The sequence below is a fragment of the Budorcas taxicolor genome, chromosome 4, assembly GCF_023091745.1.
Source record: "Budorcas taxicolor isolate Tak-1 chromosome 4, Takin1.1, whole genome shotgun sequence".
In the NCBI taxonomy this organism is placed as follows: domain Eukaryota; kingdom Metazoa; phylum Chordata; class Mammalia; order Artiodactyla; family Bovidae; genus Budorcas; species Budorcas taxicolor.
Genome location: NC_068913.1, coordinates 76,288,107 through 76,432,285, shown reverse-complemented (window position 1 = coordinate 76,432,285; position 144,179 = coordinate 76,288,107). Strand labels below are relative to the sequence as shown.

Here is a 144,179-nt window from a genome sequence, read left to right as displayed (position 1 = left end):
GCGGCAGTGGCAGAGAGTCAATATATAAGGTTTTGGTGAAGGGGGAGTTCAATACCATGAAACACTCATTTTACAAAAGGTTTTTTGTTAGTCACGAGGATCTGATATCCCTAGATACGAGGAGCTACAAGGATTGAAACCGTAAAATCTGTTCCTAAAAACATCCAACTATCTAAAGACCTGTCCCACCAGATTCCTTGGAACACAGAGTGCCTCACTCCACCCTGAACTCCCTCAGAGGTTGTTGAAGGTCAACAGCTATAGCAGCATGGGGTTCAATCTCCGTAGAGGCAGATGGCAAACGCCTTTGCTGTTCAGTCCTTGGCAATGCTGTTGGTGCCAATTTGTAGTTGACAACACTGATAGTAATTCTGCAGTTTTTATTCAAGACGAACTTCACCAGAGCCTGTTAAAGTCTCCTAGCATAAATGATACAAATGATGTAGCAGAATTTTGAAAAACAAAACGAGAAACAGAATAATTGTCTCCAAACTGATTTTTCAGAAACAAGATAGTCCATATTAAGAATGTTTTATTTTTATGTGCTTTGCAAATAGAAACCTACAACCTTGTTTTTACCTTGATATATAGACTCAAGATATGAAAAATAAAAACAGATTATTTTTAAAAGCACAAAATAGAAAAACTGCAAGCAGCTCTGCCTATTTTAAGACTATGACATGAAGGTAGGCTCCAGTCTACATTGTTACAAGTATTTCCCAAACCAAATGTGATTAATGTCACATTTAAATTTTTAACTAAAAAATCATGTTTTTTTTTTTACTTCATAGGTTAATTTAAAAATAGATAAATCATTAAATGAGGTTGTTGCTGTGGATGTGCTATGTGCTTAGTAGCTCAGTCGTGTATGACTCTGTGACGCCATGGGCCTGCCAGGCAAGAATACTGGAGTGGGTTGCCATGCCCTACTCCAGGGGATCTTCCAAACCCAGGGATCGAACCCAGGTCTGTCTGCATTGCAGGTGGATTCTCTACCTACTGAGTCACCAGGGAAGCCCGTGGAAGTCATGAATTATGATTAATCAATAACCTCAGATATGCAGATGACACCACCCTTATGGCAGAAAGTGAAGAGGAACTAAAAAGCCTCTTGATAAAAGTGAAAGTGGAGAGTGAAAAAGTTGGCTTAAAGCTCAACATTCAGAAAACAAAGATCATGGCATCCGGTCCCATCACTTCATGGCAAATAGATGGTGAAACAGTGGAAACAGTGTTAGAGTTTATTTTGGGGGGCTCCAAAATCACTGCGGATGGTGACTGCAGCCATGAAATTAAAAGACGCTTACTCCTTGGAAGAAAAGTTATGACCAACCTAGACAGCATATTCAAAAGCAGAGACATTACTTTGCCGACTAAGGTCCGTCTAGTTAAGGCTATGGTTTTTCCAGTAGTCATGTATGGATGTGAGAGTTGGACTGTGAAGAAGGCTGAGAGCTGAAGAATTGATGCTTTTGAACTGTGGTGTTGGAGAAGACTCTTGAGAGTTCCTGGAACTGCAAGATCAACCCTGGGATTTCTTTGGAAGGAATGATGCTAAAGCTGAAACTCCAGTACTTTGGCCACCTTATGCGAAGAGTTGACTCATTGGAAAAGACTCTTATGTTGGGAGGGATTGGGGGCAGGAGGAGAAGGGGACGACAGAGGATGAGATGGCTGGATGGCATCACTGACTCGATGGATGTGAATCTGAGTGAACTCCAGGAGCTGGTGATGGACAGGGAGGCCTGGCGTGCTGCGATTCATGGGGTCGCAGAGTCGGACACGACTGAGCGACTGAACTGAACTGAACTGAACTAAGTAAACTTTGTAATAGGCACCTGTGACAGGTGCAGGTTGGATCTCTGGATGGGGAAGATCTCCTGGAAGAGGAAATGGCAACCCACTCCAGTGTTCTTGCCTGGAGAATCCCATGCACAGAGGAGACTGGTGGGCTAGAGTCCACAGGGTTGCAAAGAATGGGACAGGACTGAAGCAACTTAACACACAGACTCACAAACTCTGTAAACAATATTTTATAATATACTGATACTTCAACATACTTAATTTTTTGGCCATTAAAAAGATTTTTTAGGGAGCATCAGTGGTGTTGGATGTTGTGGGGAAAACTGTCTAAGCATGGATGACTGAGTTTTGTTCAAGAGGAAAAAAATTAAAGCTCTTTGGCAATATTAATCCCCTGAAACAAAGATTTTTATTTTGAACTTCCTAAGATATATGATCGGAGAAGGCAATAGCAAGCCACTCCAGTACTCTTGCCTAGAAAATCCCATGGATGGAGGAGCCTGGTAGGCTGCAGTCCATGGGGTCACTACGAGTCAGACACGACTGAGCGACTTCACTTAAACTTCACTTTCATGCATTGGAGAAGGAAATGCCAACTCACTCCAGTGTTCTTGCCTGGAGAATCCCAGGGATGGGGGAGCCTGGTGGGCTGCCGTCTATGGGGTCACACAGAGTCGGACACGACTGAAGTGACTTAGCAGCAGCAGCAGCAAGATAAATGATTATACATTCTACACAGGTAAGGGCCCAAATAATATAGGAAATTCTGACCCAACAAATATAAAATTAAGCTGCAATGATCTTTTCCTTAAAGATATTAGGAATTGTGTTTTCTTGCAGTTTCCTTAAATAAGTTTAAAAAATTAATAATTCAATGATTTCAATATTGATAGACACTACATCCCTACATTCTTCCAAACAATTTGAAGGCAGGAATGAGATCACTAGAGCTCTCTAGAAGCCTGTGTTCTACTGAGTATTCTTTTTTTTTTTTTTTTAATGTATACCATACTTATCTGTTTCAAATAGAGTTAGCATATAACCACATGTAACAATATTGCTGTATTTTTAGTTATTTTATATTTAAGGGTCCAAAATATATTCACAAAATACTACTGTTTGTGAATGTCAACCAGTTTTTAATTTATATTCTTTCGGAAACACGCCACTCTGGTCATACACGCTAAATGTATTCTGAAAATAACCAAAGATGACAATTCACAAGCAGGGTCTCACCCTCATATAGAAATTCTAATTGCCCTGAAAACCTGTAGGTTAAGTTCTCAACCTTTGAAAATGAGCAAAAATGTTCCAGAGCAGCCACTGTAGCCATGTATTTGGGCTTTGTATTTACACATTGTTTTGTATATTTATACATATTTATAGCATTAGATTTGAGACCTAAAGGTGGCCACACATTAGTCAGCTAAGTCCCATATCAAAAATTAAATGAAAAAGGAAGAGATTTTGTGATTCGAACAGCACAGACTTCAGAAACTGAATGTTCAGACATAACTCCTACATTTTTCTTTAAGAGATCATCACCATGTTTATGGCTTTCAGACAGTAGTCTATGTATCAGTTCAGTTCAGTTCAGTCGCTCAGTTGGGTCCGACTCTTTGTGACCCCATGAATCGCAGCATGCCAGGCCTCCCTGTCCATCACCATCTCCTGGAGTTCACTCAGACTCAAGTCCATCGAGTCAGTGATGCCATCCAGCCATCTCATCCTGGGTCGTCCACTTCTCCTCCTGCCCCCAACCCCTCCCAGCATCAGAGTCTTTTCCAATGAGTCAACTCTTCGCATAAGGTGGCCAAAGTACTGGAGTTTCAGCTTTAGCATCATTCCTTCCAAAGAAATCCCAGGGCTGATCTCCTTCAGAATGGACTGGTTGGATCTCCTTGCAGTCCAAGGGACTCTCAAGAGTCTTCTCTAACACCACAGTTCAAAAGCATCAATTCTTCAGTGCTCAGCCTTCTTCACAGTCCAACTCTCACATCCATACGTGACCACAGGAAAAACCATAGCCTTAACTAGACGGACCTTAGTTGGCAAAGTAATGCCTCTGCTTTTGAATATGCTGTCTAGGTTGGTCATAACTTTTCTTCCAAGGAGTGTCTTTTAATTTCATGGCTGCAATCACCATCTGCAGTGATTTTGGAGCCCCCCAAAATAAAGTCTGACACTGTTTCCACTGTTTCCCCATCTATTTGCCATGAAGTGATGGGACTGGATGCCATGTCTATGTATCAGTGTGTTATTAATCAAAGAGTGCAGTCCCTATCATGAACTTGGGTCAGATACCATAAGCATTAACCTTGCCTTTCCTCCAAAGAATCATTTTCTCTTGAAGTATTAGGCAGTTAAGGCACATTTTAACAAAAACTTACATATACACAGCTTACAAATGGAAGCTCCACCTAGTTACAATAATATTACCTAAGTAACGTGTCATTTACCAGTTAGGCAAACATCTCTATCTTGAGGATAAAGTTGCTTTTGAAAAGTGATTGATTATTTTCTTATTCAAAAAGAAACATTGTGTAAAAAATATTAAAGAATTATATTTGTAGGAATAACCTTCAGGTACCATGTTGGCAAAGGCCCAACAGATTATATAGGTCTGGAAATTAGGAAAGAAGACTTCCCTGGAGCTCTGGGTTCTTACCCAGTGTTTCTGAGTAGGAATCATGAGGAAGGACATTAGAGCACCTTCATGATTTTTAGAAATTTCCTTCCAAGATGCATGGATCCTTGGGAGGAATCAAACCTTAAACCCCACTCAGCTACCATCTTAAACTTGTAGTTTCCAGCCTCAGAGGAATAGGACTTGGGGAAGAATGGAAAAGGAGAATGTACTGAGTGTTCTAATGCAATGTACATTTGTTGCAGGAAGGGGGTCCCTTCCAGCAACAAAGAAACTGAGATGCAGAAAAGTTAAATAATTTGCCTAAAGTCAAGAGGAACTTAAGTGGTAGATCTTCCCAAAAGGTAGCTGTCACTAGTCAATTCTCCAGAATCAAGACAATCTCCAATTTTTGGATTTCTGCCTCTAAGATCTTGAAAGTGAAAGTGAATTTGCTCAGTCATGTCCGACTCTTTGCAACCCCATCGATTGTAGCCCGACCAGGCTCCTCTGTCCATGGGGATTTTCCAGGCAAGGATACTGGAGTGGCTTGCCATTTCCTTAACTCTAAATGCTCAATAAAGCTATTCCTGAACTTGGAATGTCCTCATACTATCCTCTTGGTCCACTCAAATCCTACCTAACTTGCCCCCTCTCTGAATATTTGTATCTTCCCTAAACAGCATAGTTCAACCTCCAGTTATAAGCTAGTTATAATTAGCACATACTGTTCCTTTTCCATGCATCAGTCATATCTCACCATAGTATTTCTCCAAATCTATGACTAAATTCAGCAAATTTAGATTAATGAAAAAAACCATATACTAGTTTTCAGAGGAGACTGTCAAAAAATGACATTATCTATAATTGGGAAGTTGGCAAATATAGTTGGGAAGTACATTTATACTTGTAAAGTACATTTATACTTATTGAAAAGTGCAGAAAGAGAAGCAGGGAAACGTGGGTTGAATATGTCCCTCAAAAATTCATCTGCTGAGGTCCTAACTCCCCAGCATACATCAGGATGTAATGTTACTTGGAGGTAAAGTCTTTACTCAGGTAATCAAGTTAAAAAGAGCTCATTAGTATTAGCCTTAATCCATATGGCTGGTTTTGCTAGGAAAAGGGAAAATCTGGAGGCAACCTCACACACAGAATGCAATGCAAAGATGAAGACAGAAATGGGGTGATGCTTCTACAGGCCAAGGAGTGCCAAAGGCTGCCAGCTAACCACTACAAGCTAGATGAGTGGCATGGAACCTATCCTCTCTCACAGCTTTCTGAAGGCATCAATCCTGTTGGCACCTTGATCTCCAACTTCTAGCTTCTAGAACTGTGAGACTAAATTTCTGTTCTTTAAGTCCCAGTTTGTGATGCTTTGTTATGGTACCTTTAGCAAAGTAATACAAGAAAATAAGGGAAGGTTTTGGATAAATCACACAGTGAAATGTCATATTTAAAAACTGTTAGGGGAGGACTTCTCTGGTTGCTCGGTGGTAAAGAATCCACCTGTGAATGCAGAAGACATGGGTTCAATCCCTAATTGGGGATTTCACATGCCATGGAGCAACTAAGCCTGTGTGCCACAACAAGAGAAGCCACTGCAATGCGAAGCCCATGCACTGCAACTAGAGAGTAGCCCCCACTCGCCACAACTAGAGAAAAACCCACACAGCAATGAAGACCCAGCATAGCCAAAAATAAATAAAAATTTATATTAAAAGATAACTGTTCATTAAGGCCCAATAAAGCCTTGCTTCCCTGGTGGCTCAGATGGTGAAGAATCTGCCTGCACTGAAGGAGACCCAGGTTCAATCCCTGGATTGGGACGATTCCCTAGAGAGGGGATTGGCTTCCCACTCCAGTACACTTGCCTGGAAAAGTCCATGGATAGAGGAGGCTGGCAAGCTGCATACAGTTCAGAGGAGGCTGGCAAGCTACATAGAGTACATGGGGTCGGAAAGAGTCAGACATGACCAAGTGATTAACACTTAAAAAAAAAAAACCTGTTAGGAAAGTGTAGTCTACTATCACATAGGATGACAACACTTGTTACTGATCTTTAATAAAGTTACTAGTGAAGAGGAGAGGGAGCCAGGAGGGTAGGGGATGTGTACAACACAACTGGCTTAAAGTACAATAATTAATTGAAGGCTTTTTCCTGGGATTGCTTTCAGGTGTTTTAAATCTGTCTTTCACCATGCATATTTTTAACCCAGTTTTTAAAGAGAAACCTGTATATTAAACATTTGATGAATGTGTTACAAATTTGGCATTATGACATTAACGGGTCCTATCACTTCATGGCAAATAGATGGGGAAAAAGGAGAAATGGTGACAGATTTTATTTTCTTGGGCTCCAAATTCACTGCAGACAGTGACTGCAGCCACGGAATTAAAAGACACTTGCTCCTTGGAAGAAAAGCCATGACAAACCTAGACAGAGTATTAAAAAGCAGAGACATTACTTTGCTGACAAAGGTCTGTATAGTCAAAGCTATGGATTTCCCAGTAGTCATATATGGATATGAGAGTTGGATCATAAAGAAGGCTGAGTGCCAAAGAACTGATGCTTTCTAACTGTGGTGCTAGAGAAGACTCTTGAGAATACCTTGGACAGTAAGGAAATCAAACCAGTCAATTCTAAAGGAAATCAATCCTGACTATTCACTGGAAGGACTGATGCTGAAGCTCCAATACTTTGGCCACCTGATGTGAAGAGCCAACTCACTGGAAAAGACCCTGATGCTGGGAAAGACTGAAGGCAGGAAGAGAAGGGAGCGACACAGAATGAGATGGCTGGATGGCATCACTGACTTAATGGACACGAGTCTGAGCAAATTCCAGGAGGTAGGGAAGGTAAGGAGGTGAGGTTAGGTAGGGAAGGTAAGGAGGTGAGGTTAGGTAGGGAAGGTAAAGAGGAGGTAAGGACAGGGAAGTCTGACTGGAGTCCACAGGGTCACAGTCAGACACAACTGAGCGACTGAACAACAACAAAGCATGTGAGTTTTCTGGGTCATGTTTTTATAGGAAAGGCAATGTGTGCTCAGTATTGTTCTTACAATTTCTCTTGACCCTGTCAGTAGTATCAGTTCACAGAAAGATGTATTTTTAAAACTGAGGCTCCATTATTACACAGTACTCTTATTTCCCCCCATTAGAACTTGGTAGACCAGGGACTTTTATATATTCAGGGGCCTTTATTTACTCTGTCATATAATTGTGTTTCAAATCCATCCACAGCCCTAAGCTTTTACTCAATGTCTGCTCCTGACAAAATATTTTCCATCTTCCCAATTTGTAGCAAACCATATACAAATAAAACTGAAAGTATGTTTTAGCTTTATAATAGTATCTTTTTTCTTAAGAAAATTATACCACAGCCTTCCTAAACCCTTTTATACAGAAACAAAACCAATAACCATATTTGATAACAAATAAGAAAATGAAGGCACTGGTCAGAAGATACTGAAAATTTCAGAAAAAATATATTGAAATATATGTCATGAACAAAGGAAGCTCTTGTCCTTTGCTTTTAACTTTCAATGCACTCAGTTTTCAAAATAAATAGGAAAAAACTGCCTTGCCATATTTTGCTCCAGAATTATTTATAAATTGCATACCCTGTTCTTCAAATTCCAAGTATTTCAAAGGAAAGGACATGTTTCAGATGACACCTATATTTCACATAGCTTGGTATCTGGGTACCCCAAAGGATTTGATTTCTATTATGAACACATTAATAATACACACAAAGGACATTATTTCCTCTGAAGTCTTCAAAGTACCCAACAATTATTAATTAAGCTGCTATCATATAACAAGAAACAAAACTTTTAAAATTAGAACTGCCTAAAATTAGTGGTACACTCTATATGCCAGCAAATTTGGAAAACTCAGCAGTGGCCACAGGACTGGAAAAGGTCAGTTTTCATTCCAATCCCAAAGAAAGGCAATGCCAAAGAATGCTCAAACTACCGCACAATTGCACTCATCTTACACGCTAGTAAAGTAATGCTCAAAATTCTCCAAGCCAGGCTTCAGCAATACATGAACCGTGAACTTCCAGATATTCAAGCTGGTTTTAGAAAACACAGAGGAACCAGAGATCAAATTACCAACATCCGCTGGATCATGGAAAAAGGAAGGGAGTTCCAGAAAAACATATATTTCTGCTCTATTGACTATGCCAAAGCCTTTGACTGTGTGGATCACAATAAACTGTGGAAAATTCTGAAAGAGATGGGAATACCAGACCACCTGACCCACCTCTAGAGAAACCTGCATGCAGGTCAGGAAGCAACAGTTAGAACTGGACATGGAACAACAGACTGGTTCCAAATAGGAAAAGGAGTATGTCAAGGCTGTATATTGTTACCCTGCTTATTTAACTTCTATGCAGAGTACATCATGAGAAACACTCGGCTGGAAGAAGCACAAGCTGGAATCAAGATTGCTGGAAGAAATATCAATAACCTCAGATATGCAGATGACACCACCCTTATGGCAGAAAGTGAAGAAGAACTAAAGAGCCTCTTGATGAAAGTGAAAGAGGGGAGTGAAAAAGTTGGCTTAAAGCTCAACAGTCAGAAAACTAAGATCATGGCATCTGGTCCCGTCACGTCATGGCAAATAGATGGGGAAACAGTGGCTGACTTTATTTTTCTGGGCTCCAAAATCACTGCAGATGGTGACTGCAGCCATGAAATTAAAAGACGCTTACTCCTTGGAAGGAAAGTTATGACCAACCTAGATAGCATATTGAAAAGCAGAGACATTACTTTGCTAACAAAGGTCCGTCTAGTCAAGGCTATGGTTTTTCCAGGAGTCGTGTATGGATGTGAGAGCTGGACTGTGAAGAAGGCTGAGCGCCAAAGAATTGATGCTTTTGAAGTGTGGTGTTGGAGAAGACTCTTGAGAGTCCCTTGGACTGCAAGGAAATCCAATCAGTCCATTCTGAAGGAGATCAGTCCTGGGTATTCATTGGAAGGCCTGATGCTAAATCTGAAACTCCAATACTTTGGCCACCTCATGCGAAGAGTTGACTCATTGGAAAAGACTCTGATGCTGGGAGGGATTGGGGGCAGGAGGAGAAGGGGATGACAGAGGATGAGATGGTTTGATGGCATCACCGACTCGATGGACAGGAGTTTGAGTGAACTCCGGAAGTTGGTAATGGACAGGGAGGCCTGGAGTGCTGCAATTCATGGGGTCGCAAAGAGTCGGACACGACTGAGCGACTGAACTGAACTGAACTGAAAATTAGTCGTTAGTTATGGTCTGAAAAGGTAGTTGAAAGTGCCACTGGCTTTTCATCTAGCTGAGGCACTGAGCCCACCTTTTACTCTACAAGAAAATACTGCAACTTTCCAACTACTTATTTTTCTCTTTTTTCTCCTTTTCTCATTCCTACCACTTATTTGATTTGGCTTTTCCTTCAGCTGGCTTGTGACACCCATTCAAAACTAGAGATTCCTCTGCTATGTTCCCTCTTTTGCCATTTCCAGTCACAAAACAGAAAACAAATCAAATGCTTCTCTGAAATAGCTCTTTAAGAAAAAAAAAATAGATAGTTTTCATTATTAAACTCTGCAGTAAAGACTGTAGCATGTTGTCTGCAAACATTTATCAACAATGTTTGTATCTTAATTCCCAAGGTATAAACTTTTGCAAGGCAAGCTATGTTTAATTATAAAATACTTTAGACTCATAAAAAGTTAAAAAGCCAAAACAAAACACTCATGTACTTAGTATCCAACTTAACAATTTGGTTTTCAAAAAAATGCTGACATATTTTTAAAATTTAAGTGTCTTTTGTATAAGTTTTACTGTTTATATTATTGCTCATTTTCGTTTTTTTTTTTAAAGCCATAGCTTGTAAGTATACTTATATGCTGTTGCTTTGAAACATTATTTTTAATGTACCTTAATGGTATATTGTTGTCGCTTAGTCACTCAGTCACATTCAACTCTTTTATGACCCTATGGCCTATATCCCGCCAGGCTCCTCTGTCCAAGGGATTTTCTGGGATTAGTGGAGTGGGTTGCCATTTTCTCCTCAGAGGATCTTCCTGACCCAGGGATCCAACCCACGTCTCCTGCACTGCAAGAGGATTCTTTACCACTGAGCCATCATGGAAGCCCCAAAGGTACATTACAAACTGTATTACAAATTTCTAGATGGAACTTACCTTTATTAACTGAAATCTTATCAGAACTTCATAAACTTCTAGAAACTGGGAAATACTCCATGTGTCTGTGTATATTTTTAGCAAGAAAAATTAATCTGTAGCTTTCATTAACTTTCTCCAAAGAATCTCTGACTCTGTCCTCACAAAACAAACTAACAATGAGCTAAAAGAAAACATAACTTTATAAGAAAACTGGATAAAACCTGAAATAAAATACCCTGACCAAATTTTTCCCATTATGAAAGCAGATTACCCCCCCGAATAATAAATGTTTATTACTTAAAAGAAAACAGTAATTTAACATAAAGGTCATTTTGCTATGACAAGAATATTATGGATACATATTATAAAAAGAACAACATAGGAAGTTTCTGAATTTTTTATTCCCATAAGTAAAATCTTTCCAACCTCACAGTATAGTATACTTAATACTTGACAGTGCCTGGTAGTATAAATTTGTGATTCATGATGGTAAATATATCTGATATAGCAAGCTCTGCGTGAACTACTGGGACTTGGTAAAAATTTGTTATACATAGTGTTTTGATACCCTGGCCGTTCAGTACTATAGCAATTAAGGATCCAAAAAGTGTTTATTTTGAAAGATGATATGGGAGAATGGCATTCTATCATGTATACTATCATGTAAGAATTGAATCGCTAGTCTATGTCTGACGCAGGATACAGCATGCTTGGGGCTGGTGCATGGGGATGACCCACAGAGATGTTATGGGGAGGGAGGTGGGAGGGGGGTTCATGTTTGGGAACACATGTAAGAATTAAAGATTTTAAAATTAAAAAAATAAAAAACTATAAAAAAAAAAAGAAAATGAAAAAGTCTTGCTTAAGGACAAAATAAATGGCAGTTAAAATATTTATTTCAAAATAAATAAGTGTTTAAACTTTTTATAAAATGAAAAAGGAATTCAGATTTTCTTCTTTAATTTAGAGCAAAAATCAACCATCAAAAAAAGGCATAGAGGGTACACTTTTGGTAAGAAAATAAAAATAATGGAACATTTTAGTGAGTTACATAAAATGTTTCAGTTGTAGAGTAGTAACCTAGGTAATACAGACATAATAAGCTACAGTTCCTCTTAGTCCTCAACATACATTTCCTACCCTTTGTTACAGCAAAAAGCAAAATTATGGTGTCAGAAATTCACCCAACAAAACTGTCCTCACACACAGCTACTTGTTTATACTTAGGAAATAATAGAAGTAGAGAAAGTAGAAAAATAATAGAAAAAGAGAAAAATGAGACTCAAGTCATAAATGTAAAACATACCCAGTATGAAACCTGGACACTACGATCAGTAGAGATGTTCAAATTCCAAATGCTTTCCTCACTCTTACTTTTCTGTAAAGTGCTCTAATCTCCAGCTGCTTCTGCTGTTGAATGCGAGATCCTTGAGGGCAGCAGGTCCTGTCTATTCTCCTCAACACTGCACATGCAGTGCCTGACACAAGGGAGAAAATAAATACCATTCATGAAAACAAATACAAGAAAAGCCAGTGATCTGGGGACTGGGATGGGAGGCAGGCGTGGAGAATAGAAAACGGAACAAATAAAAGTGAAATAACACTTGTAAGAAGTCACACTGTCATATCAGAAGAAATTTAAGTAGAATGATATGGACATTTTTATTTAATACTTGTTAAGGCTTCCCATTTTCTCATTTGAAAAGACCCTGATGCTGGAAAAGACTGAAGGCAGAAGGAGAAGGGGATGACAGAGGATGAGATGTTTGGATGGCATCACCGACTCAATGGACATGAGTTTGAGTAAGTTCCAGGAGTTGGTGATGGACAGGGCTGGGTGCTGCAGTCCATAGGGTTGCAAAGAGTTGGACATGACTGAGCAACTGAACTGAACTGAACTGAAGGTTTCCCTGGTGGCTCAGACGGTAAAGAATCTGCCTGCAATGCAGGAGACCCAGATTCAACCCATGGGTCAGAAAGATCTCCTGGAGGAGGGCATGGTAACCCACTCCTGTATTTTTGCCTGGAAAACCCCATGGACAGAGGAGTCTGGTGGGCTATAGTCCATGGAGTCACAAAGAGTTGGACAAAACTGTGCAACTAACACTTTTCTTTTCAAGGCTTCACCTAGCCTTAAATTCCAAAACAATTCCTAACAATTTAATAGTAGCACTGAAGAATACTTTTTAGAAGCTCTTTAACTTGCTATTATTTTGTAAAAACAAACAAAAAAACTTTGGAAAAGTTTAAATAATGAACTCATTCAGGCAAAAAGATACATGCGTTAAAAAATCCTGTAGGAACATGCGGTTTTCTCTGAGAACTGGAAAGCCTGATGCAAAAAGACAGGAACTTTTCTTTTTTACTATATACGATTTTGCACTGTGTAAATGTTATTTTTATAATTAATATGTATATTTTATAGTAAAATACAAGAAAATATCTATTTTTAATTATTTTTAAAAGTCAAGAAGAAACTTAGAAATTATAATCTCGAGAATATATTGATGACTGATAATACTGCTTAATACCGTACTTCCTACTTATTCTCCTTACTAAAATATGGAAGTACTGAAACAGACAGAAAATGAGATATACATTAGTGTGACCCAAAGCAGGAAAATAATATTGATACTTAACAAACAGAAAATTCCAAAAGCTAAAACTGCAAAGATCTAAGAAAAAGAAATGCAAAAAAGCAAAACAGCTGTGAAAAGAAGGGAAGCGAAAAGCAAAGGAGAAAAGGACAGATATACCCATTTGAATGCAGAGTTCCGAAGAATAGCAAGGAGAGATAAGAAAGCCTTCCTCAGGGATCAATGCAAAGAAATAGAGAAAAACAATAGAATGGGAAACACTAGAGATCTCTTCAAGAAAATTAGAGATAACAAGGGAACATTTCATGCAAAGATGGGCTTAATAAAAGACAGAAATGGTAGTGACCTAACAGGCAGAACATATTAAGAAGAGGTGGCAAGAATATAAAGAACTATACAAAAAAGATCTTCATGACCCAGTGATCACTCACCTAGAGCCAGACATCCTGGAATGTGAAGTCAAGTGGGCCTTAGGCAGCATCACTACGAACAAAACTAGTGGAGGTGATGGGATCCCAGTTGAGCTATTTCAATCCTGAAAGACGATGCTGTGAAAATGCTGCACTCAATATGCCAGCAAATTTGGAAAACTCAGCAGTGGCCACAGGACTGGAAAAGGTCAGGTTTCATTCCAATCCCAAAGAAAGGCAATGCCAAAGAATACTCAAACTACCACACAATTGCACTCACCTCACACGCTAGTAAAGCAATGCTCAAAATTCTCCAAGCCAGGCTTCAGCAATACGTGAACCGTGAACTTCCTGATGTTCAAGCTGGTTTTAGAAAACGCAGAGGAACCAGAGGTCAAATTGCCAACATCCACTGGATCATCGAAAAAGCAAGAAAGCTCCAGAAAAACATGTATTTCTGCTCTATTGACTATGCCAAAGCCTTTGACTGTGTGGATCACAAGCAACTGTGGAAAATTCTGTAAGAGATGGGAATACCAGGCCACCTGACTTGCCTCTTGAGATACCTGTATGCAGGTCAGGAAGCCAACAGTTAGAACTAGACATGGAACAACAGACTGATTCCAAATAGGAAAAGGAGTACGTCAAGGCTGTATATTGTCACCCAGCTTATTTAACTTATATGCAGAGTACATCATGAGAAATGCTGGGCTGTAGGAAGCACAAGCTGGAATCAAGCTTGCTGGGAGAAGTATCAATAACCTCAGATATGCGGATGATACCACGCTTATGGCAGAAAGTGAAGAACTACAGAGCCCCTTGATGAAAGTGAAAGAGGAGACTGAAAAAGCTGGCTTAAAGCTCAACATTCAGAAAACGAAGATCATGGCATTCGGTCCCATCACTCCATGGCAAATAGATGGGGAAACAGTGGAAACAGTGTCAGACTTTATTTTTTGGGGCTCCAAAATCACTGCAGATGGTGATTGCAGCCATGATATTAAAAGACACTTACTCTTTGGAAGGAAGTTATGACCAACCTAGATAGCATATTAAACAGCAGAGACATTACTTTGCTAACAAAGGTCCATCTAGTCAAGGCTATGGTTTTTCCAGTGGTCATGTATGGATGTGAGAGTTGGACTGTGAAGAAAGCTGAGCGCCGAACAATTGATGCATTTGAACTATGGTGTTGGAGAAGACTCTTGAGAGTCCCTTGTACCGCCAGGAGATCCAACCAGTCCATCCTAAAGGAGATCAGTCCTGATTGTTCACTGGAAGGACTGATGTTGAAGCTGAAAGTCCAATACTTTGGCCACCTGATGCGAAGAGCTGACTCATCTGAAAAGACCCTGATGCTGGGAGGGATTGAGGGCAGGAGGAGAAGGGGATGACAGAAGATGAGATGGTTGGATGGCATCACTGACTCAATGGACATGGGTTTGGGTGGATTCCGGGAGTTGGTGATGGACAGGGAACCCTGGTGTGCTGCGGTTCACAGGTTGCAAAGAGTTGGACATGACTGAGCGACTGAAGTGAATCTGCTGATTATCAGTGATCTTTATTTGTGAATATGTTCAAATTGAGGAGTTTGAGGTTTTTCAAAAAAAAGAGAACTATTACTAATTTAGGGGAACCAGGTAATGACAAACTCAAAAACAAATAAAACCTAGTTGCTCATAAGGAATCCTTTTTTATAATTTTAACAATTATCTCACTAGATACATACATATAGAATACTATAGGATGTTATTATAGGTTGATGGCCATAATATTATAAACTGTCATTTTTAACCCTGTTATTTTTTTTTAATCTGTTAATAAAACATCTGTTAATCTGTTAACTACAAAACATCTTTAAAAATATGGTTCTTGAATGATGTATATACACCAGTTTAGTAACCAACATTCTAAAAAGTGTTAGTCAAAGAGCTTTCAAATGAACACAATTTCGGTATCACCTTTAATACATTTAAGTTATATCCATTCTAGGACTAGAAACAGCATTCTTTGATGGTGGCTCACTATAAGATATTGTATTGGAAATATGTAGGTTAAGCAACTGCTGCTTATGATATGCATCATTTTCCTGGTTGGCGTGTTCATCCACAGATTTCCTTATACAGCTCTTTAGTTCATCAATTCCTTCTCCAGTAACTGCAGAGATGGGGATGATGTGCTGGAATTCCACAGTCTTCTCTGGAATCATGTTTTTTTCAAATAAATGCAAAAATTCTGAAACAACACAGATATAAGCTGATTTTCATTGTCTTTGAAAGTAAGTCAAAACTATGCTAGAGGTTTCATTTGTAAACCAAAAACTTAGTTTTTCTTTTTTTCCTTCTCTAATAAGCTCTTAGCACCTTTGGTTTCTACTAATGACAATGGTAAGGTTCTTGGCACATGAATGGTGCTCAGTAAATATTTGTTGCTAAGACACTGCAGTCATGTCAGACTCTGTGCAACCCCCATAGACAGCAGCCCACCAGGCTCCCCCGTCCCTGGGATTCTCCAGGCAAGAACACTGGAGTGGGTTGCCATTTCCTTCTCTAATGTATGAAAGTGAAAAGTGAAAGTGAAGTTCCTCAGTCGTGTAAATATTTGTTACATGACTATATTTTAAACTGAATGAAGTATAAGTTCCCAGGTAATGGTGCAATGGTAAAATAAATTTGCCTGCCAATGCAGGCGAGACAGGAGACAGGGATTCAATCCCTGAGTTAGGAAGACACCCTGAAGTAGGAAACGGCAACCTACTCTAGTATTCTTGCCTGGAAAAATTCTATGGACAGAGGAGTCTGGTGGATTATGGTCCATGGGGTTACAAAGAACTGGACACGACTGAGCACACAATGCTCCAATCAAAAGATAAATCCCACAAGATGATTTACTTACAGAAGCAGCAAGTTTTGTTTTGGGGCGTTCAATAAAGTAAGGCAACACAGACTCTCTGAGAGAACTTTTCTATAAAAATAAATTCATTTGTGACTTGGGATATTCTAGTTGGCTTCAGCACACAGGTGACCTTTAACTATCCAAATTTAGAGACTTATCATCACTGGTACTAGGAGCCATACTAAAATTGAAAACAGTTCAAGCAGAGATCATTTTAGATGAATCCAATATTTCACCCCACTGGGACTGATAACCGTTAGATAACTTTTGCTTCTTCTCTGCTACCAAGGCAACAGAAGGGAGGATGGCATACTGATGGGATGGATCAACACTGATATCACCTGGAAAGGCTGGCTAGAAGAGATCAACCAAATCAATACAAAGCTTGGTTTCTGGGATTCATTTACCCTCAAGGAAAAGAGAGGCTAATTTGGAAGTTATCACTGAGATGACTATATTGTTTTTATGATAGGCCAAAATAGCCACAAACTCCTGAGTTTCCCTCCTCTTGTGGTACTTCTTCTGAAAATTCCCTTTTCTGCAAGATCAACCAATGAACAGATCTAATGACCTCATAAAACAAATGACATTAAGGAATAAAGACTTTATTATTTATAAATATTTTGAGGAACATTTATACCCTCAAAGTAACTTATTAACTCAAGGGCAGGCCCAATATATATATATAAGGATTTTTGCAAGAAAAGAGAGAATTTTCTGGTGCTGTCTGATAGTCAGTCCTAGTACATTATAATTTATTTTCCTCAATTTTTATCTCAAGGATAAAAACAGGTTAAGTCTATTTAAAAAACATGTTAACCACTTACCTTCCATCCTACTTTTCTCATTTGTGCAAAAGGTCCTCTACTAGACTCAGAAAAATGAAAGCATCATCTCTATACAGTAGAGTTTGTTCTTCAAACGTCAGTATTCAAAACTATGAAGAATCCCTTTAAATTCCTTTATACAAAGTGGTCCATTTAGGGACCAATTTCACACAAATACTTTAGAAGTAACAGCATCTTTTATTCTGTGCCACACATACAACTCAAGTTCTTTTTAGAAGATTGATACTCTCCAGAGATCTATAGACCTGGCACTGCAAAGATACATATCTCTTTAGCACTACTAGCTCAGTTTTTAAATTCATAATGTACTAGGGGAATGAAGTTCTAGAACTTGTGAAATAAGTTAAAAGTGAAAAGACTTCATAAATATATGCTGACTTTTTCCTCTTCTGATCCAAATCCCATTAACTCTTTAAGAGCCCAGTTTTACTTCTTGATGATGCCTGAACTTTTCAGCTCAAATTAAATCTTTCTTCCCTTCTATGTCCTATAACAGATTGTCCATATCACATTTAGAAGTTTCATATGGTATGTGTTCTTTCTTCAAACACACTTGTTTTTTTTAAGAGGAACAGGTTTCAGTTTTTTCCCCACTGATTACAGTACACCTAAAGTCTCTGCAAATAGCAGGTATTCATTAGTTCAGTTCAGTTCAGTTGCTCAGTTGTGTCCGACTCTTTGTGACCTTGTGAACCGCAGCATGCCAGGCCTCACTGTCCATCACCAACTCCCAGAGTTTGGCCAAACTCATGTCCATTGAGTAGGTGATGCCATCCAACCATCTCATCCTCTGTCGTCCCCCTCTCCTCCTGCCCTCAATCTTTCCCAGCATCAGGGTCTTCTCCAATGAGTCAGCTCTTCGCATCAGGTGTCCAAAGTATTGGACTTTCAGCTTCAACATCAGTCCTTCCAATGAACACCCAGGACTGATCTCCTTTAGGATGGACTGGTCGCATCCCCTTGCAGTCCAAGGGACTCTCAAGCGTCTTCTCCAACACCACAGTTCAAAAGCATCAATTCTTCAGCACTCAGCTTTCTTTATAGTCCAACTCTCACATCCATACATGACCACTGGAAAAACCATAGCCTTGACTAGACGGACCTTTGTTGGCAAAGTAATGTCTCTGCTTTTGACTACGCTATCTAGGTTGGTCATAACTTTCCTTCCAAGGAGTAAGCGTCTTTTAATATCATGGCTGCAATTACCATCTGCAGTGATTTTGGAGCCCCCAAAAATAAAGTCAGCCACTGTTTCCCCACCTATTTGCCATGAAGTGATGGGACCGGATGCCATGATCTTCATTTTCTGAATGTTGAGCTTTAAGCAAACTTTTTCATTCCCTTCTTTCACTTTCATCAAGAGGCTCTTTAGTTCTTCTTCACTTTCTGCCATAAGGGTGGTGTCATCTGCGTATCTGAGGTTATTGATATTTCTCCCGGAAAGCTTGATTCCAGCTTGTGCTTCTTCCAGCCCAGTGTTTCTCATGATGTACTCTGCATATAAGTTAAATAAGCAGGGTGACGATATATAACCTTGACGTACTCCTTTTCCTATTCGGAACCAGTCTGCTGTTCCATGTCCAGTTCTAACTGTTGCTTCCTGACTTGCATGCAGGTTTCTCAAGAGGCACGTCAGGTGGTCTGGTATTCCCATCTCTTTCAGAATATTCCAGAGTTTATTGTATCCACACAGTCAAAGGCTTTGGCATAGTCAATAAAGCAGAAATAGATATTCATTAAAGTGGCACTCAATGAATGAACAGGTTTACCTTTAGGATTCTGGAGTTGGTTCATCAGTACATGGAATTTATTCTGTGCATCTGGCAAGTCCATTTTATTTACTGCTAGGAGTGCAGGTTTTGTGTGAAGTTCCTCTTTGTACAACTCTAACTCCTTTAAATCAAAAGAGAAAAAAACAAATAACTGTATTAAAATACCTACATAAATGACCTATTGGTAATGTCTTTCTATACTTTATAGGCCTGGGTATTCTAGGGCCCATTCGCAGCTCTGCTATCAGTAAGTGATTTTGTGCCTAGAGACAAATGCAAATATTTGGACTTCTATTAAGCACATAGATAAAATTCAGAACTAACTAAGAACAATTAATCCTATGCCTGTATTATTCTTGGAAAAAGTAAGTATGCTTAGAAGTAAATCTTTGCGGCCATGGATTAGGTAGTGGCTTCTTATATCTGACACTAAAAGTAGGAATAAAAGAAAGAATAGACACAGGGCACTCCATCAGTTTTAAATTCCGTACTTCAAAAGGCAACTGAAAGAATAGGACAAAATATTTGCAAATCATACAACCAATAAGGGACTTGAATCTAAATTATAAAAAAAAACTTTTACAGCTCAACAATTAAAAGATAGCCCAGTTTAAATGGGCAACCAATCTGAATAGACATTTCTCCAAACACATAGAAATGGCTAATAAGCACATAAAAAGATGCTCAACACCATTAGTCATGAGAGAAATGCAAATCATAACCACAATGAAATACTACTTCATTCCTACCAGGAAAGTCAAAGTAAAAAAGGTAATAATGAATGTTGACATTAATGTAGAAAAACTGGAACCTTCATACATTGCTAGTAAGATTGTAAAGTAATTCAGTGCTGCAGTCACTTTGGAGAATAGTTTGGCAGTTCCAAAAAATATTAGATTTACCTTATTATCCAGTAATTTCACCCCTATATATATATATATATATACCCGAGAAAGGAAAACATACCCACACAAAAACCTGTACACAGATGTTCACAGCATTATCAATAAAAGGCAAAAATGTAGCTAGCAAATAGGATATAAAAGTCATTAAGGTAAAAGACATCATGTTGTGTTAGAGAGAAATCATATGGCTGGATAGAGAATGTACAGGGTGTTGCTTGGGGAAGTGGGAGAGGGTGCAGGAACAATAGAGATAAATGCTTGGTAGGAACCCAGTTTTGCCTCATATACCATGTTCAGGTTAGACTTCAATCTAACCCATGGCTATGGGGGACCATCAGAGCAGGGAACAAACATCTGCTTGGTTCTTTAACAAAGATCACTCTAGCTGCCTATAAAACATGGCTTGAAAAGAAGTGAAACTAGAAGCAGGGAGACCAGGTAGCAAGAGAGGCTGACGATTACAACAGTGCAGGTGAAGACAAATAGCTGCATTTCAGAGAAATTTAGGGCATAAAACTGACAGGGCTTGATACAGATGATGAGAAAGTCAGAATCACTATCACCCAGGTTTCTGGCTTACATATTCAATAAGGTTCTGAATTTAAAATAAAAAAGAAAAGAAAGTTCAGTTCTGTGTGTATGCTCAGCCACTTTAGTTGTGTCCTAATCTTTGAGACTCCACAGACAGTTGCCCAACCAGGCTCCTCTGCCCATGGGATTCTCCAGACAAGAATACTGGAGTGGGTAACCATGGCCTCCTCCAGGGGATCTTCCCAACCCAGGGATCAAACCTGGGTCTCCTGCCTTGCAGGTGAATTCTTTACCACTAAGCGACCAGGGAAGCCCAAGTTCAGTTCTACACATATTAAATTTGAGAAGTTAATGGGACATCCAATCAAAGATATCTAATAGGGAGCTAATCTAAAGTACAACCAAACTATCTGGGTATCAGAGTGCCTAAAAAGTAGACTGGGAAATAGTCTAAGAAGTAGGAATTAAGTTAAGCAAGAGTCAGTCTAAGAATTTATATAATAGGGATTTGGAATCCAGGAAGGTTTTATTGATTACAACAGTTTGAGAAGTGGATGAATATTAAGGAACTGGAGACAGCAAGTTTAGATAATTCTTTAACTGACATCAAAGTTTTAGAAAGTAGAGGTATAAGATATATTTATTCTAATTGTCATATGTTATTTCATACAGTCCTATGTCCCTGCATACTAGACCAGATAGAAAAACCTACTTTTGAAAGCAGTATTATGGTTTCAAAAGCAGTTCTGTAATGAGTTTGGGAAGAAAGCTGAAATCCAGAAATATCAACCTGAAAAAAAAAAAGGATAAAAGATTGCCTTTAGTAAGAATGACAGCTATACAATTCTGTTTTGAAAAGTTTCACTCATTCAAGCTATAAATAATTTCTCAATCTATACTCTTTTGGTAATTTAGTAATTTGAAATGAGAGAAATTGATATTTTAAGATCACTGTAATTTTCTTATAATATCACAATCATTAATGAGGAACTAGTACAGATAAAACAACTTATACTAATAAAGATAATCTCATGAAATAGGAAAGTAATGCTGTGTAATTTAGTAGTACACAGAAAATCCTAAGGAATTAATAAACCTGACAAATATGGCCAAACTTTCATCTGATACAGTAAATGTTGCCATTTCCATTTCCACCCCCATATTATAAATAAATTTGACTCCTATCTAAACAGATTTAGTGGATTAATATATGCTACTTTATCTTTAAATGTTATTACAAAAATGTCTAGGAAAACTAAATTCATTGATTCTCACATTCTTTTAAGCATTACATTGATAGGCATATGACTTACAACAAAAAGCAGTTGTTTAGTTCTTTCTATATGCTTGAGGAATTTGTGGCCCATTCCTTTGTTCATATGTGCTCCTTCTATTAAACCAGGAAGATCAGCTACTGATATCTAATACAAAATTAAATGGTTTAATAATAAAAAAAGAAAACACAAATCTAATTACATCCAACAATTTTCATATTTCAATTATAAAGTTTCTATTTTGTGATTACCAGTGAATTACTGCATCTCTAATAAACCCAAGATACTTTGATAACAAAATAAATGTATTAAGAATCAAAATCCTTTGCTATCAGAAATTAAAGTCCCATTTTTACTTTAACAATCTAAGAATTCTAGGGCTTAGCTTAACATTTATTAATATAAATTCTCTTTAGAATTCCATAAATTATACTGTTCAATATGAACTTTTCAAAGAATTTCAAGTTTTTAAATTCTTAAAAGTAAACAAGGATATTAATTCAGCAGACACTGACTTAGGATGTAAGCACTGTAAAGTGTTTTATTCTATACGTAAATGGTTGTTTGGTACCACTGTTCCTTTACTGTTCATATTCTACCAGGATTTAACCATTTTTAAAAAGTAAAGGAAACAGTGTCCCTATACTCTATTTAGGACTATTAACCATTATTAGAGTCATTAACCATTATTCAACACTTGTGGTTTTCAAACCTCACCGCATATCATAATCATCTAAGGAATTGCTATAAACTATAGATCCTCAAGCCCTATCCCCAGGGATTTGGTTTCAAATCACTGGGGCCCAAGCATGATTTATCATTGTTGTTCTTAAGCTAGTCAGATGATTCTGATGTACAATAAGGGATAAAAAACACTGCTCTACATACACTGCTTGTGTGGTTAAAATTTTCAGTTTTAAAGAAAGTTGTAGCTATGTGACAAATCAAAGTGCATATAGAGGTCTCATGTCCTGAAATTTTCTTCAGAGGTCTTTTTATTGATTTCCCTTAAAAATTACCAATAATGTTTTCTAAATTCATATTATCCTGCACTTATAATTTTACTCATTATTTAATATTCTATGTAATTGTTAAAGCTTAAAAAAATTTTTTTACTGTTATACCACTATTATTAATAAATATACATCTTTGATATCTTTTGAATTATGTCATTGGATTATATGAAACTACACTGATACATCATCACTTCAAGTCCGTATTTTACATTAGGGTTCATCATCGAGGTTTTATACATTCCATGGGTTTTGACAAATTTATGACATGTATGTACCATTACAATATACAGAATAGTTTCACTGCCCTTAAAAGTCCTCTGTATGCTGCCTATTCACCCTTTCTTTCATCCTAATCCTTGGTAACTACTGATCTTCTCTATTTCTACAGTTTTGCCTTTTTCCCAGAACATCATATAGTTGAAGTCATACAGGATGTAGCTTTTACAGACTGGCTTCTTTCACTTAGTAATAAGCACTGGAGGTTCCTCTGTTTATTTACTTTTAGTGCTGAGTGACATTCAATTTTCAATATGTACACAGCTTATTTATCCATTCATCTACTGAAGGACATCTTGGTTGCCTCCAAGTTTTGGCAATTATGAACAAAGCAGCTATAAACATCTGTGTGTGGGCTTTTGAGTGGACCTAAGTTTTCAATTAATCTGGGTAAACACTAAGGAATGCAACTGCTGATCATACATTACATATTTTTAAATATTTATTATTTTTATTTTTTGTTTTTATTCTAATCATGCAAAAAAATACTATAGTTCTTCCTTTTTAAAAAAAAATTTTTTTTTTAACGTGGGCCATTTTAAAGTCTTTATTGAGTTTGCTACAACATTGCTTCTGTTTTATGTTTAGTTTCTTGGCCATGAGGCATGTGGGATATTAGCTCTGTGACCAGGGATCGAACCGGCACCCTCTGCACTGGAAGGCGAAGTCTTAACCACTGGACCACCAAAGAAGTCCCTATAGTTCTTCCTTATCAAGGAAAAATAAATTTTAATAGCTAGCTAAGACCAAAATCCCAATTTAAAAAAGTTTTTTTAAACAGTAAAGTGGGATAAAATTACATTTATCAACTTTAGAATATGTTTTTAGGAAATGAAAATCAATAATCAAGTATGGCAATAAAATATGGAATTGCAATGAGAACACATCAAGGAGACTAAGATACAATCAATGTTATAATTACACACTGTATCCAAACTTTGGAAGAATTATTCTTATATATTTTACTCTGATAGTGCTCAGCAGAATTGATCTGATCATGATTTCAATTACCAAAAAAAAGATCCTGCTACTTTTTCCAACACCACAGAAACTGTCAAATGTTATAAAATCTAAGCAATAAGGCAAGTACTTTCATTTCTAACCAGGAGTCTTATTTTAAAAATAGCCACCTACAGGACTTCTCTGGTGGTCCACTGATTAAGGCTCTGTGCTCCCAATGCAAGGGGCCCAGGTTCAATCCTTGGTCAGGGGAACTAAACCCCATATTCTGCAACTAAGGATGCCAGAGCAGCCAAACAAATAAATAAATATTTTTAAAAGAATAAAAGTTAAAGAAAAAATACCCACCTGTTTGAAATCACTATACATAATTTTTCCAAGTTCAGGCTTTATTGTTGTAACTAAAAAAAAAAAAGTAAATTAAGTCTAGAATAAAGCATTGTACTCTCAAAACTATCCTAGTGTTATGTATAAAATAAATAATATTTCCTTTCTGTGAACAACCTAATTTAGATTGTGTTCTCATTAGTTGAAATTAAAGGTATAATTATTTTGGAAAAGGACAAATATAGATTTTTATAATCTGCAAAAGCACAGAATTAGTGGGCCTCAAAGTCCCTCTCAAACTTAAAGAGCGAGGCAAAGGTGTTGAGGGCAGGGGGCAGAATTTAGGTTTCTATCATTTGGGCTACATGTGAAATCTATTAGTCCTTTCTCATTCAGTTCAGTTCAGTTGCTCAGTCGTGTCTGTCTCTTTACGACCCCATGAATCACAGCACGTCAGGCCTCCCTGTCCATCACCAACTCCCGGAGTTCATTCAAACTCATGTCATCAAGTTGGTGATGCCATCCAACCATCTCATCCTCGACATCCTCCCCTTCTCCTCCTGCCCTCAATCCCTCCCAGCATCAGAGTCTTTTCCAATGAGTCAACTCTTCACATGAGGTGGCCAAAGTATTGGAGTTTCAGCTTTAGCATCAGTCCTTCCAATGAACACCCAGGACTGATCTCCTTTAGGATGGACTGGTTGGATCTCCTTGCAGTCCAAGGGACTCTCAAGAGTCTTCTCCAACACCACAGTTCAAAAGCATCATTCTTCAGCGCTCAGCTTTTTTCACAGTCCAACTCTCACATCCATACATGACCACTGGAAAAACCATAGCCTTGACTACATGGATCTTTGTGGGCAAAGTAATGTCTCTGCTTTTGAATATGCTATCTAGGTTGGTCATAACTTTCCTTCCAAGGAGTAAGCGTCTTTTAATTTCATGGCTGCAGTCACCATCTGCAGTGATTTTGGAGCCCCAAAAAATAAAGTCTGACACTGTTTCCCCATATATTTCCCAAGAAGTGATGGGACCAGATGCCATGATCTTAGTTTTCTGAATGTTGAGCTTTAAGCAAACTTTTTCACTCTTTCACTTTCAATCAAGAGGCTTTTTAGTTCCTCTTCACTTTCTTCCATAAGGGTGGTGTCATCTGCATATCTGTGGTTATTGATATTTCTCCCAGTAATCTTGATTCCAGCTTGAGCTTCTTCCAGCCCAGCGTTTCTCATGATGTACTCTGCATTAAATAAGCAGGGTGATAATACACAGCCTTGACGTACTCCTTTTCCTATTTGGAACCAGTCTGTTGTTCCATGTCCAGTTATCCTCAAACTTCATCAATCCAACACTAGCCTCCTTCTATGACTTTCTGCTTTTCTTCTTTCCTTCTCAAAGATCCTCTATTTTCTAACAATAAATACTGGCCAAGAGATTTATAGCAGTTAGTACAAAATTAACTCTACTTTATCAGAGTCTAGCCCTAGAATTTTGATTTTGTTTTCCATTTTATTTTCAATAGTTTCCCTGATAGCTCAGTTGTTAAAAGAATCTGTCTGCAATGCAGGAGACCCTGGTTTGATTCCTGGGTTGGGAAGATCTACTGGAGAAGGGATAGACTACCCACTCCAGTATTCTTGGGCTTCCCTTGTGGCTCAGCTGTACAGAATCCTCCTGTGAAGTGGGAGCCCTGGGTTCGATCCCTGGGTTAGGAAGATCCCTTGTAGAAGGGAAAGGATACCCACTCCAGTATTCTGGCCTGGAAAATTCCATGGACTATATAGTCCATCAGGTCGCAAAGAGTCGGACTCGACTGAGCGACTTTCACTTTCACGTCCCATGTTAATGTCATTCTGTGCCATTTTGTTTATTGAAGGTAGAGATCCTATTCTATTCATTCACTTGCTTGCTAAGTCACTTTAGTCATGTCCGACTCTTTGTGATGCTATGGACTATAGTCCACCAGACTCCTGTCTGTGGGACTCTCCAAGCAAGAACACTGGAATGGGTTGCCATGCCCGCCTCCAAGAGATCTTCCTGACACAGGGATCAAACCCGCTTCTCCTGAGGCCTGTGCATTGCAGGCAAATTCTTTACAACTGAGTCACCCAGGAAGCCCATTCATTCACTTCTTTTAGTCTAAGCTTCCATTATTCCTTATCTGCTACTGCAATAGCTAGTTCTACTAAGTTCTTTCCAGATCTACTTATGTCCCACATTAATCCATTTTGTACATTATATGCAAAGAGATATTTTTGAAAAGCAAATTAGTCACTTTTATCCTTTGTTAAAAAGCTATAACCTCTTCTAAAGCTATAAAGATCAAATACAGCCTATATGGCCTATATCGTAGATCTCCACCTGCATCTCTAGCCTCAGCTTGATTCCTTCATCCCCTTATAACATGTTCTTTAGACAAACAAATCTACGCCCTGCCACCATGAAGCCTTTGTGTACACACCATTTCCTTTGACTAAAAAGACTCTGATCTCCATTGTCTGTCGCCAATTAACTTATATTTACTGTTCATATCTCAGCCCCACCATTACACTTCCACAAAGAAATCTAAAGCAGTCACCTACACTCTTTGAAAAAACTGTATTATACCCTCTTATATTCTTTAGTAACTGTATTCACTTCTGTTTACCAATCTTTATAACTCCAGAACTTACTGTAGTTCCTGGAAATAAATACTTGCTTAATGAATAAAAGAACTGATCTCTGCCTTCCTAGCATTTATCACAGTGTTTGATAAAGGGTAGGGACTCATAAAATAATAACTAAACCAAACAAATGATTATGCAACAGAGAAATAAATGCGACAAAGTATCTAAGCACTAGGAACTTTGCTGAGAGCTATAGAGGTTTCAAAGATTAATGGGAAATCCATATATTCTGTCTGCCAGGAATTTTCAAACAAAGTTATATTTTATTCATACTGAAAGAAAAATTAGTCTTTAAAATATACCTCCACACACTAAAAAAATTGTACTTACATGCATAATCTGCAATTGCAGGTTTCGCATGAGAAATCTTACTTAGCAAGGAGGATTTTCCAGCATTTGGGAATCTGAAAAAGAAAATAAATTCATATTAACATATCACAACAAATAACAGCATTTTTAATACTTATCTCTGAATTCCTAACATTTCATAAAACAGACTTCTTGAATATTGCTGGAATTAAAAGCAGAATATAAATTTATAATCTTGAAAAACTTGAGGAACAAAATATACTTATAAAAAGGTAAATTTATGGTGAACACTGAAGATGTTTCACTATTGAAAATCAAGTAATGTTAAAAAAAATGTAGAACAAAAGAAACTTCTAGAAAAACAAAAAGAAATTAATAAAAACACCTGCAACTCACTATCTCTAGCCAACATTGACAAAATATTTCTTATATTATTTTGTGGATTTTTTAAAAAAAACCATTTCATATGAACATTTCACTAGCAAAGTAATGAACCTGATTTAGCTATCATCTAGCTTCAACACATATTAATACATTCTTAATAACTTTTTAAAAGTTGGTTTATTTAAATAAAAACCTAAATAAAATCTGGGTATTACAACTAGTTGATATCTTTTAAATTTCTCTTAGTACAGGCTCCCTTTCAAACTTGTCTCCCCTTTGCAATTTTATTTTTAAAGAAACTGGTCATTTGTCCTGTAGTTTCTTTTCCAGTCTATCTTTTCTGCTGACACACATGATACCCTTTAACATATTCCTACAAATTGGAAGATATCTGATTAGATTCAGCTTTGATTCCTTTTTTCACTAAAAGGCTACTTATAGTTGGTTGGCCCTCTTTTTAAACTAAATCATATAAGGTGAATGCATTTTAAGGGTACACTGTAATTTACTTACCTAATTTCTTATTATTAAGCATTTAGGTGGTCTCAAATTTTTTTACTGTTACAAATAACATTGCAAAAAATGTGCATACAGCTAGAAAGACATACAGCAACATTAAGTCACCTTAACATTAAGTGGTGCAACTAACAGACATCTCTTTTTTTCTTTCTGCACTAATTTGGTTTTTTTTGTACTAACTTTCTTTCTGCACTAAATGAGCACTAATTTCTTGTCAAACTTTTTTTTAAAAAAAGAATTTAAACACTGATGTGAATATCCTTGAACCTTTACATATACCTTTATTCCTTGAGGTAAATTTCTAAATAAGGAAGTATTACATTAAAATATCTGGCTATTTTAAAGGTTTTTATTTTATAGCTAAATATCCCTCAAGAAAAGCCCCCAATGCATGAAAGAAAGTACTAAGAATGGGAGCCACTTAAAAGGTAATTTCCTAAAATCATTCAGATATTTTCATTAAATTAATTCAACCAATGGGAATGTAAATTGTACAGCCACTATGAAAAACAGTATGGAGGTTCCTTAAAAATTTAAAAATAGAACTACCACATGATCCAGCAACTTCACTTCTGGATATTTATCAAAAAAAATTCCCAAAACACTAACTTGAAAAGATATACGCACCCCTAGGTTCACTGCAGCACTATTTACAATAACCAAGATGTGAATGCAATCTAAGGTTTCCATTGACGGATGAAAGCATACAGAAAAATGTGTGTAGGGGGAGGAGGGTGTAAGATGGGTAAAGGCGGGTGAAAAAGTAAAGCATCCAATTGTAGGGAATTCCTTGGTTAACCACGGGTCTAACCACCCCGTGGTTAGAACTCTGTGCTTTTCAATGCCAAGGGCTCGGGTTCAGCCCCTGGTTGGGGAATTATGATCCTGCAAGCTGTGTGGCACAGCCGAAAAAAAAATCCAGTTGTAAAATAAATAAGTCATGGAGATATAACGTACAGCATGGTGATTATAGTTAATAATCAGTACTATTTGAAAGTTGCTAAGAGAGTAAATTTTAAAAATTCTTATCACAAGAAAAAAACTTTTTTAACTACACATGGTTACAGATGCTAACTAGACTTACCACGGTGGTGATCAACATATACAAATACCAAATCATTATACTGTACACCTGAAACTAATGTTATATGTCAAGTGTATTTCAGTTTAAAAAATCATCCAACAAATACTGAGCATTGACTTTGGTCAGGCAATATACTAGGCATGAGAAATACAGCAATCAACAGGAAAAATGTTATCCCTGTCTTCACAGTTTTCATTCAAATCATGATCATGTATCTTTTAAATTTCTCTTAGTACAGGCTCTCTTTCTCAAAACCACAAAATTTTCATTTGGAATAACAGTGTAATATTTTATGAATATTAACTTGAAATTCTACTAAAAAATTTAAGCTGTTAATGAAGTTCTTTAAACAATCTTCCTTATTAAAATATTTCTACAATAATTTAGAATAAAATTACATGAGATTGCTTGACTAATTTCCCCTGGCAAAACAGTATTTTCTTATATTCTATTATACCCAGGCTCTTGTAACTTTTTGAAAAGCAACTGCAATCATTTTTGCCATGACTATCACTAGCTGGACTTGCTTATTTCTAACATCCTCAAATTTTCATAACACTATTAAGCACAGAAAAATGCAACTATTTCCAAAGAGATCAAAATATAAGAAGAAAAAGGAAGCTAATGATTGAAGAACCAATAGCAGATTTTTCATGAAAGTTACCTAAAGAAGATTTTACAGGCTGAAGTCCAACCCATGCAAAGATCAGATTTAACCACAGCAGTACAAGTATACTGGTTACATGACAACTTGCTTTCAAGGCTCAGTTCATTCCTGAAGCTGGCTTAAAGATTAAGGGGTATCTGCTTATACTGGTATTCACATTAGGTAACTTTTTAAGAATAGTTACCTAATTAAAAGCACCAGCATACATGTTAAACATTGTGCTCTAGAATCATGATGCTCGATATTAACTACTATGAAGTCCACTTCTGAAAAGCTTAGTTATTTCACTATATGTGGTCTCTATTAAGTTGACAATATATGATGATGATAATGACAGCAGCTACCATTCACTCATTGAGCATTCATAAATCCAAGACATCTGTTATGCTGCAAATGCAATCTTTCTCAGCAAAAACATTTTTAAGGCAGGACTATTGCCATCCTCTATTAAAGAGAAAACAAAGGTTTAGAGATATTGTATTCAAGACCATCTAGCTGGCCTTCAGAAGATTTGAGATTCTAACACAGTCTCACTTGAGTCTCCCATCACCACCCCACTTATATTCACTACTCAACCTTGGTATGTTCTTATTAGGCTATAAGGGTATCTCTATGGAAACTGAAACGTATTTTTCCAGAAAATGAGAAAGTGAATGGCTGGATTCTCAGTCTTATCCACAAAATCCTATCCAGTCCATAAAGTTCCTAAAAAATATATACTGGGGTGGCCAAAAAGTTCTTTCGCAACATAACATCTTATGGAAAAACCCAAACAAACTTTTTGCCCATCCCAATAGTATTACAGAACCTAGGACCCATTACCCTCTTAACTATGTTGTATTGAAAAAATTAAATGTGAATAGCAAGCTTTAATGCCAAGATCTCATCTTTCTCTGTTACAACTTCAACAGGTATGAGGCCTCTGTGAACTCTAAGCCCCTGCTGGTAAGATTTAGACAGGCATGGAAAGAGGTGAGGAGTTCAGAGTGAAGAGCGTGATAAAGCAGCAGTGAGATGTGAGAAGCGGAAGATGAAAAGAGGTGAGAAATTATGGGAAGGCAAGGAATGGAAGTGGCAGTTGGAGCAGAGCAGCAGTTTCTGCTCCCTTTTCCTTAGACCTTCCATCTGACTGTTGTGGAATGCTGCAGTGGAGCTTGGGAGGGGAAGACAGAGGGAGAGGAGACACGCAAAGCTGAACATTTCCCTTCCTTTATCTACCTTCTACCCTGCTATCTATCTCCCTCCAGTTGGTGGCATCACTGCAAACCCTACAGCTAAATAGCACTGTTTGATGAAGGTGGAGGCTGGTGAAAGAGAACAACACTGTAAGGTCTGCAGTATTGAGAATGGACAGTTCCTAAACAGAGAGTGAAGGACAGAGGAATGGTCATTACAAGGCCCAACATGGTGCTCAACAGTGTGTAAAGCTAATGGCTGAGATCATCTGTACCAGTCTTTAGCCATCTGATTGATGATACTTCAATACCTCTATTAAAACTTGTAAGAGTATCTTAGTTATTTTCCCCCTACTCTTTCTTTCTTTCTATATTCTATTTAAGATGTGGTTTGTTTGGCTTTCTAATTTTATTACTAATATCCGGTAACATTCTTTTATCCTCTTATACTACTACATTTGATTGATTTTTCTGCAAAAATATAGGACACTGAAAGATGAACTCCCCAGGTCGGTAGGTGCCCAATATACTACTGGAAATTAGTGCTAGTGCTAAGTCACTTCAGTCGTGTCTGACTCTTTGTGACCCCTTGCACTACAGCCTGCCAGGCTCCTCTGTCCATGGGATTATCCAGGCAAGAATACTGGAGTGGGTTGCCATTTCCTTCTCCACGGGATCTTCCCAACCCAGGGATCAAACCCGTGTCTCTTTTGTCTCCTGCATTGGCAGGCAGGTTCTTTACCACTAGCACCACCTGGGAAGCCCCTCAGGGGCTTGGTAAAGCATTTGCCTGCCATGCAGGACACCCAGGTTCAATCCCTGGTTCGGGAAGATCACCTGGAGAAGGAAATGGCAACCAACTTCAGTACTCTTGCCTGGAAAATTCCATTGACTGAGGAGCCTGGCAGACTACAGTCCACAGGGTGGCAAAGAGTCGAACATGATTGAACGACTTTACTGGAGATTAGTGGAGAAATAACTCCAGAAAGAATGAAGAGATGGAGTCAAAGCAAAAACTACAACCAGTTGTGGACGTGACTGGTGGTGGAAGCAAGGTCTGATGTTGTAAAGAGAAATACTGCGTAGGAACCTGGAATGTTAGTTCCATGAATCAAGGTTAATTGGAAGTGGTCAAACAGGAGATGGCAAGAGTGAACGTCGACATTTTAGGAATCAGCAAACTAAAATGGACTGGAATGGGTGAATTTAACTCAGATGACCATTATATCTACCACTGTGGGCAAGAATCCCTTCAAAGAAATGGAGTAGCCATCATAGTAAACAAGAGTCTGGACTGAAGTACCTGGATGCAATCTCAAAAACAACAGAATGATCTCTATTCATTTCCAAAGCAAACCATTCAATATCACAGTAATCCAAGTCTATGCCCCAACCAGTAATACTGAAGAAGCTGAACGGTTCTATGAAGACATGCAAGACCTTCTAGAGCCAACATCCAAAAAAGATGTCCTTTTCATTATAAGGGACTGGAATGCAAATGTAGGAAGCCAAGGAAACACCTGGAGTAACAGGCAAATTTGGCCTTGGAGTACAGAATGAAGCTGGGCATAGTTGATAGAGTTTTCCCAAGAGAAGACACTGGTCATAGCAAACACCCTCTTCCAACAACATAAGTGAAGACTCTATACATGGAAATCACCAGATGGTCAATACTGAAATCAGACTGATTATATTCTTTGCAGTCAAATGTGGAGAAGCTCTACAGTCAGCAAAAACAAAACCGGGAGCTGACTGTGGTTCAGATCATGAACTCCTTATTGCCAAATTCAGACTTAAATTGAAGAAAGTAGGGGAAACCACTAGACCATTCAGGTATGACCTAGATCAGATCCCTTAGATTATACAGTGGAAGTGAGAAACAGATTTAAGGGACTAGATCTGACAGAGTGCCTGATGAACTTGTACATGAGACAGTGATCAAGACCATCCCCAAGAAAAAGAAATGCAAAAAAGGTAAAATGGTTGTCTGAGGAGGCCTTACAAATAGCTGTGAAAAGAAGAGAAGTGAAAAGCACAGGAGAAAAGTAAAGATACACCCATTTGAACTTAGAGTTCCAAAGAACAACAAGGAGAGATAAGAAAGCCCTCCTCAGTGATCAGTGCAAAGAAATAGAGCAAAACAATAGAATGGAAAAGACTACAGATCTCTTCAAGAAGATATCAAGGGAGCATTTCATGCAAAGATGCCCACAATAAAGGATAGAAATGGTATGGACCTAACAGAAGCAGAAGATATTAAAAAGAGGTGGCAAGAATACAGAGGAACTATACAAAAACGATCTTCATGACCCAGATAATCACGATGGTGTGATCGCTCACCTAGAGCCAGACATCCTGGAATGTGAAGTCAAGTGGGCCTTAGGAAGCATCACTATGAAGAAAGCTAGTGGAGGTGATGGAATTCCAGTTGAGCTAATTCAAATCCTAAAAGATGATACTGTGAAAGTGCTGCACTCAATATGCCAGCAAGTTTGGAAAACTCAGCAGTGGCCACAGGGCTGGAAAAGGTCAGTTTTCATTCCAATCCCAAAGAAAGGCAATGCCAAAGAATGCTCAAACTACCACACAATTGCACTCATCTCACATGCTAGTAATGGTCAAAATTCTCCAACACAGGCTTCAGCAATACTTCAGTGAACTGTGAACTTCCAGATGTTCAAGCTGGTTTTAGAAAGGGCAGAGGAACTGGAGATCAAATTGCCAATATCCGCTGGATCATGGAGAAAGCAAGAGAGTTCCAAAAAAACCATCTATTTCTGCTTTATTGACTATGCCAAAGCCTTTGACTCTGTGGATCACAAGAAACTGGAAAATTCTGAAAGAGATAGGAATACCAGATCACCTGACCTGCCTCTTGAGAAATCTGTATGCAGGTCAGGAAGCAACAGTGAGAGCTGGACATGGAACAACAGACTGGTTCCTAATAGGAAAAGGAGTATGTCAAGGCTGTGTATTGTCACCGGCTTATTTAACTTATATGCAGAGTACATCATGAGAAACGCTGGGCTGGATGCAGCATGAGCTGGAATCAAGATTGCCAGGAGAAATATCAATAACCTCAGATATGCAGATGACACCACCCTTATGGCAGAAAGTGAAGAGGAGCTAAAGAGCCTCTTGATGAAAGTGAAAGATGAAAGTGGAAGAGGAGAGTGAAAAAGTTGGCTTAAGGCTCAACATTCAGAAAACTAAGATCATAGCAACTGGTCCCATCACTTCATGGCAAATAGATGGGGAAACAGTGACAGACTTTATTTTTGGGGGCTCCAAAATCACTGCAGATGGTGCCTGCAGCCATGAAATTAAAAGATGCTTACTTCTTGGAAGTTATGACCAACCTAGATAGCATATTAAAAAGCAGAGACATTATTTTGCCAACAAAGGTCCTTCTAGTCAAGGCTATGGTTTTTCCAGTAGTCATGTATGGATGTGAGAGTTGGACTATAAGGAGAGCTGAGTACAGAAGAATTGATGCTTTTGAACTGTGGTGTTGGAGAAGACTCTTGAGAATCCCTTGGACAGCAGGGAGATCCAACCAGTCCACCCTAAAGGAAATCAGTCCTCAATGTTCATTGGAAGGACTGATGCTGAAACTGAAACTCCAATACTTTGGCCACCTGATGCGAAGAACTGACTCATTTGAAAAGACCCCGATGCTGGGAAAGATTGAAGGCGGGAGGAGAAGGGGACGATAGAGGATGAGTTGGTTGGATGGCATCACCAACTCAATGGATGTGAGTATGAGTAAACTCCAGGAGCTGGTGATAGACAAGGAGGCCTGGTGTGCTGCAGTCCATGGGGTGGCGAAGAGTCGGACACAACTGAGCAACTCAACAGAACTGAACTTGACAAATGAAGAGTAACTATGAAACTCTCTATGTTGGCAACATGAAAACTACTACATTTAGCAGCATATTCTTAAGGTACACACACAACACACAAATTCCACAAATAAGAAATAATGCAGCCCCCACATTACCATTTATATTTATTTCCTATTCATAAACTATCTCTCGTAAAGTATAAAAATAAAAACACGAATGATACTTACCCCACCAGGCCAATATCAGCTATAAGTTTTAGATCAAGGTGAATTACTCGCTTCTGGCCTTTCAATGGTAAGAAATTTGTAAGTAATTTACCACCAAGACCTCCTTCAGCTACCAAAATTCTGTCTTTCTCTTTATTGAGTTCTCCTTAAAAAGAGAGATGAAGATATTTAACACAAAGGTTAATAAATGTAGCTAATCACTAATGGCACTCTTCTTTCAGAAACAGAAGCCAGGAAAGTCTAATTTACAAATCTAAAGCACTTAATAACAGAATCAAGTTTCTATTAAAAGTCTGACCCTGGAAAAACATCTTTGCTAGTGGATAGAAAAAAGCTAGTTATTTTTTTCAAAACCAACTAAATATTCTTGTCTTCAAAATAATTTTAAATCTAGTGGCTAATTCTGAACAACTTTTATATATAAAAGCTGTTTTACAAACTAGCAACTAAAATACTTAAGGTTTTAGAAAAAAAATCCTGAAACTCAAGAGATGCTATTCCTTACAGCTCTCAATTCTTGAAAATGTGCACATTTCTCACAATTTTATGGGTTTCCCAGATGGTGCAATGATAAAGGATCAGCTTGCCAGTGCAGGAGATGTAAGAGACTTGGGTTAGATCCCTGGGTGGGGAAGATCCCCTGGAGAATGAAATGGCAACCCACTCCAGTATTTTACCTGGGAAATTCCATGGACAGAGGAGCCTGGCAGGCTACAGTCTATGGGGTTGCAAAGAGCTGGACACAACTAAGCAGAGCACAGCATCTTCATCCACAATATAAGAAGCTATAGTACACTCACCTATAATTTTACCATTTTCATCAGTTACTGAAACACCCACAGGTACAGGAATTTCACAGTCTTTTCCTTTGGAGCCTTTCAGTGCACTAACTCTACAAAAAAATAAAGTTAAATTAACATAAAGAAAACCTGCCAGATAAATGGTTCATGCTTCAAGCAAATTTAATGGTATACAAAGAAGATTAGCAACCAGTTCTTCTAACACAGATGTTAAGTGGTCAAATAATGAAGAAAAAATAAAATATTTATTTGCATTTTAGGCTGCTATATCTCAATGAAAATATTAAGTGATGATTTAAGTTACCAAAAGTGAAAGTGAAGTGGCTCAGTCGTGTCTGACTCTTTTCGACCCCATGGACAGTAGCCTACCAAGCTCCTCAGTCTGTGGGATTTTCTAGGCAAGAATACTGGAGTGGGTGCCATTTCCTTCTCCAGGGGATTTTCCCAGCCCAGGGATTGAACCCGGGTCTCCTGCATTGCAGACAGACGCTTTTACTGTCTGAGCCACTAAGTTACCAAGCTAAGTACCAAAAGTCATTTTAATTGATAATAAACTAAAATATTGTATATTTGAAAGAAAGAGATCATTGCAACAACACAAACATGAGAAATCCATTGAATAACAAGGTATTTTTAAAAAATTCCCCTCAAATAAGAGTACTTTAATTACAGGAGGCTCATGTGGCTATTCTTAAACTGCTCAAGAGAGGATAAAGTGGTACAAACTTCTAACTAGTAATTCCACTTCTAGGAATTTATCCTAAAAAAGTGAACAACCATGTAAACTATTATATGCACAAAGACATGTATTGCATTGTGATAGTAACAGTACAAAAAAAAATCAACAGTTAAATAGGTGAATGACAAAGTAATTTATGTTATTTCCAATACTATCAGACTATTCAGGCATTCTTAACAATTTTCTGGGACGGGAAAAAAAGTTAAAAGAGAAGGTTATTAAATTTTGTCCTGTTTTTATATCCCCAAATATTATATACAGTTAATTACATTTGCATAAAGACACAGAAAAGTCTTAGAAAAGTCATGAAAAGGTTGATAATGGTTATTTCTGGTTACAAGAATTATAAGTACCTGACCTTTTAAAAAATCTATTTATTCCTAATTTCCCTGATTAGATCCGAATTGCCATACCCATATTCATGTGCAGGCTCTCAATCGTAACACTTGTCACAGTGATAATTTTCTATTGTTCATTTATTTGATAAATGTTTGCTCTCGTACTAGACTACTGTTAGTTAGGTTCTAAGGCAGCAGGGAACACAACAGTTTAGATAATCATTTTATCCTAGACATCTAGTATAGTTACTGACACAAAGTAGATACTCAAGTAACATTAGCTGATTGAATTGGATTGACAAAAATGAATGACTTTGAAAGATGAGATTAGATTTCATGATGAACAAAAGCAGCCTTTCAGTAGACATTATTAGATATCTGCAATTAAAATCTTACTCAGCTACCAACATTTTGGAAGTGGTGCTTGAATCAAGACTTGGAAGGGGAGGAAGATTTTTGCCAGATAATCAAGGCAGGAAAGTGAAAGAAAAAAAAATACACACACACACACACAATTAGAAGGGAACTAGGTATTTGGTGAAAAAGGTTATTTTGAGCAAAAGCATAGTAGAAGTGGGGTGGAAGACACTGTAGGCCAGATCACAAAGAGCCTGATATGCTATGTTAAAGAGTTTGAATATTATCTTGGAGTGATGGGGGACACTGAAGGATTTTAAATAGGCAAGTCACATTAATAAATTTGATGCTATAGGAAAAGCACTCGAGAGATAATTGGATAAAAAATGGATTGGAGGTGGTGACTGAGACTGAAGACAGGAGACAATCTGGAGAATACCACAGGATTTTAGAAATGATAAAGCTCTGAATCTTTCTAGTCTCATCTTCCACTACATTCTGTGTTTTCTGCATACCAGCCACACTGGCCTTCTTTTAGTGTCTTTAATTGGTATTTGTCTTCTATCTCTTAGGTTTTTCACATTGTTCATGTTGTTAGCTTTCGTGTAATGCTTCTTCCTCCCCTTCACCCAGCTGGCTCTTACTAATCTTTTAGATTTAAGCCTTTACATTCTAAAAATTGCAACACACAAGCACAGTAAATGTCCTTTTAAAATCTTTCTTAATATTTAATGTTATACACCATCTTTAGCTCACCACTGATCTAAACAGAGTAAGTTTGGAATTATAGCAACCTTACTTTTCAAAAGAAATTATAAAATGGTGAAAAATTTTACTTTAGGATGTAAACTGCAGGTTATTTCCCACCTGTAACATCAAAATAGCAAAACAACACTCTTTAAACTGATTACTAAATTCTAATATAGGGACCTCAAAATTTGCCCTATAAAGACTATTCATAGGATAAAAGTGCTCAAATTTAAGTGGTTTCTCCAAGGATTTCTTTACAAGTAGATGACTGCTGGATATTTGTGGCAGGAATATTTGCTGTTGTGGTTGCGCCGGGAAGTTCCTCACTCTGTGTCGCAGGCTGTTTAGCTTGTGTATGGGCTCTTATCCTTTGCTTACACCCATCCCCCAAGCAAGTGCCACATTCCATCATCTACAATTGTGATAAATAAATGTACCCAAACAGGGGCTTCCCTGGTAAAGAACCTGCCTGCCAATGTAGGAGACATGGGTCCAATCCTCAGTCCAGGAAGATTCCCCATGCCACGGAGCAACTGAGCCCAGGCTCCACAACTACCTAACCTGTGCTCTAGAGCCTGGAAACCACAACTACCAAGTCCACGCGTTCCGGAGCCCGTGCTCTGCAACAAGGCAAGCAACTGCAATGAGAAGCCCGTGCACCTCAACTAGACAGTAGCCCCCACTCACTGCAACTAGAGAAAAGCCCAAGCAGCAACCAAGGCCCAGCATAGCCACAAATAAATAAATAAAATTATTTTTTTAAAAATATATACATATACCCAAACATTTGCTTGGGAAGGGAAAACAAAAAAGGAACAGAAAGCCTAAACTTTGTACAAACACTTTCTAAAGAATAACAACAGAATTATACAGGCCTGAGGAAAAATGCATAGTCTGCATTTTGATGGAAGGTTTAAGAATTTTTTTCTTCATTTTCTTTACAATGAAAGAAAATATCCTCATATTTTTAAGGCCAACATAATATGTCCCACAGAAAATAACAGACAATAACAAAAAACAAAGGCAAGATCTTGCTTTCACAGAGAGAAAATCAAAACAGAGACAAAAGGAAAACATTCAAGAGACATAGCAGCAAACAGTCTCTAAATCTTAAGCATTGCAGTCAGGTGGAGTAGCCAGTTAACATTCTAGAGAGTTTACTAAAAAGATTTTCAAAGATAATCTCAGAAGAAAACAGTGGAGATTAGGATCATTTTCTGTTTCTATAACGGAAGCGTGAAAGAATATAAACGTTGGAAGAAAAGGACAAAAGTTTAAAAATTTCAGAACCACCTTAATACTTATCTTTCATCTTAACTGGGCTTTCCTGGTGGCTCAGAGGGTAAAGCATCTGTCTGCAATGCAGGAGACCTGGGTTTGATTCCTGGGTCAGGAAGATCCCCTGGAGAAGGAAATGGCAACCCACTCCAGTATCCTTGCCTGGAAAATCCCATGGATGGAGAAACCTGGTAGGCTACAGTCCATGGGGTCGCAAAGAGTCGTACACGACTGAGGGTGTCTAGTTTATCTTAACTAGAGACAAAAATTGTAGATTTTTGCTCAGGTACAATTTCAGGCTATTATTTACTTAAATTCCAAATAAATCTTTAACTTTTTCTTCTTCTGGGAAGAATTAATTTCATAAAATCAATGTCATTCAGTAAATACTTACCGACTGTTTGCTCCTTCTCCAGCCACAAAACGTTTCTGAGGATATTTATCCTTAAGTTGTTTTAAAGTCATTTTGTTATGGGCTACAACCCAGACGTCACCACCTTTTCCACCTTCTCCACCTAAACGAGGGTAGCCCATTCCACCACTTCCTCCCTTGGTGAAGAGTCTCAGGTTATCAATGAAGTTTCCATACTAATAAAGAAAGAGAAAAAAAGAACACTTGTGTACTAAACTCTTGAGAGTCTCTTGGACTACAAGGAGATCCAACCAGTCCATCCTAAAGGAAATCAGTCCTGAATATTCATTGGAAGGACTGATGCTGAAGCTGAAGCTCCAATACTTTGGCCATCTAATGTGAAGAACTGACTCATTTGAAAAGACCCTTATGCTGAGAAGACCGAAGGCAGGAGAAGGGGACGACAGAGTATGAGACGGTTGGATGGCATCACCAACTCGACGGACATGAGTCTGAATAAATTCCAGGAGTTGATGATGGACAGTGAGGCCTGGCGTGCTGCAGTCCACAGCGTTGCAACGGGTTGGATGTGACTGAACTGAACTGAACTGATACCATAAATGCTTACCAAGTTTGAACTCCTTTCTAGTTCTTTGATGCCACTAAAACTCCTAAAAATATAAAAGGTTTTTCTGTATGCCACATTTACTGTTTTTGCTTAGTCTACCTCCTGTCTGATCTCACTTTCCCATATTAACTCTATGTTTTTCATTATCAATTGTTGTCCTCCCTAACCAGAAGGTCTGACATTGGCCCACTTTTCAATACCTTCTCCCCTGTACTTTCTCAGTAACTATCACCCAGGTGAGATATTCTCTATTTCAATGAGTTGGACATCTCCACCAGATGTAAGCTTAATAGTCTAAAGCAACTGAAACAAGATCTGTATCTTATACTTGAAATCCCTCAAATATATATCTTAGGTATTGAAAGGATAACAGTCACCTTTCATGTGACTGAAAATCAAACTTTTCCCTAGGTAAATTCTGTTCCTCCAATGTTTTCTCAAATAATAAAACTAAAGCTTCTCTACTCATTAAGGCTACATATGGGAATCTTTACACCTGTCTCCCTGAAGCTCTACTATTTATCCTTTATGGAACAACTACATGCTCTAGTATCTTGACCATTCACATTAGCTCCTAACTGGTCTTTCAGCATCCAGTCATTCCTTCCTCAACACATATTCTGTCTCACGGCCAGAGCTACTTTTCTGAAAATTGATCTGATCTCTAAACATATTTCTCCCTTACTCAAAAATCATTTATGGTTTTCTGTTTACAAAATGAAGTCTAAAGTTCTCCGTGCTACAGTCAAAGCTCTTAACCTACCCTTCCAGTTTCATTTCCATTCACTCAACCCCTCCTATAGCCTCCTCTTTACTTTATACTACAAAACGTACTGTCACTTCTCCATGACATTCTGCTCATGCTGTTTCATCTATTTACAATGTCATTTTTTCTTTTCTATCATAAACCCATCCAAATGTCCTATTTTCTTATGTATTTCTTAATTTCTCAACTTAATATTTACCACTGGCTTAGCTGGGCACTAATTTTAATTATATATATATTATTATATACATACATATATATATATATACACATTGTGCAGTCATACAGCCCACCAGGTTCCTCTCTCCATGGGATTCAATAGGCAAGAATATTGGAGTAGGTTGCCATTTGGCCTCTAGAAATCCTCCACTGCATCTAGGGTTTACTTCTGTCTCCCTCACTAAATCAAGAACTTCCTACTGGTCAGATCCTGTGTCTTAGCCACCTGGACTATCAAAATTCCTTACAGAGTAATTTCTTAAATTCATAATCGTCCCATCTTTTAGTCATTTAGTATATAAAGTATCAAAAACATCTGGGGACTTTTTTCAAAAATACATACACTTCACTGACTATTCTGATATACTTTGGAGAAGGGGATGAGACTAGGGTAAACCAGCACATTTATCAAAAGCTCCTTTGGTGATACTGGTAAGTCTCAGTCTAGACTTGAGATCGCAGTGAAAGTTACACAGCAAAGTTTCAAAGAACAGGTTTTCATTTGAGTATGGAAATATGGTCATGAAACAGTATAGTAAGGATGGAAGGAATATATAAAAACAACTTAAGAGAGAGCCAGAACATTTTTCTCTGAGAGCTTAAGAACTTACTCTTTGGTTCAGTAGGACTAGATCAGAAATGCATCACAGGTAAATGAAGATGCAGATTTCCGTTGCAAAACATGGACTGGCAGTGACTGCTATGGCAGTAATTACACAAGTAGCCTTTAATAATATAACCAGCAAAAAATGTAGTCGTCCTTTTTTTTTTTTTTTTGCTTAAGGATTAGTTAGTTACCTTATATGCCCAATTACTATGCTTCACAAGTCTCCTTCTGACCACCTATTTTCTGGAAAATAGCTGAAAAAAGTAAAACTTCACTGACCACGCCTTTCCTCCGACAAAAATAAAACTCTTGTTTTTAAAGTTCCTTACAATATGTGACATTTTTTACTGCTCTAGATTTATCAAAGATTTAGAACCCAAACTTAAAAGGAATATCCCAATCTCGTCCTTAGTAATAATGATCAAACTATGTTGCCAGTAGGTTTCAAAAAACATTGCTAGTAAGGATCTTATAGTGGTTTTTAAATCAGAAAGCAACTGCGAATTGTTTACAAAAACGATTCTGAAACCCACACTGCACTTCTCGCAAGACGGCAAGTCAGTTACCTATTTTCGTTTACCGATAAAAATCGTCTTTAGAAAGTTATTAATAACAATGCATTCAGAGAAAAAATATGTAAAAGCAAATTATGGATATTACTACTTATAAGAAGGAAAATATGTATTTGAGTCAAACGTCAAACCTACACTCCACCTATACCATATCGCGTGCCTAAATGGCAAGCAAGTATCCCAGCCCTCCATCTCACGTGCACACTATCCCCTGAAAAATCTCAAACCCTGTTCCAAACAACCTTCCTAACAAAGATCGGTGATCACGCCCTTCTTATTACAGGCCAAACCCGAGTTCTCCAGAGGCGAAAAGGACTAAGAAAAAAAGCAAGAAAGAGGCCCCCAGGAAGAAACACGTGGGGAAGGAGGAAAGCGAAAAACCTGCACCCTCAGGTGGGGTTAGAGGCACCTGACCTCGCACATCAGGCTGAGGGGGTACTAGTCACGGACCTTTCTGAACAACACGCAACTGCAGCGCACCATGCCTGCGAAGGGCGAGTATTCCCTCCCGCGGAAGCTGTACTCACAGAAGTACGGCGCTGCCTTTTTACGTCACCGCCGACCAACGCAGCTATTTTGTGTTTGCACGCTTTCCCTCCGCCCCCTCGTGCCTGACAGCCATTCATACCGTAATGCGCGCGGGGGGGGCGCGCTCGGAAACATGCGCATGCGCAATGCAGTGCCCCGTCCCCACCCCCTTACCCCGTGCGGAGGTGAAAGGTGGCGCTTGGCGGCAGGCTGAATAAAACGCTGAGGAAAGGTCGAGAGGCAGTGTGACAGGGGACAGTCGGGTGCGAAGTGGTTCTCTCAGGAATATTTTGAATAGGATGGCACTAGAACCTGGGCTGCCTTGGAGGAGTTCTTATGTTTTGGAAACCGCAAGTTACCTCAGTCTCTTCACTCTTGGCGAAGCAGAGTGGGGGAAAAAAAACTCCCACGGACGGTAAAAACTAACGCGTGAAAAACTCAAACTCAACTGGGGAAAACAAACAAACAAAAAAAAACTTTAATTCACTGACCAGCTGAGTAATGTCTAGCAAAAGCTTCCAGGAGCTATTTTACAATTTGGGACCCGACGGTCAGGATCTGAGTTCTATAAGAATTTCACTGCGTTCTGTGGGGAAGGAATCTGGCAACTGTTAGTAGCTTCTAGGTATGTTCTGTGCTTCAGTCTTGTCAGACTCTTCGACTCCATAGACTGTAGCCCTCCAGTCTCCTCTGTCCATGGAATTCTCCAGGCAAGAATTTTAGAGTGGGTTGCCATTTTCTCCTCCAAGCTTCTAGGGGTCCAATAGATATTATGGGTCATTATCCAACTCGTCTGAAGCGCGCCTCAGGCAGGGCAGGACCCGCATAGCGGCGGGGTCGCAGTCCGCCCAGCCACCCCTTCTTCTGCCCTCACGCGGAGAACTGACATACACAGTCCTGCTGGGCGGCTCTGGATTATTCTCCCATCCTTACCATCTTTCTGAATTTAAGACAATCCTCCCATTTCTACCCCTAATTTACGACACGATGTAGAAACTATCCCTCTCTGTGTTGATTCTTTTCCTCCTACTGAACCGCTCTCTACTCCCCCATCAATAAAACTATAATTGTCATTTAATTAATCAGGATGTTAGGCTGAGAATTCCCTGGGTCCACTGGTGAGGAACGGCACGCTTTGACTATAGAAGACCCGGGTTCAATCCCGGTAGGGGGAAATAAGATCCCACAAGCCCAGCAGCACGGCCAAAAAAATAAAGGAAACTAGGTTGTTACTACTTGGATGATTACTCAATAACGTTTGTGTCCTTTTTGATTATTATCCTTACTCGGTCTTATAATGTCAGAATTATGTTGAGCCCAATCTGTTTATTTTCTAAGGTTTATTTACTAGTGAACACAAGCCCAGATTGTTTTCTTTGTCATAACATTTACATGGGAACATGATAACAGCAAATAAAAATAAATGAGAAATTGATATAAAAACATCTGGAAATACTGGGGAACATTAGGTACTATAATCAAACGAGAAAACATAATATTTTTCTTGAGCAAAACACCACCAGAGCCTGAAATACTTATTACAGCTCTGGTTACTAGATAGTGGAAGAAACATGAAATGTAAATTGCTCTCTTGGAATGTGCTGCTGAAATGAACCCAGGGTGTTATCCAGACCTGATGCAGAAGTCATTACTAGCTGGAAGTATTCTCACTTCTGCCATTGAGTGGATACAGTGCCTTTCCCATGGTTGCTCAGGAGATTAAAAGTTTCAGTTCAGTTGCTCGGTCACGTCCGACTCTTTGCAACTCCATGGGCTGCAGCACACCAGGCTTCCCTCTCTTATCACCAACTCCCAGAGCCTACTCAAACTCCTGTCCATTGGGTCAGTGATGCCATCCAACCATCTCATCCTCTGTCATCCTCTTCCCTTCATGCCTTCAATCTTTCCCAGCATCAGGGTCTTTTGCAATGAGTCGGTTCTTCCCATCAGATGGCCAAAGTATTGGAGTTTCAGCTTTCAGCATCAGTCCTTCCAATGAGTGTTCAGGACTGATTTCCTTTAAATTTGACTGCTAGAGAATTTTGTGTAATAAGCATGATCTTCTCAAATGACCACTTGGCATAAGGTACAATTTGACTTTTTTTTAATGTTATAAACTAGACTTCTAATAAGTTAATAAGTATTTTGTTTTAGAATAACTTAAATTTACAAGAAAGTTACAGATAGCCCAAAGAGTTCCTGTGTACTGTTTACTCAGCTTGATTTAAAGTTAACATCTTGTATAACCATTTGTCAAAACTAGGAAACTAATTTTCAGTTCAGTTCAGTTCAGTCCCTCAGTCATGTCCAAATCTTTGTGACCCCATGAATTGCAGCATGCCAGGCTCCCCTGTCCATCACCAACTCCTAGAGTTCACTCAAACTCACGTCCATCGAGTCGGTGATGACATCCAGCCATCTCATCCTCTGCCGTCCCCTTCTCCTCCTACCCCCAATCCTTCCCAGCATCAGAGTCTTTTCCAATGAGTCAACTCTTCCCATGAGGTGGCCAAAGTACTGGAGTTTCAGCTTCAGCATCATTCCTTCCAATGAACACCCAGGACTGATCTCCTTCAGAATGGGCTGGTTGGATCTCCTTGCAGTCCAAGGGACTCTCAAGAGTCTTCTCCAACACCACAGTTCAAAAGCATCAATTCTTTGGCGCTCAGCTTTCTTCACAGTCCAACTCTCACATCCATACATGACCACTGGAAAAACCATAACCTTGACTAGACGGACCTTAGTTGGCAAAGTAATGTCTCTGCTTTTGAATATGCTATCTAGGTTGGTCATAACTTTCCTTCCAAGGAGTTAGCGTCTTTTAATTTCGTGGCTGCAGTCACCATCTGCAGTGATTTTGGAGCCCCCCCCAAAAAAAGTCTAACACTGTTTCCACTGTTTCCCCATCTATTTGCCATGAAGTGATGGGACCGGATGCCGTGATCTTAGTTTTCTGAATGTTGAGCTTTAAGCCAACTTTTTCACTCTCCTCTTTCACTTTCATTAAGAGGTTTTTAAATTTTGGTACAATACTATTATAGTATTACCAAACTATACACTTTATTTGATACCACTAGCTTTTCATTGATAACCTTTTCCTGTTCCAGGATCCAATCCTGAACACCACGTTGTATTTTGTAAACACTTAAGTGGCACTGGTGGTAAAGAATCCTCTTGCCAATCCAGGAGACACAAGATACAGCTTTGATCCCTGGAAATGGCAGTCTACGCCAGTATTTTTGCCTGGGAAATCCCACGGACAGAGGAGTCTGGCAGGCTACAGTCCATGAGATTGAAAAGAGTCAGGCACGACTGAGCACACATGCAAGTGTGGTGTATTACTTTAAGCATAAAATGAGCAAATTAATCAAGCAGTCTAGTATTTTATAATGCTATTTTATAATCTTTGTCACTTCTCTCTGTTAATATAGTCACTCAAGAGGTAATTTACCCCAGCATTTTCTGTGATATTAACTTTCTGATACTTTCATTTATAATTTTTGGTATGAATAGTATAGGTTAGCAAGATGTAATGATTAAATTGGCTTTGTTGCTGTTGTTATTCAGTTACTACGTCATGTCAGCCTCTTTGTGACCCCGTGGACTGTAGCACACCAGGCTTCCCTGTCCTTCAGTATCTCCCAGAGTGTGCTCAAAATCATGAGACAGTGATACTATCCAACCACCTCATCCTCTGTTGTCCCCTTCTTTTACTTTCAATCTTTCTCAGCATCAGGGTCTTTTCCAGTGAGTCGGCTGTTTGTAGCAGGTGGCCAAAGCTGTATTGGAGCTTTAGCTTCAGCTGCAGCATCAGTTCTTCCAATGAATATTCAGGGTTGATTTCCTTTAGGATTGACTGGTTTGATCTCTTCAGTGTCCAAGGGACTCTGAAGAGTCTTTTCCAGCGGCGCTCAGCCTTCTTTCTTTATGGTCCAACTCTCACAACCGTACATGACTATTAGAAAAACCATAGCTTTGACTATACAGACCTTTGTTGACAAAGTGATGTCTTTGCTTTTTATCTGTCTAGGTTTGTCATAACTTTCCTTCCAAGGAGCAATCTTCTTCTAATTTCATGGCTGTAGTCACTGTCTGCAGTTTTTTGGACCCCAAGAAAGTAAAATCTGACACTGCTTCTACTTTTTCCCTTTCTATTTGCCATGAAATGATGACACTGGATGCCATGATCTTGGTTTTTTGAAAATTGAGTTTTAAGCCAGCTTTTCCACTCTCCACTTTCACCTTCATCAAAAGGCTCTTTAGTTCTTCATTTTCTGCCATTAGAGTGGTATCATCTGCATATCTGATGTTGTTGATATTTCTCCTGGCAATCTTAATACCAGTTTGGGATTCATGGATGGGATTCATCCATAGCATTTTGCATGATGTACTCTGCATAGAGGTTAAATAAATAGGGTGACAATGTACAGCCCTGTGGTACTCCTTTCCCAATTTTTCTTTTTCCAATTTTGAGTCAGTCAGTTGTTCCATGTAACGTTCTGTTCCTTCTTGACCCGCATACAGGTTTATCAGGATATAGGAGACAGGTAAGGTGGTATTCCTGTCTCTATAAGAATTTTCCACAGTTTGTTGTCAGCCACACATCAAAGGCTTTTGCCTTATTAACAAAATGCTTCTTCTCCACAGTTCCTCTTCCAGAGCCACTACAAGGACAAAATGTTGAAATAATTGCTTGTTTTTAGTTCTTAATCCCCATTTCCTGCATTCCTTGACTTCCTTTCTTTTAATCACCTCTTCTTACTACAGGTACTAAGAACCCTTCTGCTCTCCTATCACAGTACCTATCAAAACTGGACCTCAGGCATGGCTTTGATGCCTGCATTTTACAAGCTGATGTGATTTTCAAGTCAGTGTATTGTTCTCTGGGCATTTACTTTTAGTTTTTATCTCTAATTGTGAAATGAACAAAAAGCCCTTAAACTTTAGTGTGAGAGAGCCTTCCATGGGAGATATATGTGAAAGCAGTGGAGGCTTCTTGGTATCCTTTGTATAAGAGAAGGTAGCAGCTAACATTGTTTCTATAACATTCAGTGTAACCTTAATTATTTTCTTGATTCTATAACTCAAGTCAGCATGCTTCACGAGCTTTCATACCCAAAGAAAATAATATAACATGAAGGTCTTGTTCACTGTAGTCCTTTATCTGTATGATCTCCAGAGAAGTTTTTTTTTTTTTTCCTCTTAAACATACAGATTTGATCATATCACTGAATTAAAGATCCCCTCATGAGCTCAGCATGACTGTTGTGTGCATGTTTCAGATGGGAACATTTATAAAATTTCTTTCTTGGTCATTCCATCTCTATATCTTATTGACACTGTGATCTTGAAAAGAGGTTTTAAATGGGAATATGTTGCCATCTCCAACTATGTAGCTATCTACATGTAGTAGATACAACATCTGCAGCATCAGTTGTAGATACTACATCTACAGCATCAGTCCTTCCAATGAATATTCAGGACTGATCTTTAGGATGGACTGGTTTGATCTCCTGGAAGTCCAAGGGACTCTCAAGAGTGTTCTCCAACACCACAGTTCAGAAGCATCAATTCTTCGGTGTTCAGCTTTCTTTATGGTCCAACTCTCACATCCATACATGACAACTGGAAAAACTATAGGTTTGACTGTACGTACCTTTGTCAGCAAAGTGATGTCTCTGCTTTTTAATACACTGGCTAGGTTTGTCATAGCTTTTCTTCCAAGGAGCAAGCGTCTTTTAATTTCATATAACAATTTTAAATTACATATAACAATTTAATTTAATATAGTAGTTTTTAATTACATATAACTATTACCAAGTTCCTAATTTGTCCCATGCGCTCAGCTATGTGCTACAACATTGCCATGGTTACTGGAATAACTAAGCAAGAATAATTAAGCATAGTAGTTGTATTAATGAGAGAAAGCAAATTTTAGTGTGAGATACCTGAATCCATAGTGAGTGGAAAAAACTTATTTCTATTGAACAGGATTTTGCTTTGCTTTTAATGCATCCTGTTTTTAATTTGAGGCTTCCCTTTGGCTCAGCTGGTAATGAATCTGCCTACAATGTGGGAGACCTGGGTTCAATCCTTGGGTTTTTAATTTGAAGGGTATCATTGAAAGTTTATTTTCTTGGAAATATAGAGAAATCCTAAGAAATAGTTGAATCATGTTTTTAAGACCCCCATTGTCAACCATTTGTACTGGAGGAAAAAAGTGTTTTAAAGGGCTTCTGCTGTAGTCTGAGTCATTGATTGCTTTCTTTTTTTATACTTTCCTTTAAGCATCTACAGGTATAAGAATGGCAGTGGCATTATCAGAAGGGCCTTTGATAATGATGCTTAATGCTTGTCCGAAACAAAAGTACTCATGCAGCAGGAAAGTTGGTAGTATACTCAGAGCTCTCATTTACATAAACTATTTCTTTGTTATCGATATTTGATAAAACAGTAACCACTTACTAAGAAATAGAATTCTTAAATAATTTGAACAGTAATTCTTTGTAACATTGTTTATTTGGAAATTTGAGACTACTCAAAATAACAGTATCCTGCTAGTTGAAAGGTACATTGTAGTTCTGAACTTTGATTTACTGTGCAAGATTTTTTTTTTATGCTGTCACTTGTTTGGTGAGAATCCTTGGGATTAAAGTTTTGATTGCAAATTGTTGTTTAAAAAGATGTAAGAGTTTGTAAATCATTGTCCTAGGCATGTGTGTTAGACTATCACTCTGTACATGGTAAGCTACAACTTTGGAATGGAACAGCATTTGTATACATTGCACTCATTGTGTAGCCTACTTGGGCTTGTGACAGAGAATGTACTCTGAGATGGTGCAGAACATATAGCTTATTGGAGAACATAGTTGTGTAAGCAGAAATGAAGTTTATTGAGCACTCATTTTGTTCAAGAGCTTTATAGAATATAAAATATATATAATGTTTTCAATCTTTCTTAAGAGTCATAGACACAAGTTGTAAAAAATTGAATCTGTAATAATTCCATTTGGCCTTTCAGTTCATTTATTCATTCAATCTAGTTCTTGCAAGAACACTAAGTCTTTCATTTGATTACTACAGAGTTCCCAGATATTTTGGTATTAATTTCTTTTATCTGTTTCTTTATCTCCCATTCACTCTTCAACCCACTAGAACTTTATTTTTGTTCCTACTGTTTCATGAAAACACTAAGTCCTTTTCTCAAAGCATATTTTATTTGATTGGAAATATCCATTAGAAAGGATATTAAGTATATTATATATGCCCCATTTTTGTTGAGCAAACTGAATTCTAATAAAGGAGAAAAAATGAAGATATCAAAAGGTAACATAATCCATAGAACCTTTTATACTATGTAATGCTTTTACATCTTAGTGAGAAAGATAAAGCTCAAACCCTAGTAGGTAACAAAACTAGGCCAGGGGAAACTGGTAGTGTTTTGTAGTTAATGCTAAACATCACCCCTCCTACCCTTGACTTACAGAATGCTGAAACAGTTTCTGATGAGTTAGAAGGACATGGCAGTAGTTGAACAAAGAAGTTAAGGCTGTTTCTAGAGAGGATAAAGAGTAAGTTGTTTATTCTAGGGAGCATTATATGATGGAGTTGGTATAAAGTTATGTGAATGATATAGTTACTTATACACTGAACAAGCCCTAGGCATAAGGCCTAATAAAGCATATATGTTATATATATACATGTAATATATATATATATATTGCTTCCCATTATCTAAATTTTTTCAATGGTGGAAGCTTTCTCCCACCACTGAGTTAGAATTCTAAGATTTCTATTCTTTCTTAGATAATCAGCATTCCTAAAAACATTTTAAGGCCTAAAACACTTGTCTGGATTTGATAGCTTAGACGGTAAAGAATCTGTCTGTGATGCAGGAAACTGGGGTCTGATCCCTGGGTGGGGAAGATCCCCTGGAGGAGGAAATAGCAACCCACTCCAGTATTCTTGCCTCGAGAATCCTGTGGACAGAGGAGCCTGGCAGGCTATGGTCCATGGGGTCACAAAGAGTCAGACATGACTAAGTGACTAACACACTTTCCTGTATAGTAACTGAAACTGCGTTTAACTTATGGTAACATCTTTTCCTCTCTCTCAGCTATTACTGAATTTAGTTCCCTGCTTGCTAACCTTGGCTTCAGACCTTTCCAGATTTGGTTGGAGCATGAAAGGGAGGAAGAAAAATATGGTAAGAAGGTAGGAAAATCCTTACTCAAACTTTGTTTGGTGGGCTAGATTTGAGGTCCTGGGATTGAGAAATATTTAGAGCTGACCCTTTCATGGATAGTTTTGTAGGTACTTGGAAGAGTCCCGTCATTGGGGCCTCTCACCTCTGATTTCCTAATGGATAGATCTCTATTTGAATGGTAGATTTAGACTCTCTCTGCCCTTCCTCCCTCCAGAAATTGGGGGTCCACATAGATCCTATCCTTGTGAATTGAGCCCCTTGATCCTTTTCTGTAGCCTATTGTACTGAATCCAAGATGAGCTTTCCCTCATATACTACCCATCTCCATGCCATGGGAAACCCTCATGTAGACTTTACCTGGTCACATTTGAGAGTGCTGGCCAATCCCCAAACAGCAGAACCTCTCCCCCATTACCATCAAAGCAGTTTTTGAGTCAATCTCTTGACTCCTTGATTTCTCTGCAGTCATTTTGCCTCATCACTGCAGAAGTAAGGCAATAAGTTTTCTTAGTAGGTTTCTCAGAGGCTCCTTTCAGTAGGCTTTCTGGAGGCACATCCAAATGAGCGTGAGGGAACAGGCATAGCCTAATCCCTATGTATTCGGGATGGAGGACCTGGAGATCCAAGAATTTTGGGATCCTTTCCTTTAAAAATCTGAATTTTGATCTGGCACCTGACTTAGGTATGAAGTATCTCTGTCCTCTTGATATCTCAGCTGTAACTTGTCATTCAATATCCTAAGATATTCCCTTTTTGAAAAATAAGAAACTTGGAGCTGGAATTGAATTTGACTAAGATGTTAACACATTATTTTTTGTTCTTTCTTGCATCTGTGTGTGATTTCAAACTTGTCATTTCTCTTCCTGGTTAATTAATAATTTAGTTATGGGGAACTGGAGAAGGAATTAATATGAATTTTTCTCTTTACAACATTTCTATTATAATAACTGATACTTATTTGGGGATGACATTTCCCACCTCTTTTATTCTTTTTTTTCCCTTTCTGGTATGTAAAAGAAATAATAATCCTTCAAGTATATCTTGGAGGGCTGATCTTGTACTGTGAAAACTCTCCTGTGTGCCATTCATTTCAAATTTGGACTTCTCTTTTCCTACTTTGTAAATTGCCTCTCCAACAGTTAGGAATGATTACATCTCTTCATTAAGGAAATCATCTTTCACGTGAAATGTCATTTTGTTAATGTTACCCATCTTGCCATGTAATATTTCTGACAGAAAATTCTCTCATAGATGGAAGGTACTTTCTTCCTTTTAATCAAAGGAAAATGGTGTCTTATTAGCTAATAAGCACTCTTTTTTGTTAAAAGACAATAAGATCTATGATGTGTAGAAATTACAGTTCACAGAGTAGAAAAATCAATATTTACATCAATTTTATATTACTTCCTGACTGCAGCCATGAAATTAAAAGACACTTACTCCTTGGAAGAAAAGTTATGACCAACCTAGATAGCATATTCAAAAGCAAAGACATTACTTTGCCGACTAAGGTCTGTCTAGTCAAGGCTATGGTTTTTCCAGTAGTTATTATGGATGTGAGAGTTGGACTGTGAAGAAGGCTGAGCACCGAAGAATTGATGCTTTTGAAGTGTGGTGTTGGAGAAGACTCTTGAGAGTCCCTTGGACTGCAAGGAGATCCAACCAGTCCATTCTAAAGGAGATCAGCCCTGGGATTTCTTTGGAAGGAATGATGCTAAAGCTGAAACTCCAGTACTTTGGCCACCTCATGGGAAGAGTTGACTCATTGGAAAAGACTCTGATGCGGGAAGGATTGGGGGCAGGAGGAGAAGGGGATGACAGAGGATGAGATGGCTGGATGGCATCACTGACTCGATGAACGCGAGTCTGAGTGAACTCCGGGAGTTGGTGATGGACAGAGAGGCCTGGCGTACTGCGATTCACGGGGTCGCAAAGAGTTGGACACGACTGAGTGACTGAACTGAACTGAACTGAACTGAAGATATTCAAGTGTTGAGACAAGAAAGCAAACAAAGATTACTTGTAAAACATTGCTATAAGGCTATATATTAAAGTCTGTAGCAGAATTAGATAGGATATAAAATTGAGTGATCTTGACTCATTTAATTTATATAGGCACATAGGAATTACCACTAAGTCAGAGCTATATTATTATTATTTCTTGTACATATCAAAAGGGAAAAAAGAATAAAAGAAGTGGGATGTATCACCCCCAAATAACTATCATTTTAATAACAACTGTAGTCCAAGTTTATGAAAATCACTATGCTAGTACTAGTCATAATGTCTGAGAACTTCACACATTATGGAATGGTTAAGTTGTTGGAAACAGAAAGTTGAGTTCTTTGAGTCTTTTGTCTACCTTGTATATATGTACTTATATACTCAATTAAGTAAAATTAAAAAGAGAGCTGACTCTCAAGATGTATCCTTTCTTTATACAAATTTAAAATTCTTTGATAACAATTCAGTCTCTACTCTCTTCTCTGCTTTTACATAATCATAAACAGAAAAGGAAAGAAAAAGAAAATCCAGAGGGTAAAGTGTTAGGAAGCACCTGACTTTGTTTTCAAGAGACAACTTCAAATTCACTTAAGAATTTGATGAAACTTGTGTATACTCCCAACCCAAAGTCCTTGTGAATATATACACACAAAATTTCATTCCATTTGAGGGCATTCAAGGCTCCTGCAAAATTCATCCATATAAGCACAGAAGTTTATGAACCCCTACTTCCTACCAGTTCCATCAGGAATCCAGTTGATCCAGTTGGCCAAACCCCCTATATATTTCCCAATTCCAATATCCTCTCACCATCTTCACTCTTACCTTTATCCTTTGCCTGGACTGTAGTGAAAGCTTCCCAGTTGAGTTGCCTGTTTCTACCCTTAACCCTTTTGGTTCATGCTTCACAGAGTAACCTGTTGGATCCTTTGAAAACATAAATCAGATAATTTTCTTTTCTAGCTTAAAATTCCCTGATATCTCCTCACTGCAATTAGAGTGAAATGCAAAGCTATAAGGCCCCACATGACTTGGTCCCTGACAACTTTTTCATGACATTCTCTTGACATGACACACTACCCATATACTGAATTTAAGACTTTTCTGCTAGCTATTCCCTTTGCCTGACATGTTCTAACATAGCCAGCTCTTCTTATATTCTTGGCCAACTCTTTCTTTCTCTTTTATAAAGATTTTTTTTTTTAATGTGGACCATTTTTAAGGTCTTTATTGAATTTTTTACAAATTGCTTCTGTTTTACGTTTTTGGTTTTTTGGCTGCAAATCATGAGGGATCTCCCCAAACAGGGATTAAACCTGCACCCCCTGCATTGGCAAGTGAAGTCTTAATCACTAGACCTCCAGGGAAGTCCCCTTAGCCAACTCTTTCATGTCATTTTAGTCTCAGCTGAAATGTCATCTCTTAAGAAACGTCTTCCAGACCACCACGTCTAAGATTGTAGCCACCACTCAGTTATCTTCTGTAATTTTCATAACACTTGCCACTATATAAAATGGTCCCTTTTCTTTATATATGTTTACTTGTTTACTATCTGTCTCCTACCTCTAGTGCTTTGTCTACTTGTTTTCCACTACAGCTCCAAACCTAGCTCAGCATCTGGCAAAAAGTGAATGCTCATTAGATACTTGTTGAGTAAAGTGCATGATGGTTTTCTTTTATTAAAAATTATGAAATTAGTTGATGTCACAATTATACTCTGAGTTTTTATAACATATGCTTATAGAAATAATAGAATTTTAATGAACATCGACTGTCATGCCAATGAATTCAAACTAGTGGTATTTATTAAATTTAAGGAAATTGCCCAGTAACATCTGTCTTACTACCACAACTCAACTCAACTCTCATGCTAGTGAGCCTCAATTCTAAGAAATTCCTTTTATAGATCTTTTTAACCTACAAAATGAGGGTGATGGAGGAATTCTAACACGACTTGCTCTTGTTAGGTGATCCTTCTACATATGGCATGGGTAAACTCTAAATGAGGCATTGGAGAATGACCAAAAGTAAGTAGATTCTAGAGTGCAGTTGACAATTTGTAAGAAGGGTTGTACGCAGATCCCTTGTTTTCACTGTTTCCAGACTAAGGACAAAACTCAGTCTGTTCCCTGCATTTTAGTTAAAATTCTGCTACAAAACACTAGGTTTTGTGGCTTGAAGAGTAGAGGACTGAGTTTAGCATAACTGTAGTTGCTTGAAAGTAAGGGGAAAATCTAAAGTAGGAGGGATCCAGAGAAAGGAATCCTTAAATCTTTATAATGACTCTTCTGCCAATGCCTGAATCACGCCTGAATAGGACAAACTTTAAGCAGTCAGCCTTCCGAAATATAGCCCAATCCATCAATTGCATACTAAACCAAACAAACATACCAAAAAAAACCTAACACTCCTTGTGAGAGTATTACAGATTCAAATCTGTTTGGAAAATATATGTTAAGGATATATATAAAGTTGCTAGGATAATAATATGTTAAGGATACAACCTAAAATTACTTAATAAACCAAGAAACATAGAAATTGTGACTCATTTTTGAGACAAAAGACAATCAACAAAGATCAACCCATAGATGCCCCATATGCTGAAACCAACAGACAATGATTTAAAGCAATTACTGTAAAGTATATTCAAGGACATAAAAGAAAATATGTGCATTATAAATGAAATATAGAAAATCTAACAGAAATAGAAACTATAACAAAAGAAATGTAAATTCCAGAACTAAAAACTGTAATATCTGAAATAAAAATTTACCAGATGTACTTAACAGAATGAAGGTGATGAAAAAATCAGCAAATCTGAAGATATAGTAATAGAAATTATTGGGAATTCCCTGGTGGTCCAGTGGTTAGAACTCTGGCCTTCCACCACAGAGGGCATAGGTTCAATCCCTGGTCAGGGAACTACAATCCTAGATGCCAGCCAGAAAAGAAAAAAGAAAAAAATTGAATTAATAGAAATTGTCTAATCCGAGGAACACAGGGAAAAAAAATAATGAAGTAAAAATGAATGAGCCTCAGGAACTATACTGAAAGCTCTAAGATATGTGTAATTAGAACCCCAGAAGGAGATGAGAGAAAGGAATAATGGGCAGAAATAATATCTAAGGAAAATGTGGCTGAATATTTTCCAAATTTGGTGGAAGATATAAATTTACACATTCAAGAGCTTAACAAATCTTAAATGAGATAACAAAGAAAACCACACTGTTGTATAATTTTTTGTCCCTGCTCTCTAGGAGACAACCTCTAAATCTTTGTAATTTCTTGGAGTGATAGGAAAGTCTTTGTTATTCACGGTGGGCCTCTGGGCCCACACCTGAATTTATGCTAATAAGATGACTCAAAATGGGGGCTAGCCACATGAGAAAGATCAAGCATGGAATTACAGGGTTGGGGCTTTGAGTTAGGTGTTATAAGCCCAGCCTCTGAAGAGGGCAGGATTGGCTGGAGATTGAGTTCAAGCACATGGCCAATGATTCAATCAAAATATTCAAAACTGATTCAGTCAATCAACCCTATGTAATGAAACTCCATTAAAAAGTATAGTCACTGAGGTGAGCCTGACTAGGTAAATATACAGTAATGTGCCTAGAAGGTCGGGCATTCTGAGGACACAAAAGCTTTGTGTGTTGGACCCCAGACCTCACTCTATGGGTCTTTCCACTTGGCTGGTCCTGATTTTTATACTTTATGATAAAATTATAATTAAAGGGTTCCATCCGTAGTCAGGGAATTAGATCCAACATGCCTCAGCTAAGAGTTCATATCCTGCCACTAAAAAGCCCACATGCCACAATGAAAAGTCCCTCATGCTGCAACTAAAACCTGGTACAGACAGAGGACCCTGGCAGGCTACAGTCCATGGAGTCGCAAAGAGTCAACATGATTGAGCAACTGAACATGCAAGTACAAGTTCTGTGAATCATCTTAGTTAACTATAATACTTCGGGGAGTACTGGAAACCTCTGTATTGGTAGTCAGTTGATCAGAAGCATGGATGACCTGAAAACTCTGGAATTTGCATCTGGCTTCTGATGTGAGGGTAGGATTATGCTCCTAACTTGCCAAGTGAAGTGAAGTGAAGTGAAGTGAAGTGAAGTGAGCTTGCTCAGTCGTGTCCAACTCTTTGCAACCCCATGGACTGTAGCCCACCAGGCTCTTCCATCCATGGGATTCTCCAGGCAAGAATACTGGAGTGAGTTGCCATTTCCTTCTCCAGGGGATCTTCCCGACCCAGGGATCGAACCTGGGTCTCCCGCATTGCGGGCAGGCTCTTTACCCTCTGAGCCACCGGGGAAGCCTACCAAATGTGGCCTAATTCTAGGTAGTTAGCATTGTTGAGTCCTGCCCCCCAGACTACAGGTTCAAGGCATTGCCCCAAGCTCACAGAAGGGAAACCCAGAACTAAGCTCACCTCTAAAGCTGACTGAGCCCCTTTGTAACCATTGCCAAAAGCCCTGTTGATCATCATTAACAAAATTCCTGACTCTCAATTAGACAAAGATATCCACTACAGTAGACAGCTTACAGCATTCCAACCAGTCACCTAACACCAACTTTCAACAGGAATTTTCTTTGTCTTGAGGCTATAAAAATTGGCTATTAACTCTCAAAAACGCTCGACTCTCCCTGGTCTGTCAGGAAGTTGGCCTGCTCCACTTGCAGTACCCACTTTATTTCTATTCTTTGTTCTTAATAAACTTACTCTTTTCTGCAGTACTCTGTGTCTTGGAGCCTCCTTGGTGACTCAGACAGTAAAGAATCTGCCTGTAATTTAGGAGACCCAGGTTCCATCTTGGGCCGGTAAAATGCCCCTGGAGAAGGGCAGGGCAACTCTCTCCAGTATTCTTGCCTGGAGAATCCCATGGGCTGAGGAGTCTGGTGGGCTCCATAGGGTCCATAGGGTCACAGTTGGCCATGACCGAGCAACTAAAACACACTGTGTCTGGAAATTCTTTTCCAATCCGTGCTCAGATTGCCGCAACAAGCATCAGAATTGCACTGTGCACACCTAGGCACATTATTATCAAATTTGAGGGGAAAAATGTTTGAAAGCTGTCAGAGAAAAATGGCACATTGCATTTGAATTTGAATTACTGACTACCAGAACACGGTGGAGCATCTTTAAAGTGCTGGAGGGGAAGGGATAACAAGACTACAACAAATCAGAATTCTATATCCAGTGAAAATTGCCTTCTAAGAATGAAGGTGAAATAAAATATAGTTTCAGAAAAAGAAAACTAAAAGAATATATTGACAGTGGGCATGCATTATAAGAAATAATAAGGAAGTGCATGCGTGCATGCTATATCTCTTCAGTCGTGTCTGACTCTGTGCGACCCTATGGACAGTAGCCTGCTAAGCTCCTCTGTCTATGGGATTCTCCAGGCAAGAATACTGGAGTGGGTTGCCATGCCCTTCTCCAGGGGATCTTCCCAACCCAGGGATCGAACCCAACTCTCTTACATTGCAGGTGGATTCTTTACCATCTGAGCCACTAGGGAAGCCCCACTAAAAGAAGTACTACAGGCTAAAGAGAAATAAAAAGAGACGCAAATTCAGATCCTCTTGTTGGGGGTGGGAATGAAAGCATTGACGACTGTAGATACTAAAACTCCATGTATCTATCATGGAGTTTTAATGTGTGTAGATGTTATATATTTGACAGCTTTAGCAAAAACAGGCAAGGGTGAGTGAATGAACTCCTGTCTTGAAAATATTTCTGTATTTGACATGAATTGATTCAACATTAACCCTAAGTAGGCTGTGAAAAGTTAAGGATATATATTGTGATCCTTAAAACAACCACTAAAAAGTAATGCAAAGAGGTAAAATAAGGATGCTGGAATACATGTTTATGCATATGCTATATTAGATAAACCAATGATAAAGATAAAGAAACCTAAGTCAAACTTTTTATTTCTTGTACTTAGTAAATGATGACAAAATATTTCTGTTAGTGGTCTTTTTTGCTAAGGGTTAAGATTATATGATCTTTTTTTCAACTTCTCTCTTCAACTCTTTCTTTTTCTCCTGTCTCAGAGTCAGTATTTTGTTCATCTTTTTCTCCTATGTTCTTGAAAAAAATTGCATATTTTCCCGTCAATTTGTCAGCAGTCAGCTAGTGCTTGTTTTCTCTGCAGGGTACTTATTTGTTTCAACTTCATTTCCTGCCCTCTTTCTCCCTAAGGTCACTGAATCACATTTTGATAAATACATTGTTATTAAGGTTTACTAGAGGCCATTACATTGGTAGATTTTCTTAATTAATGTCTTTCATTATAATGAGTCAGAAAGTCAGTGAATTGAAAAATTACTCTTTGTGTGGGTATTCAGCATTAGTCAACATGTCCTTGCTGTGTGTGGAGTGCTCTTCTGAATTCTGTGGGAGTGTGATTATGGCAGTATTTCCTGGAGATAAAAGCTATATAAAGAAGAAATAGGGTAAACAAAAGTGTCAGGTAAGTAATTGTAAGGTAGGAAGCATGGGGGCAAATGAATAGGCTACTGGCCTGACTAACCCAGGAAATTTTCACAGGCAATACTCGAGTTCTGAAAGACTTGGGTTTGCCTTGTGGAAAGCTGACAAAACTCCCTAAGTGGAGTGAGCATCCTGGATATGAAGGAGAAATCAGCCAAAAATTACTTGAGTGCTGATTGCATCATATGCCAGTCACCAGAAGAACATGAAATAGAGATAGTATTTTTAGTATTTAGATATTATTTAATATTCCCTAAAGATAGTAGGAAAGATTACATGTTCTCATGGGGGGAAAAGATAGTATATGTAGTCATAGATGCTAAGTACAAATAGATGCCAAATATTGTAGTGAAAACGGATGCTTAATTGCAGAAGGAAGGCTGAGTTAAATGGAGGGGACTTTAAAGTGGGATCAGGGCCTAACATAACAGAGAGAAAGGGAGAGATAGGATATAACTTGAATGATGAAGTCTGGGGACAATGAGAATATACTGGGAATAAGAGGATCATGATAAGATGGTGATGAATATGTTGCTGCTGGTGAAGTATGTTGGTAAAAATGATACCTGGCATGGAAAGTTGCATATTATTCAGGGTTTGTTTTAAGCAAAATTATAATTGGATGGATTAGTTAGCTTGACTTTATAAATAGATACTTCCCTGGTGGCTCAGACGGTAAAGCGTCTGTCTACAATGCAGGAGACCTGGGTTTGATCCCTGGGTCGGGAAGATCCCCTGGAGAAGGAAATGGCAATCCACTCCAGTACTATTGCCTGGAAAATACCATGGACAGAGGAGCCTGGTGGGCTACAGTCCAAGTCGTTAAATCTAAGCTTCTACATGAATTTATCACGCTGCTGCTGCTAAGTCACTTCAGTCGTGTCCGACTCTGTGCGACCCCATAGACGGCAGCTCATCAGGCTCCCCCGTCCCTGGGATTCTCCAGGCAAGAACACTGGAGTGGGTTGCCATTTCCTTCTCCAATGCATGTAAGTGAAAAGTTTACGTGAAGTCGCTCAGTCATATTTGACTATTAGAGACCCCATGGACTGCAGCCTATCAGGCTCCTCCATCCATGGGATTTTCCAGGCAAGAGTACTGGAGTGGAGTGCCATTCATGGCTATGTTTAAATAAATTGTGCACTTTTGAGTTTCATCACTCCTTTTTGCCACATGAAAAATATTATTTTCTAGACCATTTCTCCAAGTGGAGATCTATACCAGTGTTCTGATTCTTCAGCTATATCCTCTGTCTTAATCCATTCAGGATAACATAACAAAAATACCACAAACCAGCTAGTTTATAAACAACAAAAATTTATTTTTCATAGTTCTGATGGCTAGAAGTCCAAGATCAGGGTGCCAGCATGGTTGGGTTTTAGCATGGAAGGCTCCTTTCTGGGTTGCCTTCTTCTGGCTGTGTCCTCACCAGATAGAAGGGGCCAGGTTCCCTCTGGAGCCTCTTTTATAAGGCAGTGTTTGTCACTCAGTCATGTCTAACTCTTTGTGACCCGGTGGACTATAGCCTGCCAGGCTCCTCTGTCCATGGAATTCTCCAGGCAAGAATACTGGAATGGGTTGCCATTTCCTTCTCCAAGGGATCTTCCCCACCCAGGGATCAAACCTGGGTCTCCTACCTTGCAGGCAGATTCTTTACCATTTGAGCCACCAGGGAAGCCCCTTTTATAAGGCACTAGTCCCATAAACACTTCCCATGGGCCTCCATGTCCTAATACCATCACCTCTGGGGATTAGAATTTCAACATAAATTTTGGAGGGGCACAAACATTCACACCATAGCATCCTCCCTTTGGTTCTGTAACATCATACCACCCTGGAGCTTGTATGGAATGATTGTTCTTTCTCTTCCTCCTTCACTGATTCCATTTGAAGTTCATGGACCCCTAAGTTTGGGCATAGTCTTCTATCTTCATCTTAACTTTCTTTTATCAGTGTATACTTTTATGGAAGCAATAATTTTCTATCAAAACAGAGATCTCTCAACTTAATTTTATTTCTAGCTAAATTTTAGATACTCCAGAAGATCCAGAATCAGTTCTAATGCAACATATCCTAGATCAAGTTTAACCTCCCCACTAATCTTCCTGTTTTTCATATTGTGACTGTCACCCCCCCAAAAGCAGGCATACCAAAAACATTAGGTATCTTTTCTTTCCATCTTATATCAATGTGACTAGTTACTAAGCTTTGTCTTTATGTATTTGAAATATATAATTTTGTCACTGTTCTAGAAGTTTTAACATGCATTATTTGACAGTAGAAAAGAATATACCTAACATATTTGTTGGCAGCTGTAATCATTTAAGAGATTAAGGAAATTCCCTTCTAAGTTTACTAAGAATAATTTTTGTTTGTTTTTTGTTTTAATCTTGAATGGGTGTTGAATTTTATCAAATGGTTTCTCTCTTCAATTTGTTTATATGGTGAATCCACTAATTGATTTTCATCTGTTGATCTTTCATTAATTAGGATAAGCCCAGCTTGATGCGGATGTGTATTAGATCCTCCTGAATTTGGTTAGCTAATATTTTGTTTAGGATTTTTCACCTATCATAGTTTAGTGAGATGGTCTTGTGACTTTACTACTCTTTTTCACATTGTTCTTGTTTCTGGGTCTCAGAGCTGCGGAAGTGAGCAAGGTGAGGGCGGGGCCTTGAGAGCAGCCACCCACTCTCTGCCGGCTCCCGTTCTCTAGAAAAGGCGCTTGATTCGATCCGCAGGGCTGACTCCCGATCCCCCAGCGGCCGCAGCAGGTCCCGCAGCGCGGCGCCGCAGCAGGTCCCGCAGCGCGGCTCCGCAGCACGGTGCCGCCTAGAGGGTTCCGCAGGGCGAGTTCAGGGTGCCCGGTGAGAGCTCGCGGCAGGTCGCAGAGCACCGCTTTCGCCTGTCACCTGCCTGCAGGGGGTGGGCTTGGCTGGGCAGGGGATGGGAGTCCCCTCTGAGACCTCTTGTCCCCCCCAAGCAGGAGCCACTCTCGTACCTGAGGGAGCGCAGCAAACGAACGTAGGACATCACACCAGGACGTCTGTCTCTGCCGCCTACGAGAGGTACCATTCCCCGCCGGCTCCCTCTGCGTGCAGGTGACCCGACCCGGGAGGAGAGCACTGGTTGGGAAAGTATAACCTGAAATTCTCCGGGAAGAAAATTACTCAGTCCTTTTGTGTCATAAACTGGCTACTGTCAGCTCTATTTGGGAAATCTACACAATTTGGGGGGAATCGTGTTAGCTCTGTTTGGGAAATCTGTACAATTTTCTACAGTGTGAAACGACCTGAATAGCCTACATTTAAATTTGTTTCCTTCGATTTGTCTGTCACCTAACTTTATTTCTTTTGGCGGGGAGGCGGGGTGCTGTATACATTCTTCCCTGTATCGGAAGAATGTGAGTTCCATCTCCTGGATCTGTCCTGGACACTCCACTCCTGGTTGTAAAGGTTGTGTCAGGGACATTTCCAGTGCCAGCCTGGAATGGTTAACTGTATGGCTAGTCAAAGCGAATTTAGACCTTGACTTCATCTATACGCTTCAGGCCTATTTACTGAGCAGTCAGCTTTTAGAGAAACTTGTGTACAGAATCATAAGAAAATATCAGGATTTTTCTTGAATTTCTTGAATGACATTTCTTGAATGTCATTTGTGCTGCGCCATGTCATATTAGCTTCTATCATCTTTATTGTCTTCATACTCCTGAACAACTTGAGAAAAGGCAGAGATCCACTAGATATCAGTTCATAACACCTATTTTTTAAATGAATATTCAAAGTTCATCAGTAAAGTTCAAAGTAAACTTTGAAACCTAAAATGGTGCTTGAGCATTCAACACTTGATAGATTGGAAAACGCCAGCGAAACACAACCACACACTCTTTTTCTCATGGTTACACATAAAATGGGCTGCGTTTTGATCCTCTTGATTGAAATGTATGGTGGTAAGAGTCTTGGATAGGGAGACAGAATTCTAACCTGTAAAAGGAAAAGGTTGGAGCACATGTTCCAAAGATCTTTGATGAAATGAATCTCATCACAACTTCATAAACATATGTTGGATTTCAGTGACTCCTGAAGACTTTATCAGAATGTTGGTAAAGTTGTTACTCTGATATCCTTTTGAGGGGAGGTCTAAAAGTCAGCAACGTAAAGGAAAACCAACAAATACATAGTAGGCAATTTTGATTTGATGAAAACCAAATATATAAGTATTTATAATTTTTAGGTTTAAACATCATAAAGTAATTGAATAATTTTCTTTTTAAGCTAAAAACATATTCCTTTTTTATTTTTCTGTACAGAATATGGATTTTGCCACAAGAAGATGGTTCTACCTGCCTTTGGGTTGCATGTTGCTGATCCATCTGACTCATGCTGACTTTGAATTTCAAAAGGGTGTACTTGCCAGCAACAACCCAGGGATCATGGAAGACATTGATCCCCAGTGCTGGAATACTTGCTCTTTGACACTGATAGAGCTCAAGGAACTCAAGATAGAGCACAATGTGGATGCTTTCTGGAATTTCATGTTGTTCCTGCAAAAATCCCAGTGGCCTAGACATTATAATGTCTTCTTAAGCATAGCTCAGGATTTCTGGGACATGTATGTAGACTGCTTGCTTTCAAGATCTCATGGAATGGGCAGAAGACAGTTGATGTCTTCCAGGTATAATTTTCTACAGAAGATAAGAGAATTTAAATGTGTACTTAGATAATAGCAGTTTGGTTTTCTTAAAAATTCAACATTTAATCTTTCTGGTTTTTAAAGTTTATCTAATAAGCTAGCAAATTTGCCATATTTTTCCTAATTTGATCAGCTTTGCTGATTTTATATTGTTTAGAAACCATGGGAGCTCTGATGTGCAAATACTTGATTCTAAATGATCTTGGAATATAATATATTTTGGTAATCATTAAATAAATTGTCATTTTATTTTTCCCCATGAATAGTTCATAACAAAGCCCTGTAATTATTCATATTACATTTGTTAAAAAATTTTTAAACATCAACATGTGTTTAGACTTTTGAAATTAATATTTTCAGTAGGGTTGCTTAAAGGGAGGGAAACTTAAGAATCATATTAAGTGTTAACAATTTTTCCTCTCTGACTTTACAGGACTGGATTTTATAAAACATGAGTTTTACATTTAAGAGAACACAGAAAATACCTCAAGCAGGATGACACCAACCTGAAAATTTAACTCTGTGTCAGTATTTATGAGCTCAAATATTTCCTACAGCATTTATCAAAATTATTTCCAGTTCTTTAATATTGATGAAGGTTTTATTTTTGTTGATGTGTAATTGTTTTCTGCCTATTGAATCATCATTTCTACATTTTTGGATAACTTGTCAGTAATTTTTTATTTAGAAGGCATCTTTGTAAAGCATCTTTTTTTTTAAAAAAGAAAATACCACTTAAAATGCAAATACAATATATATATTTTAATACAATGATCAATGGGGTAAAATAACAACCAGCTTTATCTGGTGTTATGTATAATATTGACCTTAAAACTGTGCCAAAACAAATGCCAATATTATCCTAAAAAGTAATATTTAATCTTGATGTAGTGTACTCTGTGGCTTCTGATATATGTGTCTCATCGCCAAGCTATCTTATATATTATTTTTTATCCATTAAGGACTAAAATTTAATTTTATGTTCTCATTTTTATTTTCCTCATTTTAAAAAAAGGAATAAGAAACAGAAAAGTAGTAAGAAACTTCATTTTAGTAAAGTGCAAAAGGAAGTGAAAGTCACTCAGTCATGTCTAACTCTGTGACCCTATGGACTCTATAGTTCATGGAATTCTGCAGACCAGAATACTGGAATGGGTAACCTTCCCTTCTCCAGGGGATTTTCTCAGCCAACCCAGGGATCAAACACAGGTCTCCTGCAATTGCAGGCAGATTCTTTACCAGCTGAGCCACAAGGGAAGCCCAGGAATGCTGGAGTGGGTGGATCTTCCCAACCCTGGAATCAAACTGAGGTTTCATGTGTGGCAGGTGGATTCTTTACCAACTGAGCTAACAGGGAAGCCCTTTAGTGAAATGTAATTGGATAGAATTTTTGTCTTTAGAATACAAAAATTGTTTTTATATTTCCTTTTATATAACACATTTTATTGTAAAAAAGGATATGGAATTTAAAGACATATGCCACAGTAGAATAACATGAATTAGATGAAGAGGTTGGGATGATGAGACAAATAATATGAGGAAACAAATAATATGCAGTTAAAGTTTTAGATCAGTGCTTTTAAATGCATGTCATAAAGTTCTATACCTTTGATAACGGGTAGCCATAAATTTAGTCTGAATTTCCAATGTGAATTGGGACTCATGAGTGGTTTCAAGATTCACAGTGGGGACCAAGCAATATGTTTGGGAGCCTAGCTTTTCCTAGGTCTGAGGATCAATAGAAATCTGTCCCATAGGTTTTTTATAATGGCTGCCATGGGTTACAGCATTGTGTTTTCAAGTATCCCAACAGTGACAGATAGCCTTCAATGTAACCTGATGCCAGCACACCCAAACACAATTAAATACAAACAATTTCAAAAGCATCAAAAATAATATGAATTGTCTGATGGTTTGATTTGATCCAAGAATAAATTTTGAATTAAAGGAGGGGGCCTGACAGTCTTTGAGTTGTGGACCACTTTGAAATTCTGATGAAATTATAGACGCTTTACTAGGCGTTTTATATATATACACTCATACTTTGTACATAATTTCAGGGGTCCCATGAGTCCTAGGTCAAGAAACTCCAGTATTAAGGAATGAATGGACTGTGTAACTTTCAGGTATTCTTTTTTTACAAGTAGCATTTCATATAAATAAGTTTTGTATAACTGGTTACAGATAATATGAGGTTTTAAGTTTAATATTATAAAATTCTAGATTGAGAATATTTTATCTTGCCAATTACAGATAGATCCCTAAGCTCAGAAAATCAACTAGTTGGAGGGTAGACCATATGTACTCTTATAAAAATGACCAAATACCCATGAAGCTGATTAATTCATTTCCTTTTGTAGAGGTATGGGGTCATGATTTTCCTTAGAAAACAGCCCTCTTTTGGAACTTCAGCAGTTGAATGCCATAAAGCAAGATCATGTCATTTTAGCCTAAAAAATTACTCAACCAGTTGTCAGCAATCCTTGTTGTCATAAAAATTTTATTGCAGCAATGATGAGCTTTTTAATATTAGTAAAATTAATTTCTAACCTTCTAAAATAAATTAACTGAAAATGGTTTCATAGTTCTCCTAGTTAAATTTACAAGCTACCTTGGATTATTAAGGACATTAAAAATACACTGAGCATTCTGGTTTTAGAGCTGTTCATCTTAAGTCTCTTTGATGATACTTAGATATAATGCTCTGTTAAATCTCCCCAGTTTTGGGCAAAAATCATGTCATTTGTATATATAAAATTGTATTCTTTTTTCATCATTCATTCAACACAAATTCATTGAGCTTGGAGGTACACTGCTGAGCAATCCAGACACAATCCTTGCTTCCAGAATTGTCACTGCTGTGGGACAAAGATGCAGCAGGAAATAATATAACTAATTCAAAATACTTTTATGTCAAAATATAAGCTTTTTTTTTTCTTTTTACCAAAGAGAAATGGTAGCCAGAATAGGGTTGAGTGGGGAACAATTCATAGTTCTCTTTTTCCATATTCCAAATCATCAGACTAGTCAGACAAGACGATGATCCAAAGGAAAAAAAAAAAAACCCAAACTCACCCATTCTTGCAGTGATGTTATGGTAAAGACTCAATCAGTTTCACAGCTTTGTGTATATGCTGAACTCTTATAGCTTAATTCAGAACCAGTTATTTTCCAGAGTGCTGAAAGCTAAGGAGGGAAAAGAGATAGCAAAACATATATTGGGAATTCACTGGAAGTCAAGTGGTTGAGACTTCTCACTTCCACTGCAAGAGACTTGGGTTTGATTCCTGGAGGGGAAACCAAGATCCCACATGCTTCAAAGTGCAGAGAAACAAAACAAATAAAACCATCTAATATTGCTCCCCAAATATTTCTTCATGTGGTGATACAATGGTTAATTTACTGAGTGCCTATGCTTAAAATTTGGAGAAGGCAATGGCACCCCACTCCAGTACTCTTGCCTGGAAAATCCCATGGACGGAGGTACCTGGTAGGCTGCAGTCCATGGGGTCTCAAAGAGTCAGACACGACTGAGCGGCTTCTGTTTCACTTTTCACTTTCATGCACTGGAGAAGGAAATCGCAACCCACTCCAGTGTTTTTGCCTGGAGAATCCCAGGGACGGGGGAGCCTGGTGGGCTGCCGTCTATGGGGTCACACAGAGTCGGACATGACTGAAGAGACTTAGCAGCAGCAGCAGCATGCTTAAAATTCCTCTGCTCTTCCTATAGAATTTTTTTTTTTTACTTTAAATAAGCTTTTTATTTTGGAATAGTTTCAAATTTGCTGAAAAGTTGCAAGCTAGTGCAGAGAGTTCTTAGATATGCCTCACTCATTTTTCCACATTGTTAACATTTTACATTAGTCTGGTATGTTTGTCATAACTAATGAACCAGTATTGATACATTCTAAATTAAACTTCATAATTTATTTGAATTACACTAGTTTTCCCCCTTTATGTCCTCTTGCTGTTCCAGTCTGATGATTCGGAATAAGGGAAAAAAAAAACTATGAATTATTCCCCACTCAACCCTATCCCATCCAGGACACCATTTACATTGAGTTGTCATGTCTCCTTAGACTCTAAGATGATGTTTTTGATGACCTTGACAATTTCAGATATGGCCAGGTATATTGCAGGATGTCCCTCAATTTGGGTTTGCCTGATGTTTCTCTCTGGTTTTGATGGGGGTTATAGGTTTTGGGGGATGAAAACTACAGAGGTAAAGCACTGTCTTCAACAGTACTTTATACCATTATATCAAGGGTTCACTTCAGTCGCTCAGTCATGTCCGACTCTTTGCGACCCTGAGAATCGCAGCACGCCAGGCCTCCCTGTCCATCACCATCTACCGGAGTTCACCCAGACCCACGTCCATCGAGTCCGTGATGCCATCCAGCCATCTCATCCTGGGTCGTCCCCTTCTCCTCCTGCCCCCAATCTCTCCCAGCATCAGAGTCTTTTCCAATGAGTCAACTCTTCGCATGAGGTATCCAAAGTACTAGAGCTTCAGCGTTAGCATAATTCCTTCCAAAGAAATCCCAGGGCTGATCTCCTTCAGAATGGACTGGTTGGATCTCCTTGCAGTCCAAGGGACCCTCAAGAGTCTTCTCCAAAACCACAGTTGAAACGCATCAATTCTTCAGTGCTCAGCCTTCTTCACAGTCCAACTCTCACATCCATACATGACTACTGGAAAAACCATAGCCTTGACTAGATGGACCTTGTCTGCAAAGTAATGTCTCTGCTTTTGAATATACTATCTAGGTTGGTCATAACTTTTCTTCCAAGGAGTAAGCGTCTTTTAATTTCATGGCTGCAGTCACCATCTGCAGTGATTTCAGAGACCCCCAAAATAAAGTCTGACACTGTTTCCCCATCTATTTCCCATGAAGTGATGGGACTGGATGCCATGATCTTCGTTTTCTGAATGTTGAGCTTTAAGCCAACTTTTTCACTCTCCACTTTCACTTTCATCAAGAGGCTTTTTAGCTCCTCTTCACTTTCTGCCATAAGGGTGGTGTCATCTGCATATCTGAGGTGATTGATATTTCTCCCGGCAATCTTGATTCCAGCTTGAGCTTCTTCCAGCCCAGCATTTCTCATGATGTACTCTGCATAGAAGTTAAATAAGCAGGGTGACAATATACAGCCTTGACATACTCCTTTTCCTATTTGGAACCAGTCTGTTGTTCCATGTCCAGCTCTAACTGTTGCTTCCTGACCTGCACACAGATTTCTCAAGAGGCAGGTTAGGTGGTCTGGTATTCCCATCTCTTTCAGAATTTTCCAAAGTTTCTTGTGATCCACACAGTCAAAGGCTTTGGCATAGTCAATAAAGCAGAAATAGATGTTTTTCTGGAACTCTCTTGCTTTTTCTATGATCCAGTGGATGTTGGCAATTTGATCTCTGGTTCCTCTGCCTTTTCTAAAACCAGCTTGAACATCAGGGAGTTCACGGTTCACGTATTGCTGAAGCCTGGCTTGGAGAATTTTGAGCATTACTTTACTAGCATGTGAGATGAGTGCAATTGTGCGGTAGTTTGAGCATTCTTTTTCATTGCCTTTCTTTGGAATTGGAATGAAAACTGACCTTTTCCAGTCCTGTGGCCACTGCTGCATTTTCCAAATTTGCTGGCATATTGAGTGCAGCACTTTCACAGCATCATCTTTCAGGATTTGAAACAGCTCAACTGGAATTCCATCACCTCCACTAGCTTTGTTCATAGTGATGCTTTCTAAGGCCCACTTGACTTCACATTCCAAGATGTCTGGCTCTAGATTAGTGATCACGTCAACCTGATTATCTGGGTCGTGAAGATCTTTTTTGTACAGTTCTGTGTATTCTTGCCACCTCTTCTTAATATCTTCTGCTTCTGTTAGGTCCAGACCATTTCTATCCTTTATCGAGCCCATCTCTGCATGAAATGTTCCCTTGGTATCTCTAATTTTCTTGAAGAGATCTCTGGTCTTTCCCATTCTGTTGTTTTCCTCTATTTCTTTGCATTGATCGCTGAAGAAGGCTTTCTTATCTCTTCTTGCTATTCTCTGGAACTCTGCATTCAGATGCTTATATCTTTCCTTTTCTCCTTGGCTTTTTGCTTCACTTCTTTTCACAGCTATTTGTAAGGCCTCCCCAGACAGCCATTTTGCTTTTTTGCATTTGTTTTCCATGGGGATGGTCTTGATCCCTGTCTCCTGTACAATGTCACGAACCTCATTCCATAGTTCATCAGGCACTCTATCTATCAAATCTAGACCCTTAAATCTATTTCTCACTTCCACTGTATAATCATAAGGGATTTGATTTAGGTCATACCTGAATGGTCTAGTGGTTTTCTCTACTTTCTTCAGTTTAAGTCTGAATTTGGCACTAAGGAGTTCATGATCTGAGCCACAGTCAGCTTCCGGTGTTGTTTTTGTTGACTGTATAGAGCTTCTCCATCTTTGGATGCAAAGAATATAATCAATCTGATTTCGGTGTTGACCCTCTGGTGTTGTCCATGTGTATATATCAAGGGTACATGCTGTCAACATAACAAACCCCATGGATGGCGTTTAACCTTGGCTAAGGTAGTATTTGGGCTTCCCACGTGGCACTAGTAGTAAAGAACCTTTCTGCCAGTGCAGGAGGCATAAGAGATGCTGCTTCGATCCCTGGGTTGGAAGATCCCCTGGAGGAGGGCATGGCAACCCACTTCAGTATTCTTGCCTGGAGAATCCCATAGGGAGAGGAGCCTGGCAGGCTACACAGTCCATGGGGTCACAAACAGTCAGACACGACTGAAGTGACTTAGTATGCAAGGTAGTATTAACCAGATTTCTTAGCTGTAAAGTTACCTTCCCTTCTTTTTCTATGTTGTATTCTTTGAAAGCAAGGCATTAAGCATAACCCACACTTCAGGGAATGGGAAGTTACGTTACATTTCCTTGAAAAGGAGCTATCTACGTAAATTAAATATAAGTGGTCATGAAACATGGCTGCCAATGACTAATGTAAGCTTAGGCTGTGTTGGCTGTAGGTGAGTAAAAATGAGTTCAGTTCAGTCTCTCAGTCGTGTCTGACTCTTTGCGACCCCATAAACCGCGGCACACCAGGCTCTTCTGTCTATCACCAACTCCCAGAGTCCACCCAAACCCATGTCCATTGAGTCGGTGATCTCATCCAACCATCTCATCCTCTGTCGTCCCCTTTTCCTCCTGCCCTCAATCTTTCTCAGCATCAGGGGCTTTTCAAATGAGTCAGCTCTTCGCATCAGGTAGCCAAAGTATTGGAGTTTCAGCTTCAATATCAGTCCTACCAATGAACACCCAGGACTGATCTCCTTTAGGACAGACTGGTTGGATCTCCTTGCAGTCCAAGGGACTCTCAAAGAGTCTTCTCCAACACCACAGTTCAAAAGCATCAATTCTTCGGCGCTCAGTTTTCTTTATAGTCCAACTCTCACATCCATACATGACCGCTGGAAAAACCATAGCCTTGACTAGACGGACCTTCGTTGGCAAAGTAATGAGAGGGACTAGTTTTATTATACCCTCTATGTATCTATGTTAAACCTGTAAATTTTTGTTTGGTTCTGTTGGTCTCAGTTTAGAGGAATATTAACAAATTTCAGCACTTCAGAAAGAGCTGGCCAGATTCATAGTCTGGAATGATTAAATAAACTGGATATTTTACCCCCAAAGACTTAGGGTGAACATCATAGTTTTTCCCTGTGATATGAAATGTACCCTGTGTTCCAGAAGGCAGACTGAGGAACAGAAGAACAGTAGTTGTTCACCTAATTATTCACTGGTTTTCATCCAATATGAACAAGCACTGGCTGAAAGGATCTAATCAGGTAATGAACTCCTCCCTCATGAGGGAGGATTGGCTTCAGTGTTGAAGCCACTTTCATCTGGGCTCACTAAAGTCCATTTTTATTTTCTCGACTATTTTTTCATTTAGTTTATTAGCAAAAGTTTGGGAGCTAAAATTTTGTCTCAGTTGACTCATGGAAGGAAATATACTGTCCACCTTTCAGCCAGGCTGGATGGGCTCAGGAGTGATGTAGTGGGAGCACAGATGTGAGGGGAGACGGAGACTTGTTAGAATTCGCGACCATGTCAGACAGAGGGACTGATTTGCTGGCTCACTGCTGCGTGCCTAGAACTATAATATGGGGTCTTGGGTACTGTCTGTCTACCAAGTACAAGTGTCTATATTAAGCAACCTTACTACCCTTCATCCACATACATTTCTTCCTCTGTTAAATGGATGCTAGGTAATAACCTGCCCTATTTTACCTTTCCTCTTTCTGATGGGTGAGATTTATAACAACAGGGAGAAATTCTACAGAAGGCACAGATTGTTTTGATTACAGTCAGTCCTAATAAATCTGGAGATACCAAGTTGTACTATATACAAAAAATGCTATTCACCCAAGTAATATCAATTCTATTTCTACTCTCTGGTCATATTAATGTAATAGTACTTGTGCCTGATTTTAGAGAAAGTCTACCACTCTTATGAAGTGAATGCGTTTGAACTACCATAACGTGTCTGTGTTTAGCATTCCCCGTATAGTGTTTTGTTGGTTGAACCTTCCCTTTGAGTTCAGGACTTTGCTGTATTTGTGTAAGTTGAGGGAAGGGCTGCCAGGAGCTGGGGCTACCATCACACTTATTTAGTAATTAACTAAGATGTGGGTTACCACAATGAATGAGATATGGTCTCTGTCTTATCTTTAGGGAGCTTGGAGTCTGAGGAAGGAACTTACAGTCTACAAAATGGGGTAAACATTCCTTTCTTAGTCACGGACACTTCATCTCTGTTCTGTATGTATCTCAGATGTACCCAAAGTGTATCTGGTACTTTTTGTATGGGCCATCTCATTGTTGCATGTTCCTGTCCACATCCATTCTTGTGTCTCAGTAATTCCCCTTTGCATGTGTGCGTGCATGCTAAGTTGCTTCAGTCGTGTCCAACTCTTTTTGACTCTATGGACTGTAGCCCGCCAGGCTCCTCTGTTCATGGAATTCTCCACACAAGGATACTGGAGTGGGTTGCCATGCCTGTCTCCAGAGGATCTCCCTGACCCGGGATCGAACTCACATCTCTTAAGTCTCTTGTATTGGGAGACAGGTTCTTTACCACTAGCACCACTCGGGAAGCCCCAACTCCCCTTTACATGGAAACTTTGTGCTTAGGACTGCCTGTGAAGAAGAGGAATAAATTATGCCTTCTGCTGTCCTCTTGGGGATGATGGTGGTAGAGAAAGGGATTCAAAAGAAGACAAAGCTCACTGATAAGCTGATGCACATTATGTGGGCAGCCAGGCCAGGGTGAGAGGTCACTGGCGACTCATTCTAATTAGAGCAACATCAATAGCTGTCATTTCTTCTGATCCTACTTCTTCAAATGCTACTATCCTCACAGAGGGAATAATGAAAAATTCCTGGAGGAATGTGAGTGGGAGGAGGAAGTGTAAGGGGAAGAGGGAGGATAAAGTAGGAGAGGGTGGGCCCAGTGGGGTGTTGGAACCCTCTTTTATTTGATAATGCAAGTGGATCCTATGCATGTCTTCCCAACTCTGCATTCAGCAGCACCATGTTGGTAGCTTGAAATTGGTCATCCTGGGAATATTTATATCATGCAAATTGGCAAACACTATATATAAGAGCTTTTTCCCCTTGAAGAGCTGGTGGTTATACATTTATGTGCACCCTATGGGCCTAAAGACTAGACTCAAATTCCTTTCTGAGGAAACAGTCTTGTCTCTCCCAGCCCTGGACATGAACTCAACTTTGCAGCTTCCTGAGTGAAGAAGGGGGTTGATAGGGTTCTTGGCTTTGGAAACGCATAATGACACACAGGGACACAGACACTTATTGCTCTACATCCAATATTAAGGGATCTACCTCTATGTGACAAGGTACCTCCACCACCAAAAGAGTTTCCCTCCACACCCACTTTCCATCCCCATTAAAGAGAAGTATCATTGGGATTTATTTATATATTGAGTTAAAATAGATAGCTAATGGGAAATTGCTGTATAGCACAGGGAACTCAGCCTGGTGCTCTGTGACAATTTAGAGGGGTGGGATGGGGTGGGAGGTGGGAGGGATCTTAAAGAGGGAGGGGACATGTGTATACCTATGACTGATTCATGTTGATATATGGCAGAAACCAATACATGCAGGTCAAGAAGCAATAGTCAGAACTGGACATGGAACAACAGACTGGTTCAAAACTGGGAAAGGAGTATGAGAAAGGTGTGTATTGTCACCCTGCTTAATTTCTATGCAGAGTACATCACGTGAAATGCTGGGCTGGATGACTATCAAGATCAAGATTGCTGGGAGAAATATCAATAACCTCAGATATGCAGATGATACCACCCTAATGGCAGAAAGCAAAGCGAAACTAAAGAGCCTCTTGATGAAGGTGAGAGAAGAGAGTGGAAAAAGCTGGCTTAAAAGTCAATATTCAAAAAACAAAGATCATGGCATTTGGTCCCATTACTTCATGGCAAATAGATGGGGAACAAATGGAAACAGTGACAGGCTTTATTATCTTGGGCTCCAGAATCACTGTGGACAGTGACTGCAGCTATGAAATTAAAAGACACTTGTTCCTTAGAAGAAAATCTATAATAAATCTAGACAGCATATTGAAAAGCAGAGACATCACTTTGAGGACAAAGGTCCATATAGTCAAATCTATGGTTTTTCCAGTAGTCATGTACATATCTGAGAGTTGGACCATAAAGAAGGCTGAGCACCAAAGAACTCTGCTTTCAAACTGTGCTGGAGATGACTCTTGAGAATCTCTTGGACAGCACAGAGTTCAAACCAGTCAATCCTAAAAGAAATCAGCCCTGAATATTCATTGGAAGGACTGATGCTGAAGCTGAAGCTCCAATAGTTTGGCCACCTGATGTGAACTCTGACTCACTGAAAAAGACCCTGATGCTGAGAATGATTGAGGGCAAGAGAAAAAGAGGGTGACAGAGGATGAGATGGTTGGTTGGCACCACTGACTCAGTGGGCATGAGTTAGAGCAAACTCTGTGAGATAGTGAAGCACAGGGAAGCCTGGTGTGCTGCAGTCCATGGGGTCACATAGAGTTGGACATGACTGAGTGACTGAACAACAAAAACACAACATTTAAAGCAATTTTCCTCCAATTAAGTATAAATAAAAATTTTTTAAAACCATCTTTATGTTTAATTTTTATTGTTTAGCTTATGACTAACATTTGGTTTTCATAGGAGAAGAACTTTTACTTTGACCAACATATTTGCTGCAAAATTTTTACTGTCCATATTTATATATATTTATAATAACTTATGTACTTATCCTGATTCCCCATTCCACCCATATGCTTTAGATGGGACTGGCCTCCTTCAGGCTCTGCGTGTAAGCAGTTCTCAGATCTGGCTAAGGTCATGATGAGTGGTTCAGGAGTGGGCATGCGGCCAATCAGATGTCCCAAGATGCAGAGACAGTTGCAGAGACTGTTGAGAGGTAGGCATGCACTCTTTCCTACTGGATATCAACCTGGGAGAATATAATTCAGGAGTTTCTAGGAAAAGAGAAGATCCTACTCATAGAGTTTTGGTTCTTGGATCCAACAATGCCTGTAGTTTTAATTAGTTTTATATTTTATTTTTGTTGTGTGTTTTTTTTTTTTTTGGTTTTGCTTTTTGGCTCAAACCAGTTGGAGCTGTTCACATCAGTTGAAAGAGTCTTAACTGATACAATATGTTTTACAATTTTCAGTTAAGAGGACTATAATCTTTAGAAAGAAATTGATGATAACTCTTCTCACAGTATATGTTGATATTTTCAATAAAAATACATTATATGTCCTTACTTTTATTTTTAATAGTATTTTACTAAAATATTTATTCTAAAATGTTTGCTTTACATTTATATATAAAGATATTTAGCTAAAAATTATAAGTGGAATTTATTTCAAAAATCCTTTATTTTATGTGGGATCACCCTTCTTTGGCTCATCCACAGTTTTTACTGCTTTCACCTTCTGTAAGGCTCCTCCTCGAATAGGCAGTTTCTTAAGAGCAATATCTGTATCAGCCAGAGGTCCTCCCACTAATCGGGCAGGAGTGCTTTCCACTGTTACTACCCCACCAGAGGGCACCTATAAAAGCAAAATTAAACATTTAAGAGTCCATTTATAAAAATTTTCACTAAGAGGAAAATCTATTCATCCTTTAGCTAACTTTGGAAAAGACACAAAATGTATATAGTAACTAGGAGGCAGTGTGTAATAATGGAAAAATCAGGGCTTTGGGCCCTTTGGATTCAGGGCCAAATTATTTCCAGAAGGGGACACCAAGAACACTGGGATATGGCATGGATCTATTTACCAAGCAAAGGAGGCACTGCATACTTCCTGTCAATGAGATGTAGAGACCTACTTTGACTAGTGTTTACAGCAGTTTCTTGGGAATCCTGGAGGGCTAGGTCTGGTCTAAACCAGCACCAGGTAAGGGCAGGGATAAATATGCCTTACCTACTTGGCATTTTAACAGCAAATAGAAAAAGTATGAGACAAAACCTCATGGAAATAACATTCTTTGGGAACTAAATTCATTATCTATTAAGAAAAGTTATGGAGAAAAAAAAATCTTACCGTTGCGTTAAGGCCTTTAATATCTGTCCTGTGAAATATTGCATTTGGTGGTCTTTCACCATATCTAGAGGATTCTATAGCTTTCTCTTGAAGTCTTTTTGCTTTCTGAAGATTTTTGAATTAAAAAGAAAATAAAATTGTTATTAAAGCATTAACTATGGTACTTACAAAGAAGTATACAAAATATATTTGCATATATAATTTATTAGCACTAGATCCAGCATTTATTCATTTAGGATAAGAAAATAGTTATTAGCAAGTTATATCCTTTGCACACTGCAGGAAACAACTAAAAATGTTACTGAGATTTCCAGAGATACTGGCAATATATGACCAAGGGATAAAGTAGTTCCTAAGAAAATCAGGCTCAACTTTTTGCACATGGTTGAACAAACTACTAAATTTACAATAGATGATGAATGTTTTCAAATTATTTTGTACAAATACTAATCCAGTACACTTAAATGTTTTAAGAATTCAGAATAATGCAAACTATACAATTTGCTGCAGTTACCTTCAAATTCAATAGTTGAGGCACTAGAACAGGTGAAATGCTAGGTAACAACTAATCTGTGTGGAAGGGTTTTATAAACTCTTCCTTAGAAGTACAGGTAGTTATGGGGCTATTTTGTAAATAACACTGGGAAGAACTTTTCATGAGAAGGGGGAGACATGGTATCTTGAATAAGCTTGTTGTTAATTTTGGTTTTGCTATCTTAATATGGTTCCACTATTTTTGTGGGCTAATATATCATTTAATGATTTCATATTTAGAGGAAAAATTATCACATTATGTAAAAGTGTATCCCAAGCAGAAATAGAAAAAAGTAATGAGATTTTGGGACTCCTCTGGTGGCTCAGAGGTTAAAGCGTCTGCCTGCAATGTGAGAGACCAGGGTTTGATCCCTGGGTCGGGAAGATCCCCTGGAGAAGGAAATGGCAACCCACTCCAGTATTCTTGCCTGGAGAATCCCATGGATGGAGGAGCCTGGTGGGCTACAGTCCATGGGGTCGCAAAGAGTCAGACATGACTGAGTGGCTTCACTTCATGGTGTTCTTAGATATTTCAAGTGAACAATTAGCATTATAAACTTTTTAGATTACTTTCAAGCTTATTGCTGAAGCAGGTTATCACATTTTCTCAAATTCCTATTTAAGCTTTAGTATAATGTTTCTTGTGGTGGTCACAGGGAAAACATCTTTGATTGAGAGGGCAATATGGACAGTTGTTTTTTGTGTCCTTCACTCTGCTTCTTACAGAAAGAATCAGTGAATAAGAAGGTTCAGAATGGAAAGCAGGGGCACACTCCTGCTTATTCCTGACTAACTCTCATCTCTTTTATGCAAACCAGGAACACCATCCTTGTTTCACCCTGCTAAGCCAAATGAAACTCAGAGTGGTATCTTCTGAAACTGTGAAAAACGCTTAGTTTCAGTTATCATCTTAAACTGCAAATGAGGATCAACAGTGTTGATATCCCACAGAAAGAGCAACAGAAAAAGGTGAATGAATATTTCCCTGAAAAATTATGTCAGAGTTGGCTGGTTTTTGTGGTTATTATAATATTTAAAAAATCCTACCTTTAAAGTTTTAGCATTTGATGTTCTGGCCAAGAAATTTCCCCATGATTTATTAGCCAATTCTCTTTGTTTGTGTGTGGCTTGTATCTGAAATGAGAAAGATAATTAAGAGTTCGTTTCTATGAAAGGATGCCAAAGGGCTTGAATACCTCTATTTTGACGAAAGAGCTAGTTTTTGCCAACATAAATTTTAAGGCCAACTAGCAAAAAGATTAGAGTTTAACAACTTAAATAACAAAAGTCTTAAAACAAACAAACAAAAAAATCCTTTCCTCACAATGTGGCCAAGGTTTGAACTGCTTCCCATGAAATGTAATGAAAAACTGTTGTTATAAAAATATAAAATATGAGAATAACAATAATCATTCTAAGCAAGACTGTTTTAAATAAGTATCACTTGCAAAAACAGAGTGTAATCCAGAGCAAGTTACATAAATGACCCAACAGCAAATCCACAGGAGAAAGTAAAGAGATTTCTGCTGCCACTGATAATAGTTTAGGCATGATTATATTGGTAGAGCTTCTTCTAATTTATGACTTCAGCAAGATAAGCAATTTTGTGAGAGTGCTGAGTTTGTTGTGGAGTTACAGTCTGGGAAATACTACTGACAAGCTACAAAGACTGCGGTTCTCAACAGACTCTCCACTAAATATATAATCAGAAAACACATGCCCTTGGTTGGTATATAGTATATTATTAAGCTTAAATTATGAACTTAAGAGTATTTAATTAAACAACTGCTAAAAAAATAAGTGGGGTCAGAGCCATGATAACAAATCAACAATAATCAGCAAATCAGCAATAGCTAGTCCACACAGCAGAATACTGCCACTCAATATAACTAATGAGAAGCAGAACTTCCATCAGGGCACTAAAGATCAAAGGAATGGCTTAAATGGCAGTATCCTTGCAATAAAAACTCTCCAACAAATAAAACTTTTAAGAAGGGAGGTATCTAAGATGGAGCAGAATTTATAAGTGGATGCTAAGTTCCACTAGACTGAAGATACAAACATTTAACAGTATAAGTGAAACCAGCAGGCAATAGCAAAACACTTTGGAAATCACCTTAAAGAGTTCTAAATATTTAACTTTAGTCATAAAGGATCACCAAGCAGCAATGGGGAGTCTATATCATCTCTGCATTGGTGGACAAGTTCACTTAGTCACTTAACCTATTTGCTCAAAAACTTCAGGTGTGTTGTTTCTCACCTGTGTAAAGCTTTGGGGAAAAATGGCTCATATTTTCCCAACAGGCTTTTTCCGACTAGCTAAAGTCAGAGAGCACATGTACAGAGTGCTCACAGCATGTGATTTGGCACTGAGGTGAGGAGATGTGCCTGTGGTTGGCAAACTACTGAGGGCCTGTCACAGACTGAGGGACAAGGGCCGACTTTCTCGTTGAGGTTAACCTTACAGTCACAGAGATAATGTTTGTCAGAATTTTCTAAATGTGTGCACTTAAATAGACCACAATTTTTGAAACTGTGACATTTTAAAAATGGAAATGTAAGCCTTTAGAAATAAAATTATGTCGTAGACCAGCATTGAGTACAGTAATTGAATTTCAAGCTATTCACTCCATGTCCTCTTTCAGTCTGTACAAAGACACAGTAACTATAAAAGAAAATCACAAAATGACTCTAAGTGCTGAAGCATTCACAAGTAAGGCAAATATACCTTAGGGATAATTTCAATTAGTTTATACACAGAAATTATTTTGGCTTACTTTTGTATATACTTTTTGTTCATTTTGCACATCTTGGCGTGCTTGGCTTTCAATCATCTCACTTTGCAGAGAAACAACCATCTTTCCAATATTTTCTGATGCTGCTGTAATAGATTCCAAAATTTTTTTGTCTGTGGTGACTGGTCTTAGCTTTTCTAATTTTATTTCTTCATATATTTCATTCCATATTTCTCCAATCTGTTATAGCAAAGTTTTAAAAAGTTAAATTAACCAAAAATAAATGATATACTTTTAGGTAACCTAAAATGTATTTGAGTGATCATTCCAAAGTTAACACTTACTGAATCAGCTTTTCCTAACTTACTCTTTGGGAATAAGTAGCTCTGGGAATGATTTGGGGCAACAGTTACATTTGAGTATTCAGGAATCACTTACCTAATGTTTTTCAGTGATAAGTATTCACAGAGAAGGCTCTACTATCTAAGTGTAGTTCATTGCCATCATCACTGCCCTCTCCTTTACAGTCACTCTGTTTTCACAGCTGCACAAATTGTTGCTTTACTCTCATCCTCCTGAAGTACTGATGCTTTCCTTTCTAAAGCCCTGTTTGAAGGCTGGGTCAAAATGAATTTGTAGAACAGTGAAGATGGAGATTTCTGGAATCCTGGTACCTAGTCATATGAGAAATAGGGCCTTGTCCCTCATCTTCTAGCTAAGGTAATACTTGACCTAAAACTCTTAATATATTGATTTCATCATGCTGTAGCTCCACCTCATATACTGGGATATATGGAAATTACTGCATTTGAGTATGTTTAAATTTAGAGGAAAAAAATGCATCCAGGATACAGGTAAAATTAAGCCTTGTTTTCCCTTTTTAAATAGAGATTTATTCATTTACAGCATTCAATACATAGTACTAATATTAGAAGAGAATGTTTACTTGAAAAGGCTTTCCTAAAAGTTCAAAGGCATTTATTTACCAAAAAGTATATAACCAGCAAAGTAAATAACCCAGGACTATTAATTGATATTTGACCATTGAATAAAGTAATGATAAAACAATACTTTAATAAGTATTAATAATTTATTTTAACAAGTAATAATTCATTCAATTCTAGCTCTTTTTTAAAAAAATTATTTTTGAAACTTTTGACTGCACTTAGTCTTCGTTGCCGTGTGTGGGCTTTTTCTAGTTGCTGAGAGCCAGGGCTACTCTTCATTGCCGTGCACAGGCTTCTCATTGCAGTGGCTTCTCCTGTTGCAAAGCACAGGCTCACTCTAGAGCACAGGCTCAGTAGTTGTGGCACTGGGCTTAGATGCCCTGTGGCATGTGGGATCTTCCCAGACCAGGAATCAAACCCGTGTCCCTTGCATTGGCAGGTGGATTCTTAACCACTGCACCACCAGGGAAGTCCCAATTCTAGCTCTAAATACCCTTTTAAAGAGAAGAAATTATATTTTAAAGATTCTGTTAGGCCTCTATATCAGTAATGTCTATCTTCCTCTATAAACTAAAAATTGGATGAAATCTTGTCCCATGGAAATACTCAATAAATTAACTGTATGCTCCTTGAATAGTATCAGATGAAAAATGAAAACTACATAGTATGTGGATTATTGCTCACAAATATGAATAGATCTTTCCCAACTGATGACCTGCATACTAGATTTTAATAACAAGTCTAAGAAGGTACTCACTTTAAAATCAAGATATCTATGTACGATACATAGAGTGACAAAATCTTCAGCAGATAAGCCAGGTAAATTTTCAAAATCTAAACAAAGTTTATAAAGAGAGAATTACTTTAACTGAGCAAATAATTCTAAAAGGCATATATTTATCATAAAAATGCAAATTAGTCCTTTTGATTTCATCCTGACTTATGAAAATGTTACTTCTGTGAACTTCTGGCTTCCTCCTGTAACAAACCTCTGCCAGGTCATCCTTATGTAGTCATTCAAAGAGGAACATTTTCTGTGCTGTGGTCAGACCATGATACTGTACTTTTACAGTCTGAAGAGTGAAGACTTTTTTCTTGATAAGAAGCGAAGTCAAGTCCTCAGGTGATTCAGAATTCTAGTATTTAAGTCTAATCATCTAAACTAACTGTCTTTAATCCTGACTGTACTCTGGAATTGCCTGGGAGCTTAAAAAATACTGATGCCTTCCCCCAAATCCAGAGCTCAAGGGGGCAGCTGGTTGCATTGTGATAACAATGGAACATGCATTTGTCTATATAAAGGGACTTTTATTCATCATGTTTGAAAAATGGACTCCAAAGTTAAATCAATTCACAATACTCAGTAAAGAAAGAGAGGCTCTTTAGAATTTGACAAGTAACTTCTTACCTAGTTTGCCCAACACAGCATAAATTTTTGCTCTGATATTCTCAGCAACATCCATAACTGCAATAGTTGGGCAGTTAGCAGGCAGTGGTATGATTTTTTGCTCTTCTTGAAAACTAGTAAATAGAGGTTTCTTTGTATCTAATCATTGGATATCATAAAAATATAGAAAGGACAGATAAAAATTGTAGTAAATTAATAATTTTAAGATTTTAGTCTAGACATCATAAAATATACTAACAGAATATAGTACTGCCTGATACATGATTACTCTTTTAAAAACATAAGTAATCAGCAATTTTTCCCCATTCTGTTGGAAAAATTTAATTTTTTACTATTTATGTAAAGTATAAAAATTTTACAAAATTACTTTTTTAAACATGAAACTTTCACATAAAAAACTTTTCAAATTTTGAGATCCAGAAACTGAACATGTCAGTTTAACAATGATTTAATCTCCTATTTGCTTTTGGTTTCTGTATGTTATCCTATAAATATAAAAACTATTTTATGATGTTATGGGTTAGAAGTTAGAAATAATAAAAATGGATTGAAGAGAGAAATCACCAGGAGTTAAAGGGGAAGTATTTTCACTTAAAAATAAACCATACTAACACATAAAATTATAATAAGAATCATAAGAAGTATAGAAAATGTAATATAGCACTATAGAATAGATAAATGAAATATAAATTCTGGTACTATAAACTTCATTAATTTAGAGTCTAGTCATTTAAATTTATGACCATTGATTTATTTTTATTTAGAAAAGTTTCCTCCTTTACATAAAAAGTAAACTATAAATGAGAATCAACAGAAATGTACAAAATACTGTAAAAATTGTTCTTAAGCACTCTACTTATATCTCAAATTTTATTGGTAAATGAAATATTACTGAATATACTTACAAAAACAGATAACCCAAAGAAAATGCTTTAGGAAGTCCTGTTAAGTTTTTTTTTCCAAGTTAAAGAATATAATCAAATACCATTTCCTGAAAATATTCTATAAAAACATGAACCTACTAATTTACTTAGTTTTCTTTCAATCTGCAGACCCCTGTGAAAAGAACTTTAAACAAAGAGGTAGAAGTCCCCATACTTTCCTAATGTCTCTTCTTAAAAATACAGATCTAATTATTTCTACAAACAATTACAAATACACTTACCAACAATCTTCCCATATTTATCACGTTTTACTCCTAGTTCTTTTTCTTCCTTTCTCCACAATTTAATTAAAAGACTAGCAGCTGTCTGGTCCTTCTTCCCTCGCCAAGCATTGACATGAGACGCAGTTTTGGGATTATCACAAAATTCAACCATTATTCCAAGTATTAGATTGCAGAATTTTTTTTGGTTCAACTTTTGCAAGGAAACAGAGAAAGAAAAATGTTGCAATAAATAAATATTTTTTAAATAAAAAAATAAAAATTTTAAGAATTATTCTCTTTTAAAAGAGAAATATTTGTGTTAATCAGTAGGTTTTTTCCTAAATGATTGCCTTATAAAATCAAGACTCTAAGTATGATTTGTGACCATCTCCTGTTAAAATAGATACGATCGTAATAAGTTCATTTTCAAACAATAAGGACTTTTAAAAAATAGAAATAAAAAGATTGAATATAATTCTGATGTAGTCATAAACACATCCTGAACAAAAATGTCATTGATTTAGTTCAATATGAAAAAGAAATATAGAAATTAAGTGGAGCAAGGTCATTTGTGCTATACATAAGACTGTAATTATAGGATCTTTTTAATTTACCTGGTTTATTAAAGTTTGTTAAGACTCAGCCTCGCTGTAACCTCATTATTATTAAGAGACTGCTGCTGCTGCTGCTAAGTCGTGTCTGACTCTGTGCAACCCCATAGGCGGCAGCCCACCAGGCTCCCCCCGTCCCTGGGATTCTCCAGGCAAGAACACTGGAGTGGATTGCCATTTCCTTCTCCAATGCATGAAAGGGAAAAGTGAAAGTGAAGTCGCTGAGTCGTGTCCGACTCTTCGCGACCCCATGGACTGCAGCCTACCAGGCTCCTCCGTCCATGGGATTTTCCAGGCAAGAGTACTGGAGTGGGGTGCCACTGCCTTCTCCATATTAAGAGACTAACTGATAGTAACTCCAAGTGGCAGTCACATGTGAAAATAAATCAAAATGAAGTATAATCTTGTAGTTTGAAACTCAGCAACCATAAAAAAGTATATCAGCAGTTAAGAAAAATTATCTTATTAAGCATATTTCCTGTTTTTCTACAAATAGTTTTCAGCAAACTAAAATTTAGGTATAGAGAAGTCCAAATAGAGCAGAGGTGTCCATACAATCATGGCTTCTGTGTGAAATATTTTTGGTTGAGAAACTCTTACAGTGTACTGCTAATAGAATATGGCAAAAGAAGCATGTAACCTGTTGTCTGAATTACATACATTATCAGTTTCCTGTTTAATTAAATTATGGATAATATTACCTGCTTTCAGTTCAGTTCAGTTCAGTCGCTAAGTCATGTCTGACTGTTTACGACCCCATGAATCACAGCACGCCAGGCCTCCCTGTCCATCACCAACTCCCGGAGTTCACTCAGACTCACGTCCATCGAGTCCGTGATGCCATCCAGCCATCTCATCCTCAGTTGTCCCCTTCTCCTCCTGCACCCAATCTCTCCCAGCAGCAGAGTCTTTTCCAATGAGTCAACTCTTTGCATGAGGTGTCCAAAGTACTGGAGCTTCAGCTTTAGCATCATTCCTTCCAAAGAACACCCAGGGCTGATCTCCTTCAGAATGGACTGGTTGGATCTCCTTGCAGTCCAAGGGACTCTCAAGAGTCTTCTCCAACACCACACTTCAAAAGCATCAATTCTTCGGCGCTCAGCCTTCTTCTCAGTCCAACTCTCACATCCATACATGACCACAGGAAAAACCATAGCGTTGACTAGACGGACCTTAGTCTGCAAAGTAATGTCTCTGCTTTTGAATATACTATCTAGGTTGGTCATAACTTTCCTTCCAAGGAGTAAGCGTCTTTTAATTTCATGGCTGCAGTCACCATCTGCAGTGATTTTGGAGCCCCCCAAAATAAAGTCTGACACTGTTTCTACTGTTTCCCCATCTATTTCCCATGAAGTGATGGGACCGGATGCCATGATCTTCGTTTTCTGAATGTTGAGCTTTAAGCCAACTTTTTCGCTCTCCTCTTTCACTTTCATCAAGAGGCTTTTTAGCTCCTGTTCACTTTCTGCCGTAAGGGTGGTGTCATCTGCATATCTGAGGTGATTGACATTTCTCCCAGCAATTTAGAGAGTTATTATCTTATATGGGGTTTCCCAGGAGCTACAGGAGACACGGGTTCAATCACTGGGTTGGGAAGATCCCCTGGAGGAGGGCATGGTAACCCACTCCATTATTCTTGCCTGGAGAATCCCATGGACAGAGGAGACTGGAGGGCTACAGCCCATAGGGTCGCAGAGAGTCAGACACGATGGAGTGACTAACATACACACACACACTGTCACATAGTATAAACTCTCAGTAATATTTAACGTTTGTGAGCAATTATTATTACACACTGAATAAATATTTTAACAGATTGTATTAATCACAATCCTCAATCAAGTTAGTTTTTTATTCCTCTACTTCACTTTGGGAACCCCTGGTGGCTCAGTGGTAAAGAATTCACCTGCAACATAGGAGATATGGGTTCGATCCCTAGATTGGGAAGATTCCCTGGAGAAGAAAATAGCAACCCACACCAGTATTCTTGCCTGGGAAATCCCATGGACAGAGGAGCCTGGTCCATGGAGTCACAAGAGTCAGATATGACTTAACAACTAAAACTACTATGACATACTTCACTATTAGGAGGGAGGCAAATGTCAATGGTTGAAGTTTATATAGAAACTTCATTAAAATTATTTGTAATTTATAATTAGCTTGGTTGGTTTAATCTACATTAAGTACAACCTAATAATTACATTCAAGAAAACACAGCAAAAATATGTCAGGAATTATTCAAACCACTGCATGTAAATGTATACACACATGCACATAACTACTCATACAATCCTAGCAACAGTGCATGAGGTAGATAATACTGTTATCTCTATTTTATAGATGAAGAAATTGGTAACAGAGATGTTAAATAATTTGTCAAAGTTACACAGCTAACAACTCCTGGAGGCCTCAATCAGACTGATTCCAGTCTGTGCTCACAGTCACTGTACTATATGGCTTCTCCTACTAGTCTTCGTATCTTTCCATCCAGAAACCCTAATGGTGAAGGAGAATGAATATAAATAAGAAATGTCTTTTAAGTCTTCTATATATTGTTAAAATAAAATTTAATTACTTTATATGTATATATATATACACACACATAATATCATTCCTCACTTCCAAATATTAAGTAGAAGCTACATTCCAGGAAGATATGCCAAATTAATTTTGTAGCTTTGAGAATTCCTTGACACTGACCATGTGCTTCTAGACATACTCTAGTCAGAGGAACATGGTGAGATAAATGTCATTTAGGACTGCCTAAGTAGAGCTATGCATACATCCTCTGTATTATGCTCAATTTTCTGAACTTTCAAAGGGTTTCTGCTTATGACTCATTCAAGGTGGGTTATTTTTATTATTATAATTATTATTTACTTATTTTTTGTTTGTAGTGTTTTATATCTAATGAGCTTGCTATCATCTTTAGTGTCAACTAATTTTCTTTCACAGAGATGAAAGGACACAAATAACTTTAGTATCTTTGCTAAGTTAAAGGTCTGTTATTCTGTTAATAATATCAAGAATGGTGGCAATCACAGGCAGTGACATACCTAGAACTCTGCATGAGAATATCTCTCAGAGTTTTACTGAAACAAAAGTATACTTTTTCTTTATATTAACTATGGACCCACTTATTGAGGCTAGGAGGGGATTACTGTAAGGATAAATGAGAGTCTGCCATTCTCAGCCTTTCTGGATCATTCTATGACACACTAGTCTTCACATTACCTACAAATCATACATGTTTTTTTTTTTTAATGTTGATCTTTCCTTGTTTGTCAAGCTAGAAGTAATTAGTAAATGATTATTGACTTTGAAGTAGTCTAGCTGTTTCTTTAATTTTGTGGGGAAAAATCCACATAAAACAAATTCCTTTCTGTCATGTGTTTGGGAACATTCATCTAAGTAAACCAATTTCTTCACTGGAGGAATTTTCAGACTCTTTATTATGCCAATGCACATTATGGAACTCCAAGAGGGATTTTTGTTTAAAACAAACATTTAAACTCTATTTGGAGGCACATTTAATCACAGAGTAGTGTTCTGTGATACTCAGTTTGTAAAGACCTAATAAAGACATATTTAATTTTTGTTAAACAGTTATTGTACTTACTGCTAATAAATCCAAAAGGAGAAAAATGCCTTCTTTTTCAAGAAAGTAATCCTCTGAGGGGTAACATCCCAAAATGCAGCACCTTAAATAAAAAGGAAGGTAATAACAAGGCTTTACTGGTAAATTCAATTTGTGAGTTTATTTCTATCAAAAATATCTTTTCAAAGAATATTTTTCTTCATTCTCTCAAATCAGTTTATTTCTTTGCTTAAAAACTGAACTTTGAAGAGACTTTGCCAGTGTAGTTTAACTTCAACTATTTAAAAACTAATCCCAATTGTTTTTCATTACTGCCTATTTTCTGTAGATGCAGTGTTCTCCTTTGCTTTCCCAATGTTAATTATTCCTAAGGTCTCCTCTGGTTGCTCTATGAACTATTTCTTCAAGCTTTATTCATTTACTGTCTTTTACAGTGCTGGCATACCTGAAATACTTGCTTTTTTAAATTGCTTTTAATTACATCTTATCTTGGCATGAGATTATTTGCTGAAGTGCCTGCTGTGAAGTGCCTCATCGAGTGAGGGACTGAAGTTGTTGCCAGGGCTCCTTTCACTGTTTTCCTGGGTTGCAACAGACATGGGCTGAACAAGCCGCTGCTGGTGGTGGTGGTAAATTGAGCCCAATCTCCCTCTAGTCTTCCCAGGAATGGCAAGCCTGCTGGGGTTAATCGAAATCTCTTTTCTATTTCATGTGGTATTTATTTATTTATCTATGATTCAATAATAATATGATAATTATTTAACATGGCTCCCTCTTGGGGAAAAAAAAGAGAGAGACCTGTTTCTGCTGGCTGTTTTGTGATGGTGGTTGTGTGTGGTGGCAGATGTGAGGATTGGTACATAAAGGCCATCAGCTTGGCCTCTTTCACTCATGGGCTTTCAAGTTTTACCACCTATGGGTATGAGTCACACTTACTTTGTTCCCACTTTTGAGGTAGTAACTCTCTCATGCCTATCATGGCCTGTCTTTTGCCACCTTAATTCAAAGCATTATTGTAATAATAAGAGAAAAAAAATAGAACATCCTTCTCTGTTCAGAAATTAAATAATATATTTCTAAATTTCCTAAAGATTGAAAAGCAAATCACAATGAAAACTGGAAAACAGTTTGAATTTAATGATAAGAGCATATGGAGCCTTGTTGACTTCACAGGAGAATTTACAGCCTTAGATGGATATATTAGAGCAGAACAGTTGAAAAATCTATGATCTTAGCATCTATCTCAAGAAATAGAAAAGATAAAACTGAATGAAAAAAATTCCACAAAATTAATTAAATAGAAAAATAAAATAGCATAGAAACAATGACGCAACAATTGATTCTTTAAAAAGACTAATAATATTGATGTCGATCAACCCTGATGAAACCCATCAAGAAAAAAGAGAGAAGGCAGAAACGACTAATACCAAGAAAGGAAAAGAAAGTATCACTTTATATCCTACAGACATTAAAAATACTAAGAGGATATTATAAATGCTCACATAGCAGGAAATAACAAAAATTTAGACAAAATAACTAAATCCCTATAAAAAGACATCAGAACCTATGAAAATCTTAACAGATATATACATATTAAAGAAATGAAACCTATACTTTAGCATCTTTCTACAAAGAAAACTCCAGGCATAGACAACTTAATTGGTGAATTCCACAAATTACTTAAGAAAGATATAAAAACAATCTTATGCAAACTCTTTCTAGAGAAAATAAAATGAAGGAATACTTCCAAACTTGTTTTCTGAGGTTAAAATAAACTAGACTCCAAAACTATTCAGGGAATATTAATAAAAAAGAAATATTAAACTTACATTAACATGGTATTCTCTTCCCCAAATCTAAAAATATTTGCTAATTGAATCCAGCAACATAAAAAATAAAGACATAATACACCATAACCAGTTCAGGCTTATTCAAGAAATACAATGTGATGTATCATATAAACAGAATGAAGGAGAAATATGATACCTCAATAGAACTAAGTGTTTGATAATATTTAAAGTCCTTTCATGATGCAAAGGAATAGATGAGAACTTCTCTTATTTAAGTTTCTAAGAAAGGGAAAAAGATCTGATGCCTGGTATTACCAATTAAACACCGAACTTTGTTGTTACTGCTGTTCAGTCGCTAAGTTGTGTCCAGCTCTTTGTGAACCCATCAACTGCAGCACACCAGGCTTCCCTGTCCTTTACTATCTCCCAGAGTTTGCTAAAACTCATGTCCAACTTATTTATTACTAATCTATTATACAAAGGTATTTGAAGGTATACAAAGGTATTTGTGCTCTAGTGAAAGACACAGATAAATAAAGTCATTTATCTTTATCTTAGTATGAGATATCAAATAAAAAGGGATAAAACATCAAGTCATTTTCTGCAGTAACCACTGAATCCCAATATATTGGTATATAGCAAGGATGGTACTCAATACTCATGTCTGAACTTTTTACTATGCTTAATACAGCACCTTGGTCAATAAGACTTTGCTGTTGAAACTAAAGATCAGGTTATCATGTTATCACTATATCCTTCTCTGTAGTAAAAAAGAAACTAGATAATTGATTAGCCCCATTGCCCATGTTTATCTGGAAGAGAGCTGAGTATTCCAGCTCTGTATAAAATGAGAGAATTTCCAGGGGATAAATCTAGTTACTTTATCCTTTGGAAAGTAATATTCATCAGAGTTTTCCTACTACCCCCATGTTTATTGCAGTATAATTGGAATTTTTAATCTGTGTATAGTTTCTGTATATAATTTGGTGAGTTTGGACATACGCAAATACTTGTGTTGCTATCATAACAATCCAGGTAATAAAAACATTCATCACCTATTAAAGTTTCCTTATATCCCTTTGTGTGTTTTTGTTGGTGGTGTTTTTTTCGGGGGCGGTGGAGAATAAGACCATTGAACATATGACATCTACTCACTTAATAAATGTTTAAGTACACAACATCTTACCTTAACTGTAGCCACTATATTCTAAAGCAGTATGAGCAATGTGTTATACTGCAGATCTCATCTCTGGAACTTACTAATCTTGTATGACTGTAACTTTATATCCATTGAACAACACATCATGACTCCCTCGCTCCATCATTCTACATACTCCATCATACTACATACTATTATCTACTTTTACACTTTTGACTATTTTAGATGCTGTGTTTAAGAGAAATTATGTATAAGAGATATCCTTCTCTGAATGACATTTCACTAGCATAATGTATCCTATGTTGTTGCAAATGGTAGGATTTCCTTCTTTTTTAAAGCTGAGTAATATTTCACTGTATGTACATAACACATTTTCTTCATTAATCTGATGGACATCAGTGTTGTTTCTGTATCTTTGCTATTGTGAATAGTGAATAATTATTCACAGTGAACAATGCATCATAGAACCCAGGATGCAGCTATCTTTTCAAGATACTGATTTCAATTCTTTTGGATATATTCCCAGAAGGGAGATTACTGGATCATATGGTAGTTCTATTTTTCATTTTTTGAGGAACCTCCATATCGCTTGCCATAGTGATTGTACCACTATGTCTTTCACCTCTTGTTTATGTTGATTTCTAAGAACTTTATTTTTAGAAATTACAAATGTGATTGTTTCTAATTTCCTCTTTATTGTATAGTTCATTACTAGTATATAGAAATGCAATTGTCTTGTATGTTAATTTTGTATCCTGCAACTTTAATGAATTCATTTATTAGTTTTAACAGTCTTTTGGTGGAGTCTTTAGTGTTTTCTACATATTAAGATCATGTAATCTGCTCTTGTCTGCTCTTGTCCCAGGGACGGGGGAGCCTGTTGGGCTGCCGTCTTTGGGGTCACACAGAGTCAGACACAACTGAAGCGACTTAGCAGCAGCAGCAATCTGCAAACAGATGCAAACTTTACCCTTTTTTTCTGATTTGGATGGTTTTTTTTCTTTTTCTTGCCTAACTGCTCTGAGTAGAACTTATGGTACTATGTTGAGTAAAAGTGGTAAGAGTGGGCATCCTTGCCTTGTACAGATCTTAGAGATAAAGTTTTTGGCTTTTCACCATTCAGTGTGATATTACTTGTGGCCATTTCATAGAGCTTTTATTGTTTGAGGTAAATTCCTTCCCTACCTAATTTACTGAGAGCTTTTAATCATCAAAGGGTGTTGAATTTTATCAAATGCTTTTTCTGCATACATTGAAATAATTATGTGATTTTTGTCCTTCATTCCATTAATGTGGTGTATCACATTGACTAATATGGATATATTGAACTATTCTTGTTTTCCAGGGATAAGTCCCACTTGGTCATGGTGTATAATCCTTTTAATGTGCTGTTGGATGCAGTCCAATATTTTCCAGAGCATTTTTGCTTCCATGTTCATCAGGGATTGGTTTGTAGTTCTTTCTTTGGCCACACTGCTTGACTTGCAGGATATTAGTTCTACCACCAGGGACTGAACCCAGATTCATGACAGTGAGAGCACTGAGTCCTAACCCCTGGACTGCCAGGGATCTCCTGGTTCTCTCTTTTTTTAATGATGCCTTTATCTGGTTTTGATATTATGTTGATGCTGGCCTCATAAAATGAGTTTTGAAGTGTTCTCTATTCTCCTATCTGTTGGAAGAGTTTAAAAGGGACTGAGGTGAGGTGAAGTTGCTCAGTCGTGTCCGACTCTTTGCGACCCCGTGGACTGTAGCCTACCAGGCTTCTCCATCCATGGGATTCTCCAGGCAAGAATACTGGAGTGGGTTACCATTTCCTTCTCCAGGGGATCTTCCCGACCCAGGGATCGAACCCAGGTCTCTCACGTTGGAGGCAGATGCTTTAACCTCTGAGCCACCAGGGAAGCCAAAAAAGGGACTAGTATTACTTAAATTTTTGATAAAAATCACATGCGAAGCTCTCCAGACCTGGACTTTTTTGGTTGGGAGGTTTTTGATTATGGAGTCAATCTCTTTATTGTTACTGATCTGTGCAGGCTTTCTATTTCTTCTTGATTCAGTCTTGGTAGATTGTATATTTCTATTAGTAATTTAGGTATGTTGTGTTTTTACTTTAGTTTGCCTTGAGAAATCTTCTAGTTTCCTTTTTGTTTTTGTCTCCAACCCAATGGTTATACTAAAGTGTGTTGTTTGATTTCCATGCTTTTGTGGATTTTTCTGGTTTCCTTTTGTTATTAATTGCTAGTTGAACTCAGTTGTAGTCAGAAAAGAATGATTTCCATTTTCTTAAATTTGTCTAGGCTTGTTTTGTGACCTTGTACATGACTTACCCTAGAGAATGTGCCACATGTGCTTGTAAAACAAACAAACAAAAATCTCTGTGTCTCTTCTCAAAAATACTCTAAATACTTCACTTATGGCCACCAAATGTGTAGGTTTTTTCTATACCAAACAATTCTTCAATTCACAGTGGACATCAACTGGGTATCCTCCAATTCAATTCAATTCTGAAACTACTACCTAGAGTTAGCATCCAGTCTCACAGGTTAAAAGCTCAGTCCCACAAGATTATGCTGCTTTCCTCCTCCCAAAGTTAGATTCTAGTCCAGGTTGTCACCTGTGCTTCTGACCAATCAGATGTAGGGTAGCTCACAGAACTCAGGAAAATAGCTTACTTACTAGATTACCAGTTTACTGTAAAATAATATAACGTGGGGACAGCCTGATGGAAGAGATGAACAAGACAAAGTATATAGGGAAGGGGCCTGGAGCTTCCATGCCCCTCTCAGCAACTCCACATGTTCACTGACCTGGAAGTTCCTCAATCTCATAGTTTAGGATTTTTATGGAGGCTTCATTGTGTAGGTATAAATGAGGAAATATCAGTGGCCATTGGTGATTAAACTCAATTTTCAGTCTCTCTCCCCTCCTTGGAGGTTGAGGGTGGAGCTGAAAGTTACAACCTTTAAGTAACTATATAGTTACTTCCCTGGCAACCAGGCTCCCATCCTGTGGTTATCTAGGGGCTTTCCAAAAATCACCTTAGTACTATAAATTCAGATGTAGTTGAAAGGGGCTTGTTATGGATAAAGAAAGATACTACTTTCATCTTTATTACTCTGAAAGTATTATAGGAACTAAAAATAAAAGACCAAATAATGTAATAAAAGATGTTCCCATTGCTCTTATTAAGAAATTACAAGAGTTTGGGGAGTTCTGTACTAGAAATGGACCAAATATAAATTTTAAAATTATAAATCACAATATTACAGTGATTTAAAAATGTGTTTTCTGCTGTTATTGGTAGAATATTCTACATACACTCTAGTCATGAGGGTTTTTTTTTTTTTTAAACAAATGTGTGTGGTGTGGCTCTCATGAATTCCACCCAAACAGAACAAAAGAAATGTATAAGTGTTAATGATATATGAAACTCAAGTAATTTCCCCCAAGACAAAATTTCATAAATTGATGTTAAGAAAGCAGTTTATTTATTATTTGCCCTTTGGAATGCTAAATTTTTTGGAAATAATATTGACTAGGAAATACCTAATGAATTGGTTTTCAACTCTTTAAGATAAGATGAATGAGGAATTCAAGAGTCTTCATATCCTTCAAAAGGATATGAAGAATACTATATGAGGAACAGTAGATGCTCTGTGTTTTCCCAGGCCAGGCCAAAATGGAAAGCATTCAAATCACAAATATAAGGATCTAAGTTTAGATACAAGAATGGTTTTTATATTTGAGTGATGGACAAGACTACTTTCCAAGGTATACTTGTAAGTATTATTTTTGGACTATTGAAAAGAAAAAGGCTTGTCTTTCTTCTGCAGTTTTGAGGGAAGAATATGGATACATAGCTAGAGAGGTAATTTTCTTTTACTGTGGGTACAGCCATACTCACCAAATGCTGTCTAGTGTACTATAAAGAAGTACATTATAGCCTAATCCACTCTGTAACTTCTTGGGGTCTGTTTTCATTACATGAAGAATTATATCCACTCCTCCAGTTCCAAAAATTTCCTAAGAGATTTATTTACAATTATTTCTTGAAATAAACAAATACTCATTTCCTTTCCCATTTCATCTTATCCCATAAAACTTTTCAACTAGGAAAATACAACATTGTTAAGAAAACAGTGTGTATGGGCATGCTCAGTTTCTCAGTCATGAACTCTTTGTGACCCTATGGACTGTAGCCCACAAGAGTCCTCTGTCCATGGGATTATCTCAGCAAGGAAAATAGTACAGTAATACAGGTTTGTTTTTTTAATTTTTACTCACTTTTCTCAGGAACTTAAGACAAATTATTGTAAAGTTGGTCATTTTTTAAGAGAGGATACCAATCAATATGCCAACTTAATGCCCATTTATATTTTTCCTCTTTCTCTTTCTTTAAAAAAAAACCCCATAAGACTTGTCCCATGGCTTTTTTTTTTTTTCACACTGTAGTGAATGTAGTCTAACATAATGTCAGATAAGTACCAGATAGCAACAACTAATTTAAGGGGTTAAAATTCTATTACGGAAGACTTTCTAATGTTTCCAAGAGAGAAATAATCAATAGCAGTTAAAACTTTTAATAATTTATATAAAGTTATTACCAGTTAATATTTGTCCCATACTAAGTATCTTTCTTATAGTCCTATTATTCTAGTCTGGGTCCCAGTAAGCAAGACTATGAGTATTTTCTAGAAGAACATAGACACAAGATGATAGAATATAAGAAGTTTCACAAAAGCTTGGAGCTGGGTATGTATTTACTGTTCTTTTGGCTTCTCCCTCAAATCACTGTACTGAAGCCTTCATAATTTTTAATTTTTACTTTTCCCAATCTGTATTATTATATAAGTTATTAATCTCTGAGACTCAGAGTTTTCTAAGGCATTAAAAAGATCAAAAGGAATTAAACTCTTTTTTAACTTTTAGTTTTAGGTATGAACCCAATTGAAACACAAAATGGCATTTATAATGGTACAGCCACTTTGGAGAACTATTTGCCAGTTACTTCAAAACATAACACCTAGCTTATGATTCATCAGTTGCACTCCCAGGTATTTACCAAAGAGAAATGAAAGCATTTTTTTCCCACAAAAAGACTAGTGCAGCAACCTTAATTAAAGCTTTAAACATAGTAGTCCCAAATGGAATCAGCCCAAGTGCTTATCACCAAGGGATAGAGAAACAAATTTTGGTATACAATGAAATACTATTCAGCAATAAAAAGGAATGAATTATTGATATATGCAACAACATAGATATATTTCAGAAACATGGTGCTGGGTGACAAAAACCAGAACTAATAGGGTAGATAATTATGTGATTCTATTCATATAAAGTTAAAGAATAGGCAAAACTAATTTATGAAGATAGAAACCAGAACAGTGGGTTGCCTAGACGCAAGTAGGGGCATGGCTGCTAAGCAGCATGAAAGAATTATATAGAGAAAAAATTCTATATATTAATTAGGATACTGGTTAAATGCATGACGTTTGTCAAATCGAATGATATACTTAAGATCTATATACTGTATGTAATTATACTCTAATTATAAAAAGAATATTAAATCTTCGTAAGATTAAAAAACACCAACATTTATGGACATTTACTAAGAAATAGTTCCTAATGTTATGTGATTGAAAGATCTGAACAAAACTTTGATTCACAGGCATACATACCTTCCCAGGAATATGATGTTCACAAAGACCAGACAATATAAGTAAAATATCAGACTGAATTTCCAGAAGAATGGCCTCTTCCTTATCATTATACTTGCTTATTGTATTTTTAAAGATTCCTGATTTGAAGAAAGTTAAAGAATGTAAAGTTATTGAACACTGCATTTTTATTTTGATCAATTACTGTTCTGAAATTCTTATAAAATTTCAACTAGAACTATTTTTAAAAGGGTTATTTTCATTGCATGGTTTCCTAGAAGCTGTAGACAGATGATAAATGGATTCTTTGAGCTCTCAATACAATCAATATTCTGATATATATATATAGAATTTCTAGTACATAATTAATTGAATATCATTAAAAGCAGCCTTTTACAACCTGACACTTCATCAAGAAAAGAAAACTGTTTAAAAATATGCAATTTCATGAGGCAAAGACACATGCCTTTGCAAAAATATGACCAAAATACTGATCTTATCTTGCCTCATCTCTTCTTATCCTTATGATTAACAGGGTCAACTTTAAGTAAAGGTGGACGAGTGCCCTAAGTATGTTTTCTATTTCTGTTACTTCTTTCTGTGTTGTCTAATTATGTCTACCCGAAGGCATCTTTGACAACTTAGGCAGCAATATTCCTATGTCCTTTAAAAGTTCTCCCTTGCTTCCAATCAAAATTTTAAAAGACTTGAAAATAGTCACACTGATGGAATGTCATTCACAAGAACATTTTGCTTCAGAAAAGGACTTCTCCTTTAAACTTTATATAAGGAACAAAAGTCACTTTTCTTCACTTAAAGTGAATCAAAGGGAATTAGTATTAACAGCAAGGTGTAGAGCTATGTTTCAAAGTAAAAGGGCCATGGAAACTATAGCCTATTTCCATAGTTGTCCCTGAAGGGAAAGTTCTTGGTCCTGTTATGGCGAATTACAGGTAAAGGATCAGAGTCTAGGAAGGCTAGTTGAGTGTGCTGGAGGCCAGGGCAAAGGTATGCCATGGACAGAAGACCTATGTTCTCTTATTAGGACACCTTCTAGGAATCCAGTTTGGCTTGCCTCAGGTCTGCTTCTCTTTGCTAGATTAACTCCTCTTCCTATCTGTGTACGGGTATGTCACTTTCCCTGTTATCTGTAATAAATGTTATGTTAATGCTGAATTATTTTCTTAATATTTATCCTTTAACTCCCTACATTTACCCTCCCTGTGTCCTGTTTTAAATCATTAGATATAATTCTTTCATATTTCCTCTTTCTAAAATAGCATTGTATATATAACTTCCCTAATCCAAACTACTGATAGCTCCCCGTGCTTAAAGTGGATGAAGTTCAAACTCTATTATTATCTGCCATTCAAAACTCTTTCTAGCTTGGCCTCTGACTAAACACTTAACTTTATCTCATAGTATTTATCTTCATAAAACTTTGACTCCACTTAAACTCTCTCTGAACAACCATCATGTATATTTTGGCTTCATGTCTTTGCTCATGCTGTCCCCTTGTGTGAAAGACCATTTCTTTCTCTTTTTCCCTCTTGAAACAGCCTTACCTTCACACCCTAACTCATAAAGTTTCCTGTTAAGAATTGCCCAGCCTTGAAAACTACCTTGTGCCATTTACTCTCTGTATTACTCACTAGGTGCTTTACTGATGGTGCAGGGTAACTCATACTATCTTTCTATGACATATATCTTTCCTTTTGTTTCCATTAAGGCAAGGTCCTGGGAGTTCTGCTCTATACATATTTATGACATCAGTGCCTAGACAACAGGTGTATAAACATTTGTGTTTACAATGCAATTACTATGTGTTGAGCTTATTACTACTATGGAGCCCTCTGTTAGACTCAGTAAGAGAAGAGCCTTACCACTAGGAACTCACATAATAAAGATCAGCTTCTTTCAAGTTAAAGGGATAAGGTCCTAAGAAGAAAAAAACCTTTGCTATTTGCTTTTCCTTCCCCACTTGCCACCCAGGTAAGATTAAGACTTCTTCCTGGATATATGGAAAACTGTATTCATCCTGGTAGGCTGGGGCCCTAACATTGAGTTCTGCATAATGAAATGTGCACAGAAGAGATAAAATCTACTTTCAGGTTTGGTTATCCTAAGTAAACTCATCAATAACGTGAATGTTTTTGCCTAGCCCCTTTTTTCAATATCCTCACTTTCTTTATTTATAATATTATTAGAGGGTACCACCCCAATTCAGGCTTCCCTGGTGGCTCAGCTGGTAAAGAATCTGTCTGCAATGCAGGAGACCTGGGTTCAGTTCCTAGGTTGGGAAGATCCCCTAGAGAAGGGAACAGCTACCCACTCCAGTGTTCTGGCCTGGAGAATTTCATGGACTCTATAGTTCATGGGGTCACAAAGAGTAGGACATGACTAAGTGACTTTCACTTTCACCCCAATCCACTACTGATGGAAGAGTGGGCACCTGTCTTAACGGACAAGAAAGTTTTTGAGTAAGCATTTATAATTAACTGACATCCAGCAGATTATATCACTTACCCATGTGGTAGTCACTGAACATGAGTATGACTAATATAACTCTTACTTCTCAAAGTCAGGAAAGGTTAGGGCCAGATAACTATTTATTATTTTTTAATAACAAAAGGCATAAAGTTTTAACTTTAGGGGTTCTCAATTTTTTGAGAACTCAATTTTGAGCTCAATTTTGAGCTCACATGTATGAATGTTGGGGATAAAGTGACTTAGCATTGTCAAATCTAAGTTAAAAATTAAGGATATCCTGATATTTCACACCAGAAAGCCTATGTAAATTTCTGAATACACCAGTGTACCAGTGTTCTGGTATGTCAAATGCACTGGAAAATGTAATGTTTTCCTCTTTTAAAATGACTCCAAAAGGTCTGGCCAAAAAGTGGTGATCTTACTACTAAAAGAATGAAACATAACAATAGTCCATTAAAAAAAGGATAAAGATAATCCTAAATGAAACCATATCCGAATTAAATAAACACATGTTTAAAGGATAAGTAATCATGATGTTTCAGTAAAGACAAACTAATTTATACCAATAGTATGAAACAAAAATCAAGAAATATTCAGGAGTTTGTCAGCTATCGGACAAAATAAATGTATAGAAAAACATTTCAAACAAAATTTCTAATTTATAAAAATCCTACTTTCATCAGGACAGAAACGTGTTATGTTTTACCTATTAGTTGCTGAATTGCTCCCTTTTCACACAGATCCTTGTTTATAGTATCATTCTCAAGGTAGACCATGGCTCTCAAGAGTCTTAAACTGTAACGCATCTGGGCAAACTTATTGCCACGGCCACCTGCACCATGAAAACTGTTACCATGACTAAAGAAGGAATCTGTAGGAAAATATTAATAGTTTAGTTTACATCAAGAAATTTATACATTATTTCTGTCTATATAAGTTTAAAGAGATGGTAAAATTTTGTCATACTTCAGGGTTTTCCTTTTTAGGGAAGTAAATGTGATTTCGATTCCCCTCCTCTATTTCCTGTATGTGTTTTAAAATTTTACTCAAATGTATCATTATTGCATGTATCTTTTGTCATTTATTTTTTTATTAACAACATTATGCTTTTAAAATTATTCACATGGTTACAAGTAGATCTAGATCACTCAGTTTTAACTGTTTTCCACATCAACATTATAAATTACGTTTTATCTGTTCACTAGTACAAACTGCTAAGATGAACATTCTAGTTCATGTCCTCTTGTTCCCACAAAGAAGTGTTTTGCCTGTGACACCAGAATCCTGTAGGGTACACCCACATGGAGTTCTACTCACCTTGCCAGACTGTTTCCCAAAGTGGTTATATGAATACAATGTATAAGAAATAGATTTTTTTCCTTGATCTATTAAATGTGAAATAGTAGTTCACTGTTATCTTAATTTGCAGAGCAATTACATTTCCTCTGTAGTGCAGTGGGGTTGAATGTCTTAAAAAAAATTTTTTTTTTTTTTAAATTTGAGATTTTCTCCAAAATTTTTGAAGAATTTTCTTGGCAAACCTTATTCTTTGTCTACTCTACGGAGTTATTTTCTTTTTGATATTTAAGAGTTCTTTATGAGCCTGAATTCCAATTGTTTATCAGTCAGAGGGGTGAATAAATATCTTCTCTCAATTTGTAAATTGTTATCTTATTCAGATTCTGTCATTCTGTCACACAGATATTTCTGTTTTACAGTAATTGATACATTTAATAATCTTTTATAATCTTATAAATAGTTTAAGCTCTTCTGTTTTTTAAAAAAATCTTTTTTCACCCTGTTATCATAGAGATAACTTCCCATGTTTTCTTCTAAGATTTTTACAGTGTTTCACATTTAGGGTTTTAGTTCATTTTGCAATTAACTTTTTAAAACAAGTTGAAAAGATCTAATCTTTATTTTTTTCACAGAGGGCCAACTGCCCAAGCACTATTTTTTTCTCATTGATTGGCAATATCATCTCTGATAATTCCCACCTCCCATATATTCCACTTCACTGGTCTATTCCAAGTCTAGTACAATATAATTTTAATTACTATAGCTTTATGGTCAGTCTTGATAAGTAACAAGACAAGTCCTCTTTCTCAGATATAATATGCATTCTTAGAAAGGTTCTTTTAGAGGTATCTTTTTGTTTGGTGCTAAAAAAAAAAGTTCAAAATACTATTCGCAGTAATGTGTATAGGTTTAAAAATGTGCGTTCTGGAACTAGACTCCTTGTATTAAATCCTGGCTCTGCTACTTACTATTTGAAAGCGACAAGTTATTGAACTCCTCTGACTGAGTTCTATCTACTGACCTACAGGACTAATAACAGAACCTATAACTCCTAGATCTGTTTTGAGGCCTAAATGATTTAATATTGTTGAAAGGGTTGAGGCCTACCTCACAGTAGATACTCAATAACTGTTAGCCATCAGGCTTCCTTCGGTTAAGCAGCACTACCCTTTGCTTTTTTTTTTTTGGTCTTATAGATTTCTATAAATATAAATGATATAAAGCAAATGCAGGAGAATTGTTTTATTTAATGTGCAGGAAAGATTGAGGGCAGGAGAAGGGGAAGACAGAGGATGAGATGGTTGGATGGCATCACCGACTCAATGCACATGAGTTTGGGTAAACTCTGGGAGTTGGTGATGGACAGGGAGGCCTGGTGTGCTGCGTGTTCATGGGATCACAAAGAATTGGACACGAATGAGTGACTGAACTGAACTGAATTTAACATGACTAAATTTAATAACTCATCATATTACAAGCTAGAGAATAAAAATAAGCCATAGTTTTCTCTCCCTCATTGATAAATGAGTGCTATTCCTGATCTAATAAAAATACACCATGTAAAATTATTTCCAAAGCAAAGTTACTACCAGAAAAGAGAGCAGTATCTTCCTTATAAATTTTTTAAAAGAATGTATTTATTTCCCTTCTAAGAATTATGAGAATTGAGATGAAACAGTCATATAGATTATGGCTCTTGTTAATTTAGTCGGCAATATGTGGCTAGAGATCTAGATTTGAAGCTCCATAAAGGTAGGATTTTATTATTTTGAACATAAGTGTTTCTTTAGCAGATAAAATATGGTAACTAGTAGGCATTCAATAAATATTTGTTGAATGACTAATTACAATATTATAGGACAGTATAATTATTGGATAGGTCTAATAATACAAAAAATTTAAATCAGTTTAAATGAATGATTTCTTTTACTGAAAGGTATGTATCAGGTATAGCTAACATTTACTAACATCTGACTCTAAATGAAATCTCAGACTTTTTTTTTTTAAACAGAATTTAAATATATTAAAATCACTGAAGGTCAGATCAACACTTTTAGTTCTCCTTTTAATTGTATTTCTTTTTGTATACCACCATTCAGTTGAAGGATTCCCTGGTGGCTCAGAGGGTAGAGTCTGCCCGCAACGCAGGAGACCCAAATTCTATCCCTAGATTGGGAAAATTCTCTGGAGAAGGAAATGGCAACCCATTCCAGTATCCTTGCCTGGAAAATTCCATGGACAGAGGAGCCTGGCGGGCTACAGTCCATAGGGTCGCAAAGAGCTGGACATGACTGAGCAACTTCATTTTCACTTTTGTTCAGTTGAAATGTGTAAATTGGAATTTTGACAGGAATCGGAAAGCCCACTTACCTTCATTATCACACCATGCTAGAAATTCAAGGACTTGAGCATTTCCACTATAGAACATGTACTCGTCTATTAAAAAAGGAGCCACTGATGACAAAGTGGCAATTGCGTGCAGCTGTAGTTCTTCATACTGTGCTGCAGACCATTCAAGTATTTTGTGTTTCTCAGGCCTTTTAACATAGGTAAACAAAGCCAAAATAACTTTGCCATCAATTAACAGCTACGAGACAGGCAAAAGTACTATGTTAGAGACATAATTAAAACAATTTAAGGAAATTTAATAAAAGATTTCCAATTTGATGTGTTATTGATGATTTCAAAATATTTCCTTCCTAAAGATTCCAAGCTATGTTAAGTACCAAAAACTAAAAAACCAAAACCCAAACTCAATAATAACAACCGTTCACTATGATCCCCCTTTCAATAATACATAATAAGTAGTAATTTTAAAACCTATATTACTTATATATGCAGTTTCTATAACTGTAGAACTGCTATAACATAGCTCCTGCTTATCATAAAACCACAAGAGTCAAAAATTTGGGACAAATAAGCTGGTGGTTATTTCTGCCTTCCTTGCTTTTCTAAAAAAGAAACCTTTTAGAAACTCAATTGTATATTTGAGTTGTATACTTTAAGAAGTTATACACTTCAAGAAATCAATTTGACTATGGCTAATTTTTAAGCATAGCCAACAGAACTTTTACAAATACTCTATCTAGTTTGTACTGAATCCATGATTTCAATAAAAATAAAAAGTACAATGCTATGATAATATGACAATCAAGTTAATATTATAGTTGATTCTGATTGATACATACTTATGGTTCAAAAGATAGTAACACACCATGTGCTATATTCTATTCAATTTTTTTTTCATCTGGCATTATTCTACAAAGACATTTTCACAACAGCATCTATGAATTTTTCTGAAATTTATATTATTCCACATGGAAAGAGCACAAGATTTAGAACTGAGAAAGCAAAAATAACTATTAGTTCTAGCATTGCTATATTAAGTGAATAATTTTTTTGAAATACTCTGAACTGTAAGTAATAGTACACATATTCATTATCACTACCACTACTGAGCCACAAACACAAACAAATGACACACAAAAAATTGATTGATTCCATTGCTTACATCTGTGCTTTAAGTAACTTACCATAGTCTTTGTGCCATTTGACTTTGTATCTGTCATTTTAATAGTTATATGATACTCCATTGTAATAATAAAACACATTCTATTGATTTTCTATATGACATTTCAGAAAATACATTTAGGTTCTACAGAGTACATGTTTTTGATATGAATAATAAAGTTATAATTGTAAAGACAGGCTTTTTCCTGAGCATTTTTTGGTATATTCCTCAAACTGTCATTACCAAAAATTTTTCATAGTTCTTTTAATCCTCATAATAATTTCATGAGATAGGTATGTTTTCTATTTTGAAACTGAGGTAACTGGAATTGAGATAAGCTAAAATACTTATTCAAGATCACATTACTAGAAAGCAAAGAAACGAGTTTACCTGACTAAAGCCTTAATCACCATACTATACCACTTTTATATTATTACTAATGATGTTAATAGACTGAATGCCCCCCTGGAACTTGAGTTTTAAGACTAAAATGAAGTTTCAACTAATGCAGTATTAACTAAACAGATGGAATTGTTAGTAAGTAGTTATTTTTTTCTATTACCTTTTACAAAGCCTTTATCTTAGTCTCACAAGAGAAGGAGGAATTGAGCCTCAGAAAGTTCAGATGACTTTGCCAAGGTCATATAGCAAATAGGTGATAATACAGGCTGAAATTAATTTCCAGTGTTCTTCAAATTACGTCATGCTTTATTTAGGATATAAAGTATTAAGATAATTCATGGGTTTTATATATCTATATATGAGTTAGTCACTCATATTTCAACTCTTTGTAACCCCATGGACCGCAGCCCGCTAGGCTCCTCTGTCCATGGAATTCTCCAGGCCAGAATACTGGAATGGGTAGCCATTCTCTTTTCCAGGGGATCTTCCCGACCCAAGGATTGAACCCAGGTCTCCTGCATTGCAGGTGGATTCTTTACTGTGTTAGCCACCAGGGAAGGCCGAGTGTATGTATATATGTGTGTATGTGCGTGTGTGTATACAAGGAGGTTAGATTTGTGTGGAGAAAAAGCAGGGTCATAGGGCTTCAAATGGGCATCACAGAGATAAGCAATTTCTTCTAGCATTAAATCATCCCTTATTACTATGGTCAGAGAGACTATTAGGCTGGGTGGGCCTATATGGATTGCCTTTCATATTATGTTCTCTTTTTAGCAGCTCTAAATATATAAATAAATCTCCCAGGTTCTCCTGCTTTTCCTTGATTTGTTTGATTTTATTTTAGGTAAAATCACTATTCATTAATAGATATGAAAAATTTTGAAAAGGTGAAATTCCAGTGAATAAGAGTTTGTTACTTAGGCAATGGCACCCCACTCCAGTACTCTTGCCTGGAAAATCCCATGGATGGAGGAGCCTGGCAGGCTGCAGTCCATGGGGTCGCGAAGAGTCGGACACGACTGAGTGACTTCACTTTCACTTTTCACTTTCATGGATTGGAGAAGGAAATGGCAACCCAGTCCAGTGTTCTTGCCTGGAGAATCCCAGGGGCGGGGAGCCTGGTGGGCTGCCATCTATGGGGTTGCACAGAGTCGGACACAACTGAAGTGACTTAGTAGTAGTAGTAGTAGTATGGTAAACATATGAGCTGATGAAAGATTTGCAGCTGTGACTTTTAAAAAATTATACTACAAAGTGAGACAATTTTAATTTTTGTTTTGATTACTTTTTACCTGTATAGTAGATAAATCTTTACATAAGATCACAATTATATTAAACAGCAATTTCTTCAACTCAAAATCTTCATAGGAATTAGAAAGTTTAAGACCTTTTACCAAAGGATTTTGACTTTTAACTGTGAGGGAGAAAAAAAGGTAAAGGAAAATAAAAGCTGAAATGATGTATAAGACATATTAAGATAATTATAACTTGAAAGTTTTATGGTTTTTACCTTCATTAAATGTTGCAAATAATATCAAATCCCTGGTAAAGCCAGACTCCTAATAAAAATACACAAAACAAACAGATGGATGAATTCATTATATGTAAATTAGGTTACAGATTCCCATATTTACTTAATATTTAAGTATATTTGTCACATTCTCCTTGTCATTGATTTGAATTCATAAAGCACTAATAGTAGGAAGGGATGAAAGCAAGAAAATAAAAGCATATAGCCAGATAAGCCTGTAATTTATTTAATATTAAACTTAACTTTGTAGGTCCTAAGAAATATTTTACATTATTCTATGAATATTTTGTAAGATGCTGTTTAAAATTTGTTAGGAACCTAAAAATGTATTACTACAAGTTACTTAGTTAATTCCATAGCTTCAGTTGAGAAAAGAAGGAAAGAAAATAGTTATTTTCAACAGCTTTCCTTCTTAACACCCCCCAGCTCCCCATCCTGACATCAACCACTCTCATATATGAAAGTCTTGGTCAAGAGAAAACAAACAATTCCTATTTAACCCGAAAAGCCCTGAAGAATGACGAGAACTGCAAACATTTCAGCATGAGGGAACTCATTCCTGACAGAGATATTCTAGGTGGACTTTGTACACTAGGAAGAATTTATAAGACAAACTTTGGGCTCTTGAGCTTGCAACTATATATTCTTACTACTTTAAGATCTACCTGTTTTCTTTAAAATGTGAAGATGTTATATCTGTTGATTCACATTCATGGAATTCACCCTGCAAGGATGCTAATGAGAATTTATTGACTGACCATGGGCTTCCACAAAACATAGGTCCACCTACATATTGCAGCCTTGACTAGGAAGCTATGTAGGTAATGAATGAAAAAATGACTTTTAGACTGAGGCCAGGCCCTTGCACCTTAAAGAGATGCTAAAATTCAGGGTAAACCTGTAATCTTAGTGGTTTGAAGAACCAGAAGACAGAGGCAATCACAGGCAACCTGTGGGATAATATCAAAGAAATTAAACATAAGTATAATCAGTTTCAGAAGGACGGGAGAGAGAGAATGGGGTTGGAAAAATATTTAAAGAATTGTGGTCTCAAATTCTCCAAGTGAAAGTGAAAGTGTTACCTGCTCAGTCGGGTCGACTCTTTGAGACCCATGGACTGTAATCCTCCAGGCTCCTCTGTTCATGGAATTCTCCAGGCAAGAATACTAGAATGGGTAGCCATTCTCTTCTCCAGGGGATCTTCCCAACCCAGAGATTGAACCTGGGTCTTCTGCATGGCAGGCAGATTCTTTAGCACCTGAGCCACTGAATAACTGGTTTTTCCTTAAATTTACATACTCAGGAAATTTAAATCAAAGTTGATAAGTAAATTTAAAGGAAATCAACCCTGAATATTCATTGGAAGGACTGATGCTGAAGCTGAAGCTCCAATACTTTGGCCACCTGATGCCAAGAGCCATCTCATTGGAAAAGACTCTGATGCTGGGAAAGATTGAAGGCAGGAGGAGCAGGGGATGATAGAGCATAAGAAGTTGGATGGCATCACCAACTCAATGGACATGAGTTTGGGCAAACTCCAGGAGATGGTGAAGGACAGGGAAGCCTGGCGTGCTGCAGTCCATGGGGTCGCAGAGTCAGACATGAGCAAGCTACTGAACAACAATAACATATTCAGGCAGATCTATGAATCTCAACCAGGGCAAATACAGAGAAAAATCACATCTTGGCACATTATAGTAAAACTGCTGAAAACCAAAAAGAGTGAAAATCTTGAAAACAGAGGACAAAGTGATGCATTTTACATAGAACAGCAAATTGAAATAATGACTGCTTCTTATAGAAAACAATGGAGGCCAGAAGACAGTGGAATGATATCTTTAAAGTGCTAAAATAGAAGAAAAATTGCATCTAGAATTCCATATTTTGTGAACACAGACGTCAAGAATTAAAGTTAATTAAAGCTATTCTAAGATACAAGAAACTAAGAAAATTTGTTGCTAGCAGTCAGCAGATCTGCATCACAAGGAATGGTGAAGGAAGTTCTTTGGGTGAAAGAGATGATAACAGTTAGAAACTCATATCATCAGGAAGAGATGAAAAACATCATGAGTAGTAAATACGTGAGTAAATTATAGTACATGAGGAAGATCTCAGCTGTCCAAAGGGATGCAAAGAAGAATTGGCAGAGTGCAAGTATACTGGTGACCATAACGATATAACCTGGTATTTACAATCAAGTACATAAATGTTGGGAAGATCCCCTGGAGAAGGGAAAGGCTGCCCACTCCAGTATTCTGGCCTAGAGAATTTCATGGACAGTCCATGGGGTCACTCAAAGAGTGGGACATGACTAAATGACTTTCACTTTCACATAAATGTTACACCGTTTAGGACACCTTCCTCCTCCCTCCTCCCTACACCCACTGCCTCCACAATTAAAATTAAAATGCAATTTGATTTATACTTACAATCATTGGTGCCCCAGGATTTTGAGATATAATTGTTGTGATCACTAATATGTCATTTCTAAGCTGACGATCATAATGACTAACGCCTCTTATAAACAGATTTTTAAATACTTCCTTCAAAGCCCTAAAAAATAAAATCATATCTTTAAAGCCATATTTCTATGGAAATACTCAAGTATTTCCCACCAAAATCTCCCTTTTTCATTCATTTCATTCATTTCAAAATATTTCTAATCTTTTCTCTTTCCAAATCTACCTGTAATTCCCTGAGGGAGCAAATAAGAATCTCTCAATCGAGTCTATACATGGTGGTCAAAGTGACTTTTCTAAAATAAAGATTCAGTTACATCATTCTTCTTTCTAAAATTACTTAAAGGCTTTTTTCGTTTGTTCTCAGGATAAAGTCCTACCTCTTTACCACGGGTTATCAGGCCTTCCATGCTATGATCCCTGCTAACATTGTTAGCTTCATCTTTCACTATTCTACTCTGTATTTTCTCTCTCACTATATTGAATTTCTTTAAATTTTTCAGTTTTACTAAATTCTGCTTTCACTTCTCTTCCTCTGTCTAGGATGCTCTCTACATGCAAAACTCTTGTGTTGCTAACTCACATTTAGCATTCAGATACCAGATTAGGGTTTGTTGTGAAGTGTTCATTAACTCTCCAAGTATGGGTTAGGTTCCCTGTACAATGGGCATTTGCCACTCTATCTTCTAGGACCTGCTTGCTCTTCTTATGATAACAGTATCCTTATTTTTATTTAGGCAGTCACTCTTTCCCCACTTTTGGTCTTGTGATGCTGCCTTTAACTAAAGGGAAGCTAGTTAGAACATTTCTTCTTTCTGTCACTAGTAATTCACTCTGGAACGGGCATATGGTCAGCACCAGGTTAGCAGGAACTCAGAAAATTTTTCTTTGAGCTTTTGGTATAGGAAGTCTTCTCTTCTGCTTGGTTTGGGGTTGTGATGATGTGATACTAGACTTCTTAGGTCTAACCATATGGATCTTGTGACTGAAGCCAACACAGTGGAAAACAGAGAAGAGAGATGAAGAGGGCTCAAGTCCTGATATTTGCTGAGCCTTGAATACAGCTGCATATGAAATCAGTTTTACCCTTGACTCTGTAGTTACATGAGCTCATAAATTTCCTATTTGGTTTGAATCAGTTGAGTTGCAAACAAAAATGTACTGATCTACCCTCTTCTGGAGAACATGAAGGACCTTGCAATAATTCTCTTTCATAACGTTTAGTATGCTCTCTTTTAGTTGCCTATTTACTTGTCTGTCTCTCTTAACATAAAGTGCCATGAAAGCCACGGCAGTATAGAGACCATCTCTATACTGTTTCCAGTTGTACTTCCACAGCCTAGTACTGAACCTGGCACAGAGCAGACAGTAATTATTTGATAAATAAATGAATAAGTAACTTAAAGTCTCACTCATGTTATTGCTAATGCTTACTGCAATATCTGGAAGAGAGTAAATACTCAAAAATAGGTTTACTAAATGAACATATGAGATAGTCCTTTTAAATATATAATTTTACTTTATATATACTCAAGGACACAATTTACTTTTGTTAACAAGCTACTTTAAATATCTTCCACATAGAAAGAAAAGACTTGTTATTATGCAAATACATTTATACCGTGGTACCAAAAAAAAGTCCTGAAACAGCTATCACATGAATCAAAAACCTAATTGAACACAAATTTAAACAAAGAGTTTAGTTATGTCACCAGCTATCATTTTAAGGCTAAAAACATTCCTGTCTAACCCCATATACTTACAGCAAACATTTCAAGTTACTAAGCTGTTGTATGACTTCTTCTTTTGAAGATTTTTCCAGTAAGTTCCAAAGTATTTCAGATGAACGAAATAAAAGTTGTCCAGAGGGATCTGGGTCGTTGAGGTGAGCACAGATTCCACTGGCTGCTTGTGCTTTCACCATTAAAGTACAATTAACTTCTGAAAATAAATTCTAAAATTGTTTTATAGACTCGACATTATTAGATAAAAACAAAAATAGTTGAGAATGAAGTGTTCAGTTATGTACATAATATACAAACCAGAAGTTGAGAGGTGCTGCAGAGCTTTAAGTACCCAAAGTTTCTCAACAAGTTGATTTTCAAGCAACTCCAAAGACTGGATCATTGTTTTTGCCAGTCCTCCAACTTCAGCCATTTTAATCTTATATGAGGAACTAGCCTGCTGGTAACCTAACAACAATTAGTGAATAAATATGTGCAATTATTTCACATAGAAATCATCTACATTAAACAAAGGAATGAGTAATTTATCACTAAACAGCAACAACAACAACAACAAAAATTTTTAAAAAGTATATGGCAAAGGGTTGGACACGACTGAGCAACTGAACTGATACGGCATTTTAAAATGGTATAGCACAGGGTAGGCAGACTTACTCTATAATAGGCCAGGTAACAAGTATCTTAGGTTTTGTAGCCTATAAGGTTTCTCTCTCAAATATTCAACACTGCTACCATAGCACGAAAGCAGGTATAAACTGTATAAAAATAAGTGGGCATGGCTGTGTTCCAATAAAAGTTTATTTACAGAGGGCTGGTTTTGGCTCAGGATCCACAGTTTGCTGATCCCCAGTGTAGAATTTGAAATAGGACCACAGTTTTGGAGACATATCTTAAATGCTAAAATGAACATTATTTCTTGTCTCTAGATACACTTTTCCATAAATGAAAATGGCATGATTACAAATACTAAATGTATTCATATTCAAGTCAATTCACGACTTTAGTGCTTTCAAGGGGCCACAATTATGCAATTTGGTGATGTAATCTGGCAATGAACATATAATGCTATTCTGATAAATGCTAGTGAAATATAATGGTATTTTAAGGAAGCATGATTCTTGGTGATAATAGCTCCCATGAGCAACACCACCACCTCTCCTGTGATACAGCTGCACAGGTGGTTGCCCAACAATCTCTCAACTCAAGAGAGATTAAATACACAGCAGAGGGTACCTGCTTCCTTGAGATGCAGCTATTTTCCGTTGTAGTGATATACTATCTACCTCCCTGATTTCTTGACTTTTGAGACCAACTAGATTCTTTGCCATGGTTCTGAGATGTCTGTTATTTCATCTTTATGCATTTGATCTTTAGCCCTGGACATGGCCCTGTCCTTTGCTGTGATGGGTTCTCTGGTATACCCTAGCTATTTACTTTAGGTGTATAAAAAGTAAGTATAAAGAGGAAACCAAACATTGCATAATTTCATCATTCAGAGATAACAACCTTAACATTCTGGTATATTTCTTAGAGTATTGATATTTTAATGTATCATATAATTTTAACAATACACTATATGTAGAATTTTATATTCAATTGTAGCCGCTAAACATTTTATTGTAAGCCTTTTCTCATTCTATAAAATATTTTCCCAAATCATGGTTTTTTTTGCATAATAGCCTGGTTGCATGCCTATACTTTGTGCTTACAGTATCTTTATATATTTAGTTTACATTTATATAGAAGGATATTGTAATATTAAGGCTCATGAACCTGATTCCTATCCCCAGGGATATGTCTCATACAATTGCCCTACCGATGACTTTTCAGCTGTGGTCCCAAATATCCAGCCACGCCATCACCTGAAACCAACTGTGTGACACAGCTACTGAGAGCACTGCCTAAGGTTTCCAATATTCACAGCCTGGTTAAATTAAGATCAGCCTCACTTCTCTGCACCGTAACTCCTCTGTCTTATCTTATACATCATTTGTTCCACCCCCCCCCCCTTTTTTTTTTCTATCTTAAAAAGACAGTGGATATATTGCCTAGGTTAACCTTATGCTTGTACTCTTAATTCCATCCTCTCATGTTTTGGGAATTTCTTCCTCTCATTTTCCATATACTAGCTTCTTGTATCCTAAAAATTATGAAAAAAAAACAAATATCTTCTTTGATTTTGCTACCAGTTGAGTTGTTCTCCATCTTCCTTCTTTTTCTTCTCCATCTGATCTTAATACATAAGTCGGCACTCACTGTCTCTATTCTCACAATCCTCTCATTCTTTGGTCTTGTATCTGTCCTATTTATGGCAATAGCTCCACCAAAGATGTACTAGAGTTTTCCAGATATCACATCAGTTGGTAATTTGACTCTTCAATTACAGAAGCCTCTACAGTATTTGACATTAGGACTACTTCCTTCATCAAATATTTCATTCACTGGCATACAAGACATGACGATCTTTTGCTTTTCATCCTCCACTTTGAACCTTCTGTCATTGCCAATTTCTTTGGATCATTTTTTCCCCCTGGATCTCAGTATGGACCCTCTCCATGCTGTTATTCTTGGTCCTTTCCCATTTACATGTTTTATCTCCTGGAAAAACTCAAGCATCTAGATGGTTTCAATTTTCATTTCTATTTGGGTGAATTCCAAACCTGTATTTCTGTTAGTATTCAGTGTCTACTATCTATCAAACACTTTCTCCTGTTTATCTCATTGATAGCTCAAATATGACAGTTAATAATCTCTCTACTCATTTCTTCACTTCAGATGTCTTCCCATTTTCCCCTATTATAAGTAATCTTTTTTTTCTACCAGTGTCTTTTCACCTATCTTAAGGAACAGAGAACTTTAAAATGTATTTTATATCTTCTCTCCTTTCCTAAATTGATTATAAATTATGGAAACTATGAAGGTAGGAAATATATCCTAAAGTAACATTATATCCTCCATATAGCAAGTGTCCCCTATCTTGATACTACCCATTTCAGTGTGACTCATTATACCATTATATATTAAAATTCCTTAGCTGTAACATGCAGCATTCTTTTTCCAGAAGTGGTGGAGAATGTTATTAGCTTTGGGGATCTAACATTATAAACGTTAGAAAAGAATAATATTATCAACAGTATTAAATTACATTAACAGTAATAATTATAATTAAACTAGTTTGGGTTTAGCCTTAAAAATTTTGTTATAAATATTTAACATCAGAATATCTAAAGTTGACAAAAACATAATTTTTCTGTTTAAAATGACCGAAGAGCTTGAGACTGCCAAAAAAGCCTGTTTTTGATGTGTTGCATTTATGATCCCCACTCTGTTTTTACAAGTTCAAAGAGATATGAGAATGTTCTGTTTTATAAAGACACAAGTTATTACTGAAACAGTATTGAAAACTTTACCTGTAATATGCTTTTTTGGTGGTTCTGCATGATAAAAGTCAATAATACACTTACAAATTTGAATCCTCAATTCAGAATTTTGTATTTTCATTAAGTCACCTGTCAGAAAGATGAATGAATGCTGTTTAATAACAATGACATATGTTTATCTACAGTTTTAAGAATAAAGTGTAACATGATTATTAAAATATCAGCAGAGATTCAAACTGGATCATGTAATTTTAAATACATACACACATACACACACAAAACACCCTATCTATCCTTGGACAAGAATCAACTCAGCCTTTCCTTCCCAAGAAGAAAAGAATGGTAATTAGCAGCTAGAACAAGATTGCCTAAGATTAAATCCTGCTTGACCACTTCAGTTCAGTTCAGTTCAGTCGCTCAGTGGTGTCCAACTCTTTGCGACCCCATGAATCGCAGCATGCCAGGCCTCCCTGTCCATCACCAACTCCCGGAGTTCACTCAGACTCACGTCCATCAAGTCGGTGATGCCATCCAGCCATCTCATCCTCTGTCGTCCCCTTCTCCTTTTGCCCCCAGTCCCTCCCAGCATCAGAGTATTTTCCAGTGAGTCAACTCTTCGCATCAAGTGGCCAAAGTATTGGAGTTTCAGCCTCAGCATCAGTCCTTCCAACGAACACCCAGGACTGATCTCCTTTAGGATGGACTGGTTGGATGTCCTTGCAGTCCAAGGGACTCTCAAGAGTCTTCTCCAACACCACAGTTCAAAAGCATCAATTCTTCGGTGCTCAGCTTTCTTCACAGTCCAACTCTCACATCCATACATGACCACTGGAAAAACCATAGCCTTGACTAGACGGACCTTAGTCGGCAAAGTAATATCTCTGCTTTTGAATATGCTATCTAGGTTGGTCATAACTTTCCTTCCAAGGAGTAAGAGTCTTTTAATTTCATGGCTGCAGTCACCATCTGCAGTGATTTGGGAGCCCAAAAAAATAAAGTCTGACACTGTTTCCACTGTTTCCCCATCTATTTCCCATGAAGTGATGGGACCAGATGCCATGATCTTTGTTTTCTGAATATTGAGCTTTAAGCCAACTTTTTCACTCTCCTCTTTCATCAAGAGGTTTTTAGTTCCTCTTCACTTTCTGCCATCCTACTACCTGTATAAACTTGTGTCTCAGTTTTCTCATCCATAAATTGGTATAGAAATAGTTACTACTTTAAAGATTGCTGTGAGAATTAAATGAGTTAGCCTGAGAAAATGGCTGAGAGTTTTCCTCCCTAGCTAGTCAGTAATCTATTGCCTCTAATAATGTATCCTTTGCTTAGAAAAGTTCCAGCTGAGCTCTGCCCCCTCAGTTTATTGACAGACTGGAAGATAGTGTTTCTAGGCAGTCTTTCGCCTGCTGGTAATAATTTTATGTTCAAGTTATTGTGGCGGGGATGGAGGATAGGGAAGATTCCTTTTCAGTCATATTTAAACAACTTCTGAATTGGCTTCAGCCTATACTTCAAACTGGATTGCATTTGCTCTGGCGAAGTCCTCCAAGTATGATCCCTAAGAGAATCTGAAAATGACCAGTGGGATTCTGAAAATGATCCATGCCTTCTGGGCACCTGCAGAACAACTGCAGTCAGGAGAATCAGCTTCAGGATGGAAAAAGATCTGCTTGGATTCTCTGAGGGAAAGAGATAATTAGATCTCCCTTGAAGATCTGTGTTTTGCATTAGGTCTTGCATAATGTTTATCTCTGAGGGTAGTCAGTGAGTGGGTAAGCAAGTGGACAGGAGAAGGGAGCATGAAGGAGACAGCCTAGCTTTAGGAGAATCTATCTGCAAAAACTAACACTGTGGGGGAGGGTGGGGCAGGGTGCTGGGAAAGACAGGCTTGAGATTATTCTCTTAATTTTTTTGGACTCTCCTTTGTGGTTGAAAACTCACTAAGTTTTGAAACAAATTAGGCAGCTGGAACAACTAAACTTTTCCAACAAAACTAGCCAAACCAAGTTTATGGGAAATGCTAAGGTTTCTTGTCTGTTTCACTATCATTTTAGTTCCTGTAAGTTCAGATCATCTTTCATGGTTTCCTGTTTTACAATCTCAGGGCAGAGTACCAGCTTTTTCCTTCATGTTTCCAGAATCCTGCTGTTAAGTGGAAAAATATCTACTATTTAGGACAAAAAGTAATATAATTCATTTTTATAAATAGCACAAGTAGAAACTGGAAATTATTAGTAAAAATGAATATCCTTTTTTCAAAGCTTTGTATTACAATTATTTTAGTTTCAACTCATGTTTCCAGCAATTAATAAAGGACAGAACAGCAGTACTTATCGTAAGTAATCAGTGAAAGGAGTTCATTTTTTAGCTGAGTTCATATTGCCCTCAAATGAGGCAATAACATGCTCTGTGGGCAGGCGTTCAACAAACAGCAGATTGACACAGTAAGAAAGGGCTATGTATTTATTATACAAATGCATATTTAAAAGTAATAGGGGCAACAGAGATTTTTTTAATGTTATCAACCAAATCTACACATTTTAATCTGTTAATACTATCATATCCTCTTCCAGGTTGGTTGGCTTCTCACTGGTAAATCAGAGTTTCCCATTAGTTTCCAACCTGCCTGTTCCTAAAGGTCATCTTCTCTAACTCCCCATGTCTATTCTAATTTCCTTCTTCACCCACTGTAGGCCACAATAATTTCTCCCGAAGTACCTACAGATGAAGACTATGAAACTTTATTTAGACATAAAAGTGTTAGTGTCTATCTTAAAATTTTTAAATGACACTAGTATTTTACTATACTAGTTTCTGTCATCTTTCAATATGGAATATAATGTTAGGAACATATATATTCAGGGAATACTTATTTTTAATTTGTATTTCTTTTATTTATACTATACAAACAAAAACTAAATTAATAAGTATAGATTTAATTTAGGATTTGTTTTGGGAACATGATGTCATGTCTCAGGGGCTGATTCAAGGAGCCATAGTGTTTGATAAATTCAGACTGAAATTGAAGAAAGTAGGGAAAACCACTAGACCATTCAGGTATGACCTAAATCAAATCCCTTATACAGTAGAAGTGAGAAATAGATTTAAGGGACTAGATCTGATAGACAGAGTGCCTGATGAACTATGGACGGAGGTTCGTGACATTGTATAGGAGACAGGGATCAAGACCATCCCCATGGAAAAGAAATGCAAAAAAGCAAACTGGCTGTCGGGGGAGGCCTTACAAATAGCTGTGAAAAGAAGAGAAGCAAAAAGCAAAGGAGAAAAGGAAAGATATAAGCATCTGAATGCCGAGTTCCAAAGAATAGCAAGAAGAGATAAGAAAGCCTTCCTCAGCAATCAATGCAAAGAAATAGAGGAAAACAACAGAATGGGAAAGACTAGAGATCTCTTCAAGAAAATTAGAGACATCAAGGGAATATTTCATGCAAAGATGGACTCGATAAAGGACAGAAATGGTATGGACCCAACAGAAGCAGAAGATATTAAGAAGAGATGGAAAGAATACACAGAAGAACTGTGCAAAAAAGATCTTCATGACCCATAATCACTATGGTGTGATCACTCACCTAGAGCCACACATCCTGGAATGTGAAGTCAAGTGGGCCTTAGAAAGAATCACTACGAACAAAGCTAGTGGAGGTGATGGAATTCCAGTTGAGCTATTTCAAATCCTGAAAGATAATGCTGTGAAAGTGCTATACTCAATATGCCAGCAAATTTGGAAAACTAGCAGTGGCCACGGGACTGGAAAAGGTCAGTTTTCATTCCAGTCCCAAAGAAAGGCAATGCCAAAGAATGCTCAAACTACTGCACAATTGCACTCATCTCACATGCTAGTAAAGTAATGCTCAAAATTCTCCAAGCCAGGCTTCAGCAATATGTGAACCATGAACTTCCAGATGTTCAAGCTGGTTATAGAAAAGGCAGAGGAACCAGAGACCAAATTGCCAACACCCACTGGATCATGGAAAAAGCAAGAGAGTTCCAGAAAAAGATCTATTTCTGCTTTATTGACTATGCCAAAGCCTTTGACTGTGTGGATCACAAGAAACTGTGGAAAATTCTAAAAGAGATGGGAATACCAGACCACCTGACCCGCCTCTTGAGAAACCTATATGCAGGTCAGGAAGCAATAGTTAGAACTGGACATGGAACAACAGACTGGTTCCAAATAGGAAAAGGAGTATGTCAAGGCTGTATATTGTCACCCTGCTTATTTAACTTATATGCAGAGTACATCATGAGAAACGCTGGGTTGGAAGAAGCACAAGCTGGAATCAAGATTGCTGGGAGAAATATCAATAACCTCAGATATGCAGATAACACCACCCTTATGGCAGAAAGTGAAGAGGAACTAAAAAGCCTCTTGATGAAAGTGAAAGAGGAGAGTGAAAAAGTTGGCTTAAAGCTCAACATTCAGAAAATGAAGATCACAGCATCCGGTCCCATTACTTCATGGGAAATAGATGGGGAAACAGTGGAAACAGTGTCATACATTATTTTTTTGGGCTCCAAAATCACTGCAGATGGTGACTGCAGCCATAAAATTAAAAGATGCTTACTCCTTGGAAGGAAAGTTATGACCAACCTAGATAGCATAGTCAAAAGCAGAGACATTACTTTGCCAACAAAGGTCTGTCTAGTCAAGGCTATGGTTTTTCCTGTGGTCATGTATGGATGTGAGAGTTGGACTGTGAAGAAAGCTGAGCGCTGAAGAATTGATGCTTTTGAACTGTGGTGTTGGAGAAGACTCTTGAGAGTCCCTTGGACTGCAACGAGATCCAACCAGTCCATCCTAAAGGAAATCAGTCCTGGGATTTCTTTGGAAGGAATGATGCTGAAGCTGAAACTCCAGTACTTTGGCCACCTCATGCGAAGAGTTGACTCATTGGAAAAGATTCTGATGCGGGGAGGGATTGGGGGCAGGAGGAGAAAGGGACGACAGAGGATGAGATGGCTGGATGGCATCACTGACTTGATGGATGTGCGTCTGAGTGAACTCTGGGAGATGGTGATGGACAGGGAGGCCTGGCATGCTGCAATTCATGGGGTCATAAAGAGTCGGACACGACTGAGTGACTGAACTGAAGTGTTTGATCTCATTTCTATTATCTTCTTTCTCTAGAAAATTGAGTTATAAGCCAAATATAAACACTTGCCTGTGATTTTTTTATATTTTTGTGTACAAAACACAGGCATCTCTATGTATATTATATTAAAGTTCCCAATATTCCAGCATTTTAAGATTTAAAATTATTTAATAAATAATTGGGCCCGCAATCAATTCCTGCAATCATTTAGATTCAAGCAGTTATTAGAGTTCAAAGATGAAAACATTACTGTGATTACTGAGAGGAACATGTACTTCTGATTTACACACAAAAAAATGTTAAACATTTCAACGAACTAAATACATAACATTAAGACATATAAGCACAAAGAAATATCTTCCAGTCCTTATAATTAAGGAACAAAAAAATCCTGTTGGTATCATGAAACACCTGAGTGGAAGATAATACAAAAAATATCACCAAGCACACTATGCTTAATCTCCAGCCAGAAAACAAGAAAAGAGAAGGAGTATTCTTAGTGAAACTTAGTGAAAGAGATAGTTCCTTCTTGTCAGTGGTGCAATCATCTTAACTCACCCAAAAGTCCAACTGAATTAGCAGTATCTTCAGCATATGTTATTTCATCTGATGCTTTCTTTTTCAAAAATGGCAAGCTTCAATAAGAATGAAGAATATATGAGTTATGTTTAATGAAGTCCTTCACTGAAGCATCATTTGCAAAATAGAGGAAAATTTCTCTTCTAAAGATTAAAATGAGGATAAATATCCTGTTTCTTTATTCCTGGAGAATTAACTACCAAAAAAAAATTGTTTTTCTAACCAGCTGACCAAAATAAAATAAAACAAAATAAAATTGGTTTATAAATATGAAGAGAGATGGACATAAAAGGCAACAGTTTAGAAAGCCATCTTGCAATACTACATAAATACAAAACTTAAGAATTCTCTTTCCTCTCTGAGGGTAAGATAATACTATCAAAATTAGGAGTACACTAGAAAAGCTGATACAAATCACAGGTTTAGTTTTACCTATAGCTTAAAGGCTGTTTAGGGGATTTTTTTCCTGAAAATTTGCAACTCCAGTTAATATCTCAATGGTCTATTTGTTCTTAAGGGTTAGTGACTTTTTCCTTATTAATTGAATTAGTTACCATCCACAAAATAACAAATATACTTTTTGAGACACTAAAGAATTCAATTTAACAAATATTAATTATAGTAGAATCCTATTTCACAGCTAATATAACCAAAGTTATTTGAAAATAAGTTATTTATTCACAAATCAGAAAAGATAAGGCACTTGAACCAATGTCATTAGTCTGTCAGAGGAGAAATAAAAGTCAGTTCCTAAATAAAAAATATCAACTATTTCAGCACTTCAGGGGTTCAAAATTTGAAATTTATATGTTATTTAAAGATATTTAATATGTCTTATATATAGTACTTTTAAATCATATTTTTCAAGAAAAATTAACCGATTGAAAAACAACACTGGGAACTATCACATATGGATATATATATATATACATATATATAGGCCAATTAGAATTAAAAGATATTTCAATGTTAAGCTATGAAAAGGAAAAATTTATAAATGTCATCAAGGTTCATTTCTAGCATTTCTAGGTGTCATTTCTAGAATTTTCATTTGAAGTAATTTATTACTTGACACCCAGCTCATTGTTGAATCTCTAAAATAAATTCTCCTTGTCATATTTTTTCCTTTCATTACCAAAGAAAGCAACCTAAAGGATAAAGAATCAGAAGAGTTTCCCACCAAAAAGGTTATGAAAAAAGTAAGCATTATGCTTTTGATGCACTGAGAAAATGAATTACTTGAGGCCAAAACAGAAGGGCTTGATTTTACTTTTTAAATTTTCAATGTTTTTATATCCCCAAAATGACCTCAAAAGGGAATCAAGTGAGGGTATGGTATGGAAAAGTGCATGATAAAAGGAGAAATTAGGAAATTTTAAAAAAAGAATGTGGACAATTATGAACTATGAAGGTAAGTGAAGAGTGCATTTCTAAAGATTTCTCATATTATGCAATGAAACATTCAGTTACAGCTTTCCTAGAGAACCAATTCTTGGTAGAGTACTCTAGGAACACTGATACTGAAAGTAATGTGAACACGGTATTCTAAGATTGCATGGCCTCAAAATCTGAAACTATTTTACATAATATTATCTCACATCAATATAAAAATAATTTCCAATTAGTATATTACAGTTCCTTGAGAGCATCAGAGCAATCATTTATTTCTTCATTTTACATGGTCTCTATTAAAAAGGCATGGAAAGGACATTCAATAAATTATTTTCAATCATTTGTTCAGATATCAAAAAACTTAAATGAACTTAGTAACAAAATTGCAAATATTATTGCTACTAAATCTAAAAGTGAGAGATATACTTACTATGTATAAATACTATTGTTTATAGTGAAAAGAAACTCACTTTTTAAAGTTAAATTGGTAGAAAGGTTTAGAAGATTCAACTGTCAAAAAGTTTATCTCTTTTTAAAGAAATTTCCTCTACTGTATTATATTGAAAATGGGGAATATGTATTTTAATATACATCTTGATTAGCAATTATATGGCTGTTCCCCCAAATGGTTGCTGAAACAATAGTACAGAGGATGGAAGACATAAATTTTATAATTCTGATCTCTAATTAACATTTTGAAAAATAATCTCCCAAACAATTTGGTGATAAATCCTTCTTTATTCAAATTTGGAAGATCAAATAAAACATTTTGACTCTCATATCTTTGAGAGTCAAATATTTTAAAGAGATAGAAAAAAACTAGACAGAAATTAGTATTATCCATAAATTTTCTTAAGGATTCTCTAAAAATACTATAACTTCTTATTTATATCTCACATTTTTCATTCACTTGGGGTAACTTATTATGAGAAAACATTTTAATATACTTGCAATTTAAGTTCTTGTGGCCAGCAATCTCAGATTACAGTAAAATGGACTACCTTTGAGATATCAGCTGCTGGAATCAAGTGATCAAGTGAAGCTTCCTGAGTTCTATATTGCTTTGCTACACCATAAAGCATAATGTCTTTGTAAGATAAAACATAAAATACTGCATGCGTGCTAATATAAAATAAAGTTTAAAAACTTACCCACATAATTTTATGATATTATATGCAGGTTCTATAAAATGGGGCTGTGTTTTAATTTTTTCTGCACACAGATTCAGAATTTTAAATATCTGTGCTAAATCCCTTAAGGGCTTTAATATTTTTAGTTAAGAAATAAAATTAAGATTTTTATTAATATATTCTTTACAGTATTTCTATCAAGAAAATCTATAGAATTCCATCTATTTCGTTAAACATGGTTGACCCTATTTTAATTACAGTAATTTTGAAGTGTAAAGAGAAAAACAGAACCATTTTTTTTAAGGAATATTATTTAATTTTTGTCTCAGTAACCTCTTATTCAAAATATTTTTTCTCTTCTCACCACATCTTTAGAATCTGATTACCAACTACTACATCAGATGCTCAATTGAGCAATAACTTATTATTGGCAATGAGTAATAACACTTTGAAAAAAAAACTTAATGGCTCAATTATATCCTTCATCTCCACCCAAATACAAAATATACATTGCTCAGGAATAAGCAAACCAAACCTACCTTACTTTCCTGCATTATTTATTAATATTACTCAGTTGCCTTTTCTTGTTTTTAAGGTTTATATTGGTTGAAATTTTATTTAAGACTAGTTTATGAAAGCAAAATGTACCCTCTCTAGATCTTCAGGTAAAAGCAACTTTTATTATACCTATTAAAAAAACCCAATTGGTACCTAAACAAATTTCACTTTTTTTTTTTAATAGTTAAGTGGACATGGTAACGTGACTTGCACTTCTTCACTGAATCTGATCACTTCTAGTCTCTTTCTAGGAGCTTTTCTGTAAAAGACAGGAGAGCTGGATGTATTAGAAATACAAACTTCCATTAACTTCCTAGGGAAATGACTAAGATACCTCTCTAACCTAGCTTTGCTTTATGTTTTCTAAAGTCTAAAGTCAGACTACTGAAGACATTCAGAAACAGAGCCATTTGCCACCAACTCTCTGGCCTGAAGAAGAAAAAACAATGGAGGTGTTGAGTTATCAGGTTAAGACAGGAAAAGAAATCATTTGCTAGTAGACTTTCTTGGCTACCAGTAAACAATGCTTGATATCCACAAGCCCTCAGTAACTGACTGACCCAACAAATCCATATAAAACAAGGCTAAAATAAGGTGAGAAAAGAGTTAGATAAAATTATAAGGCACATTTTTCTAAATGGGAGGCTTAAGATGTTATGATATATTAAACAAGCTAAATTAGAGGCTGGTATTTTCTTTAAACCTGGTTGGACAACTGTTAAAGTTTATTTAGATCAATACTGCTGTAATTGTGGTTGTGGACCATGGCAGTTCTGGAACTGTATGTTATCAGTCTATGGAAAAATAACTACAGAAAGTGAGTTTCCTGTAACAATTCTATTGCATTTTACAATAGCATGTATATGCAAAGGTTAAAAAAGAAAACAACCCCCCGGCAGCAAACTGGTTCTTAATCACACATAGTTTTGAAACACACTGTTCTCTACATATTCTAATCATGGGGGTATATTCATTGGGAATAACATGTTTATAGAATGTTTTGAAGATTATCAAGCAATGCTGGTGTGTTATCTAGTCTTCCTTGTGACCTCATGAGGAGCTATTACCCCTATTTCATAAGGGTGAAAAAATTGAAAAGTTTACCAACAGTGCAAATACTCAAGTAAATTGGCAGAAAAAAGACTTTGACTTGGCCCTCCTAACTACATCCACTATTTCTCTGAGTCTATAGAAACTGACACTACACAGTTAATATTGCATTATACTGTTTCTTCTGCTTTATATTCTCTGGTAAAAATATAATTTTGTAAAAGACATAAAATGTTAGATATTTTCTGTGGTAAACAGAATAATGGCCTGTTCAATGATATCTCAGAGAAGGCAATGGCAACCCACTCCAGTACTCTTGCCTGGAAAATCCTATGGACGGAGGAGCCTGGTAGGCTGCAGTCCATGGGGTTGCTAAGAGTGTAACACGACTGAGCGTCTTTACTTTCACTTTCCACTTTCCTGCACTGGAGAAGGAAATGGCAACCCAGTCCAGTGTTCTTGCCTGGAGAATCCCAGGGACGGTGGAGCCTGGTGGGCTGCCGTCTATGGGGTCGCACAGAGTCAGACACGACTGAAGTGACTTAGCAGCAGCAGCAGCAGCAGCAACAATGATATCTACATCCTAACCCCTAGAACTTGTGAATGTTACCTTTCTTACTATATGGCAAAGGGAATTTTCTGATGTGATTAAAAGCCTTGAGATGGGAAAGTTACCCACAATTATCCAGGTAGGCCAAATACAATCACAGGGTCCTTATAAGGAAAGGGGAGGCAGGAGAGGGTCAGAGAAGGAGGAGTGATGGCAAAAGTAGAGGTGAGGGGGTGGTCCTCGGCTACCTCTTGGGAAGGGCCCAGGAAGCCAAGGAAGGCTGGCTGCTTCTAGAAGCTGGCAAAGGCAAGGAATGGTGTCTCCCCTAGAGCTTCAGAAGGAGCCAGCCCCACCAACACCTCTCCTTGAGCCCAGTGAGACTTCCAGACTATAAAACAAAAAATTCATGTGGTTTTAAGGCACTGAGTCTGTGGTAATTTGTTATAGAAGCAATGGGAAACTAACACGTTTCCTAATAATTCTCCCATTTTAGGATAAAGGAAACAAACATACACATATAAGTAAAGGATACAAATCCATTTTGATAACACTGCACCAATTTCTTGACAGATTTAAGTTGTCTTTCTTCCAAATCATCCTGAAACAAATTATCTATTTTAGTTGTTTTGTGTTATTCTGTTGAGATTTTTAAAAGTTTCCCTTAATGTAAGAACAAAGTAGACACATTATCAAGTAATTCTTGAATTACTTTATTATAATGTAAGCATTATAAAATGCTCCCTAAAATAGTGAAGGTTAAAAATAAACTATATATTCGAATAGGAAATTGCAAATCAAAACTAGATTAATATAAAAGCAGCAATGGTTTCCAGAAATATTAATAATACTTAAGGTATGTTGAGCATTTTTCTATGCCAAATACCATTTAGGCAATATATATAGATATCATTTCATTAATATTCAAAATAACCTTATTAGGAGGGTATTTTTATTATCCTTCTTTTTCAGAACAGGAATCTCAGCTGAAACACGAATTATTCCAAATCATACAGCTAATAACCGGTGATTTATGAAGTCAGATTTGACCATCTGAGTCCAGAAGTTGTATTTTTAACCTAAAATATGCCCAACATAATGGCTCAAACTAAACACCTTCAGTCAATTTAAACAAAGCATACACACACACACACACACATATTTTGGCTACCCTTAATTAACAAGCTATTAGGAGCTCTATGTAGTTGGGTTTCCTTTTTTAAAAACTGTAGATATATTCACAATTAAAAATAACTTTCACAACAATCAGAGCCAACAAAAGAAATTATCCTTATAAAAGGCATTATTTTTATTGTGTTTTTTCTTCTTTCTATGTAAAACTAGAAACTAAAAAATGTTAAGACAATGACTAAATTTTTGCACCTTTTAATCACAGGACTGTTTTGATACCATGGTCAGCCCACTTCCCATATACTGAAAGTGTGCAATCTTCATCCTGTAGTAATTTTCTAGTGTATACTGAATTTTTAGGCATTCAGTCAATTCTTGAGTAACATCAGCAGAGTGTCCTATAAACATGTATGCATATGCATTTATTATCCTTTCTGCCAAAGCATAAACTCAGTTTTGAGTTTTGTATCTTTATTTCCATTACATTCTGTATGAGAGTTCTCTCAAAATAAATTACTTATGACTGTGTATGAGTATCTACATATCCTAATTTCATATCAGAAAATTTTTAAGTACTATATCATGATACATGTTTCCTACCCTTGCACCCACATCCTACTTGGTAATAAGCATGAACAAAGGCTAGATGAGTCAAATCTACTCTTAGGATCTCTGTTTATATTCACCCGTATAATATATGTATATATTATATTCATATATATGTACCTACCAGGTTAAATATATTCATACTAAATTTAAACAGAAGACATATACTGTTTGAAATGCTGTCAATGAACGGAGAAATGGGACTTATATTTAGGGGAGTACATATTACCTTTCAGGAAATCACAGTTTCTAAGTGAAATGGAGAAATTTTCTCCCAAAGCTTACTTTACCAGTCTCTTCGAAGAGTTTGATGACACGATTTAGGTCCATAGACTTGAAGGCACCCTAAAAACACACAATTCACAGTATTCTATATCATAAGAATCAAGAAATCACATCAAACACATTATTTTTATATGGTAGTATGTCTTAGCAACTTAAAAATACCTTATGACAAAAAGAGAGTGAGGGGAGAATGAAAAGCAGCTGAGACTTATAGGAGTAAATAAATTTTGGAGTTAAAAAAAAAAAAGCCCTCTTGAATTTTGGTATTATCTTACAGTCTCAATGTCTTTAAATTTCAATAGTTCCAAAAGGCCCAAGAGAGCATCTGGAATAACAGCACTTCCATGCCTTAAGACATAAAATGATTTTATACATATTATGCATCTCATGGATACACATCGTAAACACTGAGTTTGCCTGTGCAGATATCCCTAAGACTAGCTTCTAAACTACAGGTAGGAGACCACCTTCCTGAACTAGGTATCCCTTCTCCCAGTGGTCTTACATCACCCAGATTAGAAAACAGGAACTGCCAAGTTCTACAGATTTTACATCTTAAAGATTTTGGAGCCCACTCCATCATTTAAAAAACAATTTTTATTGGAATAGAGTTGCTTTACAATGATGGCATTGCTCTGCTCCCTTTATGGCTGAGTAATATTCCATTGTATATATGCACCACATTTTCTTTATCCATTCATCTGTCAATGGACATTTAGGTTGCTTCCGTGTCCTGGCTGTTGTAAAGAGTGCTGCCATAAACATCAGGGTGCTGCATCCTTTCAAATTATGGGTTTCTCGGGGTATATCCCTAGGAATAGGATTTCTGGCTTATATGGTAGCTCTATTTTTAGTTTTTTAGGAAACCTCCATACTGTTCTCCATAGTGGCTGTACCAATTGACATTCCCACCAATAGTGTAAGAGGGTTTCTCTTTTCTCCAGCATTTATTGTTTATCGATTTTTTGATGAAATGGCAACCCACTCCAGTGTTCTTGCCTGGAGAATCCCAGAGATGGGGGAGCCTGGTGGGCTGCCGTCTATGGGATTGCACAGAGTCAGACACGACTGAAGTGACTTAGCAGCAGCAGCAGCAGCATTCTGACAGTGTGAGATGATACCTCATTGTAGTTTCTGATTTGCATTTCTCTAATAATTACTGATGTTGAGCATCTTTGCACGTGTTTTTTTTTTTTTTTTTGGCCATCTTTGGGACTTCCCTGGTGGCTCAGAGGTTAAAGCGTCTGCCTCCAATGCGGGAGACCTGGGTTCGATCCCTGGGTCGGGAAGATCCCCTGGAGAAGGAAATGGCAATCCACTCCAGTATTCTTGCCTGGAGAATCCCACGGACGGAGAAGCCTAGGAGGTTACAGTCCACGGGGTCGCAAAGAGTCGGACACGACGGAGCAGCTTCACCTTCACCTTTGAAAAATGTCTATTTAGATCTTCCACCCATGTTTTGATTGGGTTGTGTTTTGATATTGAGTTGCATGAGTTGTTTGTATATTTTGGAGATTAATTCCTTGTCAGTTGCTTTGTTTGCAAATATTTTCTCCCATTCTAAGGATTGTCTTTTTGTTTTGTTTATGGCTTCTTTTGCTGTGCAAAAGCTTTTAAGTTTAATTAGGTCCCATTTGTGTATTTTTATTTTCATTACTTTAGGTGGTGGATCGAAAAAGATCTTGTTGTGATGTATGTCAAAGAGTGTTCTGCCTATGTTCTCCTCTAAGAGTTTTATGGTAGTTGGCCCACTCCAGCTTAATGATTTATTCAGTTCTTATTTCTCACTCAATTGTGAAGCTTTCCTGCTATTTGCTCTCCCTACCTCTAGTCTTGCACCCTTCAACACTGTCCTCTACCCTCTGGTCAGAACAATAAAACTCAAATCTGAACACAACATGTCTAACTCATTCAATGACTCCACTAATGCCCTTCCCCCTCCTCTGTTTTCACTGTTGTTAGGATCCTATCCGTCTCCGTGGTTAACCCTCACAGGTCCTTTGAGACACAGTCGCCTCCATTCTTATCATCAAAATACATCTTATTATTTTTATATACTATTTTCTGTTTTATATATTTACTTATATTTTATTTTGTTTTTGTTTCCACATATAAATACTTAACATAATTTCACTTACTGTTAATACCATTTTATATTCTGATTTTTAAGTCTATAATACATACATTTCCATATTTCTACATAGTCATTGTTTCATTGCCTCCTAGGTCTAGAATTTCCTTTCCTTTCACAATTACAAATTAATATGTTCTAATCTTAAGAAATGTCATTCAAATACAATTTTCAGTTAAGTGTTCTAACTTTGTCTGCAGAATAAGTCCCTGAGTTTACTCAACATGATTTTCACTTTAAATATTATCAAAAAAGATTTACTATATAGTTATTTATCCTAGGTATTATGATTATCATTAACAGTGTTACATCTTACTATTAAATTGCTTAAATTATTAAATTTACTGTTAACAATTTTTTGATAAATAGAATTTTGCCTTTTAAGATTTGGAGTTTTAATAATGCCATCTGCCACCACCTCAGTTGTTCTTTTTTCTCCCTGTGTTCTCAGAGAAATAAAAATGTACAATGAATTTTTATTTTCTGATTTTCTGCAATATTGGTTTTGTGGGTTGGAAAAGATATTGAAATGAAATGTCAGTGCAGAATTTTCTTTTTAAAATCTGTATTATTATCAGAACTTTTCCCCCTAAATGGCCAGATATAACTTTTATAAGAAAGAAGAGTGGTAAAGATTAAGGCACAGATTTAACTTATATTATCTTAAATTTATTTTATATTATCACTTCATGTTACACGGTATTTTATTCGCATGGCAAATGTTATATTTTTAAGATTTCTCCCTCCTTCCCTTAGCCTTTTCTTCCTTTTATAAATATTTATAAGTAGCTTCTACATTTCAGAAATGGTAGGTGTGCGGAATACATTTGCCCTGACTTCAAGCATCTATCAATCTGGCATGAGATATAGGTAATATAGATAACATGCTACAAAATGGTTCATGAATGTCGAGAGGTGTGTTCCAGAACTATACAGAGAGGGACAGAATGGCATGGGGAGGAGGGATAGGAATCTGGGACAGCTTCTGAAAGAAGCAATCTGCAGGCAGAGTGAGATTGAATAGGATTTGTGAGATAAACGGAAGGTTTGAGAGATGGAGCAAAGGGAGTAACATGTGTTAAGGCCTGGAGACAAGAAAAACATGGCATTTAGAGGACTGGTGAGTCATACGGTAGGAGAGGATAGTGCAAGGGAGAGAAGCTACAGATGCTGCTGATAAGGTAAGCAGAGGTCAAATCATGAATACTAATCTTAGTGATAATAACAATGATGGTACAGTTGTAAGCTCTTTAAATATTTACTAAATGAATTCTGTGAGGTAGATACTATTAACACCATTTTACAGGTGGCCTTGTACATACTGTGATAAGGCTCATCAGAAGATATTGAATGGTTTGAGAGACTGGACATTAAAACAGGCAATGGCCAGATTTTACTTGGTAACAGAACTCTGTCCTCCAACCTCTGCAGCAGGCAACCTAGGAAGTCAAACCACAACCTCTGCAGCTGTTGGCTCAGAAAAGTCAGTATTTGGTCAATGATGATCACATTCCCTATTTTTTGACCCCATCTGCCACTCAGGGCCAACCAGAAACAGCCAAGTATGCTTCACAAATCAATCATTCAGTCAACAAGAGCAAAGCAGAAGCCTCCGTTTTATTCACAGTGAAGCTTCCCTTGGAGTCTCTGCCAAATATAAGTAATGCTGGCTGACTCTCTTTCTACAGCAAACTCTGCATAAACAGTCAGTGTTCATTCTCATTAGGGTGATCTTTGTTGATTTCCACAGGTTTTAACCAGAGGAATGTAACAATAAAGAGATAATTCTGTCTGCTGAGTACAGACTGATCTGGAAAGATCTAGACTGGAAGTGGGAGACCAGTCTATGTTTCAGGCATTGACTAAACAGCGGCCGCCAGGATACACAACAATGAGTGGAATGAAAAGCATCAAGGAGGCAGAATCAGCAGGTCCTAATAAGTGATTTGATTTGGCAGGAAAGAGAAGGAAAAGGTAAGGATGACTGACTGGCTTGAGGAATGACATAAGTGGTAGCACCATTTGTTGAAACAGGGATGCTGGAGGAAGAGGCTTGTGTTGAGGCTGGAGATGAGTTAAATTTGGGGCAGAGATGTCTAAATCACAGGCTTAAAGTAATAATTGGGAGAGATCAGGTAAACAAGATCACACAAGCAGAATGTAGCAGCAAGACACAATTTACAAATGTAAATATAAAAATAACTGTTGTTATTATCATCATCATAAGATTTTATGGAGAAATTATAAAAACATTTAACAAAATCTTTTAAGATCAAAAGCTCATTTAATTAACTGCTTTGAAGAAAATTATACCTCCACTTACTTCAAGTCATAGGATGAACTTATTTTCCTACTTTACCAGTGAACATTTCAAAGGGGAAAAATTCCTGCTTATTTGATACCTAGTTATAGGGAAAGAACTAACATTTATTATGGTCCATTTATGTGTCTGGTACTTTATGTTTTAATTAACATATCTCATATCTACAATATGAAGGTAGAATCATTATCCCTGTTGTTGAAACTGAGATCTAACTTATTAAGGTCACATAGTGACTGTATGGGCTAGAAGGGCTGTTTGATGCAGAAACACTGGTTCTTTGCACCTTAGTTCTCTGCCTGACACCTCAGTTGACCCAGAGATTACTTCTAGCAATTACTCCACAACAAGGATAGGCCACTTTAAGTACATAGCACATGGCAGAATTATAGATAGTGCCAGGATATGACATCAACCAACAAATTGTGTAAGTTCTCAGAGGCTCTCAGAAGGAAAACAAATTTGGGCAAGGAAGCTCAGCCATGACACCCACTCAAGTCAACTGTTTACAATAATGTATTTAACCTACAAATATTATTGTGTGCCTCTGCTGTGAAGATATTAAGAAGAGGTGGCAAGAATACACAGAAGAACTGTACAAAACAGAGCTTCACGACCCAGATAATCATGATGGTGTGATCGCTCACCTAGAGCCAGACATCCTGGAATGTGAAGTCAAGTGGGCCTTAGAAAGCATCACTATGAACAAAGCTAGTGGAGGTGATGGAATTCCAGTGGAGCTATTTCAAATCCTGGAAGATGATGCTGTGAAAGTGCTGCACTCAGTGTGCCAGCAAATTTGGAAAACTCAGCAGTGGCCACCGGACTGGAAAAGCTCAGTGTTCATTCCAATCCCAAAGAAAGGCAATGCCAAAGAATGCTCAAACTACTGCATAATTGCACTCATCTCACAAGCTAGTAATGCTCAAAATTCTGTAAGCCAGGCTTTAGCAGCACATGAACCGTGAAATTCCAGATGTTCAAGCTGGTTTTAGAAAAGGAAGAGGAACCAGAGATCAAATTGCCAACATCTGCTGGATCATGGAAAAAGCAAGAGAGTTCCAGAAAAACATCTATTTCTGCTTTATCGACTATGCTAAAGCCTTTGACTGTGTGGATCACAAGAAACTGGAAAATTCTGAAAGAGATGGGAATACCAGACCACCTGACCTGCCTCTTGAGAAACCTATATGCAGGTCAGGAAGCAACAGTTAGAATTGGACATGGAACAACAGACTGGTTCCGAATAGGAAAAGGAGTATGTCAAGGCTGTATATTGTCACCCTGCTTATTTAACTTATATGCAAAGTACATCATGAGAAACGCAGGGCTGGAAGAAGCACAAGCTGGAATCAAGATTGCCAGGAGAAATATCAATAACCTCAGATATGCAGATGACAACACCCTTATGGCAGAAAGTGAAGAGGAACTAAAAAGCCTCTTGATGAAAGTGAAAGAGGAGAGTGAAAAAGTTGGCTTAAAGCTCAACATTCAGAAAATGAAGATCATGGCATCTGGTCCCATCACTTCACGGCAAATAGATGGAGAAACAGGAGAAACAGCGTCAGACTTTATTTTTATGGGCTCCGAAATCACTGCAGATGGTGACTGCAGCCATGAAATTAAAAGACGCTTACTCCTTGGAAGGAAAGTTATGACCAACTTAGATAGCATATTCAAAAGCAGAGATATTACTTTGCCAACAAAGGTCCGTCTAGTTAAGGCTATGGTTTTTCCAGTGATCATGTATGGATGTGAGAGTTGGACTGTGAAGAAAGCTGAGCGCTGAAGAATTGATGCATTTGAACTGTGGTGTTGGAGAAGACTCTTGAGAGTCCCTTGGACTGCAAGGAGATCCAACCAGTCCATCCTAAAGGAGACCAGTCCTGGGTGTTCGCTGGAGGGACTGATGCTGAAGCTGAAACTCCAGTACTTTGGCCCCTCATGTGAAGAGTTGACTCATTGGAAAAGACCCTGATGCTGGAAAGGATTGGGGGCAGGAGGAGAAGGGGACGACAGAAGATGAGATGGCTGGATGGCATCACTGACTCGATGGACATGGGTTTGGGTGAACTCTGGGAGTTGGTGATGGACAGGGAGGCCTGGTGTGCTGTGATGCATGGGGTCGCAAAGAGTCGGACACGACTGAGCGACTGAACTGAACTGAACTGCTGTGTTAGATATCGTTCTAAGTTCTAAAGACATAGTATTGAATAAAACACACAAAATCTCTGCTTCAATAAGGAAGTGATATGGTTTGGGGGAGACAATAAGTTATATAGTGTACTGCAAGGTAATAATGCTCTGGAGAAATGGGAGTAAACAGTGCTAAGATGCTCAGGCAATTGTCGGCAAAAGAGGAGAGTGGGTAACATTTCACTACAGTTATGAAGGAGGAAAGGTAACAAGCCATGGATATCAAGGGGAAAACTTCCAGGCAGTGGACACAGCAATTGCAAAGACCCTTAGGCAGGGTATACCTGGCATGGTTGAGGAGAAGCCAGGGAGCCAGTGTGGCTGGAATACAGAAGATTTTGTAAGCTACTTAAGAAGAATTAAATATATACTCTGAGTTTAGAGTTGAGTGGGGAAGGACATGTAAGTATTAAGATATATGTCCTACACTTAAGAAGCCCATATGCTAATGGGAGAGACAAAACAAGACAAATGAAATAATAACAAATATAAAACAAGAGATCATTAGGTAAGAAACTGTGTGATTCAGGCTGGGGACTATACCCATTTATGAGAAGAAGGTCTGTAAGTGTGAAAATGAATGGAAAGTGCTTCCTGTTGGGGATATTTTATGGTGGAGAGGTAGGACCTAAAGGTAGGGTAAGATTTAAATTCCAAAAACAGGCGGAGGGCATTCAGTCCACACATCGTTAATATCCCCTCCTGTGTACCAGGTGTTGTGCTGGTTGCTACTGGGAGATAATAGGGGACACTACAGAGAAAACAACGGAGAAAGTTTCTGCCCTCACAGAGCTAGCACTAAGCAGACTGCATGGTAGAGATACAGTACAGGTTATGCATTAGGAAACCTTGCAAACAGGACAGAGAGGTAGACCTGACACACTGAGGATGGCAAAGACCTCACATGCATCTAGTTCAGAGGTTTCGAGGCCAAAAATCATTTGAGGGAGGCTGTTAAGAGTCCCAGGCTCCACACTGTGGATTATGCTTGAGAAAATCTACAGTACCCAGCTAAAGTGCCTTTCTGAAGCAGTTATTAACAGGGTAGGAACTTTAATCAATACAAACCAATTTCTACCTGGAGAAGAATCCTAGGCTCTGTAAGAAGAGATAGTAATGAAAGAAAAGGGAAAAAAAGAAAGGGAAGGGAAAAAATATACCCACATATACACAGGTATGCTTGTTCTGCATTACTTGATATGTTGTGGACTATATTGGCAAATAGTCTGTTAAAAGTATTTCCCCCGTTTTCTCCTTCTTAACCCACGGTTGCCTGCCTCCTATAATTCTGCACCCCACCCCCTTTTGTAATACCAAGTAAAGGAGCAATGAGAGCCATCAGATGCCAAATACACCTACTTCTCAGTTTTGCCAGGTGCCTGGGAGAACAGTGGTAGTGTTGAGCCCCCTTGCAGCCTTGGGAGTGAAGGGACATATGTTGCTCCTCAAAATTCTTCTCCCTGCCTGGACTGCACTACTTCCACAAAATCGATTAGGTAAATTCGCTCAACACCTGCTCCTCTTCATGCAAAAGTGTTGCTGCTCCATGAGTTAAATGTCTGTCCATCTTCAGAGGGTGCAACCCTATTCCCACCACAGGAGAGGTCCCCAGTCAACCAACCGCTCCTAAGGAACTCTCCAAGGCTCCAGGATGTGGACGCAGGGGACAGGTTTTCTGACGCAGCCTGAGCCTTCTGAGGCCTCAACAGGAATTCCCAGGGTGGCCCCACACCATCAGTGTGAGGAGGTAGTGCAGGATTCCTCTGTAGAATTCACATTAATACAGGGCTTGATCATGGCTCTCTGGGGAAGAGCAATGGAACCCTAGTATGAAACAAACAACTTGGAGTTTCTAAAGACCCCTGCTATAGATCCACAGGGTTCTGAAGTGAAATTTCTCAACAGAAATTAGAATTAGTTTTGTACGACAAAAAGTAACCAAAAACCAAAATATACGAGCACAATAAAATCAATTCTATTCGATTCCAATTCTCTCCAACGTTCTCCCAAACCAGATTCCAATTTTATATAAAAATGCTGTTTAATTTCTAATTTTAATAGTATTTTCCTCCCCTCCTCCAGATGCAGGTTTTGGTAGCAGCAAATTCAAACACACGAGGATTTACCCCTGTATCAAGAACAGCACACGATAACAGGGTTCTACACATAAAAGCCCAATGCATATCAAATTTTCCCTAAGAATGTTTCCCTCCCTTCTCAGGCCTTTCGTCGCCTCTCATTTTTCGAAGCCAAGTCTCCAAACCTCGGCTACTCAATTTACTAGGACGCTCCAGGAGGACCCAGGAGGACCTCGAGACACAAGTCCCCAGACAGGTTGATTGACGACAACCAACTCCCCTCTCAGGCAGCTTGGTTTGAAGGATCAGCTTTGCGCTTGGAGCCTCCGTCCCGTGGGCTGCCGTGGTTTCCACTCGGGCCCCCACTTCCGCTCTCGCTGCCCCCAGGCATCGTCCCCGCCCCCAGATTTCAACCCCCGCCCATTCCTTGACACCCTCCAAAGCCAGACACCTGGCCATACCTGCACTTCCTCATCCTCCGTCACCACTCCGACTATCGGGATTTGGCGAGGGCTGCTGAACTTGATCCTGCTGCTGGGCTCCCGGGCCTCGGCCGTCTCCGCGGCCTCCCCTGTGGACATGGCCGTGGCTGCGGAGGGAGGGATGGGTGCGTCTCCTTCCTTCCTACACTGTGCCCGCAGCCGCGAGACAGAAAGAGGCTCCGCTACCGAAAAGTGAAAGCCGCCTAAGAGCGGCTAGAGTCGCGAAAGGTCCCGGGGGTCCGGCCGTGGCCTCGGCTGCCGCGACGCCACTCGCATCCCGCCCCTGAAGCCCACTCGCACACCTTGCCGCTTTCAGGAGGCAGGTTGCTAACAAGCTAAAGCGTTGCTAGGGGAGGAGCCAAAGGCTCACAAAAGGGCTCCTACGGAAGCCGGAGGATCCAAAGTACCCCAAACCCTTATCTACATCCTAAACTCTGGAGTGGCTAGATTTGCATGGGTTCCAGAGGGAAGAGGGACGAACACCTTGGTAGGTAACGGGGAAGTGTTACCTTGGCGGCCTGTGTGACTCAATCTTTGTAGTTTGCTCTGGGCCTTCTTATAACAAGAATGGGCCGGTGGTGGATGTGGGATGCAGGAATGATGAATGATAGAATGCTAATATTGGAAGCTGATCGGTTTATCTCATCCCTAAGAAGAGACCAGTATTACCTACATTCCCCAGCCTTTTACCTCTTCTGTACTTTAGTGAGCACCAAAGCATTGTACACAATGCTGGAAGGCTTTCGAGTCAAATCGTTGAATTTAGAGCAAGTTAACCCCTGGAAACTCCACTCATAACTTTTTCACTTTTCTCATCAATAGGATTGCTGTGAGAGGATTGAATGAGATGATGGTTTTGTAAAGTGGTGCTTGGCACATAATAAGCAAGATGATCTATATGACATTTCTGGCTCTACAAATAGAAATGGAAAACCTAGATTGGGCTTGGCAGCACTTGATGTGAGTCACAGCCAAAGAAACCAAGTTTCTTTGAAAGAGTACTGCACGCTTCCAGTCCCTGTTTCCTCAATTCTGTTTAACCCCAGTCCTTGGAAACTGCCCTTACTGAGGTTACCACCACTTGCGGTCAAAGACTGTGTACATTTTCATGTCTTCATCTGGGTGTCGGAGCAGGCAATGGCACCCCACTCCAGTACCCTTGCCTGGAAAATCCCATGGATGGAGGAGCCTGGTAAGCTGCAGTCCATGGGGTCGCTAAGAGTCAGACAAGACTGAACCACTTCACTTTCACTTTTCACTTTCATGCATTGGAGAAGAAAATGGCAACCCACTCTAGTGTTCTTGCCTGGAGAATCCCAGGGACGGGGGAGCCTGATGTGCTGCCGTCTATGGGGTCGCACAGAGTCCGACACGACTGAAGCGACTTAGCAGCAGCAGTAGCAGCAGCATCTTGGTGTATACTTGTCTATAATATTTTACACTGTTGACCACTCACCCTTCCTTGAAACTCCCTAGCTCCATTTTCAGCATTATTATTTCTTTTAATCTTTACAGCTACTCATTGGTGCCTTTAGAGCTCCTCTCAGGCCTTACACCCAGAGGTGGTTCAGTAGGTCTAAGGTTGCTATTAACCCAAGAAAGTGCAAAGGGTGTGTCACTTGTATTGTTGACGTAACCTTAATTACTGTGTAAGTATACTACATCAAGAGGAGACTGAAACCACTTGGATAAACAGAGTGGAATCCTGTGAGAATGGCACCAAAGCCTAAAATGGTGGTTGGAAAGCTGATAATCCAGTGACTTGCGATCCCTCTGTGTGCTCATTTTGGCATCTCAAGATGAGGAAGGATGAAGAGAAAGGATTGCCAAAGAAAATTTTCCACTTAAAGTAGAGCTTACCTAGGAGATGTCAACTGACTTTTGTGATTTAGCACAATAGACTGAAGGTGATGAGTCCATAAACCTCAATGGCCCTGGGAAATCAAACTCTTCTAACTGGACTTAACTGAAGACACTTTTCTAACAAATGAACAATAGGATTTTTGTTTTATTTTAACCAGTTGCGTACCAACCTATATATTCATTCTGCCCCATATCCAGAGCATCAGTTTCCCATCCTTAATTAGCACAAATCCCACGAACTCCCCCTTTCTAGCACTTAAACTTTTGACTTTTCTCCATTAGTAAGTCTATTACTGGGAAGTTAATAGATCTAACTGTAATTTTTTTTGCTTTAATGATTTTTATCTTTTTACAGGTGAGAAGCAACCAGAATAGAATCCTCAGTCACTCCATGCTCAAGCCGTATTGACTGAATTACTTCACTTTTACACAGGTGCCAAACTTCCTCCTGCATTACCTTTGCATCTTTTGTACCTGTGACTGTCCTCCAGGGTCTAACTCCTTATGAAACTCAGCTCATGTGACCTTTTCTAGGAAACCTTCTCTATATGCTCTGCTATTTTAGGTGCTGCTTTGTCTGTCATTCTGTTCTTGTACTCTCCACACATTTAATGGTATTTACTGGCTCAGCAGACTCCCTGCTAGACTGAGATTTTTTAAAACAAGGAGTTACTTACCCAGGTTTTTATACCCTAAGCCCTCAGCATAGTGTCTAGAGAAGTATTTCTCAAAACTTAATGTGCATGAGAATCATCCAGAGAGCTAATTAAAAGACTTCTGAGTTCCATATCCAGGGTCTGCTTTAGTAAGTCGGGTAGGGTTCAAGGGTTTGCATGTACAGTTGACCCTTGAAGAACACAGGTTTGAACTGCGGGTTCCACTCACATGCAGATTTTTTTCAATAAATACAGAGTACAGTCCCACACAACCTGGTGGATTTAATCCATGGATACGGAACCTTGGATACAGAGGGTTAAACTGTAATGTTACCCCTGGGTTTTCATCCAAGTCAGGGTCGATGTCCCTAGCCCCACACTGTACCCTAACCACCTCCAGCATCCTTAACCACTGCACTGGAAGCACAGAGTGTTAACCACTGGGCTGCCAGGGAAGTCCCATTGATCCTTCTTTAGTGTCGCTTTTTAAAAACTGTTAAGAACACAAAAGACATTTTTATGACAGCAGAACCCAGAAGGATGTAGGGTTAAATGGCTAATTACTGAAATGGTAAATTATTTCACAAAAAGATAAATTAATAGTAGAGAAATGTATAAGAGATGACATACATAGGGAATAAAAATACTTCAATCTGGTAACAATTCAGCAAAATTTAACATTTCTGTTGAATTACAAATTATAATTTCTTAAAAGCTGCTGTAGACTTAAAGATTAACTACAAGTTTTAATAATTTATTGAACTATGCACCATTTTTAAAAGTAACATTGAAAGCTAAATATATTTTTAACTTAAATGGAATATTAGGAAATAAATATTCTTTTGATTTTTTATTGATACTTGTTTGCACCCTAATTAACAATATTTAATAAAATTGTAATTATTCAATAGCATGAATTAAGAATTTTTCTAATTAACATTTTAGATTATATATGAATCTGGTAGTCAATAACCTAGTGCCAAATGTTCTAAATGTTCACACAAGTATTATTTCTTTCTGAGAGTAATTTATTTTAAACAGAAAAATTTTATAGCACATGGGAAGTGTGATTATAGTCCCCTGTAGGGGAATTATGTAACAGAAAAAATACATAAAAGCTGAGATTTAATCTATTGTAGTGTTTTAAAAAATCTTTCAAGTTGAGTGTTGTAGAAACAAAGCATAAAAAAGAAAAGTAATTACCTCCTTCTAACAGAATCATTAAATGTGATACTAAGTAATAAGTACATGGAACATAAAAACAAAGTCAACCATTGTTTGGTTGTCAACCATTCTAATGAAGTGTACTAATAATCTAAATTGCAAGTGATTTTTAAATAGGAAGCTACAAGAGCTATTCATGTTTAGTGGAGCAATGAAATAAATGGTATTAACTTATAAAGAGTGACTTTTATCTGATCAAAGCTTCAGCTCCATGACGTGGTTCCAGTTCATAGTTCCATGAACTGAAAATGTTCTTGAACTTTTAGAACTAAAAGCCATTTATTGTGCTTACATGGTGGGAAGTTATAGTAACCCCAGGAGAGAACTGTCTTTATTGTGGAGTAGGACTAATCGGACAAGCTTATTCCAGTGACATTAATTACCCAAGTTCTGTAACTAACTTGACTTGTTCTGATTCTATGAACCATGTTTTAGTCTTTGAAGGCTGTGGGAACCAATACCGCAAACTGAGTGGCTTACGCAACAGAAGTTTTATTTCCTCACCGTCTGGAAGCTAGAAGTCCAAGATCAAGGTGTCCAAGATCGGTTTCATTCTGAGGCCTTTCTCCTTGGCTTCTCCTTTTGTCATCACATGGTCTTCCCTCTGTATCTTTATCTACTCTTCTTACTGTTCTTATAAGGACACCAATCATGTTGCATTAGGGCCCACCACTATGACCTCATTTTACCTTAACTACTTCTTTAAAGACCCTTTCTCCAAATGTAGTCATTCTGAGGTACCAGGGGTTAGGACTTCAATGTGAATTTTAGGGGGACATAATTTAGCCTGTAATTGATCCTGACATCCTTTGGACTATAATTAGAATTCTTGTAAAGAACAGATTGAAGAGCAGAATGTGCTTAGTTGAGGCAATACCGGTTTCTTTGCCTTTAGGACATTGATATTTCTCAATGGCTCCTCTGTCTATGGAATTCTCCAGACAAGAATACTGGAGTGTGTAGACATTCCCTTCTCCAGGGGATCTTCCCAACCCAGGGATCAAACCCACGTCTCTTGCATTGCAGGCAGAATCTTTACCACCTGAGCCACCAGGGTAGTCCAGGTATTTCTCAGATATTTCTGACTTAACAAACTATCACCATACATTTATCAATGTGAATCCATCCCTGGGAGATGTATCCACTCAAGGTTCTCAGCCAACCTGGATTTTGAGTCTGCACAGCCCTATGTCTGACTTTGTGAAAATCATCATTTCATAATTTTCCATTTGAAGAATCTACTACCCAAATTACTGTGCTAGCCTAGGTTCCCTGGAGTCTTCCACAAACAAACAAGAAACATTCCCCTTCTGCCAGTTGGTTGGGGGCGGGCACTGTTTCTGCTAAGCAGAAGGGAGGAAAAGATGGAAGTGAGGCAGGCAGTGGAGGAGGATGTACAAATATAGGTGTTACTGAGCTGCCATAGCTTTGGAACAATGGAGTTATAGGTGCTCGGGCTTTTAGAATATTTTCATGGAGGCCTTGTGAATTATTAAACTTTGGAACTGTCCATCTGGGGAAATGAAGGGAGAACTTACTTACTAGCACCCTCTTATGCTTCAACTCTGATCAAAGTTCACCCTTGAAGTAGAGTTGCCAGATTTAAAGGTGAAAACCCATGCAGTATTTGTAACAGAATTACACTTATTTGTTTCTTTGCAATTCAAATTCGATTGAGTGTCCTGTATTTTATCTGGACCCTACCCTCAGGATATTAATACCCACACATTTCCAGGCAGCTGCAGGGGGAGCCAGAGCCTTCACAGATCCTGTGCACAGGCACGAATATCAGTACAGCAGTGTGGTGGGACTGACGGTGGCAGTGGCAGCAATAGCAATGACTCCTCTCTGGGCCTGTAGGGCAGCTCTAACCACTGGCCAGGAGGCAAAATAGGAAGCTGAGATGGTGATGGGGAGGGTGTGGGCAGGAGGATGCAGGCATGGCTATGCAGAAATCGGCTGATAAATAACATAATTTTCTGTAAAAATGAGGCAAGTCATACTATCTCATTGGTTTCTGCAGGACCGTATTTTACTAGACACTAGAAATACAGTTGCCAACAGAGGTCCATATAGTCAAAGCTATGGTTTTTCCAGTAGTCATGTATGGATGTGAGAGTTGGACCATAAAGAAGGCTGAGCGCCAAGAATTGATGCTTTCAAACTGAGAAGACTCTTGAGAGTCACTTGGACTGCAAGGAGATCAAACCAGTCAATCCTTCAGGAAATCAACCCTGAATATTCATTGGAAGGACTGATGCTGAAGCTGAAGCTCTAGTACTTTGGCCATCAGGGTCATTAAAAAAGACCCTGATGCTGGGAAAGACTGAAGGCAGGGGATGCCAAAGGATGAGATGGTTGGATGACATCACTGACTCGATGGACATGAGTTTGAGCAAACTCCAGGAGACGGTGAAGGACACGAAGCTTGATGTGCTGCAGTCCATGGGATCACAAAGAGTAGGACACGACTGAGCGACTGAATAACAACAAAGGAACATAGCAGTAAGACAGAGTTCCTGCTATCAGGAACTTACAGAATATAGCTTGAATACTGTGTTCAGTCCTAGTTTAAAGATACTTAATAAATGCTAGTGAAGTGAAATACTTTTAAGAATACCATCTCATTAGATGGATGTTTTTCTAAATGTCTGCTCTGATAAAAGCAAACAAAACTTCCCCCAAACCCAAAACAATTACATGAATGCTTTCTGAATGCTTCTAAAAAGAAACAGCCAGCAAAGTATAGATGGCTTCCATCAAATACTGGAATGATTATTCAGTAAGAAAGACAACTCCACTTGTATACAACATTTCAAAAAAGAAATTAAATCACATTAAATGATTTAATTTAGATGTTTTTATTTAGATGTTTATAAGGCAAATCTATGAGAATGATATAAAAACATGGCATATAATTTGATAACAGTATTTTGGAGATTATGGAGTTTTATCAAATATCTATTACACAGTTATAAAGAAGACAGTATTTTCTAAGCAGATACAAAATACTCAATGAAAGATAAAGGCAGGAAAATGAGTATAATTAACAATGGAAAATCAGTTCTAATGTGAACTGCACACTATCCTTTAAAAACTTTTACACATAAGAATTATTGCAATCTAGTTTATTCAAATAGTGTTATATGGTATTGTAATAAAGAACTGAAGGCCAGGATGGATTAATTTTGATTTCATATAAAGAAACCCAAATTTACAATGGCTTAAATACAGGAAAAGGCAGTCAAAGTAGTGAAGCAGTCAAGACCTTTTTAATTTCTAACATGCCCTCCTTAGGGTTTGGCCTTGGTCTTCTTGGATATTTGCAAGACTTCCTATTATATGACAGTTCTGGCAGCAAGACAGAGGAATAAGGTAAAGGAACACATGCTGCTTTTCTTTGAAGAGACTTTTAAGAATTCACTTATTTGTACCTCTACTTCTCACTGGTCCACACTCAGTCACAAATGAAGACTTAACTGCAAGGGCTGTTGAGGAATGTGATGGGCAGCAGCTTTTAAAGTAGGGTAACTAGACACAGGGAGACAATTTCCAGTCCCCCTTCAGACTCAGTATCTGCAAAACTATGAAAGACCTTTAAAGAAAATAAGAGAATCATCCTTGGAGTTGGCAATTTGGAAATCATTTTAAAAAAACACCTGCTTTGGGTATTTATATTAGCCCATCTAGCCATTGGGAGAATCCAAATAGTCCACCCTCATTTTGGATGACTGCATGATGTTAATCCAATGATTTGGAAAGTTAAAAAAAAAAAAATCTGTTCAGTAGTCCTCCCCTTATCCACAGGGGATGTTTCAAGACCCCCAGTGGATGCCTGAAGCCACTGACAGTACCAAACTCTATATATACTATGTTTTTTCCCCCTATACACACATACCTGTGACAGAGTTTAATTTATAAATTAGGCACAGTAAGAGATTACAACAAAATACAAATAATAAAATAGATTGTAACAAAGTACTGTAGCAAAACTTTCCTTATTAAGTCAAAAACTTTTACCATTTCACTTAGAGGGGACACTTTACAACCTCCCTTTGACATATCTGAATTCCTAGCGTCACTACCCTTGTACTCTGAGCCCATTATTAAGTAAAATAAGAATTACATGCACTACAATACCACAACAGCCAATCTGATAACCAAGACAGCTACCAAGTAACTAAAGGAAGGACATACTGAACAGAGGGCTGATTCATGTCCTAGGGCAGCTGGAGTGGGAACATCAGCTGTTTCCAGCTGATCTTGGGAACACCCAAGATCTCACCATGCTATTCAGAATGGCACACAATTTAAAAGTTATGAACTGTCTATTTTCAGAATTTTCCATCTAATATTTTCAAACCACAGTTGATTGTGAGTAACTGAAATCACAGAAAATGAAACCATGGTAGGGGGGACTATGGTGTGTACATGTATTCAGCTAAACTAAATGTTTTTTGGTAACATATTGACAGAATCTCTGAATATTAGCACTTTAGAAGTTTGCTTAAAACAAAATTGAAGAACCTATTTGTTCCTATAAAATTCACTGTTCAAAAGTATGAACAAATTGTTTCCACTAAAATTATTACAGTTTCATTTAGAGCAATTACATATAATGAATATTTATCAGAATTTGCTTCAGTGGCTTATGAAAACTGAGGGTAGAGCAGCTCATTTTCATGACAACACATCACAAATATAAATCTTAACACCAGGCTCAGGTTATTATACTATGTGTTACACTACTTTAAGTCATGAACTTACAAAATAATTTCAATGCAACATTTTAGGCTGTTTGAATACTTATTTCAAAACAGAGATTTTATAGACTGACACAGGTTCAGTGTTCATAGTATTCCTAAAGAAATATTTATGAATTACACTGATGGCACTTTGTTTAAAACATCACATAAGAAATTTTAAATTTCATAAATAAAACCTCTTGGCAGGGGGAACCTCTATGTACAGAATTTTTTATGAAATAGTTTAATGGCAATGTACACCCGTGGCAGATTCATGTTAATGTATGGCAAAACCAATACAATATTGTAAAGTAATTAGCCTCCAATTAAATAAATTTATATTAAAAAGGTAATTAAAAATAATTAAGATTCTATCACATTAATAAGAGATAAACAATAAAAAAATTGGATATGATATA

At 37.6% G+C, this 144,179-nt stretch overlaps 2 protein-coding genes across 2 annotated transcripts; both read right to left on the bottom strand.

Moving 5' to 3' along the window:
- Window positions 1–15,426: 15,426 nt before the first annotated feature.
- GTPBP10 (GTP binding protein 10) lies at window positions 15,427–43,194 on the bottom strand. Its single transcript, XM_052639019.1, has 10 exons — window positions 43,146–43,194; window positions 39,946–40,139; window positions 36,090–36,181; window positions 35,290–35,434; window positions 27,410–27,483; window positions 24,435–24,487; window positions 21,874–21,981; window positions 21,273–21,350; window positions 19,122–19,245; window positions 15,427–15,844 (listed from the first exon to the last, which is right to left on the bottom strand). Exons 1-10 carry the CDS (start codon window positions 43,176–43,178, stop codon window positions 15,582–15,584), a joined length of 1,164 nt encoding a protein of 387 aa, XP_052494979.1. The 5' UTR covers window positions 43,179–43,194; the 3' UTR covers window positions 15,427–15,581.
- A 33,407-nt stretch (window positions 43,195–76,601) lies between these two features.
- CFAP69 (cilia and flagella associated protein 69) lies at window positions 76,602–135,371 on the bottom strand. Its single transcript, XM_052639025.1, has 23 exons — window positions 135,252–135,371; window positions 126,066–126,125; window positions 124,579–124,644; window positions 121,910–122,019; window positions 119,346–119,422; window positions 113,704–113,802; window positions 110,591–110,740; window positions 110,312–110,489; window positions 108,519–108,642; window positions 106,069–106,117; window positions 105,851–105,972; window positions 103,016–103,232; window positions 100,053–100,217; window positions 96,878–96,996; window positions 95,104–95,222; window positions 88,269–88,350; window positions 84,057–84,249; window positions 82,892–83,029; window positions 82,241–82,317; window positions 80,579–80,776; window positions 78,849–78,935; window positions 77,268–77,372; window positions 76,602–76,772 (listed from the first exon to the last, which is right to left on the bottom strand). Exons 1-23 carry the CDS (start codon window positions 135,369–135,371, stop codon window positions 76,602–76,604), a joined length of 2,826 nt encoding a protein of 941 aa, XP_052494985.1.
- Between the last annotated feature and the right edge of the window lie 8,808 nt (window positions 135,372–144,179).

What these genes read in the sequence shown, in the direction of transcription:
- GTPBP10 (XM_052639019.1), bottom strand. Translation starts at nt 43,178, where the DNA reads ATGGTGCGCTGCAGTTGCGTGTTGTTCAGAAAG. An exon ending in CTAAACAACTGCTTTTTGTT is followed by an intron (nt 21,351 to 21,873) that starts GTAAGTCATATG and finishes TTTTTTTTTCAG; the next exon opens with GTTGATATTTCTGGATTTCA. An exon ending in CCAACTCCAGAATCCTAAAG is followed by an intron (nt 15,845 to 19,121) that starts GTAAACCTGTTC and finishes GTGTTGTTTCAG; the next exon opens with AATTTTTGCATTTATTTGAA.
- CFAP69 (XM_052639025.1), bottom strand. Translation starts at nt 135,371, where the DNA reads ATGTCCACAGGGGAGGCCGCGGAGACGGCCGAGGCCCGGGAGCCCAGC. An exon ending in TCTTCGAAGAGACTGGTAAA is followed by an intron (nt 124,645 to 126,065) that starts GTAAGCTTTGGG and finishes AATTTGTTTCAG; the next exon opens with GATGATTTGGAAGAAAGACA. An exon ending in TAATTCAGTTGGACTTTTGG is followed by an intron (nt 113,803 to 119,345) that starts GTGAGTTAAGAT and finishes TCTTTCTGACAG; the next exon opens with GTGACTTAATGAAAATACAA.